The sequence below is a fragment of the Ictidomys tridecemlineatus genome, chromosome 3 (assembly GCF_052094955.1).
Source record: "Ictidomys tridecemlineatus isolate mIctTri1 chromosome 3, mIctTri1.hap1, whole genome shotgun sequence".
Lineage (NCBI taxonomy): Eukaryota > Metazoa > Chordata > Mammalia > Rodentia > Sciuridae > Ictidomys > Ictidomys tridecemlineatus.
The window spans coordinates 124493288-124637466 of record NC_135479.1 but is presented as its reverse complement, the minus strand read 5'-3'; the positions used below and the strand labels follow the sequence as shown (position 1 = coordinate 124637466).

At 35.0% G+C, this 144179-nt stretch overlaps 1 protein-coding gene across 1 annotated transcript; it reads left to right on the top strand.

The window, feature by feature from the left end:
• The first annotated feature begins 77662 nt into the window (after nucleotides 1–77662).
• Ccdc39 (coiled-coil domain 39 molecular ruler complex subunit) lies at nucleotides 77663–137419 on the top strand. The gene is made up of 20 exons (XM_078043702.1): nucleotides 77663–77888; nucleotides 90514–90633; nucleotides 92491–92637; nucleotides 95329–95487; nucleotides 96317–96409; nucleotides 96505–96633; nucleotides 100462–100653; nucleotides 106893–106996; nucleotides 107291–107423; nucleotides 109332–109526; nucleotides 110427–110591; nucleotides 112071–112208; nucleotides 114052–114260; nucleotides 123554–123677; nucleotides 131002–131161; nucleotides 132140–132246; nucleotides 133246–133386; nucleotides 133521–133700; nucleotides 133909–133994; nucleotides 135674–137419. The coding sequence occupies exons 1-20, from the start codon at nucleotides 77799–77801 to the stop codon at nucleotides 135819–135821; spliced, it is 2820 nt and encodes a 939-aa protein (XP_077899828.1). The 5' UTR covers nucleotides 77663–77798; the 3' UTR covers nucleotides 135822–137419.
• The last annotated feature ends 6760 nt before the right edge of the window (nucleotides 137420–144179 follow it).

The following is a 144179-nucleotide window of genomic DNA, read 5'->3' as shown; positions in this document are numbered from 1 at the left end:
CTCTCTCTCTCTCTCTCTCTCTCTCTCTCTCTCTATATATATATATATATATATATATATATATATATATATATATAATTTAATTTTTTTTGGTACCCAGGATTGAACCCAGGGTGCTTAAACCAACTGAGCTACATCCCCAGTCCTTTTTAATCTTATTTTTTATTTTAAGACAGAGTCTTGAAAAGTTACTTAGGGCCTCATAAGTTGCTGAGGCTGTCCTGGAACTTGTTATCCTCCTGCTTCAGCCTCCTGAGTCCCTGGGATTATAGGGTGTGCCACTGTGCCTGGCTCATTCATATTTTTAAGTCTTGAGATTTAATATAAAATTGCTTTTGAAAAAGCTCTTTTCAATTTATACATCCAAGACCAATAGAATTCCTAACACTGGAATTTTGAATATTCTAATGAAATTACAGAAGATTTTCAAGAAGAGGCCTTTCTGTGTAACTTTAAAGTCACTTTACAGAGGAGCCTTTTTTAAGTTATACTAATTTGATTACATGTCCTCCATAATCTGAATATTAATAAAAGACATTTAATCATTGATAAATCTGTCCATTTTATCTCAGAGAATAGCACATACCAATTTTTACTCTTTTGGGAGATCCTATTTGTTATTGTCTGAGTAGCTGCAAAGCTCCATTGTGCATAATAATTGCAGGAATGGGGAGAGTGTCAACATGCAGGATGGTCTCCTGTTCTGTAGATCTGAGTGAGTCTGGGGTTGGGGCCTTGGAATCTGTGCCTTTAACAAGGGATTATGAACAGGATGAAGTGGTGCCTGCCTGTAATCTAGTGAATCAGGAGACTGAGGCAGGAGGATTCCAGGTTTTAGGACAGCTTCTGCAATTTAGCAAGACCCTACCTAGGAATGTTTAATGGTGAAGTGCCTCTGGGCTCAAACCCTAGTACCCCTCTATTAACAAACAGGCAAAGGATTCTGGTGTGATGGTCCCTTAACTTGTGAAGAGAAACTCTTCTCTGTGGATTAGTTCCTGGTCTTTATTTTTGTGATTGACAGTGGTTGAGTGCAAAAAAAAAAAAAAAAAGGGAGTTGAAGAGTAAAAATAAATGTGGGTAATGCTGAGTTAAAACTAAACAAGTAAAAAATATTTGTCTTAGAATTTTTCATATCATAAGATGTTTTGAGACTTTCTGAGGAGGGCTTTTATTTATTGGTAGAATGTTCCAAATGTTTATAATTGACATTGACATCTGTCGTTCCCAGTAACAGTTTGGAAGTTCTGGGTTAAGTGATTCCTATTACAGCATTTTCCATTATTCCTTTAGTACTTGAAGAAATTAATGAACTTCTCCAGGCAAGTAGCTTTTACTGTATAGTTTAGGCAAAACACAATCTTCATATTTTGTAAATGTAAATTTTCAGGGTTGGACTAAATGACTTCCTAACAAACATGCATTAACTTTTTTTTTTTATTCAAATGCATTTTCTGTTCATTCTCTTAATAAAGAAGTGTACCAAAGAAACCTGTTTTGAAGCCCTCCATTTCCTATTAGTGCCTATTAACTAAAGTAAGATGTGATCTAGAAGAACTTCGTATAATAGAAATAAAGCCCATGTGACCAAAAATTTAACACTCATCCAACAAGAACTGCTTTAGAAGTGGCAGGGTCTTTATTGTTCAGAATTTCTGATGTTGGAGTTTATTCAAAGGGTTATAAGAAAGGTCTTTTGAAACACTCCTGTAACAAATTATTTTGGCTGAATTATAAATCCTCAAAAGTGGGGTTTTATTATAATGGAAACAGAGTTAGAATAAACTCCAACAGCATTTGTAGGCAGCACTGTGTAATTAGGCTTGAGTGCATTGCTATATTAAGACTGGAAGCGTATCTTTTCACTATCTCAGTAAAGCACTCCTAGCTTTTATGCACAGTGTTACTGGTCAAGTGCTCTGTGAGCTTTCTTGTTTCTTTTTCGTCTGATTGTTTAACACATCTTCTGCATATGAAGCACCACAATCTCAGATGACCTTGTCAGGTTTAAATTATTAGCCCTGGATCACTCCTCTGCTAGAAATGTTCTACATATTTATCTATAGAAGTAAATAACAGCTTGAACTTAACATGTCAACAACTTCAAAGAATGTTCTAGCCAACTTGAATGAATTCTATCTTGTTAATACCACTGTCTGAAATTTGGCCGAGAAGATTAGGGAAAATGATGAAGGTTAACTCACTAACTTTGTATTGTTGCTTTATAATTTGCAACACATTTAATATACCTGATCAAAATAGGGAATCCTTGAAATGATCCTGTGAGGCAGATATTGCTCCAGTCTATGTGTCACTCAGCTTTCAATTACTGTAAGAAACTAATGGAGACAATCAACTTCAATAAAAGAAATATATATTTTGGCTCACAGTTTTGGAGTTTTCAGCCCATGATCAGTTCGCCTGTTGCTTTAGGGCCCGTGGGGAGGCAGTACACCATGATGGGAGAGCATGGCACAGGAAACTGCTCACCTTGCTGTAGCTGGGAAATAAAAAGAGAGATAGGAAGGGAGTGTGGTTCCAAAATCATTTTTAAGGGCATGCCACATATGACCCAGCTTTTTTCTACTAAGCTCCACCTTCTAAAGGTTTCACCATCTCCCAGTAGCCCCACAGGCTTGCAGCCAGGCCTTTAGCACATGGGCATTTGGGTACACTTAACCAAATCACAGCAATCTCCAGTTATAGAGGTGGGGAGACTGAGAAGCAATGAAAGTAAGCAATTCACTCAAAATATCTTAGTTAAATAATTCATCTAGGACTCAGAGCCAGGTAGTTTTATACAAAACCCCATATTCTTTTTATCACATAAGCTTCATTTCTCTAAGTCACCTTCCACTTAGACTACATAAGCCCTGAGGGGATTTTGTTATTTAAACCCATCCTCCCTTTAAAGATCCTCAAGGGATACAAAAACTTTCCAGTTATAAACCTCTTCCATGTTTGTAGGCAGAGAGGGCTGAGCCACAAAGCCCTACTGTGTTCACACACTTGTCTTTCACATATGGCTCTTATAAAAAAAACAGATGTAATGAGAGTTATGGAGATCTAGATGGAATAGTCCCATGATGGTACTCAGGGTATCCAGTAGTTTATCAAGAAACGGACTGGTAGTTATTCTTCATCTTGTTTGCAGAATTTTACAATGTTGAATTTTACCTGTCTTCTGATCTCGAAAACTAGTGAAGGTCAGAAATGCCATCACTTGTGTTCTGCAAAAAGTCTTAATGTGGCTCTTGAACTCTCTTGTTTATCTATACCAAAGGTCAGCTGCAAACTCAAAATTCCTTTCTTTATCTCATAAATGATCAGCTGAACTGCTTGTCCACATTGATCAGTTGAAACAAAATGCACATCATCCTCATTTTTCTTAAGCATTTCCCCTTCACCTGGGATGCTGAACTTTAGCTCACCCTCAGAATGAGCAGCAAACACCCCTCCTGAGAACAGGCTAGCTGCAGGGTCAGACACTGATGTACTTTCCTGTCACATCACCCTTGTATTTCACTTGCCTATACCTAGTTCTGTCTGGCTTTGTTCGAAAGAAAGAAAAGAAGAAAGGAAGGAAGGAAGGAAGGAAGGAAGGAAGGAAGGAAGGAAGGAAGGAAGGAAGGCCTAACTCTTGATGCTTACAGTACTTATGGTTAGAGCTTCTCCCTGTTGCAACAACCCTTTTCAACCCTTGCAATAATCCTCTTCCACAAAGTCTTTCTGAAGTACAGATTTATTTTTATTTGACGAATGTGTAGAAGGATACTCTGTGAAAGTGTTCTGCAACCACTAGCTAATATCAAGAAGGTTCATAGAATAACTTTCTTTGGGTAGCTTCTTATGATTTGTGCTGTAGCTCATCACTAGTCACTGTGTAAGGAGGGGGCTCAGGTGGATGTGCAAAGCAGCAGAAGGGCGGGAGGTAGAACTCTTGCCACCAGTCAGAGCTCCCTTTTTTCCTATTTAAAATAAGCTATAAAATAGCCATCCTGTATAGTCTCTGTGCCTATTTAGGCAAGGATGTTAGAAATATGGGAAAGTGTTACAATGTATTTTTAAAAACACAAGTTTTGAAACAATGTAGAGAATGTGGTCCACTGGAGGTTAAAAATATGTTTGTTCTTATAGAGAAAAGATCAAGAGGTTCTATACTAGTTATAATAGCAGTTATGAGGGGAGTGAAATTTGGGGTAAGAGTTTTCTTTCTTTTTCTCAGAATTTCTGCAGTGGACAAAAATTTCTCCTTAAAAATTAAGTTTTATTTGTTTATTTTAAAGGATATACTGTCTTAGTCCATTCTGGCTGCCATAACAAGATTCAGTAGACCAGGTGGCTTAAACAACAGAAATTTATTGGGAGTTGGAAAATCTAAGCTCAAGTTTCTGGCCATGCTCAGCTTACAGTGAAGGCTGTTTTCCGGGCTTGTTGAGGCTGCCTGGTCTCTGTGTCCTCCCATGGTTCTTCACTTGGGTGCATGCAAGGGGAACAGGTGTGCTTTGGTATTTCTTCTCATAAGGACAGTGATCCCTTCAAATCAGGGACCCAACCTTGTAACTTCATTTAAACTCACTTATTCCAGATATAACTTACTTATTCCAAATATAACCACGCTAGGGGCCAAGTTTGCAGTAGATGCATTTGGGGAAAGATACATAAATTCAGAAATAACACACAGACTTAGCATAAAATTTAAATAATACAAACAAGTATATAAGGCAGTAGTGAAAGTGGACTCCTTTCCCATTCTATCTCCACTCTAGACACAACCATTGTTCCAGACTTTTCCTATGTTCACACCACGTTTGGGGGAGGGACACACATACACGCATACCCATAGTCCCGGAGAGTTTCTTGTTTGTTCTAACGGTATCGTATACTCTGTATTGTTCTGCATTTTGCTTTTTTCTCTTCACAACATATCCCAGGCAACTTTCCACGTCGGGTCTGTTTTTTAGTTTTAAATCTACTTAGAATCCTTGTTGCTACTATAATTTGTTGAAGGATGCTTAGTTTATTTTCGTTATTTTTGCTCATTGTTACCTTTAAAAAAATTTTAAGCAAAGACAAAATTTAATTAGTACAGTATGAGCCCGGTATGGAACAAATAAAGCATTTACATTAAAAAGGGCTAGAAAGAAATAAATCAAAATACAAGGATGATAATTTATGAATAGTAACAGTATAGATAATTTTGTTATTTTTAAACATAATTTGCTGTACTGTGTGCTTCACTCTTGCTAAGGTTACTGAGGTTTTTCTTTTTTTTCAATCTTCATGCAAAGTTCTATTCTGTATCTCTGCTGCAAAAAGGACAAAACTTCAACTAATGTAGGAGTTACTTAGTTTAGCTGTAAACAATAACCAAAATTATATATGATCGCATTATCATCATCATTACCTCATTTAAATAAAGGGGTAGCTCCTTTTTTGGAGAAATCACGAATCAAGGAGAATATACTCTGGGTTTCTCTTTGGTAGACTTAGGTCTTAAAGCTAGTTGAACTGTGTGCCTTGAAAACGTTCTCTTTGCCTCTCCTGACTCAGTTTCCTCCACTACTGGGTGACATTGCTGTGGCCCTTAGAGATCAAAGGAGCAAGGAGCCGATTGTTTCACTCATGGGCCGCAGTGTTGATACAGCCATTTACTTCTGACTTACACAAGCCAATAGACCAATAGAATCTTTGTTCTTCATAATGTTCTGCCTCTTCTTTGAATCTGTGTGAAATACCTAAGAAACAGGTTGGAGCTCTCTTTCTGCCTCCAGTTCGCAGAGTGGCAGAGCCAGTCCTGTGTCATTGTCCCTTAACTTGCTTTCGTTCTGTGCACATTTAACTTTTTTTCTGTTATGTTAGTTATTTTGAGGGAAGGAAGATAGCTAATTCCAGGTTGTTTTTCAAGAAAACTTCAGGGCAGGTTTCAGAAGACGGGGAGGTTCCTCCCTCCTGGCATCATGGAATGTCTCTGTGGTGCCCTTTCCAGTTCTGCTGCGGAAGCACTTGTGTCCCCATCTGTGGCAATGCCATTTCTGTCCCCAGATTCTAACTCTGGGTTGGGCCTTCAGGGGAAGGGGTCCACTTCCTGAATTCTTTTGTCAGAGATTCAGAAGCTACGCAGTGGCAGACCTTTCATATCCCTGCTTGGAACCCAGGATACTCTCCAATTCTTCAAATTAATCTTGGAGAAAAACTGCTCTCTTTCTGTTCTTTCTTTTTTTTAAAAAAATATTTTTAGTTGTAGATAAACACAATAAATTTGTTTTGTTTGTTTATTTTTTTATGTGGTGCTGAGGATTGAACCAAGTGCCTGCCTCACACATACAAGGCAAGTGCTCTACCACTAAGCCATAACATAAGCCAGCTTCTCTTTTTGTTCTTTTTTTTTTTTTTTTGAAAGGAAGAGAGAGAGAGAGAGAGAAAGAAAGAGAGAGAGAATTTTTTTAATATTTATTTTTTAGTTTTCATCGGACACAACATCCTTGTTTGCATGTGGTGCTGAGGATTGAACCTGGGCCGCACACATGCCAGGCGAGCATGCTACTGCTTGAGCCACATCCCCAGCCCCTCTTTTTGCTCTTAAAGGAAAAAAGTAACACATAGACATTGTAAGCTATTAATACAAGTTGCAAGTGTAAAAACCAAATTCCTGTTCCATATTTTTTCCTCTTCCCACTAATAATTATGATTTATACCACGAACACACATGGTCCTATATATAAAACTCTATATTGAACACACAGACACACACATCTGGTTGTGCGTGTGTGTGTGTGTGTGTGTGTGTGTGTGTGTGTGTGTGTGTTTTCTTTCTTTCTTTTTTCCAAAAATGGTATCATATTATACACGTATAAGATAGTGAGAGCAATGTAAGGGTAGTTGGGTTAAAACTATCAGCGCCCATTTGGCTTCCATTACTTTAAAATAGCAGTTTCACATACCCAAACCTCCTTCCTTCCCCTACTCAGCTTGTCCTTCTGCAGGTTGTACTCACTAAAATCTTTCCGTGAAATTTGCTAATAATTACTGTGACTAACTTTTCCATAAATTATAGTTAGTACAGGAAAATGCTCATATTTGCCTACATATTGTCCTTGTCATTTTTTTTCTTATTTCCTCCACTCCTTGAGATACTAACGAATGGAAGGAAAATATTTTTTAAAGAAACAGTAATTTGAGAATTCGTTTTACAAGTCTTTAGCCTTGTCTGTTGGTTTTAGGTCTAATCAAACAAGCTGGGTTCAAGTTGAGGGGCATAGTTCTCATCACAGTATTAATTGAATTCTAGCCTCCCCCATATCCAGGCATTGCAATAACTATATTTAATTTTTTTTCTAAAATAAGTCTCTTATGCTGCAATTTAAGGTTTATGTCCTCTTGCTTTCTGAGGATACAAAGAGCAGTTATTTGTGCTCACAGTTCTTCTGATTAAGCCAATAACTGGAAAATAATCACATCGAAATTGGCTTCAGAATCTTGAGTGGTACTTGTACTTGGGAGCTAACAAATATTTCTCCCCTCCGAAGCACATAGTTTGGAAAAACACTGCACAAAAAGCTTCAGGATGGGTTTTCCCAGCAGTCATCCTATATCTTTCAAGATTAGTTGCTGAGGAGGACTGGCAGGAACACTTTGGTCCTGTGGAGTGGAACAAATAATCAGATTCTGGCACACTGCCAAATTTTATTGATCCTTTAAAAATTACGTATATTCACATACGGGAGAGAGAGAGAGAGAGAGAGAGAGAGAGAGAGAGAGAGAGAGTCAGTCAAGTTCTGACTTACCACCTATTTCTAAGTTGATCTGTCTTTCCTTCAACCTGAGGAAAGAGTTCATGGTGGCCAGGTATAAGGGGTTCTGGACAACCAGTATTTCTCTCCTTTAGCTAGTGGCTATCCATCAAGAGGACGATTGCTCTTCTGCTCTGCTCACAGTTTGTTAGGTCATTGTCCCTGTATCCCAGGTTAGCTGAGGTGAGCAGCAGGATGAAAACAAAGGCACAGCTTTTTTTTTTTTTTTTTTTTTTTTTTTTTTGCATCTGAACTGAACATTATAAAGAAATCACAATGGTTCTGTCTGTGCCCAAGCAGCACCATAACGTTCCTGCAGTGTATTATGTTTTCAAGACCTCTTCATCCTTATGGAAAACAATTCTTTTTTTTAATATCTATTTTTTACTTGTAGTTGGATACAATGCTTTTATTTTATATTTACATGGTGCTGAGGATCGAACCCAGGGCCTCGAACTTCCTAAGTGTGCTCTGCCACTGAGCCATAACCCCTGCCCATGGAAAACAATTCTTTAGTTGTTTGTTTCTATACTAATGGGCTCCATGAGAGCAGAACTTTATTCCATTCACTGTTCATTCACTGTTCATACCATGTCTGGCATATGATAGGCCTTTAGTAAATATTCATAAATTGACGAATAGATACTATCACTTTATGGCTTTCAAGGAGAAGGCCAAGAAAGAGATTTTAATATGAAGTGTAGTAACTGCCGTGTTCTTTTGAAAATCGCCATGAGGATTCTCAAGTCACATTCCTTAGAATTAATAAACGCCCAGTCTCTTCTATGTGCTTCTGTAAGCACCTGGAAAAGGAACTCACTATAGTCCCTCAGTGGAGGGAGCTAAGTATGGATTTCTTTCTAGTGATATTTGGTGAGGGAATTTTCAAACTCTGAACCCTTTCCTGTAAGGTGGCTAACAAGAGCACAGATTAGTACCCACTGTTCACAAGGAACCAGGGATCATGAACTTTGGTTTAGCCTTTTTCTTAAATTGGCATCAAAGGAAGCCATCTCTAACTATTCACCTGCACCATGGAGCATCATACACATGTACCACTGCACAAATCCACCCCTCTATTTGTTGTTCTGTATGCTTTGTACTGCAAAAGTCTTTTTTTTTTTTCTTCACTCTTTGAATGCCTGTCTGTCTTGTTGTGGCATTTTTGTGATAAGATGCAGAAAATTAGAAACAGAATTAGATTACAAACTGGAATAGGAAAACAGATACAAATTAAAAACTGGAATAGAAATTATTGTCTTAGGAAACATCACATACATATACAGTGATGGTTATGTGAAAACTATTGTATGGAAAGTTGAAAAATGCAATTAACCTAATGAAATTCAGCTAAAAACAGGATAAATGAGTAAGAGTAAATGCACAAATAATATAAAACCCATGTAGCTGGTAGAATGACTAGATTTTTGGGAATCATTTTGCTGTTCTTATCTCTAGTTTGGCATCACATGTAAGCCACTTGGCCACGTGTTTTCAAATGCTGTATGTAATTTTTGTCTTTCTATGCTACTATACATCTTTCAGTGTTATAGTGGGAGTAACAGCCTAAGTGTTATGCATTTCACTGAAAAAAAATATATAAGGAAAACTTGATTTGTGAAAGTTGTTTCTCCTCATTCATTTGTTCATTTCTTCTTTGGGTCAGTTATCCATTTATCCTGTTGTCCTACAGCATGCTAGACTATGGCAACACCCTGGGAAAGAAAGTGCAATCTTTCACCTGAAGATGCAGTGAGGACTTTGTTACAAAGAGTTTTGAGAGATTTGGAAATTTTGATAACAGAGTCTGTTCCTCATTGCAAAAGGTAAAACTGTGTCAGCTCATTAAATAGGCTCCTTCCTGACCAAGTCACTGAAGCTGGTGGATTCAAACATGATGTCTCCAAAGCCAAATGAATTTGGTCTTCCCAAGGTGATTCTAATGAGATGATGTCTCCAAGAGTACCTAGTTCAGAGTAAATGCCTGTTTATTTCTTTTTTCCTTCAATGACTTCTTGATTCATCTAAATATAGCCTATGTGTTTCTTTCCCCCCAGAAATTACTATTTCCCACTCTCAAGAACTGAACTAGGCTTCTGAGAGCAAATTTAATCTATTTTTAAGAAACGTCAATTAGAGAGTCTAAAATGTTACATTTTTTTCCCTTAGTGCAATTCTTTTCATTTCTAATGTTTGTTTTAATAAAAAACAAAAAACTGAATCCATAGGGGAGTCTATCACAGCATACCTTTATCACAAGAAAAGGTGACAACATATAGGAGGTGTGAAAAAAATTATATTGCAAGGCAAGAGAAAACAACACCCAACTGCACCCTGAATTTGAAAGCCTTCAATACTTTATTGCATGCAAATGCCTTATTCCCTGTTCCTCGTTTCGAAAATACTTGTAGTTGCCCAACTAAGAAGGATTTGTTTTGCACAAATTCTGGAAATGGCTAATTTCAATAACATTTGAAAATATACACTTTCCCATACATATGTACATTTATATAGATTCATTTAGAATTCCTCTTTTTCCTCTAGGAATGACTTATATTGTAAACTACGCTACTGAGCAGCTTGTGTTTCCATGTAATGAAGTACCACTGGAGAGAACAGTCACTTGTGGCAGGTAGCAAAGAAATTTCAATAAAGTAAACTCTTGGTATTATCAAAATTATACATTTGGGGCTGTTAGCATGGCCTAGAAAAAGATGAGGACAGGCTCATCTCATTAAAAGAGAAGAAATAGTGGAATTAGCTTGAATCTAATTACAAGCCACACTATCTAATGTAAAAACATGACTGTTTTTTCACTCCCATTCATTTTGACTAGTAATTAGTTTTGGCCTCTAAAATGCCACCCTTTAATCATCCAAACACAGATGTGATTTGCCGTGCAATTTAATCTTGCTTTAATGAAGAACTAATGGACGCATCGCAAATTACTTTCCCTGTTGGAGAAAAATTCTATTTCCTGCTTTTCAAAAGATCAAGAGTATCTTGTGATAATAGCCCAAGCGGCCCTGGCAGCCTCACCGCACAGAGCAAACAAGCTCTTTTACTCAACTCCCAATTCAATGGAGAAAAAGAGGCTACAATTAGCAACAAAGCAGGGGAAACGCAGCATTACAGCCGAATCACTTTCTGTAGCTCAACCCCCAGCAACCACTGGCTTGTTAGAGCCAGGTCTAAAGTGTCAGGCACGAACAATGCGCTGTGATAAATTACTCTCTTCAAACAGCTGCACTGCTAATTTTCAATTATACACACAAATGGCTCTCAGATTGGAAGAAAATGGAGTGCATGGGGAGAACAGTAGTAGATTTCTATGTTTGTTTGGTAGTGAGTGTGGAGGCGGGAGAATGACATCTTGAAAAGAAAGCCTTGGTGAGGAGCGGTGTTTGAACTTCAGAAGATGAGCTGTCCTGGATCTTAGGGAGACCTGGGGTTCCCTCGCCTAGCTCTCCAAAAGGCGTGAAATTATGGGTTACTTTCTTTCGTGGGTTGGTTTTCCTGGGTTGGTTTGTTTTCACCAGTTACCCGGTTTATGCTGAAAATTCACTGCTGATCTCGCTGCCCTGTCTTGGGGAGCCTGCTCCCAATCACAACGCTCGGTTCGCTGCGTACTCTGGCCACCGCTGTACCAAATCCCCACAGACCCTTCCATCTCCTTCCCTACTTCCTTCGTTCCCCACCAACCCAATTGTGCTGGAAGCTTCTACTCGTTCGCTCTCATTCACCCCATCAACAACAATTCGGGACTTCAGTGCTATATGCAGACTCTGAAGAGAAGCCCCCTCCACCCCAATAAGAAACAGTCTCTCTTTTAGACAAGAGAAAAATTTAAGAAATCTCACTTGTTTTTCCTAACAAGATTTTGCCTTAAGGAATGCTAAAATTTGGTCAGACTTCTTTCTCCAATGAGAATGGATATTGTGAGATATACCTTTTACACCTGGTTTTTGGATGCAGAAACACATTATTATTTTTTTGCTTTCTTGACTCATGTGTTCTCCCTGTGGTCCTAAATGTCAGCCTATTCTGGGGCTGATTTGAAAATTAAAGTTCAGGGAGGAACCCACTGCTGGATCACCTCTCAGTGTTTCAGGAAGGATTCCAGGTGGACTTGTACCCAAACCACTCTACCCAGACCATTTAGCACCTTGGTGCTGCACCTTCTGCCCCCACTCCCTGTTTTTCAATCGTGGCTATTCCCCAAGAAACAAAAGGCAAAGGTTGGCTTTTTTCATAGAAAGAGTGTTGCTAAGGAAATAATTTTCTCATAAGAAACAAGGAAGCCACTTCTTGTTGAATCTATTTCTTTTTCCGTGCAGGAGAAGATAGCCCTAGTGTGTGACATGGGGTCTTCCTTTAGCTCGATGTCTTGGAAATCAGTTTGTGACCACAGTAGCTGCTCTTTTGTCTCACAGCAGGGACAGTGTTGATGCTACTGCATTTTTCATCTTGAAGATGCCACATATCTCTTGCCACCATTAGTGTCTATTCATTGTGTTTGCTGTGCTCATCTTTTGGGAAGCACCTTAGTAGATGGCTTTCCCCATACATTTTTTTTTTTTTTTTTTTTAAAAACCATGATGATTCAAGCCAGGAGCTTCTTTTGACTTCAACAGAAGATAATAAGTGGGCCTCATCTGCTTAAGGGCCACACATTAACACCACACAATCATTTGGCCAGAAGAGGACAATGGCCATTAAAATGTTCTGATTTCCAACCATTTTTTACAAGATTGAATGTAGCGTAAATTAATGTTTTTAAAAAAAGGACTTCTAGAAATGGAATTTGTTTTAAAAAGAGCAATCGTTTTAGCAGGATAAGGTTATGGAGTGTGTGTGGGGGGCTCTTCTTCACCAAGGAAAAAACTGAGTATTATATATTTGAATCAGAAATATTACCATTTAGAAAAGACTATGTGGAAAATTTAAAATGCTAGTCCATTAAAAGTTACTTTTCTTGGTGCAGCACAGAAAGGCTGGGGGTCGGGGGTGGGGGATGGTTGTGATATTGAGTGGAAATGTGGCACCTTTTTTTCTTTTTTTTTTTGCTGAAGTGGGATTTTACTCCTTCTACTTTATAATCGTTACAGAAATTTAAACCTCAAACCATTTCAGCCCAAGCTTATACTAAGCTTGTTAGTGGTTTCTGATGCTGTGGACGATAATGCCGCAGCATTACCATAAATCAGCAGAATTAACTATGATCTTCAGAAGCATGCTTGAAAGTGGGTGACAGAAGTCTGCAATTTGGTGCTCTGAATATTATGATAACATTCTATATTAAATGTTCATAATCTACTTAAAGCTGAGCTTCAAGTACATTTTGTATTTGTGCTTTGCCCAATATTAAAAGCCAGTAACAATTATTACAACTCGTGTGAGGCTTCATTATTTGCAAATGCAAAATATAAAAATATATGGTCATATATGTATCGAGTGGCTATTTAATTGATTTTTTAAAAAAGTATTTTTTTCATCTAAATGTGACTTGCTTTGTCCACTTAAGAGTTGGTTTGAAATTATATTTCTGTCACATTGACATTTACAAGAAAAATGATCTATAGATTCAAATGCATTTCAGATACTATATTGCAAACTTCTAAAATATGCATTATTCACTCTTTCTTCAATATCTTATGTCAGTTTCATACAATCTTATGTTTTAAAAGGAAAAGATCAATATTAGGCAAAAGTAATACATTTAATTACATGAAAATTAATACCCTTAACATATTTTTGCATACACATCCCCAAGATATATCCTCTGACTTAGTCCCAAAATGACCGAGTTATGAGCAAATCAAGGTTTATTTCTTTATTGTCCTTGTTATTCTATTTTAAATTTCATACATCCCAGTATACTAGAAATACAAAGAAAATATCCAGGCAAATCATTCTTAGTAAATGGATAGAAAATTATTTTTTTAAAAACAGTGTTAAAAAAGTACAACGGTTCATTTCTTGACCTGAAATTGCCACCTACCAGTTTAGGTTTTCCCCTAAATAGCACTTACAATAAAGTTTACATGCCACAATCAATTGGCTAATTTAGCAGTAAGCAAGTTAGACACACTGAGGATTTTTAATATGTAATTTATCAGACTAAAATGAAGGTCAAATAAAGGATGCAAAAATGTAAATGCAACTTTATTTTCCCACTGATTTTTGTGCAAATGGAAGGAAGATGGAATTTTGATAGTACTTTTCATTCACAATGGTTATATAGAAAAGCTCATCTAAACCAGATCCTAAATGGGATTAAATATGATCTATTTTAAGTGGATCATCTCATAAAAACCTCATAAATTTCTAGCATTTAAATTCTTTCAAAGAAGCTCTGCCTTTCAGGTCTTGCCTGGGGATGCAGGAGGAGTTTGAGTCCTTGAGATTCCTCCGTGTGCAGTGCTTTCTCCAGTTCACCCTTGCTTTCTTCAGCAGCAGTGAATGATTGCCAGCAGCCCTCCCTCTTAATGTCCCTGTGTCCATGAAGAGAAAAGATGCACAAAAGCACTTTGAAAAGAGAAAACTGCTATGCGAATACAAGATATACAACAGAAAAAAGAATAACAGTGATAACAATCACAATTTATTGGGCACCTACTAAGTGCTTCAATATGTGAATGATCTATATTCAAAATTTTTCAATCTTCTATATGCAAAAATTTCTAAACATCAATGTGGGCAATATAACTTTTAGATAGATGAGGAAATCAAGTCTCCAGAGGAGGACCCAGGATTTGAACTCATGTGTTTGGTTCTAAAGCCAGTAATTTAAATCACTGAACTATCCTGGGTCCAATTACTTAAATATATTGATTGTATATCATCATTATATAAAAATATGTGCTAAAATGCATGTTACAAGTTATGTGGTCATTGTGTTATGTTATCACTTATGAAAAACCAAGATTTTAAAAAATAACTTCCTTTCCCAGAGAACAAGATTTGGGAGACATTTATCTCTAGATTGTATGATTTGGAGAGAGGGAAAGATGCAGAGGACTGGCATTTGGGATCACTCAGGCAGGGGCATAATTGATTGGTATGAGAATGAAGTGACTAAATTTGCTACATGAGGTAACTTCAATCAAGTCAATTTTTCTTCTTTTTTTGGCATTATATGCATTCATGATATTTTCATCAGAAGCAGCATTCTTTAAAAAAAAATGGGTTTGGCAAAGTTCCAAGAGTAAATGAAGACGTAGGGCTTGTACGAGCCCTATGGCACCAATACTTATAATGGTCACGAAAATTTAGAAAGAGAACAATGTTTGGAGACTTGCCTTACCATTAGGAAAGCACATTATGCTAGTCAAGATATACTAATATGAAGACGGGTATTCATGTAGAATAGGCCATGCAATCAGTGGGACAGAATATAAAATCTAGAAAAGATCAATATATTCATGGGGATGTGGTTATGATAAAAGACATTTGAAGTCAGTGGAATAAATGAACTCTTTAATCAATGTGTTGGGACAATTGATTGCCCATTTAGAAAAAAAGATGTGATTAAGTCCCCACTGTTCATAAAAATAGTCCTGAAGGATTAGTGATTTAATATAATAAGCAAACACATAAAAAAACGTAAAACAAAGTCAATAAAATAAAACCATAAAAATTCTAGAGAAAAATGCAGGAGAATATTTTTAATGGTCTTTAGGAAAGAAGTTCCTAAGCAAAACACAAAACTGCCAAGTCAAATATTAAGAACTTACAAATTTGACTACATTAGGCTAGGGATATAGCTCAGTTGGTAGAGTGCTTGCGTTGCCATGCACAAGGCCCTGAGTTCAATCTCCAGCACCACAAAAAAAAAAAAAAAAAAAAAAAGAAGAAAGAAAGAAAAGAAAAAAATTAGAATCTTTTCTGCCATTAAACAAAAGTCATTTTTAAAAAGTTAAAAGGAAAGCAATTGACTGAATAAAATATCTGCAATACACTATAATAGTCATAATAGTCAAAGGAGTAATAATAGTCACAATATGTAAAATTCTCCTACAAATCCAATGATAAGAGAAAAATATTCCAGTGGTAAGTTAGAAAAGAATGTAGAGGGCCATTCATTTTTGGAAGAAAAATACAACTATGTGGTAAGTACAGATGTATTTCAAAGAACTGTAAATAAGAACAAGTTACCAGTCTGTAGCCATCAAACCAGCAGAATTAAAGGCTGCTCTTGTCCAGTGTTGATGAAGATGTGGAGAGAAGGACATATTTGTACACTGTAGTGGAAGGCGAATAGATAACACACCATCAAAATTAAAAATTCACAAACTGTCTGACCCAGGTTCTCATTATAACATTTCTGGTAATGGCAGAGAACTGGAACCTACTATGTGTTGGTTAATATTAGGATAACAAATATGGTGCATCCACCCATGGAATATTATTGAGAATGAAATAAACTTATAAATGGAAAGAGATCCAGTGATTAATGAAAAAAAGGGTAAATCTCAGAATAGTAGGTGTAGCATAGTCTTGTTCATACAAAATCTATGTATGTGTATACATAGTGCATAAGACAACTCTTACCTCAGTTGGACATCTCATTAAGAGAAAGGGCTTTGGAGTTAGGTAAGTGTGGATTAAAATTTCCTTGGCAAATTGCAGGACCCTTCGAGGACTCAGTTTCTCCATCTGGAAGATGGAGTCCTATCTTACAGGACTGTTGTGAGGGTTAATGAAGTCATGTACTTGAATCACAGAGCTCTACATCTGGCCCACAGTCAGCACTTGATGAATGATGGCTTTTATGTTTGTAGCTTTACAACAACTCTGGGACGTGGTGAGATATTTTAACTCCAAATTTTTACATTTGGAGAAATTTGGGCTCAGAGAGGTTAAATGGCTTCTCCAAGATCAGACAGAACCTGGGACTAGAGACTGGATCTAATTATTATTATTCTGACTTTTTAATAGAAGCTAAAGAAATTGAAGGTTCCATTATTATTTCTTCAAAAATTTCTAATTATTAACCTACATTTTAGGAAGTATTACTTTCACCTTGTGTTTTGAAAAAAAAAAAACCTAACTTGTAATGGAAATTGGCATTGAGGGGACAAATCCCTCCAGTAGCTCTATATCATTTCCTATGAAGTGCCTGGCCTCTAGCATCCCAAATATCTGTCATTACTGGTACCTGAGGGCAATGAAATAGGCAGATATCTACTATTTTCTGATTAAAAGGATCTCTTCTCCCATGTCCCCATCTCATCCCAAGTATCCTGCCCATTCTTAGATCTCAGTTTTCCCCTTCAGTTGACATAATGCTCTGGCCTCTGACACATTCCTCTGTGGCTCTGGCACACCTCCCTCTCTACAGCACCTCTCTTTAAGCTCTTCTCAATCACTTCCATTACTTTTTCTACATTTTTGTTTTTCCTAATAGCCTAGCTCTGAGGAAAGATACTTTCTGTGACAATTTGTAAATTAAAACCAGGTAGACCTTTGAAATATTGTCAGAGATATACAAGAAAATGTTAAAATATGAAATGTTAATATTTTTCTTTAAATTCATTAGTGAATCATTCTTCAAAAGGTGCTCAAAACAGTTTCTGAATGATTTTGTTTTTCCAGAGTCTAATATCATGCCTGATGCATCGATTAATGATCATTAAATGACTGGATGATTATGAAGTTTCAGATGTTCTTTGTTTCCAAGGAGGAAATACCTAACAATGAGACAACCACCTGGAAAGATTCAAGGACTGTCTATGAAGACACTCTACTCAGAGCTTGAAGCTAGTCAAGATCACATATAAGATCTTTGTTTGATTCTGGGATTCTAGGATTTTAAAATAAATGTTTGAGTATCTGCTTTTGTTTAATTTAATTTTGTTTTGTTTTCATATAAGATACTTGAATACTTTGGTTAGGTAAAGCTACTAGCTTTTTCTTTCTTCCTTTGTAGAACTACAAATTAAAAGAATCAGTTTTTGGTTTAGAGATTTGTGAGTAGCTTAGAGTCTGGAAGGCAGAGCACAGGGGACCTGGAAATTCTATATTTCTTTTATACTGGTACAGGCACTTGGAAGAAACTTAGCTAACGGAATACAATGTCCAGAGAGAAGTGCGGCATCAATAGGTCATAATCTGGTTAGATAGCAACATCATAAAATAAGAGGTAGATATTCTTAAATATCGGCAGAGAATCCCTGACTAGAAACTGTGAGCGGATTCGGGAGGAAGCTTGAGGCCAAGGTGGAAGCAGGTGGGGTGTGGGTATAGCTCAGTGGCAGAGCACTTGCCTAGCATGCTTGAGGCACTGGGTTGGATTCTTAGCACCGTATAAAAATGAAACAAATAAAGGCATGCTGTCCATCTACAAATATCAATCAATCAATCAATCCAAATTTTAAAAAAATTGCTTCATTTTTTTCCCCTAAATTTGTTTGTCAGGAGGATTTTTGCAGGTGAAATTTAATTTTTCTTAATGTGAAAGAGATTCAGATAAGCTGTAGTGTCTCTTCTGTTTTAGTTGTCAGTGTTTCATCATTGTGACCAAAATATCTGACTAGAACAACTTACAGTAGGAAAATTTATTTTGGCTCACAGTTTGAGAAATTTAGTCCATGGTTGGTTGACTCTATGGCTCTAGGCCTCAGGTGAGGCAGAACCCCATGGCGGGAGAGTATGATGGAGGAGCCCTGCTCCATGCAGGCCAGGAAGTAGAGAGAGGGACTGTGGAAGGGGTTTCAGGGAAGATTAGCCCTTGCAGGGCACACCCCTAGTGACCCACCTCCTTCAGTCAGGCCCCACCTGCCCATAGTTGCCACCTAGTTAGTCCATTCGAATTGGGAGGGACTTATTAGGTCACAACTCTCAGGGTGCAATCTTTTCACCTCTGAACATTCCTGCATTAACACAGGAGCTTTGGGGGACACTTCATGAACGTTATTTTGTTTTGTAGTCATTATTCTCCAATTATTCCTTTACTTTGAAACTATTTTCCATGCTAGAACTATTTGCTGAACAATTAATGGATACTTAGGCAGTTGGAAAAAATTGTTGTATTGATTAATAATACTTACAAAGTTATTATTAGCACAATGTGGTTTTTACAAACCATCATCTATTTTAAATTAGTATTTTTGTGAAGTGGACCTGAGAATTTTATTTTCACAAAAAGTCCAACTAATCAGGGTGATCTGATCTGTATTGAAAAAACAAAACCTGAGAAATTTGGGGTCTTCAGCTTTGCACTTGGCCATGAGACTAATAGTAGGTCTCCAATAAAAAGTATTTTGAAAGATCCAGAGGTAAGCCCCGTACAGTGGCAGTAACCTCAGTGACTTGGAAGGCTGAGGCAGGAGGACAGTAAATTCTAAGGACAGCCTTTGCAATTTAGTGACAGCCTGTCTCAAAATTTACAAAAAAAAAAAAAAAAAAAAAAAAGATGGGGAGAGCTGGGGCTGTAGCTAGTGGTAGAGTGCTTGTCTAGCATGCACGAGGCTCCTGGGTTCAATCCCCTAGTACAGCAAAAGCAAAATAAAACAAGGCAAACCCCCAACCCTCACCACAAAATCCCCCAAAGATTCTAAGACAGAATAAACTTTTTCCTGGCTGGCCACTGAAAGATGTCAGGAACTTGCTTCCCTTATATAGAGAGAGTTTTCTTCAAGACTGTGGTCCAGGAAGCCAGTAGGGCAGCATACAAGTTTTATGAGAGCTTTTGATGTCCATTAAGTCTCTCGACACTTTTGGGCGAAGTACGGGAGGGGGTATATGCTGGGAGGAAAATGTGCCAACTGAAGACTATGAATTAATGCTTTTCTGATATTCCTAAAATTAAAACCCCATGAACTAACCATTTTAGAGTATTAAGCTTTGCTTCAAAATGCATTCTCCACAGATGAATCAAAGGGCCTAATGCATTTGCTATTTGGGAATAATAAAGCATGAAATGGGGTGTAGGACTTATATATTTACATAAGATGAAGGAGCCAGAAAAGTTTAGGAAAAAACAACAACAGAGGAAGGTGCTCTGTGAGACTTGCTCTGAAAACAGCTGTGCCAACTGCTCCTCTTCAAACAACTCCAGTTCATCACATCCAGAGAGCACTCAGGCCTTTGGAAGCCTCAACTGTTCCTTTCTCTTGGGTTCCCTGGCACTTTGTCCAGTTTTTGGCACTGCTGTTGCTTTGCTGTGCACTCCTGGGAGAAACAAAGAGACACATGAAAGGACAATGTTTGTGTTTTCCAAGTTTTCAGTGTTGATCAGTTATCGTGATTGCTACTAGGAAAATAATATCATTTACAATGGAAAAGAAAAAGTCCAGAAATAGAAACTTTAGCAATATCATTGATCTAAGCCCAAAGTTAACCTAAAATTGAGTCAGAGTTTGTATTCCATGCAAGAAAAAGTTGTCTAAATCACATATAAATGTACATAATCCCTTTGGCAATCTCCTGTGGAGATTTAATCTTGTGGTTAAGTTGTGTTGAAGAATCATGGAATCACACAGCTTTTGTGGCTGTAAGTTGAACATCTTGTCAAGATAAGTAGGATTTTCAAATTTTTAAACAAAAAGATTGTTTCAGATAGAATCACTTTTTATTTAATTTAGTCATAGCAAAGCAAATTGAGAACCAAGGTCAGGCTGTAGGCAGTCCCTGGGTGAATAGAGGCTCTATCAGTTAAGAACAGTTTGGCTACCTGTCATGATAGATGGGAAGTTACCAAGCCATAAGCAACATTAGAAGCTAATTTATTTCTCAAGTTCATTATTTTGGAAGGAGGTAGCCTAGGGTTGATGTGGTGGCTTCATGACATCATAGACTATAATGTTTTATTCTTGTTTCTTTGTCATGGTGAGGTTGCATCATTTCCAAAAATGGCAGTTCTGATTTTAGTCATCATGTTTCCATCCCAGTCCACAGGAATGAAGAGGGGATGTAGAAGATGGAGGGCAAAGGACATTACAAGAAACTACCATATAGCTCTTCCAGTTGTATTTCAAAAGCCTTGCTTAATTGCATAGTTACAACTAGCTGCAAGGGAGGCTGGGAGAATATTCTTCATTCTGGACAAGAATGTGCCCTCCTGAGCCCTGGAATTTTATTAGCAAGGAAGAAGGTGAGAATGAATGTCAGAGCAAATGGCCATTAGTCATTAGTCTGTGTCTTCGTGCCACCTAGATGCCCATTCTAACATACTTTGTTACTTTTTGGGGGGCGGTACTGGGAATTGAACTCAGGGGCACTTGACTACTGAGCCACACACCCCCAACCTACATTGTGTTTTGTATGAAGACAGGGTCTCACTGAGTTGCTTAACACTGCACTTTTGTTGAAGCTAGCTTTAGACTCTGGATCCTCCTGCCTCACAGCTTCTCAAGTTGCTGGGATTACAGGCATATCCCACCCTACCCAGCTCATCATTGTTACTTATTTCTTCACTTTAAACTTTACTAATTTTCTTCTGAATGCAGATCTGCAGTACCAGTGCATCAATTACATTATGCAAAGTTGATAACAATAATTAATTGGAAACACAAGAGGTAAAAATAGAGATGATTTCTAACTTAGGAATAAAAAACAAAAGGGAAAAGGGCCTATCAAGTTTCTCTCTTTCCCTCTCCCCCCCCCCCACACACCAGTTTTACCCACTTTAGTTATTTTTGTTTTTTGCTTATTTCTGGGCTGGGGGGCCTCAATGGGTGGTTGAGAATACTTCACATAATCTAAGAAAGAATACAAGGATAGTTATTTGGCTTTTTTTTTCTTTGAAGGGCAAGGCAATTCACAGAAAGGACATCTGCTTTGTCAAAGAGGAAAATAAAGAAAATCTTTTATTATTGTTAGCCAAAGAAAGTCAAACATCTTTTGAGTTTCTTTGGTTATTTTAAACATTGCTTTGTATTTGCACTCTCAAATTTTTGTGAACAGAGACAAAAATTGAGATAACCACTAGAAGTGGTGGGTTTCACCTCTATCACCAACAAAAACAATTTATTTGATATAAAACAATATATTTAATATATAGAAGATTCTTTTGTTGTCTAATTCATTGTCTGGGTATGTGAGTGACCTTATCCAGGAGAGCTATCAAGTAACATTTGAGGACAATGTAGGAGGAAGACTTTATTGTCCAGGCTTTGAGAGTAGGGTGATATAAAAGTCAGCATTATAATCTGTTGTTTGATTAATTAGGTAGATAATGGTAGTGCACTGTGGTAAAAAATAATATATACTTCCAACTTTGGCTCTTAATTTTAGTCTGTGTGATAGTCAACTGAGGAGCTTGTTAAAAAAAAACCTGCTCCTAATCCAATTTTCCAAACTCTCATTTGGTACATCTAGGATAGGTATCAGAATCTGAATTTTTGACCAGCATCCTAGGATCAACTTATAAGAACTACTGCCCTAGAAATGCAGGAAGCATGAAGATATTGACAGAATATGAGATTTAATACTGTAAAAACTGAATTTCAGTTATCTTTACCATTTACTAATTGTGTAATCTTGGGCAAACTATGTGACTTTTGAATTTATTTCCTCATTTTTAAAATTGGTAAAACCATAAGTACCTAATACTGATTATTTTTTGAATTAACTGGAAAAAGATTCATGGACACATATTTCTTATTGTTTAATATTCATAAAATAGTTCTTCTATCTTGTCATGATTTAAAGCCCTCCATGGGCCATCTACCCAAAAGTGCCATCCCAAGTAAGCCTCTGAAATTCTAAGTATCTTTTGGATTAAAAGATTATCTTTAGAAAATATTTGTTGCCATCCAAACAGGTCACTAACAACTGCTAATCTTTACCTGTGCTTTTTGTGGTATGTTCTATGGAACAGGGGTCCTGTGGGACATTAAGAAGTGGTATTCAAAAAAAGTTCATGGCCAAATAATTTTGGAAAATACCAGATTAAACAAAGTCAATTAAAGTTTTTTTAGTGAAAGACTTTTATGAGCCTTAATATATTAATGTACATTTTGCATCTACAGAAGGAGAATTTTGTATAAACATTTTCCAAATTTAACAGGGAAATCTTTTTTTTCATGAAGCATTCCTGGAGGTTTGGGTTTACAGAACACACTAGGAAACACTATGACTATGTCCTCACACTAAAGTTTTAGATTTGCTAACAGACCATGCTGAGCCAAGAGGAATGTTAGAATGGTAGTTTGGGAGCAAAGGAGTATGAAAAGTTATGGGACATATGAGGTCCCTAGTGAGAAGTTCACAGCAGTCAAGGACGTTGGAACACAAGGGATCCTGGAGGTTGAGGTTGTAAAATGGATTAAGATTTGAAAGTCAAAATGCTTTAGTTACCATTTGTCAAGTACTGTTTGACTAGGGAAACAAGTTCTTTACTTCCTTTCTCTGTTCTTATATTTACCTTCATGTCTACTAATCTTCCTAATTGAGCTCACCTAAGCGCTCACAATGAACATTCATCCACTGCCAAATAAACTTTAATTTGGTAGTTAACATATGTCAGACATGGGGATTGAAGGTAAGAATCCAAGATTGAAGATACTGTTCACGTCCTGGAAGAAGGACAGTGGAGTCCAAGAGAAATGCAGGTGAAAGGATGTGTGTGGTCACTTACTAATGTTAATTAATTTATGAGGATACTTATAGTGAATGAGGGGCAGGGTTTTGGGGAGTGAAGTATCAGGAAGATTTCACAGATAAAGTTGATTGTGCCAATTCTTGAGGGAGTAAGTCTTGAAACATTTGGAAAAGTTTTGAAATACATCCAAGTCTTGAAAGATTTGGAAGCATGACGGAGAACAGCATTCTAGAAGAGACTCTCATCTGGAAGCCTAGAGTGTGCATGTCTTGATAAAAACACATGGTCCTTTTTATAAGGTAAGGGTCGAAGGGTAACTTCTTAAAACCATGCTTCCAAATCTTCCCCTTATTTAAGAGCTGATTTTTCATCCATGATGGTATCATAAATGGATAGAATGAGCCCTTAACAGACTACGGATATGGGAATCCAATAGACTTCGTGGTCACCCTGATGGATTGCCTCTCAACTGGGTCTCCTCAGGAACCCACAGTCACTGAGTCTTGACCATATATTGTCTATGCTCCCTGCTCAGGCTAGCTCTTGAATCAAAATGCAATCCATTGTCATTTGAAATCAACCTGCCCTCCAAGAAGTATGAATCTCATGCACTCCTACTGTGAAATTTTCCCTGACTTCTGTAGTCTAAAGTACTGTGTTCTTTTTTTTTTTCCTTCTGAATTAATGGTGTTTATGCTCGAAGAAGGGCATTAGACACACATTCAACTCATTCAATAGTTTTGTATCTTATATGGGATCTATCCCTGAAAATATCTCAAACCATCACTTAAATTGATAGTACCTGAGCACTCTGAAGTCCCAAACCAATAATGATCTAGTGTTTTTCTTAATTTTTCCTTTTATTCCCCTGTATCTTTTTCCTGGGTCTGTGATAGCAACTTTTAAAGTTTAATTATAGATTGACAACAAATGGTGATTTCTTCCGAAGTAAGGGGGATTGTGTAAAATTTGAGGCCAAGACACAAGCCTAACCTCCCTGGTTTCTAGTATTATTTCTTATTGGCTGGTTTCATCTGGGGAGAGAAGAACTTCTGTGGAATTAGAACTTTGAAGCTAATTTTCTGGACAAAAATGGGTACTTTGTGTGAAGACAGCTAGCCAGTCAGAGAGGCTATCTCCCTGCCTCAGAGCAAGCGTCCCTGACAAACAGTGTCTGTAAGGCACCAAGTATTTAAATATATTTAGAAGAGAAAAAAATGAATCAGGTGAAATAAGTCCATTTTCTCTAAAATTCAGAGAGTGAGTTTTAGAGTATGTATAGATAAAACAGAGATCAGAGTCTAGGGACCTATTAATTATTTTTACTTCTGACAGGAGGGGAAAAGAAAAAAAACTGTGCTGTTAAGAGCCACCAATGTATGTCTCCAGTGCTCTTTAACAAAACATGAAAGAGAAAAGTGGAACACTGACTCTTTCCAGCTGCTATGGCTTTAGGCAAAACTTTGGCCACAAGGTCTGCTGCCCTGCCTCCCTGATTTTCCTATTTCAACAATTGCACTAAATTCTGGGTAAATTAATTTTCCCTCAAAGTGAAAGGTTCTTTTAATAATCCTTGAATGTTCACATCATTGTCATTAATGGGCTTTGTTCTGTTCACTGTAGGATAACTTCTTTATATACTTGTCTTTTCAAAAGCTTTCTTCCAGTGAATAGACATCATAGTAAGTCACTTGAAAAATCTCCTGTAAATATGGACTTTTTCAATATTATCAACCATTGTCTCATAATTTTCTTTCATAACTCTGACTTGGAATTGCAGAAACCTTGGTCATGAATACTAGGTCAAATTCTATACTCGTAGCTTGTAAAAGCAGTTTGATAATAAATTCAAAGCTTATTGTAGTTAAAAAAAATAGTAAAACGTCAATATGGGTTAGCATTCTGCAGAATTTATTTTTTAAGTATCTTTTGTTCTCGTTCTATACTTTGAGGTTTAAATTGATGATAAAAGATAGAAATATGAAGAGTTAAGAGTTCAAGGAAATATCTCTTTTGGAGACCGTATTCCTGAGAATTTTTTTTTTTAATTACCAAGAAAGAGATTCAGTGTTGATGTATGTGGATTCTAATGACTGATCCATCTGAAGTGAGTCAATTTCTTGGTTTTTTGCTTATTAGAAAGTGACTTTGGTTTTCTCATCTATAAATTAGGGATAACAGCAGCTACTTGAAAGTCTTTTATAAAAATTAAATGAAGTAACACATGTAATGTGCTTAGCACAGTGTCTTAAGCCTGTCAAAATATCTATTATTATTATTTCCCAGTTATTGTGACATTATGTGGAATTTAAAACTAGGAGACCAAATAATCCCAGGAATGAGGATTTGAAAATTTTCTTTACCATAGGGCTTGTTTTCAGGAGTGATAATTCTTTTTTTGGGGGGGAAAGGTGAGAACACAACTTTTCCAGGAGAGAGATATGGTTTTGTGTCTTTGAAGAGCCTGACTAGCCACACTCCCAATTCTCAGCCTACAAAAACAAATCAACAAATGTATTGAGAATAAAAATTTATAGGCACATGCCCAGATGTGTCAAAACACTTTATTTTGGTATAGGCTAAATTAATATCTGTTTCTAGCTCTTATTCTATCAAGAGGCAGGAATTACATTTCTAGTTAATTCAGATTTGCATCTAATTCCTGGAGGGTTTACATGTCATTCACTGTCATAGGTAGAAGGTCTGTGTTATTCACCTTCAAAGTCATGTATTGAAGCCTTTAACCTTCAATGTGACTGAATTTGGAAGGAAGTGATTAAGGTTAACTGAGGTCATAAGATGGGCCCTGTACATGATAGGATTAGTGTCCTTTTAAAAAGAGGACACATAAGTCTCTCTCTCTCCTTTACACTGGCATGAAGACACAGCCAGAGCAGCCACCTATAAGCCAGGAAGAAAGACTTTATCAGAAACTGAATCAGTTAGAACCTTGATCTTGGGCTTACCAGATACAAAAGTCTGAGAAAATAACTTTCTCTTGTTTAAACTATAGTCTATGGTATTTTGCTTTGGCAGCATAAGCCGACTAATATATTCACCCAGGATTTCTGGGCTGTGGCTCCAAGAACTGGGGGCAGTTTGGCTATTGTGAATTGAGTGGCTATGAACATTGATGTGTCTGTGTCACTATAGTATGCTGATTTTAAGTTCTTTGGGTATAGAGGGAGGAATGGGATAGCTGGGTCAAATGGTGGTTCCATTCCAAGTTTTCTAAAGAATCTCCATTCTGCTTTTCATAGTGGTTGCACCAATTTGCAGTCCCATTAGCAATGTATGAGTGTACCTTTTCCCTCACATCCTCACCAACACTATTGTTGCTTGTATTCTTGATAATTGCCATTCCGACTAGAGTGAGATGAAATCTTAGAGTAGTTTTGATTTGCATTTCTCTAATTACTTGAGAAGTTGAATTTTTTTTATATATTTGTTGATCAATTGCACCTCTTTTTCTGAGAAGTGTCTGTTCAGTTCCTAAGCCCATTTATTGATTGGGTTATTTAGTTTTTTTTTTATTGGTTGTTCACAATATTACAAAGCTCTTGACATATCATATTTCATACATTAGATTGAAGTGGGTTATGAGCTCCCAATTTTACCCCAAATACAGATTGCAGAATCACGTCAGTTACACATCCACATTTTTACATAATGCCCTATTAGTAATTGTTGTATTTTGCTACCTTTTCTATGGTTTTTTAGTTTTTTGAGTTCTTTACTGTGGAACCAATCTAGATGCTCTTCAACAGAAGAATGGTGGTATAAAGAAATGGTGGTATATATACACAATGGAATTTTACTCAGCATTAAAAGAAAATAAAAATAAGGCATTTGCAGGTAAATGGATGGAGTTGGAGAAAATCATGCTAAGTGAAGTAAGCCAACCCCCCAAAAATCCAAAGGCTTAATATTCTCTCTGATAAGTGGATGACAATCCATAATGGGGGAGGTAGGGGTGTGCAGAGAATGGAGGAACTTTGAGTGGGCTAAGGAGAGGAGTGGAGGAAGCATAAGGGCAGGAAAGATGGTGGAATGAGATGAACATCATTACCCTAGTACATGTATGAATGCACATATGGTGCGACACTACGTTATGTACAACCAGAGAAATGAAAAGTTGTGCTCCATTTGTGTACAATGTTAACTGCATTTCAATGAATCGAAATGCATTCTGCTGTCATGTATAACTAATTAGAATAAGAACTGGGGCTAGGACTCATTCTCTAATCCACTTAAAATATCTAGTACTATTTCTTTCTTTTCCTACTCCTTTATGTTCCGAAGTCCAGACAGCATCTCTTTCACCTTTGAGACAAATGGCATGTCTCTTCGACTTTTTTTCAATAGATGAACTTTATGTCCTGAGAGCTTCAGAGATTAAACTTTTAAAATACGTTTAAATTCATATTTTGCATATAAAAATCTATGTTTCATCATGAGGCCATTAGAGAAATGTGATTGGCTAGATGTTTGATAATATAAGGAATTATTGTTTAATATTTAAATGTGATAATATTATGTTCATATGTTTAAAAATGCAGTGCAACAAACAGGTTAATAAAGAAAGACGGAGTCACAAAAAGGCTTCCTTTTTTTAAAAAAAATATTTATTTTGTAGTTGTAATTGGACACAATACCTTTATTTATTTATTTTTATGTGGTGCTGAGGATCGAACCCAGGGCCTCACATGTGCGAGGTGAGCACTCTATCGCTGAGCCACAATCCCAGCCCAGGGCTTCCTTTTTTTCTGAGATATATATTGAATATTTGTGGGTGGAATTATATGGTGTCTGGGATTTGCTTCCAAAACTTCAGGGCAAAAGAGGAATATTAGGTGTAGATAAATGAGGACTGGTTTTGAGGTAAAGAAACTGAGTGGTGTCTTCTTAGGAATTCACTAAATTAGGCTCTCGTTTTTGTATTTGTTTGATAATTTTTATAATAATATTTTTAAGTCATGAGTACCAAGAGCCCATTATGAGCAATCAGAAAACAAGAACTGAATACCTCTGAAATCTACATATTTTTTCCTAGAAATAAGGTGTGAAGCTTTAGATGTGACTTATTCCCTCAAAAGCTCATGTGTGAGACAATGCAAGAAGGTTTAGAGTTGACATGATTAGGTTACAAAAGCCTTTATCCATTTAGTGAATTAATACCATGACAGGGATTAACTGAGTGGTAACTATAGGCAGGTAGGGTGTGGCTGGAGTAGATGGGTCCCTGGGGGCGTGCTTTTGGGTATATATTTTGTCCTTGTTGAGCAGAGCTCTCTCTCTCTGCTTTCTAGAGCCATGTCCCCAGCTGCTTTCCTCTGCCATAATCTTTCACCATGATATCTGCCTCCCCTTGGCTCTGAGTAATAGAGTCAGACATCGGTGGACTAAGATCCTTGAAACTGAGCGCTCAAAATAAACTTTTCTTCTAATTGTTCTTTTCAGGTCTTTGGCCACAGCTGCAAAACAGCTGACTAAAACATAATGCATAGTTCTGACCAATGAGAAGGGTCACGGGGCAAAATAAGATTCTCAGAAGGGAGAAATCTTGTTAATATCTCAAACTTTCATTCTATTATACAAGCAAAACAGTCCACTCAGACTTTAAATGTAGACATATTTAATAATGAAAAAATATGTAAATATGAAGATCCTTTAATATTATTTGGTTATTTATTTACCATGTTAGATGTTCTAGTGATGTGGAAAGTTTGGGATTGCTTAAATATTTTTGTAGGCTTGAGAAATTTTTTTTTTAATCAACCAATTAGCCAGCAGCTTTGAAGGCAGTGGGCAAAGATTTCGCCACATGAGCTGTTCCTACAGTTTATCTAATGAGAAATGTTTACCAAATGATTACCTTCATTGTCAAAGAGTTTGTAGTGGCTGACCTAACCATACTCTGGAAAATGTATTGAGATCCTTTAAGAGAGAGAAGTTGGAAGTATAAAACAGAATCAAAATAAAGGAGGGGTAATGTTAATGCCAATGTTGAAAGGCAGCTACTGGGCAAATTAGAGAATATTTAGCCATATTGTGGCTGATTTCATCTCTGACTTTGTCCCCTCATGGCAGAGAATTCAGTGATACATGTGCTAAGCACCTATGCAGTGCAAGGTGCAGGGCAAGAAAAGAGTAGATAGATCCCAAGGTAGAGCTCCTGGCATTGTGAAGGTTTGGAGCACAGCTTGGAGCACCTCTGACTCCCGTCACACTCTTTTTTTTTTTTTTTTTTTTTGGTGCCAGGGATTTGAACTCAAGTGTGCTTAACCACTGAGTCACATCCCTAGCCATTTAAAAAATTTTATTTAGAGACAGGGTTTCACTGATTTGCTTAGGGCCTCTCTAATTTGCTGAGACTGGCTTTGAATTTGAGATCTTCCTGCCTCAGCCTCCCAAGCCATTGGGATTACAGGCATGTGCCACTGTGCCAGGCTTCACACTCTCACTTTTGTAGCACATAGGTATTAAGATGATGGGTAGGAAAATTCTAAAAACTTCATTGGTATTTAGGTTGTACTATTTAGGTCCATATAAACTTAGTGTCTTTAAGGACAAAGGGTAGTAAAGATGAGCCACTATAGGATATTATAGTTCAGTGCATTACTTTTGAAAAATTTGAAATTCCTAGGTAGGTGTGGAAGAAAAGGCGTTTTTTCTTCTTAAATCTTTCTTTCTTCTACCCACTTCTTCTTTACCCACCATAAGCCTGCTAGAATCACAGTGAGAATTATTTTAATTTGTAAAAGGCACTTCTGTGGGAGAGGGGAAAAAAACGTTACAGTGGAAATAAATGTTGAAACAGGCAGAGTGCCCTCTCTGAAGGACACTGAAGTAGCTAATAGTTTCCCTAAAAGATTATCAGTGGAGTGGTCCTGCATGAAAGAGAGGTGGCATGAAAGATCATTGCTTCAGTTATTATTAATGGATTGCTATTCCCACAAAGATCATCTGGGGAAGGGTTCTGATTGGTTGGCGGGGACCATCAAAGGTAGTTTGTTTAGCTGTGTGACTAATGCCACTGTTTTCAAGGTCTGCTCATGGTACTTCAATTAGATGGAGGCTGTGGCAGTTAGAGTAGCTTTCTTGAACTCTTTGCTGAATTTCAGGAAAGGAAAACTTTTCCATTAACTGTGAAGTTAAAAGAAAAATCCTATAATGTATTTCTTAACCAGATTAGAAACCAGAACCCTGGTAGGCTTTTGTTTAGCTATTTTGCTGAGGGTGTTCTGCTAAGGCCATGCAAAGAATGAATAATTCACATTGAAAACCTTAGCATTTTTCTTAAAAGCCTTATTTTCATTTTTGGAAAATGTGACAGCAAGAATTAGCACTGGCACTTCTGTTTCAATAATGGTGGTGATGTTTAAATGACAACAAATACATAATTGGACTTACATGCACATTTATGGACACAAAAATGTCATTACCTATTTTGGTGGAACATTTTATACTTACTCTATAAACAAGAAAAATCAGCTTAAGTTGTTTTTATCTATAAGCAATAAATTGATGTGAGAAACCCTTGCAGCATTCATACTTTGAGAGAAGTATCCCTTTTTTCATTCCCCGATTTTGAAAGGATGAAATTGTCTATTTTAAATAAGACCCTTGATGAGTCTTCCTAAAAATAAATGGTAACCCATTTTTATAATATTCCTAAAGGACTTTTGAAGATCAATAATTAAGCTCCTCCTCAAATTAGGAGATAGAGACAAACTGAAGCATAATAATTCTAATCTTTCCTTAGTTTGATTGAGCTGGAATTGTTTGAATATTACAGTGCATGAGATTTAGCATTTTATGGTGAGAACAGGGAAAAGAGATTAGGAAATTGAATGTTGTGGGTTGAAGAGGGAATCCAACTATCTTGTGTACCAATCATTTTACCCAAGGAAAACAAAGGATAAATAAAATAATGCAAAACAATGAAATAAAAAGAATAATTCACTATTGCATAGATTACCATTTTGAAAGTAAGGAGAAAACTAACTTAGGTATTAATAAGAAATACTGTTATCTCTCAGACTTGCTGTGAAGTCCTGATTGACTCAACTCGCACAGTAAGACCTGTGTCTTTCCATGTCTCTGTTGAATTATTAGAAACAGATAATAGTTAGAAATATTCTGTTCCATTTTTTTGGTCTGCCAGTCTCCTTGCATGATAATGCATGTTTTATTGCATTGAGTTTCTTTAAAAAATATAGTGTCTTGGGACTGGGGTTGGGGCTCAGTGGTAGAGTGCTTGCCTAGCATGTGTGAGGCACTGGGTTCGATTCTCAACACCACATATGAATAAATGAATAAAGATCTATCAAAATCTTAAAAAATTTAAAAAAATATAGTGTCTTACTAGGGCATTTTCCAGAGATTGGATTAAGATCATAGATATTGCTAACCTTAAAGTTTATAGATGCATATTTCACAGTGGCCATTAAACATTGCTAAGTCTCTTCTAGAGACCATTTTAGTCTATCTACTAGTTGGGACATATGGGTTAACTTTGCAAATTAAGTATTTAACAACTACGTAAAGGTTGACTGTCCCACCTTTAGCATGTATATAGGGTAAAATTTTTCTTTTTCTCTTTTGTAGTGGCTCAGTAAGAATGTGGTTTCCACCGTTCATCATGTTTTCCTGTTTTTGCTTTAGATTCAGGTAATTCCCCAGCCTTGTTTGACCAGTTGTTCCACAGCTTATGAACCCTCAGTGACTTCGGCATAGATACAACTCTCATTTCTCCAACAGATGACTCAGGGTAATTTGTGTTAATATCGTGGTTCTGAACAGAAATGCAAGCTGTCTCAAATGCAGTCTACGGTGGACCACTAGCATTTTGGGTTTGATATTTGGGCTTACCACCCCTTTTGCCTTGCTTTTCTGTCTGATCTAACCCTAAGAAAAGAAAAATTCAAACTTACAATATGGTCTAAATTAGTTTTATTGTTTGAAGGATATGTCTCTCAGGCATTTCTACAATACTAACCGACATAGTTTTAGAAAATAAAATTATTCTTTAGTTGTGGAATTTTAGGTCTCAAAAAGAATATTGGAAAAGTTTTTGGGGGCGATGAGGGTGCAGAGTCATGGGGTCTTGTCTAGCACCTCAGAAAATACTCCCGGTCTCTTACTTTGCTTACTTATAAGATTAGTTCTGGTGAGGTATAACTCCCCTTCCCCAAACCATCTCTCTCCCCACCTTTATAGTGAAGATCAGGGAAACCTCCACTAAGAAGCTTTTCTTGATTAGTCTCACCATGCTTCAGCCAGCCTGTTTAAATTCTGGCCTACTGTTATCAGGCTGTTTAAGACCTCCAAGGGACTGGGAGCTCCCACTTTTACAGGCCCTATCCCATATTGTATCCTATCAATATGCACTGATATTCCACATTAGCTCTATATTTGTTTTCTATAAATATAATTTGAAAGAATTTTAATGCTTTTACACCAAAATTATTTGTCTGTGCATGATATTTAAGATTGGCTATAATTTCTTGGTAATTGTGTATTTTCAGAAATTCTTGTGATGAGAAAATGTTCCTTCCATTTTTAATGTGATGCAGATTTTATGACTATCGAATTTTATAGGCAATAAAGTAGACTACAGGAATTTAGCCAGCTATTTATCAATTTATTTTAAAAGGTTTTTTTTTGTATTTTACATTGTGTTTATTTTATTTTTTTGTGTGTGTTGTTTAGATCTCAACTACACTTTTTTTTGAGGTCATGGAAAGCCCATAGACAAGTTTTAGAGACTTCTATGTATCAGGCAATGTTCTAGCTGCTGTATTTACAAGATTGAAAAGACAAAGTACCTGCCTTCAAAGAGTTCAAGATGTAAAAATGATATTGGAGTAAATGTTACCAAAGCAATGTGATAAGTGTATTAAAAAGTAGAATTAGGACCACACAGGTGACTTTTACTAACTCTGCACAGACAAGGTGATGTTTGAGCTTAGAGATGACAGTTTTTCAGTCATTCCTAGACTGAAGAGTATCTAGCTTAAGGTACTTCAAGGATGATTGTCTTGATCATTTCCTTATTCTATTTCTTAGCAAATACAATCTTGAGCTCTTTCTGTAAAAGTCTGGAACATCCACCAGAATTTGTCTAAAATAGTTTTCAACCCCCAAGGCCACCCTCTGTTTCCAATTCTTCTCCTTCAGCTGTAGAGACAGAAGGTGAACAGCAGGATGATCCAGCTGCATGTAACCTTCACAGAGACCCTTTGAGGTTAGTATCATTGTCCCATTTTATAGGTAAGAAAATAAAATCTTACAGAGGGAAAATCATTTGCCTAAAGTCAGGTGGGTAATAAAACAATAGAACTGGGATTCAGTCTCCCATCTGGTTAAGGCTGTCTCATAAGCCCTCCACCTCACCACTCACAGACTGGGACATCGAGGAGCGGCTTCTCAATTGTATTCCTGTAGCCACTGTTCTCTAGGTGACCATCTGTACTCATTTTCTTATTAATTTCCTCTTCTGATGATGAAGTATAAAAGGACTTTTGGATAAGAAAGGAAAAATGAAAGGAGGAAGGAAGGAAGAGCAACTCTTGTAATACCAGGAAGGGCTAGCTCAGAAAAGGAAAAATATTGAGCATAAAAATTATCCCCCAAATACTCCCAGTTTTTCTTCTAGCTTCTTTTGTGTGATGAGCATTTTCATCTGAGTTTATATTTTTGCCTACCATAGCACGAAATATTTTGCTTGATATATAATTTTTGATAAGGAAAGATTCATCAGAATAAAAACTCTATTATTTCATATACTTGAATAAATTTTAGGATGGTAGTTAAACAGAAGAATAGAAGAATTCATATTATAATAGCCATTTCTAATGATCCAATTTTAAGATTTTGTTCGAAGTTGAGAATAGAACCCACACAAACATTGAATTAGTGAAAGGTGCTAATAGCAAAAATTCCTTGGAGCCAGAAAGAGTAGTCTTTGCTGTAAGTTAGGATAATATTCTGTTAGAAAAATTCTGACTTCGGTATTGTGTAAGCTGTTTCCTTAATACATATCTACCCTCTGCCTAGGTGATATTCATGAAATAAGGCATAGATAATGCATTTAGTAACACTGAGCTGAATCATGCAAAACACAATTTGTGTGTAATTTTGGGAGTATAAAATAAAAGTTGTTTTAAATGTCAGAAAAATTCCATAAAATAAAGCATTCTAATCAGAAAAAAATTCAAGAGCTTCTGTCATAAAGGAAAACAATTTACTTGTGTTGGTACCCTTAATAAGTGCCCCAAAGCATTCCAGGGCTGTTCCATTCTCTAATGATATTACAGTATGTGGCACATCTCATCTAATCTGTTAGTAAAATCCTAAAGTCACTTATGTCAGTCTCTAATGCAAGCCAAATGAGTCTTTCCAGTAATAAGAAGCTTCGCAGAATTAGTTTTCGTTTTGCAGAAAATTGCCATTGGGGCTGGCACTTTTATCTAAAAATTTCACTCGTGCATAAGCAAAAAACTCATATATTATTTGGTTACATTCCATCAGTATGAGAAATAACATTGTGAGAATTCTATGCATGCTAATGATATATAGAAATCCACCTGCTTTCAGATAAAATGAGTTTAATTTTCTGTTGCCCACTGCCTGGTTGGCCTTTCATAAATTACTTATGCACAGCTATTATTAAAATAGAGGGAAAGCAAATTAGAAAGTCCTCCTATCTCTCCACTGGATTTAGCCAAGGCAGGGCTGTGACAGCTAGAGTCAGCGTTTTTGAAAAAATTCTGCTCTCTTGAAAAATTTTGCATCTCTATACAATTCTATACCACTGTTGTAAACGTTCTGACCTGCCTTCTTACCAAATTAACCTAAATCCTTTCTATTTTTCAACATTAATGGAATCCTCTAGAGTCCTGCTGATATATATTAAAATATATTTATTGGTTAATTTGAATTCCAGCATTTTGTACCTCATTTCCAGCACTCCTGTTATATCTGAACAGCCTTGAGCTTTAGCATTAAAAACTTACAAATTAAGATACATACAGTACATCTTACAATTATCAGATCAAAACAACTTAACTTTTATTGGAGTAGAGAATGGCAAATTTGACTTCCTGGTAAAACAGAAAATGAGGGCAGCCTGTGTGACATAGTTAATTGGATTTCAAAGAGTGTTTTCTAGCTGATGGGGGTGAGGGATCTTTATTGGTCAATGAATACTTGACCTCTTACTTGAAGAACAGGTGGAAAGTTTTTGTTTCCAGAGAGTTTGGATATCCCAAAGTTCCCAATTACTTTAAGATTAATTCCTGTTAATTGTTTTTTTTTGTTCAATTCTCATCACAAGTTTCCTAGGATGTACCAGGTGACCATGTCTTCAAGGGCTGAATTAGTTTCAGGATGGATGAAGCTCTACTCTTTCAATATCATGGTGTTGAAAGCACTATCAAAACACCATGTGGAAAATCAACTTCAACTGTAGGTCTTACTGAAAGAGATTAAGAAAGTTTTCAAACCACTTCACAAAATTCCCTTATAAGCAGATTGGTTTTTAAGACAATTGCATCCTGATGGGTTATACTATACAAATAGTATCGTAACCTCATTCTGGAAAATAAAATATGTCCATCAAGTTAAAATTATTCTGCATAGCATTTTGATATATGCTTGGTCCATGGAGTATTTAAAAGAGCATCTTGATAGAATAAGTTGAGTCACTGATACAAATAAAATTACAAATGAGGATTTGTGGTGTATGTGTGAGGTGAGAGTGAGGGGGTCTTGGGAAAGTAGGGTGGGCTGGGAAAGGAAGACACACATCTCTCTCTCTCTCTCTCTCTCTTTTTTTTTTTCATCTCTGTCCTGAATTGTAGTTTGGATTTTTTTTCCTTTTTGGAAGAATCAAATACAGTTTCTAACTTTCAACTTCATCCAAATAAAGTTTATAAATGTATGTGTGGTATTTTAGAATTGATGCTCAAAAATAATGTCAAGCAAATAAACCTAAATTCACAACTCAAAAGTAATATAAAGGATTCTGAAGATGCTGTTGCTATGAGATAGCAAAGGAAAGTATCCTTTTCAGATCTGTCCATAGCAATTTTCAAGTAGCGTTGTCTCTTCTCCTGGCAAATTTAATGACAGAAATATTTTGTCCTTGTGAGAATTGGATTAAAAAATATTATTTATGTGCCGATATTACTAATTCTAAAATTTTCAGTGTATTATTAGGTAGTCTTAAGATGCTTTAAAAATAAATATGTTCTGAAATTTGCAAATTGAAATTCACTGGTGATGGAGTTTTGTCAAATGTTTCAAAAAAATTTGAGATTAGTCAACTACTTGGATCATGATATGTTAATCCTCTGTTTATAAAATACTTCACTAATTGAAGCTTCTTAGGTGTTCACTGACCTCAGAAAAGTGAGACATTCATTTCTTTAGCTAGTTTAAGATTACCAGTGTGATTGCTATTATGTAGACACAACTTCCTATCACTTTTAATCATGGTGAGATATTAAAAAAATCTAAATTAAAATTAGGAAATGAATAAAATTATCTGAGTAATTCAGGCAAAAGGAAAAAAATAAAGTTTTAAAAAACAAGCCAATTGCATGCTATACCTCAAAATCTTTGATTTGATTTTCTTGTCAAACACTTTGATTATAAAAATAGGACAACAATACCATACTTGTAGATTTTTGGGAAGATTGAAAAAGATCTGTATGGAAATGATTGACTTATGAATATGTAGGTACTCAATAAACATCAAGTGTACTTAATCAACAATGGGAATGTAAGACTATTTTTTTGGTATGTGCTTTAGATCTGGTATATATATTTTCGTAGTATTATTGGCATGATTTCTACATAGAATTAATCCTTCTGTAGTTGACTATGTGTATGTAAAACTATTTTTTAGTTATTGTGATACTTTAGGTCTTTTATATTTTTTTAAAAAACTTTAGAATTACACATAATATTGGGATTCATTATTATATATTCATATATAAACACAACATAATTTGGTTGATTTCATTCCCTAGTTTGTCCCTGTTTTCCCCTTCTTCCTCCCTCTGTTCCCCCTTCCTCTACTCATTTGTCTCCTCTATTTCCATGAGATCCCCCACTTTGATTTCCTTATTTCTCTCTAGCTTTCATATATGAGAGAAAACATGACCCTTGGCTTTCTGAATTTGGCTCATTTCACTTGACATAATTTTTTTTGTGACATATTGGCATGAGCTCCATATATAATAACTCAATGTGTACATTGGTGAATGAGAGAGAGAAGGAATTGTTTGTGAAAACAGTCTTGTTCTCTTAGTTTAGATAATTGTTGCCAAATATGAACACTTGTAAGGGTTTTTGAAATTCAGCATCAAACTCTAGAAGGGCTGCAGCACTTCATACTCCCATAGGCAAAGTGCGAGAACATCCTTCTCACCTCCCTTTAATAAATTAAGCACATAATTTTTCAAAACTTTTGTCAATTTAATCATTGAAAATTCAATTTCTACTAAAAGAGTATGAATACCTGTTTCCTTTAAACCTCATCAGTACTGAACAGTATAAACAAAACAAGGTATTTTATTTGTTTTGACTAAATTTATTTTTAAATAATAGGTATGTGTGTGTATATATATTATACATGTATTATATATATATATATATATATCACCATGAATTGTATTTATTACTAGTGAATTTGAACTTTTTCTTCTGTTTATTAAAATTGGAATGTCTGTGGTGAATCATTTTTTCTTATCTTTTTTTTTTATTTAACTATCGGTGTATTATCTTTTTCTTACTGAGTCCTGAGAACTATTTATATGTTAACATATAATTTCTTTACCATCTTACACTTATTTTTGGCTTTTCAATATTAAAACGTTTTAAAACTTGCATAATTTTCTATGTTCTTTGAGAAACAAATTCTTTTCCTTGATTTAATATTAAAAATTCAATACTTTTATATTAATTCCAAATATCTCCTTCCTAAAGACTGCAAAATTATTGCTTAAATTCATTCTAACCTTTTTATAGGTTTTTTTTTTAACATTTTACAGAAAGCATCTGAGATTGATTTTGAATATAGGAAGAAGTAGGTTGTTGGTTTTATTTTTCCACATAGTAAGCAACTTTCCCAACAACTTTGTATTGAATAAGTTTCATTGATTTATGACACTTTCTTGACTATTTATTTGGGTCTATTTATGCAATACAAATCTTGGTTATTACTATTTTGGTAGTAATAAACTTTTTACAATAAATTATAAATGATGAAGATATTTATTATAATTTTAACCAAGTCAATGACTCATTTGCTAGGTAATGTTGAGTAAGTTACTTATCCCATTTGGAATAAGTAAAATGGTTGATATCTTAATAGTCATTTCATCCCAACTCATTTTTTTTTGTGTGTGCGTGGTACTGGAATTGAATTCAGGGGTACACTATCACTGAGTTACATCCCCAGCCCTTTTTATTTTATTTTTTTTATTTTGAGACAGGGTCTGGCTAAGTTGCCCAGACTGGCTTTGAGCTTGCAATTCTCCTGCCTCAGCCTCCTCAGTATCTGGGTTTACAAGTGTACACCACTGCCCCTGGCCCATCCCAAATCTTCAGTGGCCAATTATGGTAGTTTTACCACACTTAACAAAAGTTGGTTTCTATATAGTCCTGCTTATCACTTTGGACGACTAAAATTTGAGAAACCTCTCGGTCAGGTCTTCTGGGAAAAAAGTATCTTACTCTAAAAGGTGAGAAGAATAGTTCATCTTTATCTTGCTCTCTGGAACACACATGCACACACATGCTTTTTAAAAGATGGACAAGGGATTTTGCTGCCTTGGCTACTACTGACAGTCGTCTTGAGATCATGAGAATTAAAGATGACTCAAGGGAGGAAAGCTAAGAAAATAACAGAGCAGAGTCTGGAGCCCTAATTTCTCTTTGCCTTATGCCCACACTGATGACACACGGCTCTTCTTATTTCAGTTACTTGCAACTGAAATGATCCTGACTGATACATATGACATCATCCAACCTCATCTTTAAGATCAAGCACTCTTGGGGCTGGGATTGTGGTTCAGTAGCAGAGCGCTTGCCTCTCATTTATAAAGCAGTGAATTTGATCCTTAGTACCACATAAAAATAAGTAAATAAAATAAAGGTATTGTGTCCATCTACAATTAAGTATATATATATATGTATATATATATATATATATATGAATATGTGTATAGGTGTGTATATATACGTATATATGTATATGTGTATATCTACATTAAAAAAGATTAACCACTCTTTTAAATACCTCTTGGAGAGACTATTAGCAAGCATCTATAACATACTGGAATTTTCATGCTTACTCCCAATCTCACTGTAGATATTATAAAGCCTGTATTATCTAAAGTAATCCAATATATGTCCATTTAGCTCACATGTGGACTATAATAACTAGTGAAAAACTTGCTGATGAGTTGAGGCTTTTTGTCATACCCCTCACTGCTAAAAATCACACATTTCCCTCAACCTGACCTTTTATGACAGGTTGGCCAATTTTGGGTGCCCATGTACATTAAGTATTGAGTTAATTTTGTACATCTTTAAGATAAACATAATTTCATAGTTTCTTCCAACATGTCAATGAATTGTCTTATACCTTCTTCTTGGCTTGTGAGTACCCACCTTGGAATTCATTGTTTGGATATATATCAATTGTTGGCTGCTAAAAAAAAAAAAGAAAAAGAAAAAGAAAAGGGAAAAACAAATTGAACAAAGCTTGTATACAAATCTGCATTTTCCCGAAAATAGTTATAAAGAGATAACATGTCAAAACAATTGAAAAAAAAATCCTAAGCAAGAAACTATTCTCATTGGTAAACTGTCATGAGCGCAGTAGAGCTTGTTATTTTAGTCACAGCATTGATTACAAACCCTATAAACACAAAATAAGAGTGGCTGGTGCTCACATGGAAATGGAAGAAAAGCAATGCTACATCCATGATCGCATCTCCTAGTTAAGGGGTACAACTAGGAATTTATAATGGTGTAACAAAAATCACATAAAGTATAATCTTTAATTTTTTCCACACCAACAGATATTAGAAAAGTTAGGGTGGTTTTAAAATAAGGCAAATCTTGCCAAGCCTGGCGGTGCATGCCTGCAGTTCCAGTGGCTTGGGAGGCTGAGACAGGAGGATGGTCAGTTCAAAGTCAACCTCAGCAACTTAGTGAGACCCTGTCTCTAAATAAAATATAAAAATGGGCTGGGGATGTGGCTTTGTGCCCTTGGATTTAATCCCTGGTACCCCCACACCACTCCCCCAAAAAGAAAGAGCAAATCTTGGCAAGTGAAATACTATAGAGCCAATCTTTTGCTTCTTAAGAACTAACTTCTCAACAATCAATTCTTTAACCGTATTTGGACAATTCTAAGTGGAAAGTTCTGCAGTTTGAGTTTCAGTCATTTACTCACTATGCAAGTATTTCTAAGTATCTTCAGCAGAGGCTCCTCTGAAGTATATAAGACATGACCTCCTTGATGGTCTTGCCTAATCTTTTTGAATCCTTGATTTGCTTTTCATGGTGTATTTCTGTCTTGTCTCTTTCTGGCTATACTGTCATTTCTTGAAAACGTCCCAGGCAGTGTCTGTAGAGACGACACACAACTCTTCTTTCCCTTTATAATCTGCTGCTACAAATCTCTTCTGACCTTGAAACAAGTTAGAAATGTCCATTAAGGACTAGATTGGTTTTGATTATTGGCACAAGATCTACCCTTTGAGCAGGGTTTTACTGCCTCTGAGTGTTACAACATACGTTTTAATCACTTAACATTCTTATTTGGGGTTTGGGATTGGTGAGGAGGTCAGAGACCCAAGTTTTGAGTGGGTGAACTGTTACTCAGGCTCACAGTGTCCCTGACTTTTGTGTTTGGCTTCGGTGTCAATAAACTCCTTCAAACCTGTTTGTCTCTAGGTTGACTGTTAAGTCTTAACTGTTGCAGGGTAATTATAAAATATTTTCTGTTTTCCCAGTTTCTTAACTGTTTTTCTCAGAATGTGGAATTTGGAAAAACATTAAAACATCTTAAAATATACAAGGAAGGAACCCCACATTGAAACGAATGATACACTATAGAATTTTTGTAATTCTTCCAAGTCTAAAACCAAAGTACAGAGTACCATTTGACTATGAGTTGTTTCTTTTTGACTTCTAGAAACTCTGAGTGATTCTGTAAATTTTTGGCTGAAATAAAGTAAGAGGAAAATGAAAGAAACATTAAATGAATAGAATAGAATGTGCTTAATTTTTATCTCACAAAACTTTGGAATTATGAGAATGTTTACCAAAATGAGAGTTGACAACATTCGTTTGATATTTAAAGTAGCTATTATAATCAATTTGATATTGCAGTTTAAAATTACTTTAAGACCTTTTCTTTGAGAAATTATAGAAATGTATTAATTACACAGAATAATGTTCCATAATGCCACTACTTTCTGTTTAGTATTTTAAAATTCTCAAATCATTCTCTCCATAACTTATTTCATTCTCAGAACAATGCCAACACATCAGTGGAGTAGGTACTATAATTATTTTATAGATTAGAAAACTGATCTACATTAAGACAGCAGCAAATGCTTGCAATTCTAGTGGCTCAGGAAACTGAGATAGGAGGATCACAATTTTGAGGACAGCCTCAGCAACTTAGTGAGACCCTATCTCAAAATAAAAAGAGGTGTGGATGGGGCCCAGTGGTTAAGCACTCCTGGGTTCAATGCCTGGTACCAAATAAATAAATAAATAAATAAATAAATAAATAAAAGATGGTGACTAAAAGACTGTCTGGGTCACATAGATAGCTAGTAACTGGCAGAACAGGAATGAAAGTGAACGCTAGTTCAGTTCTTTTTGTCTTTCAGTATGCTGTCTCAGGGTACAGTTCGTAGAACTCTTCATATGAAAATGAATGTTTAATTAAAAACCTATTGATCCATAGTGGGGTGGGGGTAGGGAAGAATGAAGGAACTTTGGATTGTGCAGAGGGAAGTGAGGGGAGAGGTGGGGTGGTGGGGATGGAAAAGATGGTAGAATGAGACAGACATTATTACCCTATATACATGTATGATTACTGGAGTGAATGTACCATGTTCAGCCAGAGGAAGGAGAAGCTGTGCTTCATTTGTGTACAATGTGTCAAAATGCATCATACTGACATGTATAACCCATTAGAACCAATTATAAGAACAAAATTAAAAAAAAAAAAAAACTACTGATAGCCAGGTGCAGTATGTGGCACACGCCTGTAACCCCAGTGGCTCGGGAAGGGAGGCAGGAGGATTACGAGTTCAAAGCCAGCCCTAGCAATGGTGAGGCACTGTCTCTAAATAAAATACAAAATAGGGCTAGGGATGTGGTTCAGAGATTGAGTGCCACTGAGTTCAATCCTTGGTACCCCCTCAACACCCCCCCCCCAAAAACAAAAACAAAAACAAAAAAGCCCTATTGACTGATTGATTGACTGACTGATTGATGTGATAAGGAGGATATTTTCACTAACTGAAATAAGAAGAAATCACCAAGGATCTGATATGTGGCTGTTTTCTTCTTCAACATTCTTAAGTCCTGTTTCTAGTGGCAGCAGCAGTAGCTGCTACATGTGAGTTCTCCGTTTAACTAGAATTTAGGAGGGACTATAAGATGAGTGGCAAAAGAGAGTCATCACCCTACTATATTAGGTCGAAAAACTGTTCAAGATTCAGGGTAGGTCTTTGGTTCCCCATTCATGTGAAAAAGGAACACTGGAACTGATAAGGAATACTACCTTGACTGTTGGAATCTAGGGAGAGGTCTTCAGGATGATACAGCACATATCAATACATATAACACTTCATAATAACCAATTCTTTGTCTCCAGAAGAGCTAATTCTCTCTCTCTCTCTCTCTCTCTCTCTCTCTCTCTCTCTCTCTCTCTCTCTCTATTTAGCACAGGACATATCCTAGAAACTTAGTAAAGGACATGCTACAATATTAAGAATTCTATAATTAATGTTGGATAGCTTTGAATTTAAATCCTGTACTTTTCAGGGTCTAATTAAACTCAGACATTATTGTGAGTGGAATGAGACATTTTCCTGACCAACCGTATATTAATGGTTTAATGTGAAGGATTTTATGTTAAAAGTTTAAAACATATTTGGAATAATGCGTTTCCCTTTGAAGTCAGGAAGAGTGAAAAGTTATCTTGCCTTAACATAAAAGGAAATCACCTTTGATAAAAAGTGGTCTTATTAGGACAGATATTATTTTTATCTCTTTACAATTCTCAGTAGCTCTAAAAAAATAGGCTGCAAGATTGTAAATATAATTCTTGACACTAAACCAAGATAACTGTTCTAGTTTAGTGGTCTTTGGTTCTACATTATTAATTCATTTTAGATGACATTTTTAGTTGTTGAATTAAACTCTTTGGTGAATGATGTTAATATCTTTAGATAGCATAACTGCAAAATGGTTGATTAATTGTGTACTAAAGTGTTTAATTTCAGTATTTACTTGGAGTGTGAAAAGTAGTTTCATGTATGTCCTAGAAAATAAACTATAAGAAAATAAGCATCTGCTAATGTTTATAATGTACTTTAAAAAGGAAATGCTGTTCATTTTCAGTCATTTTTCCCAAAATTATAAATTGTATGATAGTAGCATTACTACCTTAAATGTCTGCATAACAACTTTATCCCTAATAATTCAAGTGCCTTTTTACCTATTATTTCATTGTATCTTTCCAACCTACACATGAATGTTAATTTAAAATAGCATTATAAAACTTAAACCTAAAAAAGAAATGCGTACTCTCAACAATATATAAACTATAAAAATTACAGAAAGGTAAATTTCCAAAACTACCATTTCATAAAACCTTCAGTTTCACACAAGTAAATTAATATTAGTCAGAATTTAAGTAATCCAATATTGAATGAAATCATAGACATAAATAAAATAGCCAAAATGCCATAAAATGAGCTTTAAATTTCCGTATAAAAGTGTTTTCATGCTCATACAAACTTATAATTTTCTGCCCTGTTTCTTTCCTAGTCTTAGAAAGAAAGGATTGAGTTCTGCTTTTTTTCTCAGTTTTGTCAAAATAGAAATAATAGATTTCAAGAGAAAAAAGCAAGAAAGTAAAACAAAGAGCAGAGCTGAGAGCCAAGTGGTTGGAAAATAAGTCTGAACACATTTCTCCAGTGCTCATGTTCTCTGAGTTGTCTCTTTAACCTTGAGTAGTAGTGATGTAATTGTCACTCATTTCTATATTCTTACTGAAACTAGAGATGACACATTAATTTTAAGGCAATAATAACTGTCTTGAAGCCTGCAGATTTAGGCCCAGGGTACGGAATAGAATGTATGACTCTCAGAAATGAGAATCTTATGCTTGAACTTGGATGATTTACCTTTGTCATCATTAGTAAATCCTGAAGTTGGATCTCTTAAAACTGGTTGTTTTTTTCTTTCTTTTTTTTCAGCATCACCAGGGTTAAAGTTTTCTCCCAATTGCCCTAGACTAAAGCAGTTCTCCCAAATCCCAAGTAAGTTATTCAAGAGAGCATAAGGCAGAACTAAATTCTGTTGAAGAACTTATCACCACTCGAACCCCAAGAAAATCTAAAGAAGGCTGCCAACCGGCTTCACTGCTGCCCTCCCCCCACCAAGAGAAGACATAAAAATGGAAGATTTACAAAGTAAACTACAGTGTACAGAATATATGTATATATATATATATATTTTTTTTTTTTTTTTAACCCACCACTTTGTCTTATTTGCATGAGCACAAATCGCTTTCAACTTAATGCCAGAGAAAAAGGCAACATTCCCTGTGATGACTTGCTGAAAAGCTTGCTGTATTTGTTTGATAATGGATTTTAGTTCATTGTCATGTACTTCACTCTTCATCAGCAGGAGCACTTCAGGGTAAAGAAACAGGCTTTTACCACACTGGAACAAAAGCTATATAAGGAAAAAAAAATCCTGAGCAGATGGAATATTATTTGCATTTGCACAAATAGTGCTTTTTAGCACAATTCATATTACTCCATTGTGAGCTCAAGTAAGCCAGATGTGTCTACAGCATGCTGTAGGCGCAGAATCGGCTTTTTGTTTGTCAGACTCAGAGGTCCCAACCTTATGATATCTTTGTACTTGTATATCCATTAGTTTTATTTCAGTTACTTATCAGAAGGGAAAAGAAGAAAATAGCACTGGGTATTTAAGAGGACCATTGCATAGAGGGCCAAATTAACTATTTTTTATTTTCATGAATGAGGATCAAATAGGTTTCAGGTATCTGTCCATCTAGAGATCTAAATGATGATGCAAAATTAAAATTCAGGAGCTAAGTGTGAGAAATATCATTTCTTCATGATTACATCAAATAATCTTTGACATATAGCTTTTTCTTAAGTATCTCAGATGCAAAAAAGATCAATCATATGATTTGACATGATTAAAATAGAAATTTAGGTCTGAAACGGGTATTTGACACTATTCCAACTTTCTTATTCTATAACTCAGGAAACAGACTCTGAAAGTGAGGTGACTCATAGAGAGGATGGGCTCCACAAAATGGGGGCCTATTCCCTTGACCTTGAATCCAACTCTCTATTCATTTGTCAGCATTTTCTAAAGTGTTTTACTCAGGCTCCAACCTCAAATGGGTTTGGCAATTTGGGCTTCAAAAAAGTTAAACTAACCAAATTTTCTCAGCCTTTAGTATCATTTGCGTTTTACCTTTCCAAAGACAACAAATAATAAGTCACACTTCTCAAAGTTACTTGTTGCAGAACCACCTCTTCCTACAATACATCCAATACATCCTCAGGTTTGTTGTTCTTCAGAATGCCCTTTTGGGGATTTAAGCCATGGCGTCCCATGCCCTCTACAATGAAAACACAATGATCAAAATTATGAAAATCACAGAGGGGGAAAAAAAAAAAACTAAGATGAACTTGAATTCTGAAGATAAAGATACTCAGTTGAATTGAAAACAGTGAGTGGTTTCTAAAGCTTGCCAGAAACAACTTTATCAATTCACATTTATTTATTTCATTTTTAAAAAGAAGCCTCTGATTTCACATGTTATATAGTTTGCTTTATGTAAAATAGTATACTCAAAAATAAATAAATAAAACAGCACACTCATCTTTCATACTGGTATGAAATAGTGGTTGTCACCATCTGTGCTGATGGTGGAATAGTGGAATAGTGGCTGTTTTCCATTTGAGCCAACCCAGGGATCACTGGGAAAACCAAGAGCCATTTTTATCAATCCTTGAGCCACTCTGATTCATTTCTCCCTCAATTATTCCATGATATGGATACACCCCTGCTTTGTGTCAGGCATAGTGCTAGACATTGAAGCTATAGAAAAAAAAAAAAAGATAAAGCACTTCTCAAGGAGCTTGCTGTCTAATTTGACAGAGTCCAAAAAACAACCAAACAAAACATAAACAAGTAAGCAAACATATCAAGAAAAAAATAGTTATGGTAAAATACATGTTACTGTATTCCAGATACAGGACAAAGATGACAGTGAACTGAACTAGCATAGCAGCGGTGACAATGACAAGAAGTGGACAGAATTAAGAACTATCAGGGAGGGAACATATGCAGTTCTCGTGAAATATGACTGTGTGGATCGAGGAGAGAAAGACTAAATGGTGCACATAGTTAGGGCACTGATAGGTTACTTAGCAACTTTGTTTTTATGCTTAAGGGTATTTCTCTAACTACTTGATAGCAAAAGAGGCAAAGCACCTTAACTGAGATTTAAATGATACAAAGTCACATGGATGCAGATGAGTTCTTGTTTTTAATTCAAAAAAATTCAGGTTAAAAGCAAATTTTCTTTTTTTTTTCTTGTTGAAAAATAATATTTGTATCTCACGAACTTTTAGATGATAAATAAAGCATTTAAATTTAGCAAATGTGCATAATTTACAAAAGAAGAAAATACTATCTCTATTCAGAGATAGGTGTTCTTGCTATTTTATATACAGGTATTTCTAATTGTCCAAATTTTTATTACCTGAATTTAAGAACTGAAATGGATTTGGTTAACATGGATAGTTGTATTTTTCTTCCATTCTTTTTATGTATTCATTTCAAAACATTGCCTACAGTTTGCATCCATAATTGTTCTCCTATCTTTTTTTTAACATTATGTTGCATACATTTTCCTTTCCATATAATCTTTTAAAGCATTATTGTATACTAAATGTATAATTTGTTGAGTCATTTCCCCATTGAAAAACACTTAGGTTATTTTTGTTTTTTCACCATAATAAACACTGTACTAATGAATGTGTTTTTATGCAATATTAGCCTTTGCTTTTTTCCTTAGGATAAATTTCTAACAGTGCACTTGCTAAATCAAAAGTTATCCACATCTTTAAGTCTCTTTATAGATAATGACAAATGGATCCTATAGTTTATATCAATATTTTGAGTATTCCCAAAAACCATGTTTGAGAATTATAGAAAACAGAAACATTTTAGAAAATATCTTCAATTCAGGGACATGTACCAGCTATTTGAGAAAAAGGAAAATGTGGTCATTTGCCACGTTAGCCATTTCAAGTGGGGCAGTAGATAAGCCTTTCATAACAAACGAGCATAGTGTGTCTTTGCACCAACGGGATGTGTAGCACCTATCCTATGCCAACAGAGTGGAGATGGAGGAAGACACTCCGTGTGAGAAGAGTTCATTATCGTGTGACCTATTCAGTGGAGAACAAATAAGGTAATAATTGGTCAAGTATTTTGACTTTTTATCTACTTGTGTATAAGTAACTCACACTTCCTGAGTGATTGTCAGGTGCCAAATACCTTTTTAAGAGAACAAAGATACAAAGATGAATGGTATGGGACCTGAATTCAAGAAGTCTGGTTGAGATAGACTCATGAGCAAATAATATCTACTATTAATCTAGCATTGTGTGTGTGTGTGTGTGTGTGTGTGTGTGTGTGTGTTACTGGGAACTTAATCTAGGGGAGATCTACCACTAGCTGGTACTACCAGTCCTTTAAAAATTTTTTATTTTGAGACAGGGTTTGCTAAGTTGTCAAGGCTGGCCTTGAACTTGCGATCCCCCTACCTCAGCCTCCCAAGTCACTGGGATTACATCATGGCTGGCAATCTAGCATTTTCTACTTGTTAGTCATTGTACTAAAATCTTTACAATGATCTCTTTTATTCTGAAAACATCCTTGTGAGGGAACTTTTATTCTCTCCTCTTTTTTTTTTTATTTCCTCACATAAAAGAAAACTTGACTCACAAGAGTTAGGTAATTTACTTAGGTCACATGTCCAGTGGATTACAGAGTGGAAATTTATCCTTGGTCTGTATGAAGTCTGAAGTCTGTGCCCTGGTCTCCAGTGCTATAAAGTAAGACTATTTTAAGAACTATAATGAGTATTTTATTGTACAAAGCCAGGGGCCAGACACAAAAGTTGAAGTGTCCAATTCTACTAGAGGATAAAGAACGAAAGGTCCAAGGAAGCTTTACGGAGATGCTATGATTGTATGGTGTCATTTCAAATGAATATACATTCATGAGGTTCACAAAGGGAAAGCTCACTCCAAGCTGAGGGATTAGCATGAACAAAGGCCCATTCTGGTGTTTTAGAATACAGGGAGTCCACCTTCCACCATCTTTTCCTTCTCACTTTATGGGCTATCTGCAAACAATCTCATCCACTCCAGAGGCTATACACACTGGAATAACTACATCACTCTCAAGCCTATGTATGTATTGTGACCTTCCTATGGATCAGCAGAATTGTGTTCTCAATTACCCGCTGGGTGGCTCCACTTGGATATTCACAGAGCACTTCAAATGAAACATGGTTTGTTCTTTTCCAGCCAAGTTTTCCTCCTATACATACTCAATGTGATTTCCAAATCTTTCTTATTGTTCCTCAGCATTTAAAATACTTGGAAAAAATCACCAGGAACAATTGGTTCTCGTTAAGTTCTTGAGTTTCTTTTTGTTTATTTGTTCTAATTGTTTATACATGACAGTAGAATTCAGTTTGACGAATCAGACATAAATGGAGTATAACTTCTCATTCTTCTGGTTGTACAGGATGTAGAATCACCCTGTCATGTAGTTATATACACATATAGGGTAGCAATGTCTGATTCATTCCATTATCTTTCCTACACTCTATCCCCTCCCCTCCCTTCATTTCCCTCTGCCTAATCCAAGATAACTCTATTTTTCCTTAGCCACTCCACCCCTTATTGTGAATTAGCATCCACATCAGTGAAAACATTCTGCCTTTGTTTTTTGGTATTGGCATATTTCACTTAAGTGTATTCTTTAGCTCCATCCATTTACTGGCAAATGCCACAGTTTTATTCTTTTTTAAGGCTGAGTAATATTCCATTGTGTATATACACCACGTTTTCTTTATCCATTCATTTGTTGAAGGACACCTAGGTTGGTTCCATAGTTTAGCTATTATGAACTGGGCTGCTTGCTATAAACGTTGATGTGGCTGTGTCACTATAGTATACTGACTTTAAATCCTTTGGGTATAAACTGAGGAGTGGGATAGCTGGGTCAAAGGTGGTTTCATTCCAGGTTTTCTGAGGACTCTCCATACCTCTTTCCATAATGGTTGCAGCAATTTGCAGTTTCACTAGCAATGTATGAGTGTACATTTTTCCCCACATCCTTGCCAAAATTTATTGTTGCTTGTATTCTTGATAATTGCCATTCTACTGGAGTGAGATGAAATCTTTGAATTTCTTTCCTTCTAATCCTCACTGCTATTGCCTTAGTCCAAGCTTTTATTATTTCTCATCTAAAATATTGCTTTCAAATGTTACAGAAGGGATATAGCACAAAGAAGATTAAGTGGAAAGAAGATAGACTGGAATTGAAGAAAAATTTAGAGTATCATTTCCAATTCTTAATGGTGAGCTAACTAAATTTTTACCATTAATTTATTTGAATTATGGTTTTTCCTTTGGTAAAATGGATATTTACTTTCCAGGTTACTCCATAGATTTATATACTAATGTGCTTGAAGGATCCAGCATCAGGCCTGATACTTAATAGTTGTTTAACCAATGACAGGTAACTTTCCTATTAGTCAGAACCTGTTTCTGGTGAGAGAAAGAAAAGCAGTTCAAATGAGTTTAACAAAAAGAAGAAACAGATTGATAGATGCATCTGGGAATTTCCAGACATTGTCAATTAGGGATAAAGCAGTGTCAACAGAACTCTGTCTTCTCTTATTTTTCTCAAGTTTTGGCTTCAATTTTACACAATCACTTTCTACATTGGGAACTCAGTTTACATCCTTACATTATCTGAAAGAACCCACGAATTAGAGGGAAGGAACTCAGATCAGTCTTACTTGATTCTCACTAACCTGTGAACAAATCACTTGTCCTGGGAAACGTAGCATCAGCATTGTGACCCAGCACTGTGATTGACAGTCCAGCAGGACCCCAAGTGCAGAAATTCTTCCTAGGAAATAATGTTTTCAGACAAAGACCATGTGTAACCACACCTTTCCTCCCCAACTTTCTGTCTCCTGCATTTCTGTCTAGCATATCCTCAACCATTTTCTTCCTAAAATATGGAGTATACTTTGTAACTCCCCAAAACTTAAAAACTGGCACTCAGAGAACATAATGCTAACTTCTTCACAGGGCTCAAAAATGCACATCTATCTTATCTCAACCAACCCTCCAAACTTTCCTCTGTGTCTCAGGGCTATCACCACCTCAATAAGCATTGAGCTTTCCCTCTTGCCTTTGCTCAACCCTTTCTTTCGCTTGGAAGAATCATTTTTTTTTTTCTGTGTCAGCTTAGAGGTGCCCTATCTGTCTTTCCAAACTGCAATGGAATTCATTCTTTTTGTTTACCCCAAACCCTTCCTCCTTAGAGAATCTGCTTGTCTCCCGCAGCAACTCTGTATTTGGAAGGCTTACCAATTATATAGGGTCTGACCACGTTCTCTGAGCAACTGCAGATTGGAAAGGGTTTGAGAGTTATAAAATAATTTCTAACATACAGAGGAAGCCTACATTCAGTAGGAGACAATGAGGCCAAGATGCAGAGAGAATCAGAGAGATAGGATAGCCCAAGAACCTGAATCTGAATGCTTCAGATCTTGTTCTAATAGTGACAACCAATAATCTATTTTATTTTGTTTCTCTTTAATTATGTTGAACTGAGCCTCTGTCACTTGACAAAAACTGCCAGGTTCAGCTTAAATATTTTTTTCCTCTAAGAGACCTTTCTGGACTTGGTTCTTGTAGATCTCCTCTATTAGACTGATTTCTGTTTTTTGGAAGGTCCACATAAGTGTTTCCCTATCCCACTAGGTACCTTCATTAAGTGTTACTATTTTTCTGTCTGTGCTAGACTGGGAGCTTGCCTCCTACCCTGTTAGCACAGGGTCTTATACACAGGAGAGTTTTGAAAATTGTTTATTGAAGTGGCTTGCCAAAGGGGGTTAAAAGAAGGGTTTCCATCCCATTTTGCCCATGTATTTTTCTTTTTCTTTTTAAACTCTGCATTGATAATTGAATCATAAATAATCTAAAATATTTCACTGAAAATGTAATTTTTGAAAAATATATGTGAGTAACCAGAGAACATAAGCTATATTTGAAGCGGAAAAAGGTTACATTTTCAAATAATGAACTCGAGCCATTTCTGTGCCTTACCTCTAAATAGCAGGTACAAATTGGTTTATTTGCATTTTCTTGGTTAATTACACATTTTGGAATGATCTTTCCATGTGGAAGTCATTGATAACAGGATCTAATTCCAGAGACCAAAGTGCCATTAGTTTCATTGAATTGAAGCATTTTCAGAGGGTTGGAGTCAAAGCCTGGGAATTAGAAATCATGGGTCTTAATTACATCTTGTTCCTAGATTGGTTGTTTTCTTGGAAGCATACAACCTCAAAAAATTCAAGTGCTTATAAAATGAAGATGGGAATATGCATCCTTCAACATCAGACCTTTATGTCGTTTAATGAAATATGACCTATAAATACCTTTGAAATTCTAGGGCGATGTTCATTACTTTCCTGAGCCCTTAAATTGAAGGACAGTTTTAGCAAAGTGAATCGATAGGTAAATTGGCTATGCTTTTATGAAACTCTTTTTTTTTTTTTTTTAGCAATGATTGTTTGGTCTGATCAAGGCCTCCAGTCCAAAGTGTGCAAAGTCCAGTTGTTTGTACAGAAGGCACAGGAGTAATGAAGAGAAGAAAGCTGATCTGAATTGGATGCCTGCTTTACAAGGGTGCTGGGCTAGGCTCTTTACTTACCTTTAATCTTTAGAAAAATTCTTTGAGCTTGAGGATACAGTTTATCCATGATAAGACTGAAGCACAGATACCTTAAGTAATTTTCTTCAAGGTCATATAACCAACAATTGTTTCTGTAAGATCCTGTGGGGGGTCTGTGTGATGGTTTTCCATAGAATTAATTATAATGTTAAAATGTCTATGTTTTTGGACATTTACTAAAAAATAGGTACCTATTATGTATGGGTATCTTATCAGAAGTAATGCTCTGTATTTTATGGTTAATTATTGTCAACTGTAAGGAGAACTTTGGCCTTCAAGGTATTTTCCTCTATCAGAGTGGCTCATAAACTGAGAAGTTTAGCCCTTCAGTTTGTCTATAGATGGGACTCTATAGAAATGTTGTGGGCAGTCATTTTTGAACTCTAGGATGAGCATCAGATTCATTTATGAAGCTTATTGAAAAAATCAGCTTTTGGATATATTTTGTTTAGATTCTGAAGTGTGTGTGTGTGTGTGTGTGTGTGTGTGTTTACAATCTCTTCCCTGGGATAGGAGACAATGATCCAACATTCCATGGGAGAAGACAAAAGCCAGTTCCGTGGAAGTATGCGTGTGGGGGAAACTCTATAAGACTTAGGTTCTCTTTCTGATAACCTGAGGTGCCTAAAATCACTTCACAAGTCTAAATTGGCTTCAGAAATGACTTACTTTTCATAAAACCCAATTGGCAGAGTTACCTGATCCCAACATGTTTTGTTGTCTCTCAATCTGGAGTCAAACAGTTAACATAAGTGTGAACGCAGCCCTCCCAGGAAGCATGTGTAGCAGCTGAAGTAAGAATCTTTGGCAATAAGCCCACAACCTTACCATGGAGGCTGCACCCTGTTCCACCACCAGATAAGACAGGATAATACCTTCATGTTTCACTTGGCCAGTTTGTAATATGCCACTCAAAAGGAAGCAAGTCTGTCAAGCTCGTGTGTTCAGCATCTGATTGTCCCCACACTGCTCCTGCCATCCCCCATTGTGTCACAAGTACATGACTTGCCGGGGCAGTGAGGCTCAACCAACAAGGAGAGCGGGGCTGGGAGGATTATGGCAAAGAGCAGCGAGGCTCAACTAATGGGGGAGTGGGGGAAACCGAGAGTCCCACATCCACATGCACTCCGCCTTGCTTCATGCAACTAAACCCTGTTGAAAAGCCAGTTTAGATTTTGGTGTAACAACTCTATTGGCAAAAGACAGCCAAAAAACTCTATTTCCCAAAGCTTATTTGTTTTAAACTCAGAGGAAATAGTGTTAGAAGGAGGTGAATGCTATTTCCTTATTTTTATTTATTGAAAAGCAATGTGTGTGTGCACATATGTGTACATTATGTGCACATATGTGTGTACATTCATTACTTCCTACACTGGCACAAAAACATCGGTGAAGACTCTTGGAAATAGCCATAAAGCACTACAGGACAAAGCTATTTATTTTATTGATATTTTTCTTGCCCATCTGATATAAAACTTTACCTGCTAATCCTTTCTTATGGGAACTGGCAGTAGTCAAATGTAACAGAGGTGTCCATGGGGCCTGGTATGTGTGTGTAGGGGGTCTACATCATGATTTACATGGTATCAATATGCAAATGCAAATGGTTTATGGCATAGTTAAATACTTGGTATATATTAGCTATAGATTCAAAATAGCTTTGTAAAAATTATTTCACAATGAATGTAGTGGTAGTGATCACACCAAATGATGAAAACTGGCCTTACAAAACTATAGGGACCATCTAAAAAATTGATGGAATAAAAAATTTCAATATATCTGGCTATAGATGATACCCCCACTCTACCCCGCTCCCCCCACACCCGTTTAAATTTTTCAAGTGAGAATATCACTTAGAAAGTGCTTTGTAACACTAGAGAATCTTGTGTGCACTTTAAAAAACTTGGCCTTGATCCTCTCTCCTTGTTTCCTGGCCATGATGGGATGAGCAGCTCTGCCCCACATGCCCTCCCTGCCGTGATGCTTTGTCTCACACAGGCCCCACAGCAAGGCAATAAGCAGACCATGGACTACAACCTTGAACTCTAGCTTTTTTCTATTCCTATACACAGATGTCTACTTTTAAGAGCAAAATTATAGATACATTATAATATTATTTCACTTGTTATACATATATACAATATAATAGATACTCTATAATAATATTTCATTTACTATTTTGAATATCATTATGTCATAAACATGATGTCATTAATGCTTGCTTCCTTTATAAGAAAAAGTGTTTATTGGTTATAGAGTACCATATGAATTTTCCAACCTATTATTGGACACTTCTTTCCACACTTTTCTTATCTGAATATAGATACAGCAATACATTTTTTTGTGCCTATCAACAATCATTTCTTAAGAATAAATTCCCCAAATGGAAACTATTGAATGTTATAGTGATTATGGACATAGATTCTATGGTCACATTCAAATTCTTAGCTTATGAATTGTGAGAGTTTGAGAAAATTACTTAGCTTCTAAATGCCTTAATTTGCCTTTCTATAAAATAAAGATACCTATAGTGGTGTCATAAAGGTTCTTTTTTTAATATTCAAAAAATTCTTAATTCAGTGCTTGGCACATAGTAAATGCTATATAGATGTTTGTAAATGAAAAAAGCAAAGGGTGTATACCTTTGTAAGGACTCTGATGCATGTTATCAAATTACCTTCCAGAATGAATCTATCAGTTTATATTTCTTAGATTTGCATGTAAGTGTAGTACCTTTTTCCTGCCCTCATGGAGTAGTACTTAAGGATATGGGAGGTTAGACCACTTTATCTCAAAATCTGGCTTCATGCGGAGGGGTTGCATTTTCCTGGGAGAGTTACTTGACCACAATAAGTTTCAGATTTTTTTTGTTTTTTGATTTCTGTAAAATGGGGATGATGAGAGATATTCACCTTATAGGATTTTTGTGAAGCAGAAATGCGCTGATAAAGTGCTTAATGCAGGGCCTTGTACAAAGTAGGAGATCAATAAACTATTAGTCTTTGTTTGCAGTCCCTCTATTTAAAGTGAAAATTAGAACCAGAAAGTATTGCATCTATGGCCGAAGCACTAAGGTAATAGGTCAACATGGCCCAATAAATCAAGTAAGAAAAAGGAAGTACCTGATTCTAAGTTATACAGTTTTTGTGTTCTGGACCAATATGGAGATCTTGAGAAAAAATGTCCAAGCAGCCTTGCCATGCCCAGGTTTTAGTAATCAATGATATGGAGAGTGGAACTGAAATTACAGTCATTACCGTTGTTTTAGTGTGAATGTGGAAAGGAGGAAACTTCATCTTGGAAAAAAGAGACAAGATAATTCAATTAAGCAAAGAAAACGATAGTAGTTGTCTACTTGAAGAGAAAATTAAGTTAGCCAAGTACCAGGTGTGGAATGAGTGAGTACTCAAAAAAGGCAGCAAAAGTTGTATTAGCCATTTTGCGAAACCAAAACAAAGCAACACCGGCAATGAACAAAATTCTATAGAAAAAATTTACCTAAGATACCTAAATTTACCTAAGTAGATATTTAAAAACTGGGTAGTACCCCACTCTTCTTGGGTATCACTTGGTCAGCCTTCTATACAAGTTAATAGAAGGACTGGACCTCCTAACTACATACAATCTTGAAGAACATAGGACTCTTCAGAGGAGACCAACACCAATGGCTGGAAAGATAAAAGACTCTTGTCATGATTCACCTTGAGAAATGTAAGAGAAAATTTTGCCATTTTTTAAAAGAGTAGGCAAGACTTTCTTAGAGAAGAAACGGTACAATTATTTATTCCCACTGCGAATGGAACTGCAAGAAGTGAATTTCAAGCTGCAGCATGAAAGATTTAAGTTAGAACTATTGAAAATAATTTATTTGTAGTGTGCAATGTAAAATATTACAAATGATTACTAAAGAAAGCTATGTAAGTTCTTCAGAAGTATTTAAAATGGGACTTTGGTTTTGGATAGGTTTCAAATTATTTTAATGGGTCTTAACTAAAGACAGGAGAATGGGCTGGGTAGACTCTCGAGGTTCCTTTCTATGATTTGATGATAAAAAAAATTTGATCCTATAAAGATTGCTCTGGCTTCTTTTTCTATTGCAGCTACCCAAGGAAAAGCTGTTGCCTTGACAACAAGGGACATTCTTAGGTTCCTCATATGCTAATAGGAAAACGGCCAATTTTCTTGTTCATAAAAGAAAACTGTTGGTTAATGTCTCTATCTTTTTTTTTTCTCTCTCTCTCATTCTTTTTCTCTCTCCTCTCTCCCTCATACCATTACTAGCTACTCTTCAATGAACCTTAGCAAAGGGCAGAAAATAAGAAAGGATAGAACACTTTATATCTCTAGAAATCCTCACTGAAACTTAAGAAACTCATTTACAAAGGAGTTTGGAGTAAGATGATATGAACTAACAAGAAAACTGTTTAATGTGTAAAGAAGAAAAACAATGAATAGTATAAAATTCTTAGTTTGCGGTAAGATAGGGGCAGACCAGTGAACAGATTCCAGGAGGAAGGACTTAACGTGCCCCTTCATGGATGTCTCAGTACAAGATGACATCAGTGAGACAATTTTTCAAAAACTACTTCCACGTAATGAAGTGCATGTATGCATATACCGCCTGCTTTTGAATAAACTGATTCAATTGTATACAGATGTAGGTTTACATAGGACTTATGAGAATAATGCCACAAAATAAGGCAGAAGAACAGCAATCACTTTCACATGCAATTCACTAAGGTCAGAAGTGACAATTAGTTCACCCGGGCAAAAGCCATCGAATAACCCCTGCTTTCTCCTTTGCTACCTGAAATATAGCCAAAAGCAAGCTAACAAACTGATTGACTGCTGATAATAAGTGCTTTAAGTAAATTTACCCACATATTATGTGGAGAGTTAGAGCTTGTAGAATAAAAGCAAGCCACCTCTCTGCAGTGTCTCTTAAAGCCTCAACTATAAAAAAGCCAAGTGTTTGAGCCCAGTGGAAGACGGCTTTTTGCATATAACAGCATGGAAGTGTCAAGATACAGCTTCAAACCACTCTTGTTTTTGTGTTGTGTTCACATGGCTGGTGTGTACAGTATCACGACAAACACATATTCCCTTGTACGTCCACCCTACATTTTTCTATATAGTAGTTACACGGTGGGTATATTATTTGCTGTTTTCTCCATTCCCATTTACCTCCAAGGATTTTTTTTTTGCTTATTATTTTTTGTTAAAAAAGTGCTTTAAAATTATCAAAATAATTTGTGCTTGTTGTAAAGAATATGAAAACAGTGTAGAAAAGAACAAAGAAGGAAATGAAAGACTACTGTTTTGAAGAGCAATATTGAAAGCAAAGGAAGCTGTGGTAGATATTTCTTTTATTAATTGCTAGAAGAGCGCAGGACACATGATACAGTACACACTTCTTACCCTGGCTCTTTCTGTTTTCTGTGCTCAGGCTCGTGCCTCCTTGGACCCTGGAGAATAAGAACACTGATGACATATACAGGTACCATAGGTATAAATGGGTTCTGTGTTTCCCTGAAGAGCGTGCTTGTTAAGCATATTGAAGGATAGATGAGCATTTGAAATACCAGGCCAAAGCATTTGCAAAACTTTGACAAGGTAATATTGAGGAGGTTCTGAAAATTTTTGGTCTTCAAGGCACAATATTGTTGGAAGATTTGGGGGGTTAGCTTTTCTTACCCACAATCCATTTTTCCCCAATTTTCCCCATAGAATGAGATGATCATTGGCTCAGTTGGCCCCACTTCTACATAGTCACAAAATCTTACCTTTTAGTTCTGTCTTCCCCTATTTCATATTATCATTACTGACCTTTTTTCCATCCATCTCCCCCATTTACAATGATTCAGTTGATCCCTACTGTCTAGAAGAAAATATTTTTGTGATGGGGCACCTTTCAACTTTTCCTGTCTTGTCTCATGTCCCTCTCCTACACAAAGGCCACCTGACAGAAGTCATTCCATCCCCCATCATGTTGAACTGCTTCTAATTCCCTACCACCTCCTCCTCCAGCTCAGGGCTTGCTATTCTCTCCCCTGGAATGCACCTTTGCCCCAGCATTTCATCAGGAGTCATTGAGCCACTACCTTTACAATTTCAGGTAAGAGTCTTTGCCGGCTGGATGGCTCCTCTGCCCTGCTTGCTTCCCACCCGGAGATAAGACATGTTCCCTTGCTGAGTTGTGACAACCTTGCCACCCTCTGGGCACTTGGTATGTGTTAGCTAATTTAATAGAAGTTCTGAGAGGCAGTGTCTATGTCTGTTTTATCCGTAGATGTATATAGCTATCACCCACTGTAGAGTATGTCACACAGAAAGTGTTCAATGACTTGGGTACAGTGAATGAATGAATGAATGAATTTCTACTGTGTATGGAGGCTGGTGAGTCCGAGCTAAATTACCATGAGATTCTCTGAATTATGCTGCTTATAGGGTAATAGAGGCCCAGATAGATCAGAAGTTTAACAAGTGCCATGATAGTGAAAATAGGAGCACATATAGGTGACCTATAGCATGAACATGAGTAACAAATGACCTACATAGGTCATGAACATGAGCAAATATGGGAAGATATCCATGTAGAGGAAATGGATGTGTGGAGGCTTAAAGTGAGAGAGAACTTGAGGAAAAGGAAACCCATTTAGCTTGGCTAGAAATTTCCAGCATAAGGTGAAGGAAAGCGAAAGACAGGCTGGGGAGGAGTTTGGGACTGGTTCATGAAGGTCTTTTAATCATGTTAGGGGGCTATAGAGAGCCATGGAGGAGTCTTCATGGGAAGGAGGTGTTTTGCTCAGATCTGAGATCTAAAAACGTCATTTTGGCTGAGATGTGGAGGTGGTATCAGAGATGAGTTGTAGAGGTCAGGAGACCAGTCAGGGGGCTTCTTTTCTGGACACTTCTCCAACTGGAGATAAGCTCTTTGAGGAAAGGACAATCGTGTTTTTGGTGTTGTTGGAGACTCTTCTTATCCTAGGGATCATATTTCAAAAGTCAGAATAAAAAAGGGCCAATTATATCGTAAGTAAGATAATATACATGGGTGATACACACACACACATACACGGGTACATATGTGTGTGTGTGTGTGTGTGTGTGTGTGTATGTGTGTATTTCATTGAGCTGTCATTTCTTGGATTAAGACCATATGATCTTTCCATGTTGCATAAAATACCTAGGAATAACCAATCAAGTCCCGTTGTCTTGAGTTTGTTTTGAGGACTGGTAAAACAGTTAATGAAGATATGAAGGAAACCCTGAATGACAAAAGAGTCATCTGAAAGGTTATTCGTGAATATGCTGTGCTTATGTTAGAATATAGCCTTAAAGGAGTACACTTTATTGAATAAGACCATTTTATTAAGCCTTCAGTCAGCAGACTGTGAATACCTATCTTATATATAGCACTCATTAGTAACCATAGATCTCATTTTCCTTTTGATAAAATGAAAGAGAATAAAGTAATTTTCAAAGGGACTTTTTGAAATCATAGTAGTTAACTAAATCAAAATTTAATATAATATGTATTAATATAATATATAATGAAATGTTCCAATTTTTATATTAGTTGATGTTATTGAATCTTTGATTTAAAAAACAATTATTTTTTCAAAACATTTAAATTATGTGAGATAATAACATATTGCAAATTTGCCAGATAGAAGAAGGCAGAGAACGGATTATTTCTGATTCAGATTGTACATTGTTTAGTTGTGTTTAAAATTAATAAAGGACATAAATTTATTTTTTTGTAGGTTGCTGGGTGATATGGATTATTTGTTCTAATATCTAATATGGTTCCTACTTTTCTAAAACTTTTGGTTTTTGATGGTTCATAAAGAAGCATATATGATTAGCTTAATCATTGATTCAACAACTATCTATATAAATTTAAAATGTATGTTATCTTTAAAAAAATTTTTATTTATTCGTTCTAATTAGGTATATATGACAGCAGAATGCATTTTGATTCATTGTACACAATTCCAGCACAACTTTTCATTTTTCCGTTGTACAAGATGAGGGTTGCACCATATGTGCAATCGTACATATACCTAGGGTAGTGATGTCCATTTCATTCTACCATCTTTCCTGCCTACAGTATGTTATCTTCTTAAAGAATTGATTTGCATGTTGATCTCTCCATTGTGAATTATTATCGTCTTTATGGTTGCTTCATAACAATAGCAACTATCAGTGTTTAAAAGAATAAGAAGGACTATGATTCTGCATCTGGATGTTTTTAATAGACTGATTAAAAATTCTGTTTGAGATCAAACATTTTGTCATTTTAGAGTGGGCATAAACTGAAGGGAAAATGTTTGTAGATTGTTAGGTTGGTATTGGTTCACAATTATTTTTGGGGTCTTTTTAAATACATCTCTAATGCTACACCCACAGATTTGGCTCAGATGTCAGGAATAATGATCTTCATCATAATAGTAGACCTTGATGAGAGTTCTGGAGAGAGAAAGGAAGAAAGAAAGAAAAAAAGGGAGGAAGGGAGGGAGGGAATAAAGCAAGTGTGGTATTTTACATATACAGACATGTAGCACCATCTACTGGATTAGAGTAAATGAATAAAAGCAGTAAAACATGTATTTCCACTAGCGAAAGTGTGAACCTCTGAATATCAAAGCTTCTTTTAGTATTGACTTATCCAATTCTTTTGACTTTTCGGGTTATTTTACTAGATAGGTGAGAATATTTTGATATATGGGCCTTCTTTCCCCCTTTGGCCTAGGTTCTAGGAAATAGTCATAAAATGATTAGCTGTTATTTATAGTGCCTTCGTCTACAGCAATAGATCACACACACACACACACACACACACCCTCCACTCAACCTAATTACATAATAACACACACGCAGCCTATTCTATCTACCTCAATTACATAATACTTTACAAGGCAGTAGTTGCCATTGGCAAAATAAATTTTGTGATTGTGTATTTCCCAGAAATAGATATTAGAAAGTCTGTAATTAGAGAGGTGTTTCTTCTATTGTTCTTCTGCATTAGAAAATGCTTCTTTAAATATAGTTATGGTCTCTTGTTATCAAGAGAAATAAACCTGTAGGGGTAATTGATTCATTAATTCAGTGAGCATTAATCAAGAGATTAATATGTGCCATCCACAGGATGAAAACATTGAGAAAAAAGCAAAGATGACATCAGAAATATTATATAATCTTTGGTTGTGAGATCAATGCTCCTTCATGAAGATTTACATCCATTTTTAAAGAGTAAATAGTGTCCACTAGAACAGCTGATTATCTGATGCAAACTTGTGGGGTGTTAAAGTTCTCAAAATATAGACACTGGCCAAGATACTCACCACTAAAGTCATATTTTGTGTAGGCAGGAAATTGAAGAAAAGGACAATTACAGGACCCCTCTGATACTCTTCTTCTGAAACTTATTTCATCAACCCAGTCATTACCTACCTTATTATACCTTGTAATAAAATGCATTTCCTCAGAAGGCAGGGAGTAACTAATCAGTGGAAGTGCAAATCTGATGCACATCTTGCAGTCAGGGGCAATCTTGGAGGTTTCTTCTAATTCTGAGGTTATATAAATGCTGAGTCTATGCATATGCAATCACTAGGAATTAATTACATAGAAGAAGATCTGAACAAATGCTGAATAAATGGAGACTTTTATCATATTTATGTGTAGCCAAACAATAAATGTTTCAGTTTTTAAATTAATCTGTATATTCAATGAAATCGCAGTGAAAATACCTCAAGCTCCCCTTTAATCACAAATCAAAACAAAACTTGACAGTTTGATTCCAAAGTTTCAAATTAATTTGGAATTGTGTTAAACAGAAGAGTGTTGTGACAGTAGTGAGATATGGTACATTTGACCGGCTCTGCCACTCAAAACAGTGTGGCATTTTTGTAGAGAGAAATGAATCAATGGAGTACCGGACATCCCCAAACTATACCTTGTATATATAAGAATTGAACATATATAATGGATATATTTCAAACCAAAGGAGAGAGCTATTTCAAATAGTCTATTGCTATTTATTTTGAAAAAGTTATAAATATACTTCTCACACATGAGCATAAATTTCATGTGAATTAAACATTTAATATAGAACATATAATTATAAAATACTAGAAAAAATTATTGGCGACTATTTTTATAGTCTCCTGGGAAATGCCTTCTTTGGTGTGGAGCTAAACATACATTTCTTCCAAGAGAAAAATGACAGATATAATGACATAAAAATTGAAAACTCTTCTCTTTCCTATATTTATTACCTCAGCAGATTTTTATGATCACTATCATGTACCAGGCATTGCTGTAGTCTCTGAGTTCAGGGTGAACAAAATGCACATTATTCCTATGATTATGTATCTTAAAGTCTAGTGGCAAATATAAAAAATAAACAAGCAAATATGAACACACTAATTGTGGTGAGTTGTTTGGAGCAATTAATAAATGTGAAAAGTTTGCCATGAGAGAAAACAACAGGGAAAATCAGGCACAGGGAAGAGCTTATCTGAAGACACTAGGGCTGGAAGATTTTTTTTTTTGAGACTCTAACAAAATAATTTTTTAAAAATAAGGTGGCTGGAATACAGGGAATGAGGGAAAAGATGGCAAGAGTTGGGGTAGGAAAATAGGCACGAGTCAGTTCACATAGGACCTTGTAGACCAGTTAAGGAGTCTGGATTTAATTACAGCTAAACTGGAAATTAAGAATTTTTATTTGGAAAAAACCTGATTTAATTTTTTTTTAAACCCCTTAAAATAGTATAGCTACTTAGAAAAAAGTTCTGGCATGTTTTCAGAAAACTAAACATATACTATCTTATGATCCACAATTGCACTCCTTGGTATTTGTTCAAGAAAAAGAAAAACATACATCCACGAAGCTGCTTGTTCTGGGAGTGAAGGTTAATAATTCTGAAACTATTTTAGGCTGGTAGGAGTTCTGTGCCATTGGGTCATAGTCAGAAATATCAGATTATGTTAAGGTTTAGCTTATACAGATAAATATAGAAGCAATTATGGACATGTATGAATTTATGGGTTAGTATACATACATATATTATTAGTGTTTTCTATTGAAAAGACTCCAAAGAAGGTCACTCCCGTAACAACAAATATGCCCAGAGCTCAGTTTGATTTTGAGTTTACTAAAAATTTATTCTATTTTTCTCCCACATTTTTTATTGGTGCATTATAGTTGTACATAATGATTGAATTTCTTGTTACATATTCATACATGCACACAATATAATTTGGTCAATATCATTCTCCTGCATTCTCCCCACCTCCCCTCCTTTCTCCCCCTGATTCCTTTACTCTACTGTACTGATCTACCTTTGATATTCATAAGATCCCTCAAACTTTCTTTTCCTTTTTCCTCTCCAGCTTTCACATATAAGAGAAAATATACAACTCTTGACTTTCTGAGTTTGGCTTAATTTACTTAGCATGATATTCTTCATTTCTATCCATTTACTGGAAAATGCCATAATTTCATATTTTAATGGTTGGGCAGAACTCCATTGTGTGTGTATACATATATACATATGTCCATATATATATGTGTGTGTGTGTGTGTGTGTGTGTGTGTATAATTTCTTAATTCCATTCATTTACTAATGGGCATCTGGGTTGCTTTCATAATGTAGCTATTGTGTTATAAACACTGAGGTGGCTGTATTATAGTAGTATGCCAACATTACTTCTTTGGGGAAAATACCAAAGAGTTGGATAGCTGGGTCATATGGAAGTTCCATCACTAGTTTTTTTTGAGGAATCTCCATACTGCTTTCCAGAGTGGCTGTATTAGTCTGAAGTCCTACCAACAATGTACAAGTGTACCTTTCTCCCCACAACTTCATCAGCATTTATCATTGTTTGTATCCTTAATCATTGTCATCCTGACTGGAGTGAGATAAAATCTTAGTGGAATTTTTAATTTGCATTTCCCTGATAGAGATGTTGAGCAGTTTTTTATGTATTCTCTCTCTCTCTCTCTCTCTCTCTCTCTCTCTCTCTCTCTCTCTCTCTCTCTCTCTCTCTCAAGTTTCTGTTTAGTTCTTTTGCCCATTTGATGGTTGGGTTATTTGTATATGGTATGAAATTTTTGAGTTCTTTGCATATTCTGGATATTAATCCTCTATCGAAGGAGTAGCTGGCCAAGATTTTCTCCCATTCTGTAGGCTCCCTCTTCCTGCTCTTAATAACTTCCTTTGCCATGCAGAAGCTTTTTCATTTGATGGCATCCCACTTATTGACTCTTGATTTTATTTCTTGTGCTTTTGGGTTCTTAAGGAAGTTGGTGCCAGCACCTATATGATGGAGTGTTTACCCTATGTTTTCTTCTAGCAGTTGTAATATTTCTCCATTTTGAGTTTTGTGCAGGGTGAGGGAGAGGGGTCTAATTTTATTTTTCTAAATATAGTTAACCAGCACCATTTGATAAAAGGCTGTCTTTTCTCCAAGATACATTTTTGGCACCTTTGTCAAATATCAGACAGGTATATGGATTTGACTCTATGTCTTTAATTCTGTTCCATTGATCTACATGTCTATCAATATCATGATGTTTTTGTTATTATAGCTCTATGGTATGATTTCAAACCAAAGGAGGGAGCTATTTCAAATAGTCTATTGCTATTTATTTTGAAAAAGTTATAAATATACTTCTCACACATGAACATAAATTTCATGTGAATTAAACGTTTAATATAGAACACATAATTATAAAGTACTAGAAAAAATTATTGGAGACTATTTTTATAGTTATTGTAATACCTTTTGCTTCACTTTTCTCGCTAATGATTGCTTTGGATATTCTGGGTCTCTTACTCTTCCAAATGAAGTTAAGAATTGTTTTTTTTGGCGGGGGGCTGGGGATGTGGCTCAAGCGGTAGCCCGCTCGTCTGGCATTCATGCGGCCTAGGTTCGATCCTCAGCACTATATACAAACAAAGATGTGTGTCCACCGACAACTAAAAAAATAAATATTAAAATTTTCTCTCTCTTTCTCTCTCTCTCTCTCTCAAAAAAAAAAAAAGAATCGTTTTTTTTTTTAAATTTTGTGAAGAATGTCATTGGTATTTTGATGGCGATTGCATTGATCTCTATATTGCTTTTGGTAATGTGGCCATTTTGACATATTGATTCTGCCTATCCAAGAACATGGGATGTCTTTCCATCTTCTGACATCTTCTTCAATTTCTTTCTTTGGTGTTCTATAATTTTTATTATAGAGATCTTTTACCTCCTTAGTTAGATTAATTTCCAAGTACTTAATTTTTTTTAGGTTATTGTGAATGGGATAGTTTTCCTGATTTCTTCCTCAGCTGAATCACTGTTGGAATATAGGAAAGTTATTGATTTATGGGTATTGATCTTGTATCCTACTACAACTCATCTTTGAGCTTTAGAAGTCTTCTGGTGAAATTCTTTGGGTCTTCTGGATATAGGTTCATATTGTCATCCAACAGAGATAGTTTGACTTCTTTTCCTATTTGATTTTATTTTCTGTCTTGATCACTCTGACTAATGTTTTGAGGACTATATTGAATAGGGATGGTGAGAATGAACCGCTTTATCTTGTTCCTAATTTTAGAGGAAATGCTTTTAGTTTTTCTCCACTTAGTATGATTTTGGCTTTGGGTTTGTCATAAATGGCTTTTATGATATTGAGGTAATATCCTTCTATCTCTAGCTTCTCCTGAGTTTTTAACACGAATGGGTATTGGATTTTATCAAAGGTCTTTTCTGCATCTATTGGGATAAACATGTGAGTTTTGTTCTTAATTCTGTTTAAGTGGTGAATCACATTTATTGATTTGCATATGTTGAGCCAAATCCTTGCATTCATGGAATAAAATACATTGATCATAGCGGATTATCTTTTTGATGTGTTTTTGAATACAGTTTGCTAATATTTTATTAGGGATTTGGCATCTATGTTAATCAGGGATATTGATCTGGAGTTTTCTTTGTTTTCATAGATCTTTGTCTGGTTTTGGTATCGAGCCTATCCTGGTTTCATAAAATGTACTTGGGAGTGTTCCCTCCCCTTTAATTTCATGGAATAATTTGAGAAATACTGCTGCTAGTTCTTCTGTAAAACTCTGGTAGAACTTAGTCAAGAATCCATCCTGTGCTGGACTTTTCTTTTTTGGAAGACTTTTAATTGCTGTTTTAATTTCATTACTTGATGTTGGTCTGTTTAGGTTTTCTATATCTTCCTGATTCAATTTAGTAGGTCATATATGTTTATAAATTTTCAGGTTATTGGAGTATAAATTTTCAAATTTTATCAGAGGTTCTGATAAACTTTTGGATTTCAGAAGAGTGTGTAGTGATAACTCCATATCTTGTTGATTTGAGTCCTATTACTCTTTCTTTTGGTGGTTTTGGCTCAGGGTTTGTCAGTATTATTTATCTTTTTAAAGAACCAACTTTTCATTGCATTGATTTTGTGTAATGTTTTCTTATTCCTAATTTCATTGATTTCAACTCTTATCTTAATTATTTCCTGTCTTCTACTGGTCTTGGGGTTAGTTTGTTTTTCTTTTTCTAAGGAATTAAGGTGGAGCATAATCTTATTAATTTGAGATCTCTCTGATTTTTTAATGTGGACACTTAGCATTATAAATTTTTCTCTTAGAAGTGTTTTTATACTGTCCCAGAGATTTTGATATATCTTTGTTCTTATTTCTAAAAATTTCTATATTTCAATTCTCATTTCTTTTTTGATCCATTTTTTCATTTAAGAGAGTATTGTTCAATCTCCATGTGGCTTCTATTATTTTCCTTGCTGTTGATTTCTTGTTTTATTCCATTATGATCTGACAGGATACATGGGTTTGTATCAATTTTTTTGGTATTTGCTAAGAATTGCTTTGTGGCCTCGAATATAATCTATTTTAGAAAAAGTTTCAGGCAAAGCTAATTCAGCTGTTTCAGGGTGGAATATTGTGTAGATGACCATTAGGTCGATTCGATTTGTAGTGTTATTTAGGTTGAAGATATCTTTATTGATTTTGTTTTGATGACCTGTCTATTGGTAATAAGAGTGTGTGAAGTGACCCAGTATTATTGTGTTGGGATCTAAGTGGGATTTAATGTCATGCAGCATTTTTTTTCCATGTAATTGGGTATGTTGACATTTGGGGCATAAATGTTTACTATTGTTACATCTTCTTTTGGAATGCTTCCTTTCCTAGAATGTCGTGGACTTCTCTTTTTTGATTCATTTTGCTTGAAAATTGCTTTGTCAGATATGAGAATAGCCAATCCTGCTTGTTTTCTTGGATCATATGACTGGATTTGTTTTCTATCCTTTTACCTTCAGTCTGTGAATATCTTTGCCTATGAGATGAGAGTCTTTTGTAAACCATGTATTGTTGAATCTTGTTTTCTGATTCATTCTGCTAATGTGTATCTTTTAATTGGGGAGTTGAGATCATTAACATTCCATACCTAGTCTTTTGAGGAACCTCCGTACTGATTTCTATAATGGTTGTACTAATCTAAAATACCACCATCAGTGTAAAAGTGTTTATCTTTTTCCACATCCTTGCCAACATTTATTATCATTTACATGTAGACCTTGATTTTTAAGTACAATTCTTCATAATAAGGAAGAGGCTCCTCAGAGAACTGACTTTTGGGATGGATCATTGAAAACACAAGATGAACCTGAAAAGTCTTACAGTGTCAGAAAGTAAGAAGATGTTCAAAACCAAAAGACTGGAGTCATGTCAAAGGCTCACTGGGGCCAATAAATGATTGTATAAATTAATAAAAGGGAGAGAACCCTTTATATGTGTGTGTGTATGTGTGTGTGTATACACACATATAACCATTTCTCTGGTTGTACACGATGTAGTGTCACACCATATCTGCAGTCATACATGTACCTAGGGTAATCATGTCCATCTCATTCCATCATCTTTCTTGCCCCCTGCCCGACCTCCCCTTTGCCCCATCAAAGTTCCTCCATTTTTCCCATGTCCCTCCCATTATGGATCAGCATCCACTTATCAGAGAAAACATTCAGCCTTGGTTTTTTGGGATTGGCTTACTTCACATATATATTATATGTGTGATAATATATATATATATATTATACACATATATATTATCACACATATAATATATATGTGACAACTAATATATATATATTAGTTGGACATTATTTTATTTGTTTATATGTGGTGCTGAGAATTGAACCCAGTGCCTCACACATGCTAGACAAGCGCTCTACTACTCAGCCACAACCCCAGCACACCCCAGAGAAGGGAGAATCCTACAGAAAATTTTGAAATAACATATGTAGTCATTCTTCCTTTAGGAGGGAGAGTGTAAGCTCTCTCCTTAGGGAAGGCTGATCTTAGTGATCTGCTTCCAAAGAATAGTGTCTAAAAGGGGAAAAATAATATTTTTTAAATTCATGTTTGTCAATGCAGCATAGTCTTAATAATTTGGTCCATTCCATTCTCCAGTACTTCCCCTTTCTCTGTCTTCTGCTTTCTCCCCTGATAACCTTCCTGTTCTTTATTGACCTTTCATCTATTAGAAAAATAATAACTTTACAGTGGAAAAAGCTGGCAAACACTACCTTGACAAAGTGTCTGAGGGTGAAATCACCACGGCAATTGTAGGGCAAACATAAGATGGCTATAGCTAAGCTCCCTTGACAACACTTCCATCAGCCTATGCTTTTATTATTCAATCAAAGTCATAAATATTCAGCATATGTACTCAAGGTCAGAAACATGCTTTTGAGCATGTGCTCCTTTATGTAACCTGTTGATACCGTGTCTTCTTTGTTTGGCCTGCATATAAAAAAGGCCTATGAAAGCACTACTGCTGCCTCCAAATAAAGTATGAGTACTATCCCAACTGCTCCTTGCATCTTCTTTCACCTACTGGGTTCTGACATCTGTGAGTATGAGCCCCTGCAGGATAGAGGTCTTGGGGAGTCATGTGTTTATTTGTGTTAAGAAGAAAATTTGTAATTTTTTATTTCTAACTATTCTTTGGTGAATTGATGCAGAATAAACATGCATTTGGGCAAATATTGAATTCCAGTGAGTTATATGCTTCCATTATGTTTTGAAATATAAATTGGCATAAAAGAACCAACAAAAAGAATCATTATGGTTTCAGTGTTTTTTAAAATTAACTAATTTATTTATTTTTATTAGGTATATAGGACAGCAGAATGCATTTTGATTCATTATACACAATTGCAGCACGACTTTTCATTTCTCTGGTTGTACACGATGTAGTGTCACACCATATCTGCAGTCATACATGTACCTAGGGTAATCATGTCCATCTCATTCCATCATCTTTCTTGCCCCCTGCCCGACCTCCCCTTTGCCCCATCAAAGTTCCTCCATTTTTCCCATATCCCTCCCATTATGGATCAGCATCCACTTATCAGAGAAAACATTCAGCCTTGGTTTTTTGGGATTGGCTTACTTCACTTAGCATGATATTCTCCAACTGCACCCATTTGCCTGCAAATGCGATAATTTTATTCTCTTTTAATGAGTCATGTGTTCTTATATCATGTGATGAGAAGGGCACTGTATCTCTGTGGCTTTCTTTCCCCAAACCCATGACTTATAATACCTAATCATGAGGCAAACAACAAACAAAATAGAATTAGATATATTACACAATATCTGACCAGTGCTACTCAATGCTGCAAGGCAAATGAAATATAAGGAAAAAAAAATAAGAACATGTCCCAGACTAGGGGAGACTAAGGAGACATAATAACAAAATGCAAAGTGATACGCTGGATTGGGCTCTGGAACAGAAGAAGAACATTCATGGGAGAGATGGAAAATCTGCAGTTTAGTTTAGTTTATAGTAATGTACCAATGTTAGTGTCTTTATTTTGACAAATACCATGCACCATGGTAATATGAAATGATAATACTGAGGAGATGTAAAGCTGGGTGAAGGTATACAGGAACTCTGTTTACTATTTTTGCAACTCTGTGCAGATCCAAAATTATACTAAAATAGTGCTTCAAAAAAACTTGTGCAAATATCTCTTTGTTTTGTTTTGTTTTGCAATGCTTGTGATTGAACCAAATATGTTTACAATAGCTTTATTTGCAATAGCCCCAAATTGGAAACAATCTAGCAATTAAAAACAAGTTATTGATATATACATCATATGGATAAATATCAAAAGCATTATGTGAAGGGAAGAAAAGCACCTTATATGAGAAAGTACATATTTATATCAGTCTAAGTCCAATGATAATATAAGGGTGGAGCCCTAATACTAGGACTGGTGGGATCCTTAGAAAAAAGAAGAATAGACACTAGGAAAGTACAGAAAAGAGGTCAAGTGAGGATACAGTGTCCAATGGTATAGGCTTCATCAGAAACCAACCCTATCAACATCTCAATCTTGGATTTCTGGCCTCCAGAACTCTGAGAAAACAAATTTTTATCATTTAAGTCACCCAGTCTGTGGCATTTTGTTATGAAGACTTAGCAAAACTAATACACCTGTCATATTATTTAGACCATGGAAATAGATATGATCACCAGGGAAACAGGAGTAAAAAGAGAACAGTGGAAGGAACAGCTTGCGTCTTAAGGATGACCAGTCTTTAGTAGCCAAACAGGACAAGATAAAGCAGAAAACAAGACTGATAGGTTAATTGGAAGCTTTCTTTTATGACAGAGAGTCAGAAAAGCCCCCAAGAAAGCAGGGCACGGTGATGCATACCTGTAATCCCAAAGACTTGAGAGGCTGAGGTAGGAGAATGGCAAATTCAAAGCCAGCCTCAGTCAGGTAGCAAGTCCCTGTCTCAAAACAAAACAAAGGGACTGGGGGTGTATCTCAGGGTAGAGTGCCTCTCTCTGGGTTCAATCCCCAGTACTTCTCTCTCTCTCTCTCTCTCTCTCTCTCACACACACACACACACACACACACAGAGAGAGAGAGAGAGAGAGAGAGAGAGAGAGAGAGAGAGAGAGAGAGAGAGAGAGAGAACCATAAGAAGAAAATGTTTTAATAGGAGAAAAACAGCTGAGTTGAATGTTGGATCCTGAGGAACAGGAAGCATGCTGATTGTAACAAGTGCAGTTTCTGAGCTATGCATGGCAAAATATGTTAACCACAAAGTTAAAAATAAAACCAAAACCAGATTGGGAGAAAAACATTATTTACACATATGTAATGCTATCTATAACATTATATAACCTGCTATAATTTAATAAAACAGCAGTTTAGGGAAAATGGGCAAATGATATGATAAAAACATTCTTATGCTCAGTCACTCAGAAATATGATACTTCGTCTCACTCAGTGAAATGTTGAGACACATGTGACAGGGTCACTCCGGGTGAACTGGGCTGGCAGGAAATAATCACACAAAGACAGAAAAAAAAAAACCTTTTTTGGGGGGTGGGGGGTGGGGGTTCTGTGACAGCTCCACTGACCTAGGCAAGGCAGGCAACAAAGAGCGTGAAGCACGCCTGGAACCCTGGTTTTATTGGTGGAGCCTGTTTGAAAGAACATTCCAACCATTTAAGGCAGAGGGGTAATGTTACAAGAGGCAGCCCACTCCCATTGGTAACGCCCAATCCCAAAGCTGTACTCCTCTGCTGAGTGGAGATGGGGATCCACCTACTTCCAGGTCAGAGAAGCCAGTCTCCACATTTCCACCACTCAAAGCTAGGGGGCGCTCAGCTCCTATGTGGCAGCTCCGGACAGTGAAATGTCAATTAACAATAATATATTGTATTTTGCCTTTAGTGAAATATTTAACATCTTACTTCATAAGTAACTTCATGAAAATAACATCCAGAATTTGTGGAGAATATTCTTCTATTGTTCATGAGTATTTAAAGGCTTTTTCTTTTTCTTTTTTCTTTTTTTGGTACTGGGAATTGAACTTAGGGGCATGAGCATTGAGCCACATCCCCAGCCGTTTAGAGACAGTTGTCTCACTGAGTTTGCTTTAAAGCCTCGCTATCGCTGAGGCTGGCTTGGAACTCGCAGTTCTCCTGTCTGAGACTCCCAAGCCCCCTCGGATTACAGGCGTGCACTACTGCACCCAACTTTTAAAGGCTTTTTGAGCATAACTTAGTGGTATCTTTCAAAATAAAATAGCTTACACCGGTTTTCCATTCATTTTACTCCTAAGAATATGTTTTATCAAAACACATAGGCATGCAAGATTACATCTAATTTCACTATTGATTAAAAGATGCAGCTCAATTTCAGAGATATTAAAATGTGAAAATAAGCACATTCTAAAATTTGTGAAGTATGGTGTTATAAAGATGTTTGCTGTAGAATTGGTAATATTGAATTTTAAGCTTTCATTAAAATACTAAGGAAGATCTAAATTTACTGTCATGGAAACATGGCCACCACTCTTAAGTGAAAAATGGATTTGCAGAATATGATTCTATTTCTGTAGGACAAAAATTTATATAAGTAAGCATTTATAGCTTCATTAAAAACATGTACTACGGTAAATAATAGTGGTTATCTTCTAGAGATAGGATTGGCATGGAAGTAAAAAGATCTTTCCTTTTACTTTATACATATATGTATTTTTTTAAAAGGATAATCTTATTTTTGCAAAAAAATTTTCTTTATATTTTGTCCTTAACCTGATTTGAGTGAAGTTAGCTACATGGAAATAAGATAATGGAAGTGTGCCATCTTTGTATTATTGGTATTAAGTATTTTTTTCCTATATACATATATTTGTTGTGGTGCTGGGAATTGAACCCAGGGCCTTAGTGCATGCAAGACAAGGATTCTACCAACTGAGCTATATTCCCAGCCCTCTTTTTCCATGTTTTCATTAGTGTATTATAAGTCATACGTAATAGGCTCATTTTGATATATTCACATAACATCATGACTACATTTTAACCCCAGTCCTACCTCTTTCTCTCTCCTTTTCCTTCCCCCTGACTCTTCTTTCACTCTACTGAACTTCCTTCCATTTATTTATTGATTTTTTAAAAACTTGGTGCATTATAGTTATACACAAAAGTGAAATTCATTGTGATATATTCATATATGCATATGGCAAAACTTGGTCAATTTCATCTTGCAGTTTCCCCTTTCCCAGCAGTTCTTTCCCTTTCTCATTCCTCCTACTCCCCCTCAATCCCCTTCTACTCTACTGTTTTCCCTTCTATTTTTATGAGACCCTCTTATTTTAATTCCTTTTTCCTCTCTAGCTTCCACATACGAGAGAAAATATTCAACTCCTGACTTTCTGAGTCTTGCTTATTTCACTTAGCATGATGTTCTCCAGTTCCATCCATTTACTGGCACAGGAGGTAATTTCATTTTATGTTCAACTCAACAAGACTTTAAAAACTGTGGGTTTTGTTTCCACACCTGGATCTGAATGAATTCAAGTAGGGTTATGATCTAGAACTTGTGAGTTCTCACTTGTGAGAACTAGGTGACACAAGATGTGGAGGTGATGAACTGAAGCTGCAGAAATATAATTTTAAGGCAGAATTGTAGAATTTGAAGACTACATGGAAATTTCATCTAAAATTATGTCATATAATTATCATCCTTAAATTCAGAAAATAGAATCCTTGAGATGGGTTTCATGAGATTCTTTACAAGGCTTCAGCTGCTTGACTTCTTTGCCATGGAGTAGAGGGGAGTGCAGTAGTCATGTATTTAGCAGCTCCTGCTGGAACTCAGAGGGATAAATCAATCAATTGGCATGGGCCAAAGGAGTATTTCTCAATATTCAAATTAGTAAATGGGATGGGAGATTAGTAATGTTTATGATATATGGGAAGTAATAACTCATAATTTTAAAAAGCAGCATTGCAACAAACAAGGCTCCAACATAGATAACCACTTGACATCTGAACATAAGCTAGAAACTAACATCTTCATTAATAGGATGACTAAACTATTATAAATTATGATCTTCTAAAAGATATTTGAGTTCTAAAATTCCATTATTCTATGCAGGTCAAAATTGCGTTTGCAAGCTGAGTCTTCTCCCAAGCTAACATAAGGATTTAAACATTGTAGAAGTGAGAAGGAAAATGCCTTGCTAATTGTGGTCTTTAACGACACTGTTTAAAAAAGTTATATGTAACAATAGAATCCACTTTGACATAAATATACAAGCATGGAGTCTTATTCTAATTCAGACCCCAGTACCTTTCCTTCCTTCTCACTTTCCCCTCTCCCTGAGCCATTCCCTTTATTGATCTTTCTGCCATTTGCCCATTATTATTTTTAAAATTAATTTCTTGTGGATGTACATGATGGTGAGATTCAATATGTTGTATTCATATATGTAGACAGAAAAGTTGTATGAGATTAATTCCACTGTCTTTCCTTTTCCAATGCCCCCTTCTCTTCCCTTCATTCCTCCTTGTTTAATCCACTGAACTTCTATCCTCTTCCCACCCCACTTTGGGTAGCTTTCATATATGACAGAGAATATTCAACCTTTGGTTTTGGGGGATTGGCTTATTTCACTTAGAATGATTGTCTCTAGATCCATCCATTTACCAGCAAATGTCATAAAGTCATCTTCTGTATAGCTAAGTATATCTGTTGTGTATATATACCACATTCACTTGTTGAAAGGCACTAAGGTTGGCTCCATAGCTTAGCTATTTTGAATTACGCTGCTCTAAACATTAATGTGGATGTATCACTATAGTATGCTGATTTTAAATCCTTTGGATATATACCAACGAGTGGCATTACTGGGTCAAATGGTGGCTCCATTCCTAGTTTTTCTTTTTTTTTTTTTGAGAAATCTCTATACTGTTTATTGGAGTGGTTGCACCAGTTTGCAGCCTACCAACAAGTATGAGTGTACCCATTTCCCCATATCTTCACCAACATTTATTGTTACTCACATTCTTGATAATTGCCATTCTGACTGCAGTCAGATGGAATTTTAGTGTATTTTTAATTTACATTTCTCTAATTGCTAGAGATGTTGAACATTTTTTTTCATATATTTTTTGACCATATTTCTTCATTTGGGAAGTGTCTATTTAGTTCCTTTGTCCATTTATTGATTGGGTTATTATTTTTTTTTGGTGTTAAGTTTCTTGAGTTCTTTTTATATCCTGGAAATTAATGCCCTGAGGTGCATGTGGCAAAGATTTTGTCCCATTCTGTAGGCTCTCTCCTCATGGTCTTGATTGTTTCCTTTGTTGTGAAGAAGATTTTTTTTTTTTTTTTTTTTTTTTTTTTTTTTTTTTACTTCTTGCACTTTAGGAGTCTCTTTTAGGAAGTCAGTTTCTGAGCTGATATGAGTAGGTGCCAGGTTTCTTGTAAAGAACACCATTTCTAAATCCACAAGATTAAATTTGTGGAAAATACTGTAGGTTCAACAAGACAAAACTATTAAAGGAGAATTTTAAAAGCATAGTAGCTAATCTGCCAGACATGGTAGCCCATGCCTATAATACCAGCAGTGTGGGAGAATGAGGCAGAAGGATTGTAAGTTGGAGGCTAGGCTGGGCAATTTAGTGAGACCCTGTCTCAAAATAAAAAAGGCTAAGGATGTAGCTCAGTGGTAGAACACTTGGTTCAATCCTTAGTACTGCATGAAAGAACAACAAAAGCAAACCTATAGTCACAAGCCAAGTGTAAATATGTATTTCAGGACAATTGAGGAAATATAAATGACTATGGGGATTACTTTTTTTTCCTTCTTGTACTGGGGAGTGAACCCAGGGTCTTGCATATACTGAGCAGGTAATTGACCTGTAAGCAACATCCCCGGTCCAGGTCCTGAAATAGTTGTTAGGTAATACTGAAAGATTATTAGTTTTATTAGATGTGATAGTGATATTAAAGAATATGTCTATAATTTGAAGTACCACGGCAAATGATACCGATAAAGCTAATATGGAAAATATGAATGTTAAGGTGATGCATATACAGCTGTTCTTTATACTTTCTATTCTAATACACACTTAAAATTTTAGGGAAAAATTTATAAATGGTTGCTTACTGGATGTGCAAAATTAATTCATGCTTGTAATGCATACTTTAATTATTTCACTGTAGCCTCAGTTCATTTATTTAGGCAACGAAAAGTATAGATTATTTTGTCCCTCTATTCCTGAGATTCTAAACAAAGACCATAACGCAAATGCCAATGGATGCCGAACAGGTAATTCAAATTAGTGATCTGGTGAAATGTTTGCTGGTCTCAAGGGGGCATTTTCCAGGGGAATATTGCCTGTTGATGAAATGGGCTCTGCCATCTAGCCTTAGCTCAGAGAAGGACATACAGATTTTTATGTGAAATTCCGTATTTTTAAATGTTAGTAAATGAAAATGCAAAAAAATTAAGAGTGTAGAAGCGGCCCTGGAGGAACCACCAAACTCTGCACTGCGGGTTGGCGGTCTCTGTGTGGTCCACCCTCAGCGGTCAGTTAGGAAGTTTGCAATGGGCAGATGAGCATTGTGGGGGAAGTTCAGGAGATTAAGATATGAAGATCAGAACATCCAGAGTAACTGTAGAGAGTGAATTCTGTTTCAAAATGCCAGTCCACCTCGGCCCATTTTCATCTATAACAGTACTAAAAATGTACACAAATCGGCAAATGCCACTTGTAAACAACAACAACAAAACCAGGTTTATATTCTTGTAGTCTCTCCTCTCCGCCAGGCAACGGTGCAGCGCAGCCACCCCTCAGGTACCCTGTGGTCCTCCCACCGGCTATTGGAGCCATAGATTTCACCCCCCCACCCCCGTCCGTTTTTTAGATGGAAAGTCGCGCTGCCAGCAAGTCCCTGAAAACCTCGGAAGGGAGTTTAGCTTCCCTCTGCGTTTGAGGAAAAAAACGTTCCTCAAGCTGTTACTAGGGAAATCAAGGCAGGAAGTCCCACCCCCGGGTTTGGGCGCTTCCGGTTTGGTAACTAAGGGCGCCGTGCCGTTGCTAGGGCTCGGGTGGCAACTTTGCCCGTGCTTCAGCGCAACGCGGGAGCTGCTCACTCGCTGTACCCGAGCGCAGGTTTTTGTTTTGCTGTGTGTGAGGGGGTTCCCTGTCCGTTTGCCATGAGCAGCGAGTTCCTGGAGGAGCTGCATTGGGAGGATGGGTTCGCCATCCCAGTGGCGAACGAAGAGAACAAGGTCCTGGAGGATCAGGTGAGGACCAGGTGAAGGCGACCCGCAGGAAGAAGGGAGGGTCTGTTGGCGGGTCCTCTGGTGGGCAGCGCTACCGTGGCCGTTTATTTCTCTCCTCATCTCACCGGTTCTGTCTAACGCTCGCCCGTGCCATCTTCTTCTTCCCTCACCCAGCCTGTCCTTTTCGGTTATTGTTAAGCGTTCAACTTTTTTTTTTTTAATTGAAACAGTAATTGACATCTCGGGGTTATAAAACCCGAGTGGCTATTCATTTCCTCCCTCCTGCTCTATGTATTCATTGCAAGCCTCCTGGTTAGGAAAGGAAAGACTGGTTCCCATGCCCGCTTTTTCCTTCTTTGAAATTAAGCGCTACTTAGAGAGGGATTCCTGAGGTTTGCCCAGCAACAGTTATTTGAGCATGTCTATAAACAAAACATGTTTGGTCGACATCTCTTTATGAGCTTCTGCTTATGATGTTTAAAGTGACTGACAGTGACTCAAGATGTTTTCAAGAGGGATAGTTCAACAAGAATGTAAAATATGAAGTGCAGAAATTTCAAGTGGGCATCAAGTTGTCACAGTATGACAAAATATTTTACGTTGTAAGGACGAACTTAGACCAACTCCAGTTCTTAGTACTTGTTTTTAAAGAATTGCAGCTGTCTCAGCAAACTTTGAAAAACATTAGCAGCCAGTCTTAAGTTCCTGGTTATGGTGATGTTTTGTGTAGAAGAGAATCCAAGAAATACACATGATGCTTATGCAACTTTACAAGATAGAAAATTTTCTCTCCTTTGACAAATGAAAATGAAAATCCCTAAAGCCATCCTTTGAAAAGGATGGAAAACACTTTTCAGAATATTCTGTCCTATTTACCCAATTTAAAAGGCTGCTTCATTTTTTTCTTTATCTAAGAAAGACAACATTAAGAAATGTAAGAGATCTAGCATTGAATTTTGAGAAATAAGAAGTATCCAGTCCCGGGTTCAGGTCCTATTTACTCACCCTGAACCTGTTTCATCTTCTCTAAAATAGAGGTAAATAAAAATAACTACCTCATACTATTGTTATAAGGCTCATAATGTAGTTTAAATGTAAGTTTTTGGTGTTATTGTTATATCTGTATCACAAGATTGCATGTACATAGACTTTTTTTTGAGAGAGAGAGAGAGAGAGAGAGAGAGAGAGAGAGAGAGAGAGAGAGAGAAAGAGAGAGAGAGAATTTTTTAATATTTATTTTTTAGTTTTCGGTGGACACAACATTTTTTTTTTTTTTTTACTTTATATAGTGCTGAGGATTGAACCCAGCGCCCCGTGCATGCCAGGCGAGCGCGCTACCGGTTGAGCCACATCCCCAGCCCAACATAGACTTTTATTAGCTGCTTAAAAATTCTAGAGCAGGAAAAAAGAAAAATGAGGTTCATAACTGGTTCACCCGAATAAACTCTGACATCAATAAAGCAATTCTTTAAGATATTCAAATATAAATGTATAGGCATAAAATATAAGATATCACTTCCCAGAATCACTTACTGGTGACTGTAGAAGTGACTATCATAACATTAAATAAACATTTCAGACATTTGCTACACAACTATACAGAAAGAAGAAAAATGAAATCCTATTACATGTGACTTTTTAACAAAAAAATATTAATTTTAGCATTGAGAGAAGAAAAAGAAGAATTTTTGAATTTAGGTATTGCTTGATTGCAAGAGGTACTGATTGCTAAAAATTCCTCTAAGAAAAACTACTTAAAAATTAAACAGCTTAATTACTGTTTTCTGAAAAACTGTTTTAATTATAGACAGTACTGATTAACTCTCTGCTTTAATTTTTTAAAAATTCTCATTAGTTATATGACAGTGGAATGCATTACAATTCATATTATACATATAGAGCACAATTTTCATATCTCTGATTATATGCAAAGTATATTCACACCATTTGTGTCTTCATACATGTAGTTTGGATAATGATGTCCATCTCATTTCACCATCATTTCTAACACCATGCCCCCTCCCATCCCTTCCCACCCCGTTACCCTATCTAGAGAGTTCAGTCTATTCCTCCCATTCTCCCCGTCCCTACCCAAGTATGAATCAGCCTCCTTTTATCAGAGAAAACATTTGGCATTTGATTTTTGATGATTGGCTAACTTCACTTAGCATTATCGTCTCCAACTCCATCCATTTACCTGCAAATACCATAATTCTATTTACTTTTATTGCTGAGTAATATTTCATTGTGTATATATACCATTATTTTAATCCATTCATCTACTGAAGGACATCTAGGTTGGTTCCACAGTTTAGCTATTATGAATTGTGCTACTATAAACATTGATGTGGCTGTGTCCCTGTAGAATGCTGTTGGGTGTAGACCGAGGAGAGGGATAGCAGGGTCAAATGGTGGTTCCAAGGAATCTCCATACTACTTTCCATAGTGGCTGCACCAGTTTGCAGTCCCACTAGCAATGTATGAGTGTGCCTTTTCCCCCGATCCTCACCAACACTTATTGTTGTTTGTATTCTTAGTAGCAATTCTGACTGGAGTGAGATGAAATTTTAGAGCAGTTTTGATTTGCATTTCTCTAATTGCTAAAGATGATGAGCATTTTTTTCATATATTTGTTGATTGATTTTTTATCATCTTCTGAGAAGTGTCTGTTCATGTCCTTGGCCCATTTGTTGATTGAGTTATTTGTTTTTTTCAGGCTTAGCTATTTGAGTTCTTTATATACCCCAGAGATGAGTGCTCTATCTGATGTGTAAGGGGTAAAAATTTTGCCCAAGCTGTAGATTCTTTATTCACTTCACAGATTGTTTCTTTTGCTGAGAAGAAACTTTTTAGTTTGAATCTATTTGTTTGTTGATTCTTGATTTTAATTCTTGTGCTGTAAGACTTTTATTAAGGAAGTTGGGGCCTAATCTGACATTATGGAGATTAGGGACTACTTTTTCTTCTATTAAATGCAGGGTTTCTGGTTTAATTCCTAGGTCCTTGATCAACTTTGAGTTGAGTTTTGTGCATGGTGAGAGATAGGGGTTTAATTTCATTTTGTTGCATATGGATTTCCAGTTTTCTCAGTACCATTTGTTGAAGAGGCTATATTTTCTCCAATGTATGTTTTTGGCACCTTTGTATAATATAAAATAATTGTAATTTTGTGGGTTAGTCCTTGTGCCTTCTATTCTGTACCATTGCTCTACCAGTCTATTTTGGTACCAATATCATGCTTTTTGTTACTATTGCTCTGTAGTATAGTTTAAGGTCTGTTATAGTGATGCCACCTGCTTCACTCTTACTGCTAAGGATTGCTTTAGCTATATTGGATCTATTATTTTTCCAGATGAATTTCATGACTGTTTGTTTTATTTCTATGAGGAATGCCATTGGGATTTTGATTGGAATTGCATTAAATATGTATAGTGCTTTTGGTAGTATGGTCATTTTGATAATATTAATTCTGCCTATCCAAAAGCAAGGTAGATCTTTCCATCTTCTATGGTCTTCTTTTTTTTCCTTAGGGTTCTATAGTTTTATTGTGCAGGTCTTTCACCTCTTTTGTTAAGTTGATTCCCAAGTATTTTATTTTTTTTTTGAGGCTATTGTAAATGGGGTAGTTTTCCTTTCAGAGGATTTATCACTAATATACAGAAATGCCTTTGATTTATGGGTGTTGATTTTATATCCTGTTACTTTGCTGAATTCATTTATTAGTTCTAGCAGTTTTCTGGTGGAATTTTTTGGATCTTCTAGGTATAGAATCATATCATGAGCAAATAGTACTAATTTAACTTCTTCTTTTCGTATCTGTATTCCTTTAATTTCTTTCATCTGTCTAATTGCTCTGGCCAGTATTTCTAGAACTCTGTTAAATAGAATTGGTGAAAGAGGGCATCCCTGTCTTGTTCCAGTTTTTAGAGGGAATGCCCTAAATTTTTCTCCATTTAAAAAGATGTTGGCCTGGGGGTTAGCATAGATAGCCTTTACGATGTTGAGATATATTCCTGTTCTCCCTAATTTTTCTAGTATTTTGAACATAAAGGTGTGCTATATTTTGTCAATGCTTTTTCTGTATCTATTGAGATGATCATATGATTCTTATCTTTAAGTCTGTTGATGTGATGCATTACATTTATTGATTTCCAAATGTTTGAACCAACTTTGCATCCCTGGGATGGATCCCACTTGATGTCAGTGCACGATCTTTCTGATATGTTTTTGTATGTGATTTGCCAGAATTTTATTGAGAATTTTTCATGTATGTTCATTAGAGATATTGGCCTGAAGTTTTCTTTCTTTGATGTGTCTTTGCCTGATTTTGGAATCAGGGTGATATTGGCCTAATAGTGTGAGTTTGGAAGGGCTGCCTTTTTTTTTTCTATTTCCTGAAATAAATTGAAGAGTATTGGTATTAGTTCTTCTTTAAAGGTCTTGTAGAACTTGGCTGTGTATCCATCTGGTTCTGGGCTTTTCTTGGTTGGTAGACTTCTGATGGTGTCTTCTATTTCATCACTTGATATTGGGCTGTTTAAATTGTGTCTATCTTCCTGATTCAATTTGGGAAAATCATATGACTTAAGAAATTTGCAAATGCCTTTGATATTTCTATTTTTTGGAGTACAAGTTTTCAAATAATTTGTAAGTATCTTCTGAATTTCTATAGTGTCTGTTGTGATGTTACCTTTTCATCACGTATGTAAGTAATTTGAGTTTTTGCTCTCCTTCTCTTCATTAGTGTAGCTAATGATCTGTCAATTTTATTTATTTTTTTCAAAGAACTAAATTTTTGTTTTGTCAATTTTTCAATTGTTTCTTTTGTTTTAATTTCATTGATTTCAGCTTTATTTTAATTATTTTCTGTCTTCTACTGTTTTTGTTGTTGTTTTGTTCTTTCTTTTTTTTTTTTTTTGAGATGTAATGTTAGGTTATTTATTTGTTGACTTTTTCTTGTTTTTCATCTTCATTTCTTCATGCAATGAACTTTTCTCTTAGTACTGCCTTCATAATGTCCCAAAGATGTTTATATGTTCTCATCTACCTCTAAGAGTTTTTAAATCTCTTCCTTGATGTCTTTTGCAACCCATTGTTCTTTCAGTAGCATATTATTTAGTTTCCAGGTGTTAGACTAATTTTTATTTTTTTATCTTGTCATTGATTTCTAATTTCATTCCATTATGATCTAATTAAACACAGGGTAGTATCTCTACATTTTTGTATTTGCTAAGAGTTTCTTTGTGGCATATTATATAGTCTATTTTAGAGAAAGATCCATGTGCTGCTGAGAAGAAACTGTATCCACTTATTGAAGGATGAAATATTCTATATATGTCAGTTAAGTCTAAGTTATTGATTGTATTATTGAGTTCTATAGTTTTTTTTGTTCAGCTTTTGTTGGAAGAGAGAGAGAGATGTGTTAAAGTTACCCAAGATTATTGTGTAGTGGTCAATTTGACTGTTGAACTTGAGAAGAATTTGTTTGATGAACATAGATGCTCCATTGTTTGGGGCATATATATTTATAATTGTTATGTCTTGTTGGTGTATGGTTCCCTTGATCAGTGTGAAATGTCCTCCTTTATCCCCTTTGATTAACTTTAGTTTGAAGTCTACTTTATTTGATATGAGGATGGAAACTCCTGCTTGCTTCCACAGTCCATGTGAGTGTATAATTTCCTAACCCTTCACCTTCACTATGTGGATTTCTTTATGAGTCTCTTGGAGGCAGCATATTGTTGGGTCTTTTTTTTTTTAAATCCATTATTGCCGAAGTCTGGCTTGGCACAAATCAGGAGCCACTTGTCAAAAAGAAACTAACTTTATTTTTAGAACTACAAACGCCAAACAAAACAGCTCCAGGGAAAAACCCTCAGAGCCCAACTGCCACCACCGGCTTCCACAAGCCTCTCTCTCCCACACCAGCCTCTCAACCTCCCACAATCCTCCTCTCTTGAGGCCGATTGGCTGGGTTGCGTGGGCAGAGCCAAAGAAGTCACCCAATGAGCAGCTCCGTGGAGGAGCCAATCAGCTAGATGTTGCTGGGGCCGCTGTGAGCCAATCATCAGCTGGCAGTCTGAAGGGCAGGGAAACAGCCCAATGAACATCACCGCAGAGGAGCCAATCAGCTAGATGTTGCTGGGGCAGTCTGAAGCTTGCTGGCAGCTGGAAGTTTGCTGGGGCCCCTTTGGCTGTGGCTCTCAACACATTATGCTAGTCTATGTCTTTTGCTTGTTGAGTTTAAGCCATTAACATTCAGTGTTACTACTGAGACATGATTTGTATTTCCAGCCTTTTTTTTGTTTATTTTTGTCATTTAACTTGACTTGTTTTCTCCTTTTATTAGTTTTTCATTTAGTGTAACACTTCCCTCTACTGATTTTCATTGTTGTTTTTCATTTCTTCTTCATGGAATATTTTGCCAAGGATGTTTTGTAGTCCCAGTTTTATAGCTGTAAAGTCTTTTAACTTTTGTTTATCATGGAAGGTTTTTATTTTATCATCAAATCTAAAACTTAATTTTGCTGGATACAAGATTCTTTGTTGGCATCCATTTTCTTTCAGAGCTTGATATATGTTGTTCTAGGATCTTCTAGCTTTCAGGGTCTGGTTTAAAAAACCTGCAGTTATCCTAATTGTTTTTCCCCCATATGTAATCTGATTCCTTTCTAACATGGCTTTTAATATTCTTTCCTTATTCTCTGTGTTGGGCACTTTCATTACAATGTGCCTTGGTGGCCTTGGTGTGTATCTGCTGTGATTTTATACATTTGGCATCCTGTAAGTTTCTTGAATTTGTTTTTCCAAATTATTCTTCATGTTTGGAAAGTTTTCTGATATTATAGGTTGTTCATTCCTCTGGTTTGGAACTCTATGCCTTCCTCTATCCCATAACTCTCAAATTTGGTCTTTTTATGCTAACCCATATTTCTAGAATGTTCTGCTCATGGTTTCTTACCATTTTCACTGCGTAGTCTGCATTCTTTTCAAGATTATATATTTTGTGTTCATTGTCTGAGGTCCTGTCTTCCAAGTGGTCTACTCTGTTGGTGATGCTTTCAGTTTGACTTTTGGTTTATTTTTATTTTTGGTTTATTGTTTCTTTTATTTCAAGGATTTCTGTTTTTTTTAAGAACCTCTATCTCCATATTGAAATAATCTTTTGCTTCTTGTATTTGTTTATGTAACTCTTTGTCAAAATTATCTTTTGCTGCCTGTATTTGCTCTCTTATATGATCTTTTAATTCACAGACTATTTAATCATGTACGTCCTGAACTCCTTCTCTATAATTTCTTCTGCTGTGCTAGCTATGGATTTGTTTGGGGCACTTTCTTCCCTTGTCTTTTCATGTTGCTTGTGTGTGTTCCCTTCTAGCGCTGTGGTCCTAGGCATTATTGACTTTAATCTATAGGTTTATAGTGCTCCTTTAGGGTCCTAATACCTCTCGTTTTGTGGGGAAGAACAATGTTAACAGATCCCAATATGAACAATGTTAACATATCCCAATATGAACAAGTACCATCTATAAACAATTCATTGCTATTAAGATGTTTACAATTTCGTTACAATGTACAGAAATGTTGAATTTGATCATTATCTATAATATAATCAGCAGGTTTGTAAAAGGGTTTACAGTTTCTAGCATTTGATAATGAACTGGGGGTGAGGTGTAAGATGATATGCTGAGGAGTCAGGATGTGAGGATATACAGTTAGTATTTCTTAGGGAGTGTCAAAGAAATCTCATGAAGAGGGTTAGTAGTAGGAGAATAGACTGGAAGTAATTTGGGGTAGACAAATAGGTGGAAAGACAGTAGAGTACATAAAACAAATACACATATGTATTAAGAAAAATAAAGGACGTTAAAATAGTAAAAAATTGGAGGAAAAAAAGAAAAAAAGGCATATACTACACAGGTAAAATATACTATTCAGTCCTCAAAAACCTAATTCATGCAAAGTACTTGGTTTCATATATGTTGGGGATGTGAGGGTGGAAGAACAGAGGGGGAGAAGAAAAAGAGAAAAAAAGTCTTGAAGAAAGAAACCTGGATTATTAATTGTTTTGGTTGGAGATCAGTATCTTTCCTGCTTCCCTTCTCATCTGATAAGGTGGGGTTGTCTGTTGTTAGCTGCTATCTCCGCCCTCATGATGGTGAAGGTAACCAGGATGGGAAGATTGGTCCTGGTGTAGGGTACCTGAAAGTGAGGTGTGGCACCTGCCAGTCTCTGGAGGGAGACTGCACCTCAAGGGTCTATTCTGGGTCCGCTCTTATGACTTGAGCACCTGGTTCTATCTTCCTATTTGCCTGAAGATTTCCCAGTTCCTGGTGTCTCTGTTAGTCTCTAAACTGTTGCACTCTCTCCCTCTCCCTTAGTAGTTCTCAATTAAGGGACCTCTCTCACTGGGACTCCCGAGGACGGTGCCCTGGTCACACTGTGCACCCGTTTCACTAAGACCTGTTTTGTGTTGGCAGTTACTGTGCTGGATTATGGGCCGCTGTGGGCGAGGGTGTGGGGGTGTGTGTGTGGGGGTGTGTGTGTGGGGGGGTGAAAATTAGGTTCCTGGCCAGCTGGAATTCCAATCTGGGAGCTGCCCCCACCAAAAATGGCCAGAAGGTGACCCAAGATGGAGGCGGGCCACTTCCAGCGCCAGGGTATGGATGGGGGAGCCAGGCAGTGGCGTTGTGCGATGTGTTCAGAGATGAGCTCTGTGATGCGCAGAGTTGCGGCTTTTGGCTGTCTTCAGAGCCTGTAGGATGTTCCTAGGTGCAGGCAGACTACTGCGGGAAGGGGACTATGGCAATAGCTGCTGAGTTGCAAGATGGAGGTGAGGGGGGGGGGAGCCCCATGTTGGTAGATGAAGGTCCATAGGGGAATGGCAGCAGGAGTTCCTGTGGGTGGGTAGCAGCTCAGTGTCCTGCATGGGAGCCGAGTGGCTTCTGGGAGTTCTGCATCAGTGCTGATTCAGTGATCCCACTAAGGCACTAGGGGAGCCCTGCGTGGGCTGGTAGGGATTTGGGTGTCAGGAGCCGGGAGTCCTGGTAATGCTAAGGCCTGGAACCCTGCGTGGGCATGGCGCTGATGATTTCTGCAAGTGAGCAGCTGTATAGGGGTCCTCTATCGCTCTCAGAGAAGCAGTATTCCTACTAGTTGAGACCTGTGACACGGAGTGACACAGAATGCTACCTCCCTCTGGCCCACCATCTTGGATCCTCTGTAACTTCCTGCTTTTTAAGGTAAAGAAATTAGTTCTCTTACATTTTTTTTTTTACATTTTGTCTTGGAGCATTAAAGATCTCAGTTTTATTATTATTATTCTAATTAGTTATACATGACAGCAGAATGCATTACAGTTCATATTACACATATACAACACAATTTTTCATATCTCTAGTTGTACACAAATTAGAGTCACACTGTTAGTGTCTTCATGCACGTACTTAGGTAATGATGTCCATCTCATTCCACTGTCTTTCCTATCCCCAGACCCCTCCCTAACTAACCCTTCCTCCTCTTTGTTCTATCTAGAGTTTGTCTAACCCTCCCCTGCTCCCCACCAACTCCATTATGAATCAAAATTTGTATATCAGAGAAAACATTTGGCATTTGATGTTTTGTGGTTGGCGAACTTCACTTAGCATTATATTCCAGTTTTATTATTTTTATATCATCAAGGTTTATTTTATTTGCATTCAATCCAATACCATTATCACAAGTGTTTAGTCTTAGTTTATATTTAAATCAACTTATTGATGCTCACTGAAGCCAATTTTACACCATTTATCTTTTCTTGGATTTTTCTTTCTTTCTTTCTTTTTTTTTCAGCAGTGCTGGGTATCAAACCCAGGTCCTGGTGCATGCCAAGCAGATGTTCTGTACTGAGTCACATCCTCAGCCCTTAAATCTTTCATTTTGATTCATCATTTTGATTCATATGGTTGTACTGTGCTTTTAGTTCCAAGTTGTTAAATTGGGAATTCCTCTATTGGATTGAAGCTCTATTTCCTAGGTCACATACCTTCTTTCTTGTATTATTTCCTTAATTTGATAGAATACTTTCTTGTGTCCTCTAAAGAAGGGTCTATGGGAGGTAAACAGTCTGAGTCTTGAAATTCCAGGAAACATCTTTATTGGCCATCACATTTGATGGTAGTTTTGCTGTGCAGAAGATTCTAGGTCAGAAATAATTTTTTTCTTAGAATTTGGAATGAATTTCTCTTTTATCTTCTAGCAGTATTGTTGGTGAAATCAGTTATTGTTCAGCTGTCTATTTCTTTGTAGTTTATTTTAAAAAGAATTTTTGAAAGTATTTAAAAGTTCATCTTTCCACATCATGCCTTATTTTGGCAACTATATTGATCAATTATATTTTAAGTTTCTTTGTTGCTTTTTTTTTGTAGCACTATGGTTTTGTTTTAGGGGTACAACATAATTTCCAGTTTCTCTGCTTGTGTTCATTTATATCTCTTTGTGTAGGTATGTGGGTTTAGTTCTTGTGTCCTTTGGGATCCAGTTTATGTTTCCATCCCCCACATGTTGTAAACTTTTCAACAAATATCTGAAAATCCTTATATATCCTTTTATATTTAAGAAAGAAATAGTAAATTTTGGGATCTTGTTGGGGTAGGGTTTGTTTAATGAGTACAGATTTTCACTAAGGTAAATGAAAAATTTCTGGAGATAATTAATGGCTATAATGGGTGGCACAATAGTACGAATGTTTTTAATGCCACAGAACCATACACTTAAAAAATAGTTAAGATGGCAATTTTTTTTGTTTTATATTTTACTACCATTAATATATATCTATATCTATCTATCTATCTATCTATCTCTATATATATCTTAAAATGCTATACAAATAGAAATTTCATAGTTCACATTCTCTGCAAGCCAATAGAATTTATAATAAATATTTAAAATTATTTTTAGATTTTTGGATCAAATAATTAAAAATAATCCTCTATCTTAAATTCTTAAGCCATATGTTTTCCTGGATGGACCTTATATGGAAGAGAAATTGAAAGGAAAAATCCTGTTTTAGAAAACAGTACAAGGAGACTGTGTCACACCCAGATTGAAGGGAAACTGCCAAAATCTTTCTCAGAGAAAATGTATAGCCTTACCTGCCTTCATTATTAAGTCAATAAGACAAGAAGAAACTAAAACCTCATTTTAATAAATTCAAAGAACAGCAAAGTAAACAAAAGAGTCAAAATCAATGAAATAACTAACATAAATACTATGCATATAAAATCAATAAAATATTGTGACAATAATACTAAAAACTAATATTTATATGTAAGTTTAGTTAAGTATGTAGGATTTAAATGAGTAAATTAATATTTTTTCTTCCTTAGATAAAACTTCTGATATTTTCTTTTTCCGATCAGTGGATTGTGTTGTATGCCCCTGTGAGGTACCATATACTTTGGGGACTGTAGCTCAAGTCTATAAGGAAATGTATTTGTACTTTGTTTAACCTTTATACACTTTGAGGTGTGATATATTCTAATGGTTTGGAGAATCTATCTTGTAACCTCCCAAAGGTTTATTTTGTTTGTTTAATAATTTGTACCATTTTGTTTTTTATTAGGGGTTCTAATTGAAAGGCAAATAAAATATATTAAGAAAAGGTTCTAAGCAGTCAAGACCTAGTCTGCTAATCTTTGAGGTTGGAAAAGGAGTTCGGAGAGAAGCAGCCCTATGTGGTGTATAGCCACTATTCAAATTCATGGTTTCTGTTCTGTGTTTTTGTTGTCTTCTTAGCATGTTCTTATTCACTTAAGACATCTTGTGTTTTAATTATGGAATATAATCTCATTTTTGCCTTACTGCTATATGAAAAATACATTTTAACAGTGGATCCTGCTACTACCATAAGTCTAAGAAAGATTCTGTTCTCTGTAATATGTTCTGCTTTATATTTAAAGAAGCAAAGTGTTATGTACTGGATGTACAAAATTTGTATGGTCAAGTTTTAACCCCCTGTGTGATAGTGTTTGGAGGTAGAGCCTTTGGGAGATAATTAAATCATGGGAATGGAGCCTTCATTGTTGAGATTAGTACCCTGTATAAGAAGAGAAAAGACAGAGATGAAAAAAAAAAAAAGAAAAGACAGAGATGATCTTTCTGCCATGTGAGGACACAGCAAGAAGGCATCTCTCTGCAGAGTAGGAAGAGGGTCCTCATGAGGAGCCAAATTGGCCAGCACCTTGATCTTACCTTCCCAGTCTTTACAACTGTGAGGAATAAATTTTTATTGTCTAAATTAACCAGTCTATGGTATTTTTGTTATCATTAGCAAACTAAGATGCAAAGTAAGTGAAGATATAATTTTCTTTAGATTTTAGGGATTTAAAGGTGATAAAACTTTATGTGAGTATGTATGTATGTATGTATGTATGCAGTGCTAGGGGTCCTACCCAGGGTCTTGTACATGCTAGGCAATTGTTCTACCCCTGAGCTACGTCTTCAGCTGCAAAGAATCAGGAAGGGCTTTTAAAGTAAATTATATATATTTTTTGGAGGTGCTAGGATTCAAACCCATGGTTTCATGCCTGCTAGGAAACTGCACTGCCACTGAATTATACTACCAATTAATAAGACTTTGGTTAATCATGACATTTATTATTTACAGTTATCAAAGCTGCAGAATGAGAGATCAAGGTTGCAAGATCAGCTACGTGACTATGAAGATCGAATTAATGCTATGACTTCTCACTTCAAAGATGTTAAGCAAGAGTTATCATTTATACAGGTATAGTAATATTGAAATTTATGTTGATTATGTCATGTATAGTCATGGAACAAATATTTCACAGTGTATTTGTGTCTGTGATTTTATTTGCATCTGATATAGGAAACTTTAAAATAATTAAAATATTAGGAAAATAACTTGAATCTGAAAGTATATTTTAAAAAAAAGGCTTTGGGGGAATTAACTCTGCTACCAGTTTTAAACAAAAGTTGATTCATACGAAAGGAGAAATCATCATTCAGATAAATGAATATAATATTAAGTAGCAGATTAATATGAGAAGAATACCATGATGACAATGAGAAATTAAGGCTGTAAGCAGAAATAGGGATAATATAATACATAATAGATTTTCAGTCTCTTTTTTTTTTTTTTTAGTTTTTCAGCATAGCCAACTGGGATCATTTTGAATGGAGGTCAATAGTCCACACTTTAGTGGTTGCTACCGTATCATGGTACTTCATTGTTCAAGAATTGAAATTTTAATAATATTGATATTCAAAAGTTAAATTATATTTAGGAGACCTAAGCTATCTGTGGAGGGCATAATTCATTTTTAGAAGTATATAAAATAAAATTAAAACATAAAGTAATTAAGTGGACTTCTGCTTTATGAACAATGTATTTAACTTTAGAAACACATTTCCTGATGATACCCAGCAAAGCAGATAGCTCTGTATATCAGCATTGGAGAGTTTATAAACTTCTTTTCCAAACTATTTTTTTCCAAATTTAATAATAATTTTTTTTGAGAAAAAAATATAAAACTCTTAAAAGTGAACAAAGCCATGTGTTTCTTTTTTTGGGAGGGGTGCTGGGGGAGCAGAATACTGGTGATTGAACTCAGAAGCACTCAATCACTGAGCCATATCCTCATCCGTATTTTGTATTTTAATTAGAGACAAGAGTTTCACTGAGTTAGTTGCTTAGTGCCTTGCTGTTGCTGAGGCTGGCTTTGTACTTTAGATCCTCCTCCTCAGCCTCCCAAGCCACTGGGATTACAGGCTTACCTGGCCAAAGCCATGTTTTTAAAAACAATTTATATTCAATATAAATAAGTTTTTCCTGGCTTACAAATTTCATTAGAATGTTACCTTTAAAAACAATAGTCAGGATTCTCGAATCCTGTTATGCTTGAGTAGTAATCAATAAACTTTGAAATTAACTAATGAGTTGGGGATTTGGAAGACAGAGATTCTTCATAGGTATATCTTATAATAATCATTAAACTTGGACTAAATAGACAAACTTGGATTAAGTAGAAACAAAATGTGATAATTTTCCTATAACACAATATATAGCTTTAATATTATAATTAATTTTGAGTTTTATTTTCAAAGCACTACTAGATAAATGGTTAAGAAATGTTCATTCTTTAAATAAAATAATACAAAGGCATGATTACTTACTAATATATTCTGGGAAATAATGCTCAATATTTAAATAATTATTTTAAAATTATCTCTGTTAGAATATGTGATCAATTCAATATAAACATTCCATTTCCCAATTATTATTAAGTTGGTATTTCTTCTTACTGATAGATAATGAGTTGTAGTTTTTAAATCTCACCTTATAAAGTTTTGTTTTCTTTAGTTTTTTCTAGATCAACATAATATATGAAAACTATTGACAATATTTTCTCCCACCAGTTCATTGACTAATTTTGTTACAACTAGTTAGCTGCCAAAGTACATTATAATAACAGTATAAAGTGGTGTAGGTTTCAGAGAACTAGAGTTTATAATACTCAATCTAAGCATTTTGTGGGAACTGTTTTTTTGTCTAATGGATTACTATAAACATTTCATAATGTTAACATTTAAAAGTATTTCTATTTTGTGTATCCTTCTGTAGTCTCTTTACAAAGCCAGGGAACATGAGATTGAAAGCGAAGAGCATTTTAAGGCCATTGCCCAAAGAGAACTGGGACGAGTGAAGGATGAGATCCGTCGACTAGAAAATGAGATGGCTACAATACAGGAAAGAAAAAGTGACAAGGAAGTATGTCTTGAAGTGCTACTTAAAAATTTGTGCTACTGTACCTTCTCTCTCATCAAAGGAACCTTGATTTTTGTTTGTGTGTAAAGAAGGCATCCATTAGTTTCCTGGCATTTACTTATATTGTTTTTTGGACAACAAAAGGGCATGGAGATATGATTGAATAAAATAATGCTACATTATTACATTTCCCTCATTATTCATTCTCCAGCTATGTATTGAGAGTCTGTGTAAAGTATCACACTGGCTGCCTGTTATAATATAATAGGCATGGTTTATATGCAAGTGCTAAATTTTTAACAGCTGCATCACTCTTGGTTTGAATTTCATTTACAATTCTTACCTTTTGTATTAATTTGTCAGCTTTGTGACTCTAATATTAAGCTCCTTTAACCTTTCTCTTTTCTTTAGCTTCTAGTTACTTGAGTTAGGAGCTCTTTCCAAATTTTGATTCTTTTCTTATATATGCATGTACATATGGAAATATACACATACAAATTTTGTTATGATTTTATACTGTATTTGTATATGTAATATCATTCATATCAATTTGTATTTCTATATTATTCTGTTTTATGAATATAGGTTATGACTAAATTTAAAATAGTAAATATTTTTTTAGCTCCTTTACTATATTTGCTTCTGTTAGGAATACTTCAAAAATTTATATCTTATATAGATAAGAGACTTCCAAATATGATTGGAAATGGGGCTGGCAGGAACTTGTGGTTTTAGTTAACATATCAAACACATTTTTACCTAAGACTGTTGTATATATTTGGGGTGGCTTTGGTGGAGTGACTGAGGAGATTGATGTCAGGAAGCTACCCCCCAATTTTTTTGATTTGTTCTTTTTAGATATATATGACAGTCGAGTGTATTTTGACGTATTATACACACATGGAGTATAACGTATTCTAATTAGGATCCTATTCTTGTGGTTGTACACCATGTGGAGTTTCACTGGTTATGTATTCATATATGAACATAGAAAAGTTATGTCCAATTCATTCCACTGTTGTTCCTATTCCCATCCCTGCTGTCTTCCCTTCATTCCTCTTTGTCTAATTCAATGAACTTCTGTTCTTCCCTCCCCCTCCCCTTATTGTGTGTTATCATTCACATATCAGAGAGAACATTTGGCCTTTGATTTTTTGGAACTGGCTTATTTCACTTAACATGATAGTTTCCAGTTTTATGCATTTCCAGCAAATGCCATAATCTCATTCTTCTTTATGGCTGAATAATATTCCATTTGTGTGTGTGTGTGTGTGTGTGTGTGCGCGCATGTGTGACTTTTTTTTTCCATCCATCTGTTGAATCTGTTGAAATGCTCCATAGCTTTGCTATTGTGAATTGAGCTGCTATAGATATTGATGTGGTTGAGTCACTGTAGTATGCTTTATTTTTAAGTCCTTTGGCTGTATACCAATGAGTGGGATAACTGGGTCAAATGGTGGTTCCATTCCAAGTTTTATGAGGAATTTCCAGACTGCTTTCCATAATGGTTGTATTAATTTGTAGTCCCACCAGCAATGTAAACCATTTCCCCCACATCCTCTCCAACATTTATTGTTACTTTTATTCTTTTTTTTTATATTTATTTTTTAGTTCTTGGCAGACACAACATCTTTGTTGGTATGTGGTGCTGAGGTTCGAACCTGGGCCGCATGCATGCCAGGCGAGCGCGCTACCGCTTGAGCCACATCCCCAGCCCATTTTTACTTTTATTCTTGACCATTGCCATTCTGACTGGAGTGAGATGGGCTCTCAGTGTAGTTTTGATTTGCATTTCTCTAGTTTCTAGAAATGTTGAATATTTTTTCATCTATTAATTGACCATTCATATTTTTTCTTCTGTAAAATATCTGTTCATTTCTCCTCATTTATTGATTGAGTTTTTTATATTAAGTTTTTTGAATTCTTTGTATATCCTGGAGATAAATGCTCTATCAAATGTGCATATGATAAAGATTTTCTCCCATTCTATAGGCTCTCTCTTCACATTCTTGATTGTTTCCTTTGCTGTGAAGAAGCCTTTTAGTTTGATACCATCCCATTTATTGATTGTACTTCATATGCTTTAGGAATCTTGTTGAGGAAGTTAATTCCTAAGCTGACATGATGGAGAGTTGGTCCTACATTTTATTCTATTAGGTGTAGGGTTTCTGGTCTAATACCTAGGTCCTTGATCTACTCTTGAGTTGAGTTTTGTGCAGGTTGACAGTTAGGGGTTCAATTTCATTCTACTACATTTGGATCTCTGGTTTCCCCAGCACCATTTGTCAAAGAGGCCATCTTTTCTCTAATGAATGTTTATGGTGCCTTTGTCTAGGATGAGATAACTGTATTTATGTGGGTTTGTCTCTGTGTCTTCTATCCTGTTCTATTGGTCTTCATGTCTGTTTTTTTGCCAATAAGATGCTGTTTGAAAAACTTTTTCAAGAGGGTTCTGGTTCAACTACTGTTCTCGACTTTGTGTAATTTTCCATTTTATGACTTCTGTATTTTATGACTAAAAAATTAAAATATGAGTATGATGGTTTTGTAGTGAAATGTGACATTCTGAATATCTGGAAGATGAGGGCAGAATTTCTGCTTAATATATTCTGTTGTATACAATATTATGTTTTATTTTGGTTTGTATGGTAAATAACGTTTTGTAATCTCCCTTTAACATTCCTTGGAAACAAGAATGGCATATTTAAAGCTACTCAAAAATTGGATGGTTTGAAATGTCAAATGAATTGGGACCAGCAAGCCTTGGAGACCTGGTTAGAAGAATCAGCTCATAAAGATAGTGATGCCCTCACTCTTCAGAAATATGCACAACAAGATGATAATAAAATTAGGGTAAGAAATTATAAATTGTAATTATCAATTTGTCTCTAAATCTGTAGTATGTCAGTCTTCCTTCCTTCCTTCCCTTCTTTCTTACCTACCTACCTACAATTGTATTTACTGATTTTTAAAACAGGACCAGAGACTCCTTTTTGTATCTAGTAAAGCCAAATATTCTCTCCATACCAAAAAAAAAATCACTATACTTAAATGACCAAAAATTTTTGCTGGTAGTTTTACAGATCCTTTGACAGTTTTATAGATTCTTCTTTGATCAATTGGGGATCCATGGACCTCAGGTTAAGACTATCTTGATTTAGAAGGATTCTTGAGAGCATTTCAGAACAGAAAGTCTTATAATAGAACTTTTTATTGACATTTTACCTATTTTATTTAAAATATAGTTTGAATATTATATTTTTTGCTATTTGAGAATATAGTGTTATTGTTTGATCTGTTATCATAACCATAACTTAAATTCCACTTATATCTGGTGATATTAACAAAGTTAGTATTATAAAACATGCTATTTTCTAGTAGGCTTAATATCAAATATATTATGTTAAGTAGTTTCAAATGTCTGATTATAATTTAATATTTTTTCTATTTAAGAAGTATTAAGAGTCATTTTAGAAATTATTGAATATTCATGAAGCTATATGCAAATAGTTTAGCCCTTTGGGGTTAAAAGATAGGGAAAATGTATACTATATATAGTTGGTGTAGATATCAAATAATGCATAATTTTGTGTAAAAGTAGTTAATATTGGGTATATTATCTAATAGCTTTTAAATTAATAAAATGATAATAATGGATATTTTGCATGAAACCACATCTTAGGCCTTGACTCTGCAATTAGAAAGACTAACTTTGGAATCTAATCAGAGAAGAAAGATTCTTGACAATGAACTCGTGGAGACTCTAAGTGCACAGGTTGGTTTAATAAAGGTTTTTATTTTTTTTTTTCAAGGTGATGTTTACAGAAGCACTTAAATTCACATAAATGTTCTTTGCTCTCTAATTGACAGTTAGAATTGGATAAAGCAGCACAAGATTTTCGTAATATTCACAATGAAAGACAAGAACTCATTCAACAGTGGGAGAACACAATAGAACAGATGCAGAGAAGGGATCAAGACATAGATGACTGTGCCTTGGTAAAGTAATTTAGTTCTTGTAATGTTCAGCTGTATTTGTCTCTTTTGTATTTAACTCTTTATTTTAAATGTAAATCACAGTGTTATTTGGAAGTCAATTTTGCAGCAGGATTCAATAATTTTGATGTTTTTCAAAGCTGATTCCAATTAGAAATGTGATTTTATGAATATTATTTTCTTATAGTATTATAATCCATGAAGGCTGAATCTTGCCATCTACGAATTGTGTAACAAATATTACTGCAGTAAAACCAAGGCCCTGACTTACACATGGTTGTCCATGATGCCTTAGATTTAATGTATGTGCAGTTTGGCAGTAAGTTACAGGTGTAGGGAAATGAGCCTTGATAAATAACCAAGATACAAATGAAGGAGATTCAGACAAGATGGTTATAAGGTTTAACTTTGGTACTGGGATTGAACTCAGGGGGGCACTCGACCACTGAGACATATCCCTAGACCTATTTTGTATTTTATTTAGGGACTCACTGAGTTGCTTAACACCTTGCTTTTTGCTGAGGCTGGCTTTGAACTTGTGATCCTTCTGCCTCAGCCTCCTGAGTTTTTGAGATTACATTGGATTACAGGTGTGTGCCACCATGCCTGGCTAGGTTTAACTTTTTAATTTGGGGTCCCAATAATGATGTAGAAGAGGAGGAGAATGGCATAATGGTAATACATAGCTAGTATTATCACTTGTTACTTTCAGAGGTAATTTAGGAGAACCCTATTGGGAAAGAAATAAGGAATGAAGTATTAGTAAGTAAAAATGGAAGGATTAGGAGGAGTTGGGAAGGAGAAGAAATCAAGGAGGAGAGAGGATGTTGAGAAAATGTGTTTCAGAATTCCATTATAAAACTATTCCAAAAAAAGGACAGCAGCCAAGGCTACTGGGAGTTTAGAATTCTGATTATTTGTGATTTTTGTATTTTAAATTTCTGTAAGAGACCAATGTTTTATTGGTTAATGGGCTATGTCTCCCTAGGAGGAATACATGAGAACCAATTATACTATGAGGTCCTCTTAATTGTAGATATTGTTATATATTTTTTAAACTTCTTTCTACTTTCAAAATCAAGTCCTGTCTGTCCCCCCTCACCTTATAGGTCCACAAACAGCATTCTCAAACTGTTTGGCTTGAGTCAATGGCTAAATTGACTCAGCCCATTGATTTGTCAGTAGTAGCTATCTGATCATAATAATAGTGGGTTCTTAGTTTCACGTTGACATCTCTGATTGGGTTTTCAGAGACTAGGAAGGGTGCCAAGTGGTGGTTTCTTTAGGCAGTGATACACTTCTAAATGTTTTTTATAACTGTTCTCTGAGAAGAAAACAAGATAAAATAAACACAAAACCTCCTAGTTTAAGTATTTCTGATTTCTATGGTATAACTACTTCTATACCAACATAAGTCTTCTGAATACAGAGTAGAGATGTGTAAAATCAATTTTTGTGAGTCAACAAGAGCTGCTTCATACTGCAGTAGCATTTAGACTGGATAGGTTAGGTTTTTCTATGTCTATCCTGTTAGGCTTTTTATCTAGGATTGACAAAAAACAGATTAACAGGAGAAAAACATACATATTTTATTTACAAACACAGGGAAGCCTCCACCATGCGGCCAGCGCAATGGTTTCATTAATGAGGTTCTTGGCATAAAAGTTAGCTAGAAGAGATCGAAATAAAACACACAGACTCAGTTACCTTATTTCTATTGCCAGGTCCAAGACGGCTCCCCTCTCTGGTTCCCTCTTCTAACCGCCCAGCAGGGCAGCAAGGATTACTCAGGGCTAGCAGGAGAGAGAGAGAGAGTGAGAGTGAACAGCCTGGGAGTAGCTTTTTATTGGGGAACAAGAGATTCAGGGAAGAATTCCATCCAATGAAGGTTGAGGGGGGACTGCACTCCAAGGTCAGGGTCAGTGATTGGGTCCCCGGAGTCAGTGGTCAGGCACATCCCCACACGGATGGGTTCTCTCATCAGGAAAGGGCCGGGAAAGTTCCGACACAGCCAGAACTCCTCAGACCCTTAATGGGAGCCGCCCAATCACGTGTCAGAATGGCTTCCCACAGAAGCCCAAACAAGAAAAATACTCAAAAGATGTGGCAAGACCTAAGTGCTTATATACTAAGTTGAACAAAGAATTGCAATTTTGGAAAAGTAAGTAGGATGGCAAGGATTAGTTTGACGAGATTTGTATATCTAGATTTCTCTTGGCCTTGACTCCTTGTCTCTGGTGATGTGAATGTCTTTCTCCTGCAGTAGATGGGCACCTTTCATATAGAATTTTTGCCTTTTGCTTTAAAGGGGAAAATGAAGAGTACCCTTCTTGGGATCTGTAGTGTTTCAAGTGCCTTTAACTCAAAATGGTCAAAATGGTCAATAGGATTGTTTGGGGGTGGTGACATATTTTGACTTTCTGCAACTGAAATTGTATTCTTTTGTCTCTTTTCAAACAAAACTTGTCTTTTTAGTGACACCTTAGCAGGAGTCTGGCCAAAAAATTCTGAAATTGGCTTCTTAAGAGAAACAGTATTTAGAAAAGAAAAAAATTTCTATACTATGGTTTTATTCTAAGGTAGAAATGTTGGTATAAGCAACATATTTTCACTTATAAGCATCACCCATATGAAAACATAAATAGCACTGTTGAGAAATATAATGTTTAAGTAGGCTTAAAGCATTTGCCTAAGTGTTAGAAAAATTAATGTAATGCAGAAAACTTTAGAATGATCATTGGAAATGTTTAAACATAGGAAGTTCTGCTATGTCTTTCGTTTGAATGAGCCCAATAATTATATAGAATGTTATAGAATGTTTTTGTTATAGAGAACATATAGGAATACTACATTAAACAAATTTAAAACATCTTATTAAAAGTTCATTAAATCTCAGATATGCATCAATTTAATATGCAAGTGTGTACAAATATGATGTGTAACATTTAAAAAACTTACTGATTTCAGAATACATATATCCTCCCCCAGTTTCCTAGGATTAGTTATTTGGTAGGTTCCCATTTGGTAAACATAAAAGAAATACATTGGGGTAATTTTTCCTTTTAATTCATCAAATCTATTGCCATCAGAGTCATTTGTAAAAAGCTCATCTGATCTTTTTATTCCCCAGGTTTAAAATATTCTTTGTTCCACAGTGCTTAAAAAGTTGACCCTCTTTAAAATGGCATTTGATTTTACACAATTGTGGTCTAAGTTCTACCTTTCCAGTCTCATTCCTTGCATCTATATCTTGTTCTTAATCTATTCCCTTCTCTTTTCTGTCCTCCCACCCTGCACTCTAATCACTTTAGAATATTTATGCATCTCCATGCACTGTCATAGGCCTGACTTAAATGATGTATGTATTCCATTTGTTATTGTATATTTAAGATCAGCAAAAGATGCGAGTGAAGATCTTCCTTTACAAACAAATAATTAAAATGTTATTTTTGAAAGATGAAAAATACTGATCTATAAAATATTTTGAAAAATTTATTAAAATACAAGTTTCTATGTGAAAAATAGTTAATAGTATAATCTTTTTAGGTGCTACCCTTCATATATAAAATCCCAATTGTTTTTCTTTCTTTAACAAAGTTCCAAAAAAGATAAAATAGAGACCTTTAGCCGTATGAGTTTATAGATATTAGTGTATGACATACTAGTATTTTGTTCATATAAGAGACTCTTTTATTCATATAAAAGTATCTCTTAAAATGTTTTTTGTTAAATAAATGCTGAATATAATAATGGAAAAAATAAAAATGAAGTTCCTTTTAGTTTTGTTATATTAAACAAATATTTAAGTGAACACATTTGTTTCAATCCTAGGCATTAATGAAGGTAAAGCAGGAAACAAGAGAAAAGGAAAATTTGGTCAAAGAAAAGATTAAGTTTTTGGAAAGTGAGATTGGAAATAATGCAGAATATGAAAAAAGAATTTCTGCTGCTGAGCGTAAAGTTTTTAAATGTAGAATGGAGTATCAACACCATGAAACTAGCAGAAGTCAGCTGAAGGATGAGGTATGTCAACTACAAGATGGGTTTGTGTGTTCATGACAACATTACTATAAGGTAGCATAAAGCCTTTCCTTGGTTTAAGGAACTATCTTCTAGTTCTTCTTGTTACATCTCTTTTATAAAACTTCTAGGGTGCTCCCATTGAGCCCCAGAATGCTGAGGTACCTGGGAGGGCTCTCCTGATGGAGTTGTGCAGTGCCCAATCTGCTCGCCACATATGGTGTTCTATAAGGGACCTGAAGACAAATGGTTTCTGAGGATCTAGATGGAAATTGTAGTGGCAAGGTAACAGGCAAATGTGAAAATGAATATTAACATATAGTTATGGGTGATAATGTGAGGTGTCTTTCCATTGCTACAAGTGTATGTGTAATTTTAACTCTAAAATTCAACTGGCGATACCTGCTTAAGTTCACTGAGTATTATTTTGGTCTGGTAGGCTAATGTAGAATGATATTTTGGTCTCAATAGTAGGCTAATGTGGGGATAAAGAAACTTGAAACAGAATTAGAGGGCAAAACTTCTCAGGCATACATGTCAACTAGACTATTTTGTGCAGAGAATAGCCCTTTAGTTAGCAAGAGAGGATCTTTAGAATATTTTCTGTATTGAGGTAATATGATCTGAAATTACCAGTTTTGAAGTAGAAAATTGGAATATTATAAATATTATAGACCATTTTTTATCTCTGATGGAGAAGACTTTTTTCTGTATAAAGACAAAAATCAGATCATAAAAATAAATAATTTGCTTAAATTAGATGTCACTGCTGATAGCTCATTCTTAAAATTTTCAGGGTTTAAGCCAGTTTCAGAAAAGAACACAAGGATTGATTGATTCACTTATTTTATTATTCAGTCATAATTTATTTATCAAGATGTAATTACCATATAGTAATTTATTCTTTTAAAGTGTGCCATTCAAAAGTTTTTACTATTTTCATGAAGTTGGGGAATTATCACCACTGTCTAATTTTAGAATGTTTTTGTCACCCCAAAAAGAAACCCTATCTTCAATAGTAGTCATCCTCTTCCCTTCTGTTGACCCCTGACAACTATTGATCTACTTTCATTCTCTAGAGATTTTCTTATCCTGTACATTTCATGTAAAAGAAATATAACATATAGATTTTTGACTGGCTTCTTTACTATATTTTCAGGGTTCACCCACATAATAGCATGCGTAAGTACTTCATTCCTTCTGATGCAGAATAATATTCCATATAATGGATATACCCCATCATTTAGGCATTCATCAGCTGATGGACATTTTGGTCTTTTCCACTTTTTAAAACTATTTTGAATAATGTCAATGAGAACATTCGTATTATTTATTTAATTTCTTAATTATTAAAAAATATTTTATGAATTACAATAGATGGAGTAGAGAGAGAAGATGGGAGGGGAGGGGAGGGGAGGGGGGATAGTAGAGGATAGGAAAGGCAGCAGAACACAACAGACACTAGTATGGCAATATGTAAACCAGTGGATGTGTAACCAATGTGATTCTGCAATCTGTATGTGGGGTAAAAATGGGAGTTCATAACCCACTTGAATCAAAGTGTGAAATATGGTATGTCAAGAACTATGTAATGTTTTGAACAACCAACAATAAAAATTTAAAAAAATTAAAAAAATATTTTATACACTAGGATGTTAGAACCTCTATCTTACATTGAAGTAGTTACTATTGATTCTCTTTAATAGATTGCAAATTTTCTTTTATTTTAAAAATATATGCATCTTTTTTCTGGGCTTTATTGACAAATGATTGACAATTGAAATTGTGTATATTTATGGTATAAAATGTGATATTTTTATAGGCATATACAATGTGAAATGATCACCCTGATCATGCTAATTAATACATCTATCACTTCACATAACTATTTGGGTGTGTGTGGTGATAAACTTAAGAACTACTCTCTTGGAAAATTTCAAATATATAATACACTAGTGTTAACCATGCTATACTTTAGATTTCCATAACTTCTTTACAACTGAATAATTATATCCTTTGACCAATTTCTAGCCCCTGCTAACCAGAATTCTATTATCTGATAATGTAAGTTTTTGACTTTATTAGATTCCACGTGTAGGTGAGATCATGCAGTATTTGTCTGTTACTTGCATAATTAATTTAGCATAATGCCCTCATATTTCATCCATATTTTTAGGAGTAGCAGAATTTTTTTCTTTTTCAAGGTGGAACTATATTCCATCATGTGGAATATAGTTTTTTTATACACTCATCTGTTCTTGGATACTTAGGCAGTTTCCCTCTGTTGACTATTGTGAATAAGACTACATTGAACTTGGGGAATTAAGTCTGTCTTTAGCATAATGATTTTCTCCCCTTGGGGTCTTGGTCCAGAAGTAGGATTACTGGATTATATGGTAGTTCTGTTTTTAATTTTTTGAGGAACTTCCATATTTTTTTCATAATGACTTTAAAAATTTACATTTCCACCACCAGTGAAAATTTCCCTTCCTCCACATCCTCTTCACTTTTTACTTTTTGATAAAAATCATCTTGGGTGTAAAGAACTTTTATTTCATGTGCTTTTTATATTAAATCCAAAAAAAATTACTGTGGAAACTAATTAGTTTTTTTCCTTAGAATTCTTCTCAGAATTTTATGGTGTTATTTTTATTTGTTTATTTATTTTTAAAGAATTTTTATTTGTTTTAATTAGTTATACATGATAGTAGAATGCATTTATACACTTTGTATCATACATAGATTGGATATAATTTCTCATTTTTCTGAGTGTACATGTTATAGAATCATATTGGTTATGTAGTCACATATATACATAAAGCAGTAATATCTGTTTTGTTCCACTATCTTATCTTTAATTCATTTATAAAACTTGTTATTTCTAGATACACATGACAGTAGAATGTATTTTGACATATTATACATACGTAGAATAAGTATAACTTGTTCCAACTAGGATCCCATTATTGTGGTTGTATATGATGTGGAGTTACATTGATCATGTATTTCTATATAAGGATAGGGAAGATATGTTCGATTCATTCTACTATGTTTTCTATTGCCATTCCCCCTCCCTTCCCTTCATTCCCCTTTGTCTAGCCCAATGAACTTCTAATATTCTCCTTCCTTGGTGTGAGTTAGCATCCACATATCAGAGAGAACAGTCTACCTTTGACTTTTGGGGACTAACTTATTTCACTTAGCATGATAGTCCCCCAGTTCTATCCATTTACTGGCCAATGCCATAATTTTATCCTTCTTTATGACTGAGTAACATTCCATAGTGTATATGTACCACATTTTCTTTATCCATTCATCTGTTGTAAGGCACCCATCTTGGTTCTATAGTTTAGTTATTGTGAATTGAGCTGCTATAAACATTGAAGTGGCTGCATTACTGTAGTATGCTGATTTAAAGTCTTTTGGGTATAAGCTGAGGAGTGGGATAACTGGCTCAAATGGCGGTTCTATTCCAAGTTTTATGAGGAATCTCCAGACTGCTTCCCAGAATGGTTGCAACAATTCACAATCCCACCAGCAATGTATGAGTGAAACATTTTCCCCACACCCTCACCAACATTTATTATTACTTGTGTTCTTGACCATTGTCATTATGACTGGTCGAGATGGAATCTCAGTGCAATTTTAATTTTAATTTTAATTTTAATTGCTAGAGACATTGAACATTTTTTCATATACTTGTTGACCACTTTTTTTTCTTCTTCTGTGAAGAGTCTATTTAGTTTTAAGCCCATATATTGATTAGGTTATTTTATTTTATTTTGGGTTTTGGTGTTTAGTTTATTAATTTTTTTGTATATCCTGTAGATAAATGCTCTATCTGAGTGCATATGGTAAAGTTCTTCTCCCATTCTGTAGGCTCTCTCTTCACATTTTTGATTGTTTCCTTTTCTGTGAAGAAGCTTTTTAGTTTGATTCCATCCAATTTGTTGATTCTTGATTTCAACTTCTTGTGCTTTAGAAGTCTTATTGAGGAAGGTGGTTCCTAGGATGACATGGTAGAGAGCTGGGGCCTACTTTTTCTTCTAGTAGGCATAGTCTCTAGTCTAATGCCTACGTCCTTGGTCCACTTTGAGATGATTTTTGTACAGGGTGAGAGATAGAGGTTCAATTTCATTCTAGTACATATGGATTTCCAGTTTTCGCAGCATAATTTGTTGAAGAGGCTAGCTCTTCTCCGAAGTATGTTTTTGGCATCTTTATTTAATATGAGATAACTGCATTTATGTGGGTTTGTCTCTGTCTTCTATTCTGTTGCATTGGTCTACATGTCTGTTTTTGTGCCAATACCAGGCCATTTTTTTTTTGTTATTATAGTTGTGTAATACATACTAAGGTCTGATATTGTGATGTCTCCCAAGTCTCTTTTCTCACTAAGGATTGCTTTGGGTATTCTGGGCCTCTTATTTTTCCAAATTAATTTCATGACTGCTCTTTCTATTTCTATGAAGAACATCATTGGAATTTAAGAGGAATTGCATTATATATGTATAGTACTTTTGGTAATATGGCCATTTATAATATTGACATTAATTCTGCCAGTCCAAGAGCATGAGGGAGCTTTTTATCTTCTAAGATCTTTTTAAATTTTTTTCTTTAGAGTTCTGCAGTTTTCATTGTAGAGGACTTTCACCTCTTTTGTTAGATTGATTCCCAAATATTTTATGTTTTTTGAATTGTGAACGGGGTAGTTTTCCTAATTTCTCTTTCAGTGGATTCATCACTGATGTATAAGAAGGTGTTTGATTTATGGGTATTAATTTTATATCCTGCCATTTTGCTGAATTCATTTATTAGTTCTAGAAGTTTTTTTGGTGGAATTTTTGGATCTTCTCAATATAGAATCATGGCATTGGCAAATAGTGATAGTGTGAGTTCTTCTTTTCCTATTCATATTCCTTTAATTTCTTTTGTCTGTCTAATTGCTGTGGTTAGAGTTTCAAGGACAGTGTGGAATGACAGTGGTGAAAGAGGGCAACCTTATCTTGTTCCAGTTCTTAGAGGGAATGCTTTCAATTTTTCTCCATTTAGAATGATGTTGGCCTTGGGTTTAGCATATATATAGCTTTTACAATGTTGAGGTGTGATCCTACTATCCCTAGTTTTTCTAGTGTTTTTAACATGAAAAGGTGCTGTATTTTGCCAAACGCTTTTTCTGTCTCTACTGAGATGATAATATGATTCTTGTCTTCAAGTCTATTGATGTGATGAATTATGTTTATTTGCTTATGCTATACAATAGCTTTATAATATAGTTTGAACTCAGGAAGTGTGATTCCCCCAGCTTTGCTTTTCTTGCTCAAGATTGCTTTAGCCATTTGGGGGTTTTTTGTGATTCAATATGAATTTTAGGATTGTTTTCTACTTCTGTGAAGAATGATGTTGGAATTTTGATAGGAATTTTATTGAATCGGCTTCAAGAATTACAAACATTCAGACAATGTTACTTTTTCTAACTCATGAATACTGGATATCTGTTTCTATTTCTTTGTGTCTTGTATAATTTATTTTATCAATATTTTCCAGTTTTCAGCATAAGATCTTTGACCTCCTTGGTTAAATTTATTCCTAAATATTTTATTCTTTTTAGTGGTTTTTGTAAATGAGCTATTTAAAATTTTCTTTTTCAGTAGTTTGTTAGAGTATAGAAATAAACTGTTTTTTATATGTTGATTTTGTATCTTATACCTTTACTGAATTTGTTTATTAGTTTGAACTTACTTTTTGGTAGAGTCCTTAGGATCTTGCAAATTTAGTGAAGGAGAAAATTTGTATATTGGACTTTCTGTTTTAACAATTTAGATTATGGTAAAATGTAGGTGATTAGGAAGATTTGTGTATTTAGGATGATGTATTAGAATCTTTGAGATTTTTTTTTCAGATCCAATTGTACTCATATGATTTTCACAAGCACTTTATATACAGTCATTAATTTATCTTGAATCCTGGGATATGGTCTTCCTAAGTAGGTCTAGTGATATTGAACATTTCTGCATTTCAACACATTTATGTAATTTTTAATAATTTAATAGTATTGTAAAGCAGACCATTTAAAATTTGACATGAAAATAAATAAGAAAATACATATATATTAATTACAAAAAAGTTTTGTGGGTGTAGTATAGGTTAGAACTTAAAAATGGACACAATTGAACTTCTTAGAAATGAAGTTAATTTATAAGAAAATAAATAAACAATTTTGTCATTTAACTAATGAATAGCTGGATTCTTTAAAAGCCACTGTGAATAGAACTTCCAGTGATTTAGAAGCTCTGAGGAAGAATATTTCCAAAATAAAGAAAGATATTCATGAAAAAACAGAAAGGTAAGAAAAAAAGCTATTTACATATGTTTATGGTTTTTTTAGATACTTAAATTTATTTTCTATAAAATAATTGCAAAATTATACCTACTACTCTACTGAGCTTAAGACAGTTTTACCTGACTTTCATCACAAAGGCTCTAGAGCAATATTTTTATATTTATTAGATATACAATGTATAGTAAAAAGGTTTATAGTAAATTTTCATAAGATATAAAGAAGTCTTAGGATAAAGTATTCTTTGTTTTCATTAAATACTTTTTTGAAGTTTGTTTTCTATTTTTTCTCACTATTTAGGTTACAAAGAATTAAAAATCATAATCAGATTGTAAAAAAAAAATTAAGTCACATTACTGAAAAAACCATGTCTGTGGAAGAAAAAGCTACCAATCTGGAGGATATGTTAAAGGAAGAAGAAAAAAGTGTAAAGGTAAAGTTTACTTTTAATTTTTTAAAATTAGCAAGAGTGAATTCATTAGACTCTTGGGGTCAGAGGACTATTTGTTTTGAGGCACTGGAAAAGGCTAGTCACCATTTCCTCATTGAAATTTTCAAAGGGACCTGTAAGGGTGCTCTGTTACAGTGGGCACTGCTTCTTGCTTTTATCCTTTTGGGGGGGGACCAAAGGGGAGGAATAAGGGATAGCTGAAGATGATGGCAAATTCCCTAGACATTTTATGAGGCATATATAAAATATCTCTAGTTATATTTGGATGGAATACAGCTTCCTCAGTAGTCATGTAAAAATTTCTGAGTAGCAATCTTGACTTGAGTGGTGTTTGAGTCCAAATCATACAACATTATTTTTTTTAAGTTGTTTTTGTCCTCTAATGGCATGATTTTCTATGGCACATGATAGAGGGCAGTATTGGAACTTACTACAAACTTGTAAAGACTGTAAAATTCATATGAAATAGACCTTTTGATCACAGAGAATAAAAAAATCATTTTTAGAGAAATTAATTAAATTAGAAAATAAAAATATTGGCAGCAGATGTACTGATCGTATTCTAGCAGGACTGTTCATTATCTTAATTTTTTTTTGATGTTGTCTTTTGTTTGGGAAAAAGGGCTAACTCTATCTTTATTGAATATATACTGTATTATTTACCCTAAAACATAGACTTCAAAATTCTGCTAGGTAATCTTTGAGAAGGTCTTAAACCCAATGAAAACTGTCTGTTTTATGAAAAATGATGTGTTGATTATCAGGTATTTCTTGCTTTATAAAGATTAAAATGTGCCAACCATAGATTTCTTTTACTTCATATTGAGATTCACTGGTTACCAAAAAGTATAAGAACACAGAAGGAAATTATTTCAACATTTAAAAATGATGACTTTCAGTTGATCTTAGCTTGGTAGATCAACCAGAGCTTAGAATGCATTGGTGATAAAGTTTCTAGGTCAAGATCAAGTTTGCTTCCAAGAGGAGAAATGAAAAGGGGGACTTGTTTATATTTCCCAGGGGGCAGCACATGGCAGGAAGGTCAACATGTATGAGTGATAGATAGTGCAAATAGTATGCAGGGCCTGCCCTCTATTAGCCTATAAAGCCAGTATTTGAATTTCCAGGAATTTATATTATGCTGCTAAACACAGTTATTATTAAAATCATATTCTATTTATAATTGAATAAATTAAATTATATTATATAAATTATATTATATTATATTATATTATAAATTATATTATATAAATTATTGTCTTAAGGTTAAAATTACTTACATCTCCTATGTGTATGTTAGAAATGCTGCATATAATGGTCTGCTTCTGTGTATCATTCCACAACTCTGCATTTAGTGGACTCATGTTAGTAGCTTGAAATTGGTTGCAGTGGTAAATGTTTATATCACGAAAGTCATATTCTTCTGAATCCCACCTCCATTGGAGAGCTGATTAAGTTTAGACAGTTACCTGCTCATTACATGATCAAAAGAAGATGGAGATTGGGTGACACTGTTTCTTCCCTCCCACACTCTTCAAGATGGCAATGAACTCAGTGAACTTATATATTTTTCTCCAGTGATTTTTATTTTTTGAGGAAACCAGTGGAGTGACCTAGTGTTGAGACTAGGGCCAGGTGATATGGAATTAATATGACAGGACAAAGTGCATGATAGAGGAATAGAAAACTCCTAATTTAGTCTACTAGAGTAGATGATAGGAAATGTTGGGAATTTGTTGAAAACATGCATGGGGTTTTATATTCCCAAAGGCTTCAATATTGGTGGCAAGATTTCAAGTTTATCTATAAGCTCCTAAATTATAGTGTTCATATATAAAAAAAATTTTAAAATATTATGATTTCATTAACCATTATAATTCTTATTATCAGGAAGTAGAAGTTCAATTGAACATAGTGAAAGATGTGCTATTTAAGAAGGTTCAGGAGTTACAGACTGAGACAATGAAAGAAAAATCTGTCATATCAGAAATTGAAGGAACCCGTTCCTCTCTGAAACATCTCAACCATCAATTATATAGACTGGATTTTGAAACTCTGAAGCAGCAAGAAATTATGTACTGTCAGGTAGATGTTACTCTTATGATTGTCTTCCATATTGATTTTTTATACTTGTAGTGGTCAAGATGCCTCAATATCCTAAAAAAAGAACAGTTTCTAAGCACTCTTTTGGAAGGATAGACAGATGCTAACGGTGGGATATTATGTTAGGTTCATAGTAGGATAGGGAAACCCTAAAAGCTATTCTTTTTCTCTATCTAACATGAACAGGCAATAGGAGAGACAATTCTAGTGAGGGAGACCCATGTTTTAAAGGAAACGGGGGCAGCTGAGCCCAGAACAAAACAAGTCATGGGATATCTGAAAACTAGAAAAAAACTACGTTGATTTTTATTTGTGCCAATAGGAACACCTCATCCCTATCCCCAGGGCAATAGAGTAAATGTATTTTTCATTTTTTCTGTATTTATTAAAGACACACACATCTTACGTATTTTCATGATAATTTCTTAACACCCTCTCTTTCTACATCTTAATTTTCTCACCTAATATATTCTTGGTGGTTCAAAATTAAGTATAATTTTTAAAATGATTAATGAGAAGTTTAGCGTATTTGAACCTTTCACAGTTATTTGTGACTATCTTTCTTGCATGCTCTAGAAAATGTACCCTCAACAATCCATGTCTATATAAGTCCAGTAAATTTACTAAGGCTTTTAGGGCAGTATGATAAACACCCCTGACTTTGTTACATTTTTAGATTGCTTTCAAGTAACTCATGCACTCTGTTGAAAATGGTTTGTTGTTGTTCCCTTTAAAGAAAAATTCTATCCTGAATTGCTAAAGGACTAGAGTGATTTTACTAAGGCCAAATGCATAAGAATGTGTTCAGTGTGTTTTTATGTTACAGAGAAGCTTTGAATTATTTATTTCTCCTTATTAACTTCTTTTTAAAAACTATATCAGGATTTTTACATTCAACAAGTGGAACGGAGAATGTCACGGTTAAAGGGAGAGATTAATTCAGAAGAAAAACAAGCCCTTGAAGTAAAAATTATTGATCTTAGGAAATCGGTGGAACAGAAGAAAGCTACCCTTGGTGTTTTGGAGACACAAATGAAGAAGCTTCATGTAATTTAGCTTTATGTAATTTGTTATGTTTCTGGTATCCTAGTTAACAGTTGTTCAGTTTTAAGTCAATAGGTTCCCAAGACAGCTTTGGTTAGGGTGATTGCTAAATTACCCAAATATATAAACAAAGGTTCACATTTTGAGAGACAGTATTAGAATGTAATGTTCCTATTAAACATTTACTATATGGTAAATATTGTATTATATTTCTCTAATATTTTATTTCACTTATGCCTTGTGGAGGAAGGTACTGTTTCTATTTTACAAAGTATGTGACTTATCCAAGGTTACATCGTTAGTACCCAGAGAACTGGGATTTGATCCTTGGTCTATTTGACTTAGAATTACTTTCTGAGTAGACTTTTTAGAACATTGGTAAACTCCATTTTTTTGCCATATTAAATAACTTGATTGCCTATTTTCTCTGAAATGCTCTCTAAAAGAAGCAGCTCTTTTTTTGAGTCATCTATTGTTGTTATTCCACTAATTACTTATTACAATATTTCAGTTGACTCCATTCAGTTAGTAAGGTAAGAATGTTCTTCATCTTTAGGAGTTTTATTATGTTTATGGAAGTATAAAAACCTAGAGATGATGAACACTTTTCATATGTTTGTTGATCAATTGTATTTCTTCTTCGGTGAAGTGTCTGTTCAGTTCCTTAGCCTATTTATTGATTGGGTTATTTGGTTTTTTTGGTATTAAGTTTTTTGAGTTTTTTGTATATATATATCTATCTCCATCCGGAGATTAATGCTCTGTCTGAGGTGCCTGTAGTAAAGATTTTCTCCCATTCTGTAGGCTCTCTCTTCACATTATTGTTTCTTTTTCTGTCTAGCAATATGTAGTTACATTTGTAATAATAATAACAGCCACCACTGATTTCTCATGTGTCAGGCACTGTCCTACATACTTCTTGACAGTAACTGCTTTAATCTTCCCAACAACCTGGGGAGGTAGGAGTTGTTCTCATTTCCATTTCAGAGGTGAGGAATTGAGGAAGAGTAGGTTACCCACCAAGGTCAGATGGCTAATAGGTAATAGAGGTCATCTGATTCTAGAGCTTATAATACTTAGGCCCCTATGTTTTCTCAGACCCATAATGTTTTTACTTTGGAACTTGGATAGGATCAAGCAATTCCAGCATAGAAGGGGTGAGTCCTGTAATGAATTAAAATGTATACTCCCTCTCCTTAGAAATGGTGAGCTCTTCATTATTTGGGTTGAGCTAGAACAATGCATAATATTTTCTATAATTATTGAACTCAGCCTAAACCCAAAATATCAATAGATGATGAAAATAAAAATGTTTCTCTGTGACTATCTGTGTATATTATGTAAGATACATAGCATGATGAGAGAGTAAAATATCTGATTATAAATATTCGAGAGTGTATAATTTAAGATATTTTCATTATAGTATGTGCTTAATTTAGTTCTTGAAGACATGCTTTCATATATCTTTTTCTTTTTTTACAGAATGATCTTTACTTCATCAAGAAGTCAAACAGTAAAAATTGTGATGAAAAACAGTCCCTCATGACTAAAATAGATGAACTAAATATTTTTATTGACAGATCAGAGAAAGAACTTATTAAAACCAAAACTTTAAAACAGGTACAATAAAATTATGTGCACATATCATTTTAAAAGCCATGTAGAAATTTTAAAAATATGGAAAAATAGTGAAGAAGAAAAAAGTATGATCACTGTACCTAAGAAAAAGTGTTGAAGTCATATTTTTTCTTTCAGTTTTTTAAAGAAAATTGGCTTTTTATTTTATTTTGTATTTAATAAATTTTAATATATTATACAAATTTCCTAAAATAATAACTACTCCTTAAAAAAACAACTCTTGATGACTTCCTGCAAATATATTGCATGAGTTACTATAACTCACTTAAGCATCTTCTACTTTGGGGATATATTTGTTTCCAATGTTTGGCTATTATGCATCATACAATAATAGAAAATGTACAAATGTCATTGTACAGTTTTTCAGTTAGTTTCCTGGGATAAATTTTTAACTATATAATTATTATTATCAAAAAATTTTAATTGTAGGATGAACACAATATCTTTATTTTTGTTTGTGTATTTTAATGTGGTACTGAGGATCAAACCCAGGGCCTCATGCATTCGAGGCAAGTGCTCTACCACTGAGCCACAACCCCAGCTCCTAACTGTATAATTATGAGAGAGAGAGAGAAGAGGGAGAGAAGAGGGAGAAGAGAGGGAGAGGAGAGGGAGAGGGGGAAAAAGGAAGGAAGGAAAGAGAAATATCTTTGGTGTCTTAAAACTATTTTTTAAGCTAAATTGCCCTCTAGAGGCTTTAACTAATACTTCCCCAACAGCAGTGTGTAAACATTCTATTTCATTTACTACCACTGAGGCTGGGTATTCTAACTTATAAAACCATTTCATTGCCAATTTGATAGACGAATATGGTATCTCATTGTTTTATTCTACATGTTTAAATTTGAGACTTTAAAATATTTTGTTTAAGGAAAAAATGTAAAACATTTATGTTTAAATAAAATGTTTACAACATTTTTTCCATTATGTTCCATATTTTTCTTGTTGGATATCTAACTTATGCTTTTTGTCTACTTTTCCACCAGAGGTTTATATATTTGAATTTTTAATGAAATATTTTTATATGTGAAAATATTATTTTGTTGTGTTTATATTTTTATTACTTACCTTTAAATTTTTATTCAAACATGAAATCGTTTTTAAATATCAAACCTGTGGGATTTTTTTCCTCTTTATAATTTTTATGCTTAGAAGCTTCTTTGTCACCCTAAAAATCAGAAAAATGTTTGCTATTTCTAGTTGCATTGATCTCATTTCTCATGTTAAGTTTTTCATTCATCTAGAATATATTTTTGTACATGTGAGATCTAGTAAGGATATAGTCTCTCCTCCAACTGTAAAGCCAACTGTAAAGCTACATTTATGAAATAGAAAAATCTTAAATTTTGTTTCTATGTTTTATTTTTGAGATTGATCAATTTATTCACTCTTATGTCAGGACTCTACTTATGACTAAATTGTTTTAAAATAGAAATGTATTTTCATATTATATTGTGAGATTTAGTTGAGTATAAAAATGTTCTTCCATAGGATTTTATGTTTTTTTTATGGACATTTAAATTTCAATTGTGAGAATAACTTCTTCCTTTTTTTTCCTGTAAAGCCAGAATTTAAAATTGAATGATTTTTTTAAAAAATGACTTGGAATAGCCATGCCCGCCCCTCCTGCATTATTTATTTATTTATTAAAGAATCATGACTATGTAGAAATTTAAATTTAACCCTAGTTAATGTCTTTAGTCAATGGTCAAATTAGAAAATGGCATATTCTCAAGATTGACTTTGAGAGCGATAAAAAGGAAGATATTTTGGTTTTGATATAAAAATTAATTATTTCAATATTTGAAAATTTTGCTATTAATAGGATATGATGATAGAGGACAATCTTCTAAAACTTGAAGTTAAACGCACTCGAGAAATGCTTCACAGTAAGGCAGAAGAAGTTCTTTCCCTGGAAAAAAGGAAACAGCAGTTATGTACTGCTATGGATGAGCGAACTGAAGAAATTAAGGTTCATAAAACAATGCTTGCCTCACAAATAAGATACGTTGATCAAGAACGGCAAAGCATAAGGTAATTATCAGTTTTGAAACACTGCTAAAGAATTTTGAAAACAAACGTGTGTTAAACCATGATGCAAAGAAAAGACCACCGACTCCAATTTTAAATGAAAGTAAAGCAAGCTTGTAATTCCTACCAGCCGGGACTGTCTCTCCTGAAATCCTTGGGTTAGAGAACAGTACTCCAGCTATCTAGGAGTGCAGTTTTATAGCACAAAAAGTTGCAAAAAAGGGGAGTGTCTTGAAAACTTACAGATAATAGGATTTTGACAAGCATAATAGAAAGGCAGGTAGTAGTAGGTTAATGGTCTAAATGGTTCAGCACCCTGGAAGTAAATTTAGATCCCAACATCAGAATTTATGAGGCACCATTAGGGTTTCAGAGAGTGTTGTTATCTGGTCAGGGAAAGCCAGACATGGGTGAGTTCAAGGCATGGGCAGGCATTCCAAGCAAGCTTAGAAATTGCAGTAATTTATAGTAAAACAGAAATTAACTTTTCATGACTTTGTGTTGAGATGGCTCCCAATCTTAAGATGGAAATAGGCTGGGTTCATCACGTGAAGTGATGCTTGTTCCCTCCTTGACCCTGATATTCATCTTTTTCTTATTTGCTTGAAAAGACCTTAATAGAAGATATAGAGTATGTTATAGCCATAAGTCTAGGCACTTTCCTATCTTTCCTTTGGCTTATTCTTTACTCTTTGGATTCTTGCTTTTACATTAAGATCATTAAGCCACTTAGGGTTGATTTTTGTGTATGGCTTGTGATAAGGATCCAATAATGAATTTTTCCATATACAGCTACATTTATTGAGGCAATTTTCCTGCAGGAGTTTTTCAGATCTTTTATAAAATTATTCCTGGTCACATGTTATTTTTTACATTGCTGTCCACATTATCTTCTTTTTTTAAAATTTTTTAAATTTTTTATTGTTGGTCATTCAAAACATTACATAGTTCTTAATATATCATATTTCACAGTTTGATTCAAGTGGGTTATGAACTCCCAATTTTACCCCATATACAGATTGCTGTATCACATCAGTTACCCTTCCATTGATTTACATATTGCCGTTCTAGTGACTGATGTATTCTGCTGTCTATCCTATTCTCTACTATCCCCCCTCCCCTCCCCTCCCATCTTCTCTCTCTACCCTATCTACTGTAATTCATTTCTCCCCCTTGTTTTTTTTTGCCCTTTCCCCTCACTTCCTCTTATATGTAATTTTGTATAACTCTGAGGGTCTCCTTCCATTTCCATGCAATTTTCCTTCTCTCTCCCTTTCCCTCCCACCTCTCATCCCTATTTAATGTTAATCTTTTTCTCATGCTCTTCCTCCCTGTTCTGTTTTTAGTTGCTCTCCTTATATCAAAGAAGACATTTGGCATTTGTTTTTTAGGGATTGGCTAGCTTCACTTAGCATAATCTGCTCTAATGCCATCCATTTTCCTGCAAATGCCATGATTTTGTCATTTTTTAGTGCTGAGTAATACTCCATTGTGTATAAATGCCACATTTTTTTTTATCCATTCATCTATTGAAGGGCATCTAGGTTGGTTCCACAGTCTAGCTATTGTGAATTGTGCTTCTATGAACATCGATGTAGCAGTATCCCTATAGTACACTCTTTTAAGGTCTTCAGGGAATAGTCCCAGAAGGGCAAGAGCTGGGTCAAATGGTGGTTCCATTCCCAGCTTTCCCAGGAATCTCCATACTGCTTTCCAAATTGGCCGCACCAATTTGCAGTCCCACCAGCAATGTACAAGGGTACCCTTTTCCCCACATCCTCACCAGCACTTGTTGTTGTTTGACTTCATAATGGCTGCCAATCTTACTGGAGTGAGATGGTATCTTAGGGTGGTTTTGATTTGCATTTCTCTGACTGCTAGCGATGGTGAGCATTTTTTCATGTACTTATTGATTGATTGTATGTCCTCCTCTGAGAAGTGTCTGTTCAGGTCCTTGGCCCATTTATTGATTGGGTTATTTGTTATTTTATTGTCTAATTTTTTGAGTTCTTTGTATATTCTGGATATTAGGGCTCTATCTGAAGTGTGTGGAGTAAAGATTTGTTCCCAGGATGTAGGCTCCCTGTTTATCTCTCTTATTGTTTCTTTTGCTGAGAAAAAACTTTTTAGTTTGAGTAAGTCCCATTTGTTGATTCTAGTTGTTAATTCTTGTGCTATGGGTGTCCTATTGAGGAATTTGGAGCCCAACCCCACAGTATGTAGGTCGTAGCCAACTTTCTCTTCTATCAGCCACCGTGTCTCTGATTTAATATCAAGCTCCTTGATCCATTTTGAGTTAACTTTTGTGCATGGCAAGAGAAAGGGATTCAGATTCATTTTGATGCAAATGGATTTCCAGTTTTCCCAGCACCATTTGTTGAAGATGCTATCCTTCCTCCATTGCATGCTTTTAGCCCCTTTATCAAACATAATAAGATAGTTGTAGTTTTGAGGATTGGTTCCTGTGTCCTCTATTCTGTACCATTGGTCCACCTGCCTGTTTTGGTACCAGTACCATGCTGTTTTTGTAACTAATGCTCTGTAGTATAATTTGAAGTCTGGTATCGCTGTACCGCCTGATTCACACTTCCTGCTTAGCATTGTTTTTGCTATTCTGGGTCTTTTATTATTCCATATGAATTTCATGATTGTTTTATCTATTTCTACAAGAAATGCTGTTGGGATTTTGATCGGCATTGCATTGAACTTATAGAGGACTTTTGGTAATATCGCCATTTTGATGATGTTAGTTCTGCCTATCCATGAACAGGGTATATTTTTCCATCTTCTAAGGTCTTCAGACACAACATATCGGAATCTATGGGACACTTTGAAAGCAGTTCTAAGAGGAAAATTCATTGCTTGGAGTTCATTCCTTAAAAAAAGAAAAAACCAACAAATAAATGATCTCATACTTCATCTCAAAATCCTAGAAAAAGAAGAGCAAAACAACAGCAAAAGAAGTAGAAGGCAAGAAATAATTAAAATCAGAGCTGAAATTAATGAAATCAAAACAAAAGAAACAATTGAAAAAATTGACAAAAATAAAAGCTGGTTCTTTGAAAAACTAAATAAAATCGACAGACCCTTAGCCATGCTAACAAAGAGAAGAAGAGAGAGAACCCAAATTACTAGCATACGGGATGAAAAAGGCAATATCACAACAGACACTTCAGAAATACAGAAGATAATCAGAAATTATTTTGAATCCTTATACTCCAATAAAATAGAAGATAGTGAAAGCATAGATAAATTTCTTAAGTCTTATGATCTGCCCAGATTGAGTCAGGAGGATATAGACAACCTAAATAGACCAATAACAATAGAGGAAATAGAAGAAACCATCAAAAGACTACCAACTAAGAAAAGCCCAGGACCGGATGGGTATACAGCAGAGTTTTACAAAACCTTTAAAGAGGAACTAACACCAATACTTTTCAAGCTATTTCAGGAAATAGAAAAAGAGGGAGAACTTCCAAATACATTCTACGAGACCAACATCACCCTGATGCCCAAACCAGACAAAGACACTTCAAAGAAAGAAAACTACAGACCAATATCTCTAATGAACTTGGATGCAAAAATCCTCAATAAAATTCTGGCAAATCGGATTCAAAAACATATCAAAAAAATTATACACCATGATCAAGTAGGATTCATCCCTGGGATGCAAGGCTGGTTCAATATACGGAAATCAATAAATGTGATTCACCACATCAATAGACTTAAAAATAAGAACCATATGATCATCTCGATAGATGCAGAAAAAGCATTCGACAAAGTACAGCATCCCTTTATGTTTAAAACTCTAGAAAAATTAGGGATAACAGGATCATACCTCAACATTGTAAAAGCAATCTATGCTAAGCCACAGGCCAGCATCATTCTGAACGGAGAAAAATTGAAGGGATTCCCTCTAAGATCTGGTACAAGACAGGGATGCCCTCTCTCACCACTTCTGTTCAAAATAGTCCTCGAAACACTGGCCAGAGAAATTAGACAGACGAAAGAAATTAAAGGCATAAAAATAGGAAAAGAAGAACTTAAATTATCACTATTTGCAGATGACATGATTCTATACCTAGCAGACCCAAAAGGGTCTACAAAGAAACTATTAGAGCTAATAAATGAATTCAGCAAAGTGGCGGGATATAAGATCAACACGCATAAATCAAATGCATTCCTGTATATCAGCGACAAATCCTCTGAAACGGAAATGAGGACAACTACTCCACATTATCTTCTTTTATAGCATTTTATTAATTTTTTTGTTGCTGATATTTACCAATATTTTACAGTTAGTTTCTGTATCTTAAGTATTCAACAAGCTCCCTGAAACTTGAGTTAATTATAACATTCATCTGTAGATTCTATACTTATAGCTATTTCATTTATAACATTTTTGCATAATAATTGTTTTGTTTCTTTCTAATTTTTATAAGTTTTGTTTCTTTTCTATACTTGCTAGGACCTTCAGTCCAATGCTGAATAATGGTGATTACACATGCTTTAATCTTGTTCCTGATCACAAGGGAAAGTTTTTGTTGTTTTATCCTTAAGCATAAAGCTTACTGTAGGTTATTTATTTATTTATTTATTGCTGCAGACTGAACCTGGGGCCTTGTGCATGGTAGGGAAATGCTGTGGCAGTAAGCTATAGTCCCAGTGCTGTTTGTTTTGAGATACTCTTTACCATAATTAAGGTAGCTCCCATCTATTTTTATTCTTTGCTTAGAGGTTTTAATTTTTAACATGGAAATGGCTTTGTCTTTTGTTATTAATTTTTCTGTATTCACTTATATTGATCAGCTTTTCAAAGTTAAATCATCCTTATATTTCTGGAATAAACTCAATATGTCTGCCACATATTATCTTTTGTATGTACCTAGATTTTATTTGATGATATTTTAATGCAAGTTTTACTTCAATGTTCATGTATACAAATGACCCACAATTCTCCTTGCTCTATTGCTTTTGTTAGGCATTCCAAGCAAGTTTAGAAATCACAGTAATTTATAGTAAAACAGAAATTAACTTTTCATGACTTTGTGACGAGATGGCTCCCAATCTTAAAATGGAATTAGGCTGGGTTCATTATGTGAAGTTGTTAAGGTTATGTTTATCTTCTTAAAATGACTTATGTGTTTCTTATTCATTTATATTCTGGATAAGTTTGTAAAAGAGTAGAATTACATCTTCTTTGAATTTTCAAAGACCTCATTGGTAAAACCACTGAAGTTACCTGTTGGGGAAGTTTTTCGGTCCTTTGTTAAGTTTATTTATTGGTCATATGGGATAATGCAGATTTTGTATTTCTATTTGATTTAGTTTGAGAAATTGTGTTTTTCCCTGGGGAAATATTTTTTTGTACTTCATCCAAAGTTTCAATTATTGCCATCAGTAGTCCATAATATTATTTTATTACTTAATAGTTGTAGCATGTATAGATATTCTTGATATTGTTTATTTGTACCTTGTCATTTTTAGGTGGGATAAGGCTTACAAAAAGTTAATGTTTGAAAAGAATCAGTTCTTATTGATCTTTTCTATTGAGCGTTCATTAATTTCTGATCTCATCTTTACTATTCTCATTTTTTGTGGGGTTTTAAATGTTCTTTATCTAACTTCTTTAAATAGATGTGTAGTTCATTATTTTTCAGTATTAAAGCTAAATTTCTTCTAAGTATGATTTTAGCTGCATCCCATGAAATTTGATATTGCCATGGGTTTCTTTCTTTTTTTTGTCTTTCCTGCCTTTCATTGTCTTAATTGAAGTTTTATTTTAAAGAGACAACTTTGTGGAGGTATAACTGAGCTACAATAAATAGCTCATATTTAAACTGTACAATATAAATATATACCTGAGAAAACATCACCGCACATCATGACCCTCACAAGTTTCTTTGTGCCCCATTGTAAATCCTCCTGCCAGTCCCTTCCCATGTGCCTTTCCAAGATAACTGCTTTTTATACATACTTTAGATTGCATTATCAGGAGTTTTATATGAAGGGAATCCATTAGTAAATACTCGTTTTCTGCCTTTTGTCATTTGACATAATTATTTTAAGACTCCGTCCGTACTGTGTGTAATCACTAATAACATTCCTTTTCATCAGAGATTGGCACACTCTTTTGCAAGGGTTAGATAGTAAATGTTATAGTTCTTTGCAAGCCATATCATCTTTGTTTCAATAACTCAACTCTACCATTGTGGAGTGAAAGCAGTCACAGAAAATATGTAAATAAATGAGCATAGCTATATTCCAAAAAACTTTATGAACAATGAAATTTTGTTTTCATCTTTCATAAAATTTAGTTCTTTTGGTTTTTTTTCAACTATTTAAAAATGTAAAAGCCATTCTTTGCATGTAGGCTGTACAAAACAGGTGGCAGTCAGAATGTTTGCCAACCCTGGCTTTTTATTTTCTCAAAAGTAGTGTTTCATGATACTCTAATTTGTTTATATATACACCTGATGAAAAATGGATGTTCATGTTCTTTCCAGTTTTTAGCTGTTACAAACAAAGCTGCTATGAACATATGTATTGTTGACATAGACATGTGTTTCTTTTTTTCCTGGCTAAATACCTGGGAGAGGAATTACTGGCTCACATGATATTTATATCTTCATTTATTTGTATCTATATCCACATGACTTTTCAAGAAATATTAAGAAATTACCATGTATTCAGTCTTTCTCTCTCTCCTGTCTTTTATTGATTTAATGAATTTTATTTTTCTTCCTTTTAATTGAAAATTAAAAATTCTAATTATTTTTTGGTCATTTTTAAATTCAAAAGAGAGTTTGTCTTTCTCTTCTTGAAAAGACTTAGCACCTTTTACTTCTACTTTTTTTCCCCCTCCTCTTTTATGTATTCTTGAAAACACTGATTAAATTTAGAATACAATGTTTTTATGAGAGATCTGATTCTAGGGTAATTCAATTTACATCATAGGGAACCTAATTTTTGTTGTTGGGTTTCTTTGAAAGCTTTAGGACAATCTCTTTATCCTTGCTTTTCATGTCTGGGTGTTTAGATTTTTCTTGCTTAGCTTTTAGAGAACTCTTTCAATTAATTATTTCATTCACATCTTTCTTTGGTTCAGGGGAATATTTTTCTCTATTACTTCAACTTTTTTTCTCATCACTACTTTCTCTGTTTTCCCCAATTATTTTTTGCTCATTCTTAGTGGATGCTGACCTCCTAGATCTGTCCTCCAGGTTTCTTAACTTTTCTCTCATTTTCTACTTTATTTAATTTAAAAAATATTCTTATTTTCTCTTTCCCTAGTTCCCTTTCTCTCTGGCTAGCTTCCTCCACATTTCTCTATCTGTTCAACTCACAACTGAATCTTTATTCTTCACTGATATTTATTGAACAGGAGAACTCATTTTTAAGAACTGTTGTTCTTTCTTTGATTCTTTCTTTTCCTAACAGTCCATTTTGTTTTATAGATATTTTTGGAGCTAGTATTTTTTTCATATTTTAGAGAATACTAATTGGAATAATTTGAGAGTTATATTCTATGTGTTATCTGTCTCCCAGGATTTGTTTTTCTTTGTTCATTTAATTCATGCTGTTACCATTTCATGAATGTCTGATGATCTTTGGTTTTCTATCAATACTTTCTAATAAATGCTTAATTAATAATTAGTGGATATTGGGATAGGTAGTTGGTAAGGGTTTTATCTGTAGCTAAGTAGATCTCTTTCTTCAACAGATTTCTCCACCAAATGAGAGCCTGGTTTTAGGCTCTTAGTTGGTTTGTCCCCTAAGGAGCACAAATTGTTACTAGGCAGAATCAGGACTTCCATTGTTACCAACAATTAGAATGTATTTATTTTGAATGAAGTAGACTTCATTATATTGCTAAGCAGAACTGCCTTTCTTTTTCATTTACTTCTACTGTTGTAAAACCTCAGAATTACTTCATGTTCTCTCTTTACTTCTCTCTCTAGAACCAACATATACGCTACTGTGGCAATCTGTCAGTCATCATCAGAGTAGAGACCATCCCTGTTAACATCTGTGTATACCCAGGGTGTTGGGGGAAATGACCCAAATGTTCGATGAATGATCCTTTTATTAACTACCCATTGATGGTAGCTCACAAATCAATCTTGCTCTTTATATTTATTATTCTTGAGTTTGGGTTTTCTTCAGACTTCTTAGGTAGAAAATAGTTTTTGCTGCCTCAGTAATCTTCTATGAGCATCTGTCTTTTTCTACCACTCTTATCATATCTGTTTTCCATTTTCCTATGAATTTGTGAAAATATTTGTTTCTTTCTTGTTTCTAGAGATATTTTGGCTTAAAAAACTTCTTCATCTCAGGAAAGAGAACAGATAAACTTCTGCTCAGTCTGCCATCTTAAGCTTGAAGGCTAGCTTCCGTTTATGATCACCTGAAGGATGGGCAAATTTTTTTTCTGATAAAAAAATAGTGACAATTAAAAATAAGAAAATCTTTAACTAAATATATTTTTCCGTCAGTTTTCTCTTGGGGCAGAAAACTGGTAGGTTGAAGATTTTTTTTCATCATGGTTTGGTGTCTTAACTTTCATGAGATTGTTGCAGGTAAATGACTCACCCTCCATATTCCATGAGTATATTAGAACTACTAGTATTATTATAAAATAACTTCTAAAAAATAGCTTATAAAATATAAATTTATTTTAATAAAAGGAAAAAGTACCAATTTAAGAATCTGAATCTGAATGTTAGGAGACAATTCTCTGTGAGCTTCTCATATTTCTGCATGCCTTGCAAGGGGAAGTATTTTCTGCCCTGTTCTGGATTATCTTTTCAAAGATGTTTGAATAGCAAACAGCCTCAGAGGAAGAGGTAGTATTTCACTATGGAGGAACAGTTAGGCATACTTGTTTATTTTCTGTTAGAAGATATTTGGGTTGACTATACTTCCTCAGCTATGACACAAACCCACCTACTGTGTTTTGGTAGCCTTCATCTGAGCATCTCCTTCCCATTGTTGGACAGGGGAATGGGGAGAAGCAAGGGGAACCATTGCAAACAGGAAACTCATACATATTACTTGCTGTACCATGAGTAATAATTTATAAATCCTTTGTTTCTGCCATAGGAATCTCATGTCTTCTGACAGCATCCATGAAGTCATGGCATGCTAACTTGTTAGCTTTCAAGTAGATAAACTCTGAATTATTAAATTAAAAAATGAGAACACATTTGACCTGCTTGAGTTTGATAATAACATAAATCCAAATGTCATCAGAAAGAACTCATGACTGTCCTTTATTTTTTTTCTCTTTATATTAGCGCTGAGTTTCATGAGCGACTAAGTAAAATCAATAAGCTGAAGAATAGATATGAAATTCTTACTGTTGTTATGATGCCTCCTGAGGGAGAAGAGGAGAAAACACAGACCTATTATGTAATAAAGGTAATCTTAATTAATTTACAGATGTGAGAATAAGAAGTACCCTTTCTTTGTTAACTCACTCACAGTAATCTTCTGGGTTTAAGTGAACCCAAAGAGCAAATGTTTTCCATGAAACAATAGCAACTATTTTACTTAGTTAGGGTCATTAGCTAATGCATTAATAACATCCAAAACATTAGTTGCTAGATGGAGATAATGAAGCATCAGCAGTACTATATATATCACCAATCCCTGAGATCCAAGCATGCCCTCTGGATCCCAAAGCCTACTGCTAACTTCCTCTTTTGAGTTCAGGTCATTCTAAGTTGACCATTTTTTAACCATCATTTTTGCTGTCATTTTTATTGTGTCATTTTCCCTCATCTAGTCAAGACTCATAATCTGTTTTACTCTAAGACATATATCATCATTCTGGGTGCCTTCAGCATGCATGTGACAAACTGTTCAATACCTTAAGGCTTTATTTCACTATGGCTACCCATTATATGCCATACCCTGGACCTTAGCATTTTGTGGGGGCTATACCACCTCTGAATCTTAAACTCCAGTTTACATTTGCAGTCCTGGTAGGCAGTTGTCCAGAGAGGAAGAGGGCTGCTGCCTTTCTCTCTTACTGTACAGGATACAGACAGATCAGGTAAAACTGTTTTTATTTCTCTCTCTCTCTCTCTCTCTCTCTCTCTCTCTCTCTCTCTCTCTCTCTCTCTCTCTCTCTCTTCGTTTTTAAACCAGGGTGCTTAATCACTGAGCCACATCCCCATCCAGTTTTATATATATATATATATATATATAAAATCTCACTAAGTTGCTTAGGACCTTGCTAAGGCTGGCTTTGAACTTTCAATCCTCCTGCCTCTCAAGCTGCTGGGATTACAGGCATGCACCACTGCACCCAGTGAAACTGCTTTTTCTTTTGTGTTGTTTAAGAGTTGTCTGGTTATCTTAACCTAAGAACCCATAAGAGAGAACTCCAGAACTGATCAGGAATTGAATGTAATTTTGTTCCTGTATACTGCTACATTCATCTTTTCCATGTAGAAAATACCCTGGATAGATGTGAATTTCTTTATAAAAAGGTTTGGGAAATTACTCAGTACACTTTAAGAAAGGACTAAAAATTACTCAGTACACTTTAAGAAAGGACTAAAATTGTAACTTTGACTCATGGATAGAGGTACTCTCAATTCACACCTTCAGAGAATGGTCCTGTGGATGCTGTCTTCAACTTATGCATATTTCCTTCAGCAACCAAGTTTTCTTCCATAGTCTTTCTTCAAGTTTTCCCCTAACACATACATTGAGTGTGGCTTGCCTAACTTGTAACCTTTGGAAATTAACCTATGGGAAGTCAGTGCTAATTTTCAAATCTTTGTTATAACATCAGACTTCTGCCTAATAGTAACAAGATGCTCCTCCTCCCATACTTTAAATATACATATTTCATAGTGTGAGGGGTAATCTCTAATTAGTTAGCTGTGGGTAGAAGGTACATGTTGCAATTGCAGTTATTCTTCTCTACCAACAAGGGCTGCGGTGAGTTACTTACATATACTGGTGTTAAGAATGCCTCTGTCCATATCCTGCTTTTGTCTCTAAGTAAGTCATCTTGAATAAGTTGTATGACGCTTTAAGGCCTGTTTTCTCACTTGCAAAATGAGGATGATAATATTGTTACTTTTGTTGGAAAAAGTATGTGAGAAAATATATGCAAAGCTCTCAGGATAGTGCTTGGCACAAGATGGCACTCAAATATTAGCTATTATTATTGTTATTGCTGTGATGATGCTGATTCATTTACTCAGGAAAACAGGCAAAATAGTTTTAGTGAGGAAAAATTCTGCTTCTATTCACAGTAACATTGATGGACAAATATCATGTTAAGTAATTTGAGGCTATCAGTTACCCTCAATTGACTGATACCATACTTCTTTTCCTTCCATCTTCTCTGGGATCCATAGCTTCTCACACAGTTATTTCTGTTTTTAATTGTATAATATGTTTAAAATTTTTACTAACAATACTTCACATGTCTCACACATATAAAAAATGAGCCTTTATTTCTTTATAACTGTTACTGTCTGGGGATGCTGGGTTGTTGTCTCTATTCAGTAAAGAATTGAAGAACAGGACACAGGGAGAGCAAGCAAGAAGTAGATTTTTTGCAGAGACTAAAGAGATATAGGGATAGATTTCTCTGAAGAGAAGGGGCCCCAGAGCTAGGAATCCAGGGGGAGTTTTGGCTTGTTCTTTTTATGGTCTCTGGAATTTCCTCCTTTTCTGATGTCCTCCCCTGTCCATGTGCTTCACACTATTATTGGTCGGTGCCCCCTCTGTCCATGTGTTTTACTCTTGGATCTCACTTAGGGCATGAGTACGGAAGTGTCTCTCTGATTGGGTCCTCCACTTTTGTCCACAATCACTTTCATCAACCAGGAAGTTGACTACATTAGAAGACCCACTCCATGCTCCTTTGTTCTGACTTTGCCTCTAACCTCCTTACTCATGGTCTTGCCCCGGCTGTCAAGCCCTTCTATATCTGCCTCATAACTAAATTCAGTCTAACTTTTATCAGAAAAAATTATCCACGGCATGAAAATGGAGACAAACAGTCACTGGGTGCCATGACACCATTACATGGTGACACCAAGTACTTGGCATTTCTTAGCAGGCCCTTCAGGGATTATCTGATTGAAAAGGAGTGAATACCTTTGACTTCATGTTGACTAATTATTTTATCTATCCTTCCATGGGGATAGATATGAACTTGTAGATAACTGAGAGTAACACAAATGATTCTTTTTGCTAACAATGCAAATGAATTTTGGCTAGTGGAAACACAACTGTGCTTTTTTGTTTTATATTTGTATGAGAATAACTTTTAACCTTTGGAAAATAAAATTTTAACAGTTTCACTAGGAAAAACAAATTTGCCAATTAGAACTTAATTTTTATTTTTCAAAATGATTCCATTTTTTAGAGCCACTGTTTTTTGGGTTTTTTTTTTTTATAGATTTAGGGTTAAAATATAGTCAATTCAAGAGCTTTCTCTTTTTCTTATCCTTACAATTCTCCACAAAAGGATCTTTCTTGGTGGAGCATATTCGTATGTTTATAAATCTGGGTAAGAGGAATTTGGTTACAGTGTTAGCAACTGATCTGTTTTCTGCGTGTTGTAAGCCAGGGGTCAGCAAACCAGGCCCCAGTCAAATGCTGCTTGCTGCCTGTTTTGTAAATTAGTATTATGAGACAATAATACACTTATTATCATTTGTGTGTTGTCTATGGCTGCTTTCCTGCTACAATGGCAGGTAAGTAGTTTCAGCATAGGTGGAATGGCCCAAAATATTTACTATCTGGCCCTTTACTTTAAAATTTTGTTGACCCTCTTGTTAGTTTCTTAGGGCTTCCATAACAAGGCCACAAAGTAGATATTGTGAACAACAAAAATTTGTTTCATACTCCTGAGTCTAGAAGTCCAAGAGGAAGGTGTTATCAAGGTTGGTTCATTCTAAGGGCTACGAGGGAGGATCTGTTCTATGCCTCTCTCCTCTTCTGGTTTATTGACAATCTTTGGTGTTCCTTGGCTTGTACCTTCATCTTCACATGGTGTTCTTCCTATGTTTCCATGCAGTCTTCCCTCTGGTTGTTTATGTTTAAGTTTCTCATTTTGTAGGAATATCAGTTATATTAGATTAAGACCAACCCTAAAGACCTCATTGTGACTGTATCTACAAAGACCCTGTTTACAAATAAGGTCACATGTCTTTTTCCCAGACACAGTTCAACTCAGAGTCCCTGTTTTTGGTCTTACAGTAGTAGCCTTTGGTCTATGGAGCATACATGGTTTTGTTTTTCTTATATCAATGGTAGCATCTCACTGTATCTGACTTTTAAAAACCAGACTGAAAAATATAATCAATAACCAGTGAAGAACTGGTATCTTTAAGATCTTATCTACAAGTTTCTCTTAGTCTTTATAAGTGTAGTTATGACCATAATCTAGTGAAATTGTCCAACTCTAAAGGTACTTGAAAATGCTTTGAAATGTTAGAAAGCTATTAAAAATTCCAAATACCAACTTTTCTAACCCCAAATGAAAATAAACATTATATAATCTTCAATTTAGAAGCAAATGGAGAAACTTTAGAATTTCAAGGTATACATGAAATTAGAGCAGAAATTTGTATAGGATGATTTAACTCCTTCATTTGAAAAATGAAATCAAGCTCAAAGAAGAAATATGAATTACTAATGTCACTGAACTCACTGGTAGTCAATCCACAGTTAAAATCCATGTTTTGAATCATTCCAGCTCTTCCACTAAACTATTTATATTTCAAGTAAAAATAGATGTCAATTCTAGACACAACTTAAAGAGATTAGATATAACATATATAGCAACTTTTATCTTTCTTTTTTCTGAGCTTTGACATATAAAAATTGTACATACCTATGGGCTTTTGGGTGATGTTACCATATATGTGTACATTGTGTAACGTTCAAATCAGGGTGAGTGTATCTGTCTCCTCAAGCATTTACCATTTCTTTGTGGCTTTTAAAAATTATATTTGTTACAAAAATATGTGTAACTCATGTTTTGAAGCATAATGCAACAAATACCAATGAAACTATTAAGACTTGAAGCATTACTAATAAGACTTTCTTTCTCATTGACTACATCTGGTTTAAATACATATATCTAGGGATTGAATTAAAATATTGATTTTTAGTTTTAACTAAAAATAAAATTTTCAGTGTATATGTGTTTGTGACCCTTTAATCAGAGACATTCTTTGAACTGTACAGAATATAGCCCAGTGGCATAGTTACCCTAATAGGAATTCACTGTAATATGTCTACTCAAAGGAAATTTTAGTTTTTAGCAATTTATAAACTTCATGTTTTCTAGCTGTGTTTATCAAAATAATTTCTATTTTTTACATAGTTATTTTAAAATTATGACAAAACAAGCAAAGGAGGTTATTTCCCTGGATATACCTGGTTCATCTTTTATTCCTTCAATAGATTTGAAATGAGAAACTGTTCCTGAAGCTCTTTGAGGCCAAAAACATTCTTCTGATTTAATACTGAGTTTCTATTTTTAAAATTTGTTCTAATTAGTTATATATGACAGCAGAATGCATTTCAATTCATTGTACACAATTGCAGCACAACTTTTAATTTCTCTTGTTGTACATGATATATATATAGTCATACCAACATGTGCAGTCATACATATATCTAGGGTAGTGATGCCCATCTCTTTCCACCATCTTTCTTTCCCTCATGCTCCCTCTGCTCCCTTCCCCTCACTCCCCTTTGCCTGATCAAAGTTCCTCCATTCTTCTCATGCCCTACTCCCCCATTATGGATCAGCATCCACTTATCAGAGAACATTTGACCTTTGGATTTTTTGGGATTGTCTTACTTTGCTTAGCATGATATCCTCCAATACCATCCATTTACCTTCAAATGCCATAATTTTATTCTCTTTTAATGCTGAGTAATATTTCATTGTGTATATATATCTTAGTTTTTTCATCTATTCATCTATTGAAGGGCATCTAGGTTAGTTCCACAGTTTAGCTATGGTGAATTGAGCTGCTATGAACATTGATATGGCTGCATCACTATAGTATGCTGATTTTAAGTCCTTTGGTTATAGACCGAGGAGTGGAATAGCTGGGTCAAATAGTGGTTACATTTCAAGTTTTCTGAAGTATCTCCATATTGCTTTTCATAGTGGTTGCACCCATGTGCAGTGCTACTAGAAATGTCTGAGTGTACCTTCCCCCCCTACTTCCTCTCCAGCACATATTGTTGCTTCTATTCTTGGTAATTGCCATTCTGAATGGAGTGAGATGAAGTCTTCTAGTAGTTTTGATTTTCATTTCTCTAATTACTAGAAAAGTTGAACATTTTTTCATGTATTTGTTGATTGATTGTATATCTTCTAAGAAGGGTCTGTTCAGTTCCTCAGCCTGTTTATTGATTTCGAGTTCTTTATATATCCTGGAAATTAATGCTATAACTGATGTGCATGTAATAAAGATGTTCTCCTATTCTGTAGGCTCTCTCTTCACATTATTGATTGTTTCCTTTTCTGATAAGAAGATTTTTAGCTTGAATTCATCCAATTTATTGATTTTATTTCTTAAGCTTTAGGAGTCTTGTTAAGGAAGTTCAGGCCTCATGTGATGTGATGAATATTTGGGCCTACTATTCCTCTATTAAGTACAAGGACTCTGGTCTAATTCCTGGGTCCTCTATCCACTTTGAGTTCAGTTTTGTGCTTGATGAGAGATAGTGGTTTAATTTCATTTTGCTGCATATGGATTTATAGTTTTCTCAGCACCATTTGTTGAAGAGGCTATCTTTTCACCAATGTATGTTTTTGGCGCCTTTGTCTAGTATGAGATAAATGTATTTATGTTGGTTTGTCTCTGTGTCTTCTATTCTTTACCTTTGGTCTACATGACTATTTTGGTGCCAATACCATGCTGTTTTTGTTACTATAGCTCTATAGTATAGTTTAAGGTCTGATATTGTGATGCCTCCTGCTTCACTATTCTTACTAAGGATTATTTTAGCTATTCTGGGTCTCTTATTTTTCCAAATGAATTTTATGAGGAATGTTGTTGAGATTTTAATTGAATGTTGTTGAGATTTTAATTGAAATTGCCTTAAATCTGTATAAAGCTTTTGGTAATATGGCCATTTTGACAATATTGATTCTTCCTATCCAAGAACATGGGTCTTTTCATCTTCTAGAGTCTTCTTTAATGTCTTTCTTTGGTGTTCTGTAGTTTTCATTGGATAGGTCTTGACCTCTTTTCTTTGATTCCCAAGTATTTTATTTTTTATTTTTTTGGAGACTATTGTGAATGGGGTAGTTTTCCTAAATTCTCTTTCTGAATGTTCATCTCTGAGGTAAAGAAATGCATTTGATTTATGGGTATTAATTTATATCCTGCTACTTTGCTGAATTCATTTATTAAGAATACTGAGTTTCTGTTCTCTCTCTAGTGAGTCTTATTTCTGTTTTCAGTAGGATTTACATATGCTTAACTTTTTGTCAGACAGTTTTAGGTAAGCTTTGGTTAATATATTTCCATCATGGTTTTGTATCCTGTATGCCATATTTTAAGGCCTCAGGACTTGGTCTTTTACTCTAAATCAAACGCAATAAATAAATGCTTGGTCCCATGTGTAGGTACTAAGGTAAACTTATGTTGTTGTTCTTAACTATTTTCTGCTGCAAAGACAAGACCTTTTCTCCCTGATAAATACCTTTACTTAACTAGTTCTCTTCTATACTTTATAGGCTGCTCAAGAAAAAGAAGAACTTCAAAGGGAAGGTGACAGTTTGGATGCTAAGATCAATAAAGCTGAAAAAGAAATCTATGCTCTGGAAAACACCTTGCAAGTACTCAAGAGCTGCAATAACAATTACAAACAATCTTTTAAAAAAGTGACGCCATCTAGTATGTAGGAGTCATTAAAATATGTAAATTAAGTATATATAATTATTTTATCTATAACTTGTCATATACGACAGCAGAATGTATTACAATTCATATTACACATATAGAGCACATTTTTTCATATCTCTGGTTGCATACAAAGCAGAGTCACACAATTTATGTCTTTGTACATGTGCATAGGATAATGATATCCATCTCATTGACCATCTTTCCTACCCCAATGCCCCCTCCCTTCCCTTCCCTCCTCTTTGCCCTTTCTACAGTTTATCTAATCTTCTCATGCTCCCCCTCCCAACCCCACTATGAATCAGTCTCCTTATATTAGAGAAAATATTCTGCATTTGGTTTTCTGGAATTGGCTAACTTCACTTAGCATTATATTCTTCAACTCCATCCATTTACCTGCAAATGTCATGATTTTATTCTCTTTTAATGCTAAGTAATATTCCATTATGTATATATACGACATTTTCTTTACCCATTCATCTACTGCAGGGCATCTAGGTTGGTTCTACAGTTTAGCTATTGTGAATTGTGCCACTATAAACATTGATGTGGCTGTGTCCCTATAGTGTATTTTTTTAAGTTATTTATTTTATTTTAACCAGAAGAATGTTATGAGACATGGAGAACAAAAATATACTATGTTTGATTGAGTAGGAAAAATCAATCACCCTTCCCCCCCTTTTTTTGTAATTGGTCTGTTAAGATGTTGTTTTCTTTATTGGTTCTGTTGGTATATGACATGTTACTTCTGTGGAGAATTAATTTCAAATCTGAAAAAATTTGCAGCATATTGCTGCTGTGTTGACCAAACAAGAAATGGCTACTACATGCTCACATTGTCTTTCTTCAAGTAGATATAAGGAATTTAACCTTTTATAAGAAGACTTCTTAGAAATTTCTTATCTGTAATATTTTGAGTCTTCTTCCTCATAGTAAGTTGAAAATTTTAGCTAAAAATTTTCCAAATTTTAGGTGATGAATATGAGCTAAAAATTCAACTAGAAGAACAGAAAAGAGCTGCTGATGAAAAATACAGATATAAGCAAAGACAAATAAGAGAACTTCAAGAAGATATCCAGGTAAATTTTATAGTACCTTTAGTATCTGAAGTATCTTAATAAAAGTCAACTATCATTATTACTACTTCTATTTTCTTGATCTTGCACAAATAATAGAGTTTTTGTACATCTTTAGGGAAGTAGACAGTAAGATATAAAAGTGAAATATTCAGTAAATCAGTTAAAATTCCAATGTGAAGCATTGACATTTGTTATTTGTTGATGGGTCATAGCTAGCCAATTATGATCTATCCACTGACTAATTCCTTAGTGTTCACATTAAGATTGCTCCTTGATATTTAAAAGATAAAAATAAAATAGCATTAAGTAGTTACTAAAGTAAATCACTTTGCCTAGTATTCATGAGGCCCTGGGTTTAATACTCATTAACTTGAAAAGCAAACAAAAAATAAGTACATGTATGAAGACTCAAATGGGGTGTCAACATACTTTATATATAACAGAGATATAAAAAATTGTGGTATATATGTATAATAAGAATTGTAATGCAAAAAATAAAAACAAAGTACATGTAAAAAGGCATGAATTGGCATGAACAAATTCTATATACAAAGATATAAAAAATTGTACTCTATATGTGTAATAAGAGTTGTAATGCATTCTGCTGTCATCTATTTTAAAAAAATAGAATCAATAAAACTAAAAAAAATTGATATGGTAAAAAATGGATGTAAATGTCATTTTAGTTCTTCTGGATAATTTACTAATCCACATACTTATCCCAATAAACTCAACTAAATACAGAAAAAAAAGAAATAAAGCTGGAACAAATAATATAATTACAATAGTTATTTATATTATTGATTTTTCCAAGTACCATGAAAATACTTTCTAGTGGAATTTCGTAGAAAATTTAACCCACAAGGCCATTATACTTAGGCATCGATAGATTAGATATGTATTATATGCAAAAATTAATGAATTAAAATTAATACTTGACAAATGAGAAGCAATGTCAGTTTTTGTTCTAGCCAATAAGTGTGTTACTTATTTTTGCAGAGCATGAAAAACACTTTAGAAGTTATAGAACATTTAACAAATAATGTTCACGAAAAATTATCAGAGAAGCAAGCTTATTCATTTCAACTACGTAGAGACATTGAGGATCAGAAGCCAAAATTTGAGAGAGTAACTAAACAGGTATTGATATTTTTTTTCAAAATTTACTTATAATAGTTTTTTAAGTCTTAAATGGTAAGCTCCAATTCTCCTTTATCCTTAAAATTTTTTGTAAAAATCTATTTATCTAATAATTAATTATTATTTACCAACAGTGTGGAAAACTCACCAAAGAAATTCGTCTTTTGAAAGAAACAAAAGATGAAACTTTAGAAGAACAAGACATTAAACTTCGGGAAGTGAGGGAGTTTCACAAGGTCATTGACGACATGTTAGTTGATGTCATAGAAGACAATGCTGAGATCAAACTTATTCTTAAAAAGTACTTTGAACAGGTAATAATACAGTACTCTCTAATAAGTAAATTTTTTCTTTATTCTTTCTGTGGTACTAAGTATTGAACCTCTTTGTACATGCTAAGTATGCTATGCTCCATGAAAAGAAAAAAATTTAATATCCATCATACAGCAAAATCTAATTAGAATATTTTTTTCTAAAATAATCGGTAGTAGGACTATTGATTACTGTTAAATATTCTTCCAGAATGGGTTGGAACTACCCACAGCCGGTCCAAAAAGCAGTCGCCAGAGTTCTAGATCTCCTTCACAGACTTCCCTGGTGTCAGCAAGGTAAGTAAAAGGCTAATAAAACATGCTAACTCTCACAGCTGCTCCCCTGAGTGCATCTAGCCCCTTCCATGTCACACAGCTGGTGGATGGGCCAGTGCACTCCAATGCTCTCCTCACCCTCAGCTACCTCACTATGCCAACATTACACAGGCTACATGTAGAAAAAGGCAGTAAAGCAAGACTTCCCTTCTGACTTCTACTGTCACCATTCCTATTACAACACATGGGCTGTGACTGACAATTATTTTAGTAGAATGAAACTTTGGGGGTTACAGCTAGCACTGGGGTGGACCCCAAGTTGGGGAAATATTTAAGCCATAAAAGGACACATCAAATTTGTGAATAAAACTGCATTAGTGAAATTGTACATAATAGAATTTATTTGATACTTTGTTCTGATAAAAAGGAAACTATTTTTCCCTTCTGCCATTTATTGTTATTTAGAATTCTATCACTGGGGATGCTTCATCAATACTCTTGGGCTTTGTTGGCAAAGAAAATATATTGTTGATCCTTATTTTAGAATTTCCAATCTCCTATAGTCAGCAGCTACTTATTACTTTTTATTGTCCATGTAGAGATTTCAAGAAAAAAGGAGCTCCTAAAATATAATGTTTTAAGTATGAAAACTTGGCTTCTAGGGGCTGGGGTTGTGGCTCAGTGGTAGAACGCTCACCTAGCACATGTGAGGCACTGGGTTCGATCCTCAACATCACATAAAAATAAAATATATTGTGTCCACCTAAAACTAAAGAATAAATTTTAAAAAATGGCTTCTATATAAATATATTAAATAGTTACTTGTGTTTCCCTGTACTTTCATAAAATATATTTTAAAAAGCTATCATTTCAGTTGCATAGCTATTTTTCAAATGATCCCAATTTTCTATCAACATGCCTCTCCTTTTCCTCTTGAATTATTATGTAAGCTATAATTTTGATTGCTTTTCTCAGCAGCAAAATCTTGCCCCTGTTTTGTTACCATCTTGAAAACCTTTAATACTTCTAACTCTAAGAAATTGATTATATTTGTGTGCTAAGTCAGCTTTTCATTGCTGTGACAGAATACCCAAGTAAAACAACTTAAAGAAGGAAAGATTTATGTTTGCTTCTGGTTTCAGAGGTGTAGTTGGTAGTTGGCTGTGGCAAGGCACAGTATCATGGTGATGAAAGTGTAGTGGAACAGAGCTGCTCACCTCACAGAGGCTAGGAAGCAGAGAAAACAAGGGGCTGAGGACTAGATATATTATCCAAGGGTACATATCTACTAAGAACCCAATCTCATTAATTAGTTTCTACTTCCTATACTTTCTGTCACCTCTCAGTAGTCCATTCGGTATGAATCCTTCAATGGATTAATTCACTGATGAGGTCAGAAACCTCATGATCCAATTACTTCCCCAAAGCCTCACCTCTCAAAAATCATTGCATCGGGCACAAAGCCTTTACACATAAGCTTCTGGGAGATATAAATCATAGCAAGTTGAAAACATTTTTCTCACATAGAAACATATTTATCTATTAATTGAATCTATGTTCATCATTTTCTAAATTGTTTTTTGATATCTGTTAATAATCATACTTTTTAAAAATTTATCAATGTTTTGGACTAAACCTACAGTATTTTTTTTTCAGGCCAGCTATGAAATTTACATTAAATTTATAATTTTTTTTTTTAGGTCAGCTTCAAGTTCCACAAGTATTTCTCCTTCTCAGACTTCAATTAAAGTATTAGCGCTCAACTTCCCGGACTCAGCACCAGGATACAGCACTTCTAGTTCATCTAGTGGCTCTAGTAATGGTAAAAACAAAAGGAGCAGCAAATAAAATTTTACTCTTTTGTACATATTTTAAATACAAAAACTAAAGTTTCATAGTAATAGCAAATCCCATTCTATTTTTTTGGTCATATAACAGGACTACTGATATAGTATTAGAAATAAAAAATGATCAGACAAAAGTTTTAATCTAGTGGAAAATGTAAAAACTGATAGTTTATAAAACAAAAAAGGTAATTTTCTTAGTTTTCCTATTATTTTATTCCTAGAGAAGGAAAATAACAGTAGATTCTTAAGGATAAGTTGTCTAAGCATAGAAAAGATTGTAATTTTCACTGTAATTTTGATGTCTGTAGTGTTAAAAGTTTGCTTCATTGTTTCATGGAACCACACATTCTAATGTAACGGAATCTTTCAGGAAGAAACTTCTAAAGAGTCAGTGCAATCATAATAAGAAAATTCTCATTTACCTTAGACGACTTCCATATTAAGTTTTCTTTATTCAAAGAGACATATTTCCCAGACTTTTAGGGGAAAAAAGTCTGTTAAAGGCAGTTCCTTCCTTTGGTATAATTTGTTACCAAAAGATAACATCGTAACTCCTCTACCCCAAAGAAAACAGCTAGTAAGAGAAATTCAGTTTATCAGTAAAAAATGTATCTTAAATTCCTAAGAATTACTTCACTTTGACCTTGAAAGAAATACAACACATCAAAGATTTTGCTCTCAAGATACAGCCAACCCAGCATAAAGAATAAGAATATATTTTAAAAATTTCTTGAAATAATTAACAATTTGGAGAAAGCTTGATATGATTTGCTCTTAGAATTCTATAAATTTTAATTGGAGGTAAACTACTATATTTAGAATTGGAATCACTAGATTTAGAATTAGTTTTTTTTAGTTAATACTTTGTATCCAGAATTCTGAATTCTTGGAATAGAGTGGAATATCATAAAACTGGATTTCAAATAAAGGTATCATAATTTGTGTATGGAAACAAATGTCTCCTAAAAACCTTGGGAAAAAATATTTATTGCAGCTGTCTGGAACTGCCGTGCCGTTCCTTCTGAAAAGCAGTAGAGGTGGTAAAGTAAATCTGTTTCTCCTGATTATTATTTGGAAAAATGATCTTGTTTGGAAATAACCAGGAAAAGTCATAATAGTAGAGTCCAATGATTAATATAGGTAAAAATACTAGGCAATTTTTGGTTAGAACATTGCTCCAATGCATGAGTTATATTTGTAAGCTCTAAAAACTGATTAAATATAGTCACTTTATTCTCCAAAGTTCTTAATTCTCAATCATATATTACTTTGTAAATTACTTGGAACTTGGAAATATTTTTAATTATTTATTTTTTCTTTTTTCCATTTTAAAAAATTTGTTCTACTTAGTTATACATGACAGCAGAATGCATTTCAATTCATTGTACACAAATAAAGCACAACATTTCAATTCTCTGGTTGTACACTCTGTAAAGTCACACCATTTGTGCAATCATGTCTATACCTAGGGTAATGATGTCATCTCATTTCACCATCTTTCCTGTCCCATGCCCCCTCCCCTCCCATCCTTTGCCCAATCCAGTGGAACTTGAAATATTAAATACTGTGTTCTATAAAGGCAGATTGTTGTCTAACTAACTCTGACTTTGGACAGTTAATTCTCTATGCTTTTGTACTTTATTTGTAATACAGATAGTTATTTACTTCACAATTTATTGAAAAAATTGTATAATATAAACAAAATGCATAGTAATTACACTATAACTAGCAACTTCTACCTATTTGAGTCACTAACTAGAGCCTAGCACAGAATTTGTGGAATGGTTAGGTTCTTAGGCCAGCATACAAGTTTACATTGAGCCTTTCAATAATAGTTTCAACTTGAGTGTAATAATGCTAAAAATGGTGAGGCAAGATTACCTCCTTTTCAAATCTGGAGTTTTCTTTACCTCCATAAGTCAAGCTTTTTCTACTTATGGAAATCAACACAGAGTCAGCCTGGGTATGTACAGTAAGACATATTGATGCAAAGAAAAATGGTGAAGATTTCACTAGGGAATCTTCATAATTTAAATCCTCAATTAAAAAAATATACACACACACACACACACACGATAAATATAGAAAATTGTTGTGAAGGACTTCCTAAATACATCCTTAGAAATTGGTTTGTGTGTTCTTTCAATTTAGTGTGTCTGAGGAAAGCTGAAATTTCTAAATTCAGGCAGACAGCAAGAGAAGGCATTATCCTAATTCTTACATAAAATGGTAGGTGTAAAATTTTAAGGTGTATTTGGGATTCCCAAGGCTCAAGGGCTATGCCAAAAGGTAGTTTTTATTCTTTTAAGAATCCCATTATGTAGGACTGTAAAATGTTGATATTAGAGCTATGAATACATAGAAATAACTGGAGTTTATTGTTGTAGACTAATGCTTGAGTAGCTTATTTCTTTTCTTTTTGGTTATTTTAAGTTATATGTGACAATAGAATTCATTTTAATATAATTGTACAGACATGGGATATATCTTATTCTAATTAGGATCCCATTTTTGTGTTTGTACAATGGTGGAATTCAGTATGATGTATATAAATATATATATATACACATATATATGTGTATATATATATAATATGTGCATAGGAAAATTATTTCAGATTCATTCCCCTGTCTTTCCTCTATGTCTTTTCCTCTCACCCCCTCACTTCCCTTCATTCCCCTGTCTAATCCACTGAATTTTTATTCTTCTCCATCCTATTGTGGATTATCTTCCATATCAGCAAAAACATTTGATCTTTGGCTTTTTGAGATCGACTTATTTCACTTTAATGATAGTCTCTAGATCCATCCATTTACTGGAAAATAATAAAGTCTTTTTTCTTAATGGCTGAGTAATACACTATTGTGTATATATACCATGTTTTCTTTATTCACTCATCTGTTGAAGGGCACCTAGGTTTGCTCCATAGCTTAGCTATTGTGAATTGTGTTGCTTATAAACATTGATGTGGCTGAGTAATTGTAGGATGTTGAGGATTTATACGAGGAGTAGGATAGCTGAGTCAAATGATGGTTCTATTCCATGTTTTATGAGGAATCTCCAGACTGCTTTCCATACTGGTTGTACCAATTTGCAGTCCCACCAGCAATGTATGAGTGAACCTTTTCCCCGACACCCTAGCCAACATTTATTATTACTTGTATTCTTGATAATTGCCATTCTGACTAGAGTGAGATGAAATCTCAGTGTAGTTTTAATTTGCATTTCTCTAATCGCTAGAGATTTTGAACATTTTTTCATATATTTTTTTGATCATTCATATTTCTTTTTTTTGAGAAGTGTCTATTTAGTTTCTTTGTCCTTTTCATGACTGGGTTGTTTTTCTTTAGTTCTAAGTTTTTCGAGTTCTTTATATATCCTGGAAATTGGCACTGAGGTGCAGGTATCAAAGATTTTCTCCTGTTCTGTGGGCTCCCTCTTTGTACTCTTGATTATTTCCTATGTTGTGAAGAAGATTTTGGTTTGATACCATCCCATTTATTGATTATTGATATTACTTCTTGTACTTTAGGAGTTTTGTTAAGGAAGGCAGTTCTTGAGCTGAAATTTTGGAGTGTAGGTAGGGCCTGCATTTTCTTCAAGTAGACTCAGGGTTTCTGGTCTAATGTCTAGGTCCTTGATCCACTTTGAGTTGAGTTTGGTGCAGGGTGAGAGATAAGGGTTAAATTTCATTCTACTACCAGTGGATTTTCCATTTTCTCAGCACTATTTGGTAAAGAGGCTATCTTTTCTCCAATGTATGCTCGTGGCACCTTTGTCTAGGATGAGATAATGGTATTTATGTGAGTTTGTCTTTGTCTTCTATTCCATCTCATTGGTCTTCATGTCTGTTTTGGTACCAATACTATGCTGTTTTTGTTAGTATAGCTCTGTAATAGTTAAGATCTGAGATTGTGGTGCCTCCTCCTTTGCTTTTCTAGCTAAGGATTACTTTGGCTGTTCTGGGTCTTTTATTTTTCCAGATGAATTTCATGATTACTTTTCCTATTTCTATGAAGACTGTTGTTGGGATTTTAATTGGAATTGAATTGAATCTGTATAGTACTTTTGATAGTATGGCCATTTTGACAATATTAATTCTGTCTATCCAAGAACATGGGAGATCTTTCCATCTTCTATGGTCTTCTTCAATTTCTTTCTTGTATGTTCTATAGTTTTAATTGTAGAGGTCTTTCATCTTTTTTGTTAGATTTCCAAGGTTGTTTTTTTTTTTTTTGAGGTGATTGTGAATGGGATGGTTTTCCTAAATTCTCTTTCAGCTGCTTTGTCATTGGATTATAGGAATGCAGTTGATTTCTGGGTGTTAAATTTTGTATCTTGCTACTTTGCTGAATTCATTTATGATTTCAAAGAAGTTTTCTGGGGGAGTTTTTTGAGTCTTCTAAATGTAGATTCAGGTAATCTGCAAATAGGTATAAAGTAATTTTAACTCTCTTTCCTCTTTAATTTCTGTTTTGCCTAACATCTCTGGCTAGAGTTTCAAGGACTATGTTGAATAGAAATGGTGAAAGTGGGAATCTCTGTCTTGTTCCTGTTTATTGAGAGAATGCTTTCAGTTATTCTGTTTAGAATGATCTTGACCTCAGGTTTTTCATATATAGCCTTGACAATGTTTTCATTTTTTTTAAATATTTTAAACATGAATGGATGCTGTATTTTGTCAAATGCTTTTTCTGCATCTATTGAGATAATCATTTGATTCTTGTCTTTAAGTCCAATTATTTGATGAATTACATTTATTGATTTCTGTATTTTGAGTCAACCTTGCATTCCTGGGATCAAACCTACTTGATCCATGGGTATACTATCTTTTTAATATGTTTTTGTATGTGACTTGCCAATATTAAGAATTTTGCGTCTATATTCATCAAGGATATTGGTATAAAGTTTTCTTTCCGTGATGAATCTTTGTCTGGTTTTGGTATCACAGTGATAGTAGCTTCATAAAATGTGTTGAGAAGAGTTCCCTCCTTTCTATTTTTTTGAATAATTTGAGGAAGATTGATGTTAGTTCTTTAAAGGCCTGGTAGAACTGATGAGAATCCATCCAGCCCTGGGCTGTTCTTTGTTGGTAAGCTTTTAATGGCTGCTTAAATTTCCTTACTTGAAATCAGCCTGTTTAAATTTTCTATATCCTCCTGGTTCAATTTGTGTAGGTCATTTGTCTCTAGAAATTTGTCAATGTCTTCAAGATTTTCTATTTTATCAGAGTATAAATTTTCAAAATAGTTTCTGATTATCCCTTATTTCAATAGTGTCTATGGTAATATTTCCTTATTCACAGATTTTAACTTTTGGAGTTTTTTTTTTTCCTTTCTTTTGGTTAACTTGGCTAAGTGTTTATCAACTTTGTTAATTCTTTCAAACATCTTTTTGTTTTGTTGATTTTTTTGAACTGTCTTTTTAATCACAATTACATTGATTTCAATTCTGATTTTAAGGATTTCCTGTCTTCTATTGATTTGGGTTTTGATTTGTTCTTTTCCTAAGGCCTTGACATTTAGTGTTAGGTATCTTTTTGGTATATTTCTATTCTTTTAATGTTTGAGCTCATTGCTGAGCTTTCTTTAGAACCACCTTCATAGTGTCCCAGAGATTTTGGTATATTGTATCTCTATTTTCATTTTCTTCTAAGTATTTTTATTCCATCCCTGATTTCTTCTGCTCTCCATTCATCATTCAATAGTGAGTTTTTTAGTCTTCAGGTATTAGTTTCTATTTTTATCTTATGTTTTTAAATTTCATTCCATTATGATCTGTTAAAATGAAGGGTATTATCTCTATTTTTTGTATTTGCTGAATTTTGCTTTGTAGCCTAAACTGTGGTCTATTTTGTTCCATGTGCTGCTGAGAAAAAAGTGTGTTCAGTTATTGATGGATGAAATATTTGGTATAAGTCTGTTAATAGTCTACTTTAATATTTTTTAGTTCTAAAATTGTTAGTTTTTTTCATCCACTGTGGGATCAGTGGAGTCTGTTGTTAAGGCATTCTGGGTTATTTGGGATGATTTGTTCCCTTACTTTTTCCCATTGTCTGCATGTCTACCCATCTATATGAATGGATTTGAAGCAGCAGAGTTTCTACCTTATGAACTTATAGTATACTGGTTTCTAGTACCTCACAGATTAGGGGAAGCCAAATAGCAGCAACCACCTATGTAAACAATATATGCAATAAAGTACTTGGTTTCTATCATATCAACAATGTTAACTGGCACAATAAACAGAATGGCTAGGATCAGCAATTTCCATCAGTAGGAACAGTAAGTGATCATGTTATTATGTTTGATGTAAAATCCAAAGTAGATATTTGACTTCCATAGTATTACTACTACAGCATTAGTGATAGGGTCTGGTGTTATGTAAACCAACTAGTGCTAAGAGATATTTAGAATTAATTAAGAGGAAAAATGAAGAGATAGGTGGATAGAAAAGTGTCTACAATTTCTGATTCTTCAGGTGAGTGTGGAAATGAAAAGCAACATAGGGTGTGATAATTATTAGGGCAGATTTAAAAAAAAGAAAAAATTAAGAGTGGAGAAGAGAAAAATGGAATTCGGCTTTTAGCAAGATAAAAGAAAAAGAAACAAGAATAGAAAAGAAACCAATACAAAATCAAACTATAATAATCAAAAACCTAATCCTTAAGACAGAGTAAGCCTTCAAAAAATGCTAGAAATGAGAAAAACAGATACAAATGTGTATATCTATGAATCATTCAGCACACAAGAAAAAAAGAATAGAATCTTGATGAAAAATAAAAAAGGTTCTTTCCATTGCTGTGGACCAAATATCAGTGGGAATGTTTGCTGTCTGTGCCCAACTGTCTTTTTTTCATTTCTTCTTGAGGTATGTACCAGGTGCAAGAGTAAGGGCTGCAGTTTGTCATCTCCTTTCTTTTTATTGTGTTGCTCACCAAGATCTAAAACTTCTGCTTCTCTTCTGGGTGTTAAGATGAAGTTTGGGATGGAAAATACTGTCAGCTTGCTCCAGAGTGAAGTCATTGGGAGATTCTTGAGATGAGGACCTGTAGATGGAGCTCTCAGGGACGTGGCTTAGGTCTGGTGAGACCCCAGGTGCTATATTACATGGCTAGTTGTCATGAAGGTATTAAATCAGTGCACTTTTAGAGTGCATCAGCTATCAAACGGTACAGGGAGACTGTACTCCAGGAGTCTACCCAGGCATCCACTCATAAGACAGGGAGCCAGTCCCTTGCCACTTCTGTTGCTCACAGCTACTGTCCTTTATGGTCTTCCAGGGCCTGTCTCACATGCCATCAATTCAGGTTACTGACCCACTGCAGCTAGTCCTGCATTCTTACTAGCCTCCTGGGGTTGGTCTCAAGTGCCCACACCCTTGCCTGTTCAGATTCCAGACCCACGGTAGCTGGTCCTGCAAGCCACAGGACTGAAGTGGGGAGGGAACTGGATTCTCCCCAACTTGTATTACCAGGAGCTACTCTCTGTGCCTAATTTTCTCTAGATTTTTGGTAGGCTTAATCTAGGTTATGTAGCTTGTGTCCCCTTTGACTGTGTATGGGAGCCAGCCCAGTTTTCCTGGATCCAATGCTGGCCAACAGTGTAGTTGGTAGGCTCAAGAAGGCTTCTACCTTGGTTCTCTGTGGACAACTGATAAACAGAGCATCATTTGTGTACCAATTAACTGTGCCCAATAGCTTCCTGATTGACCCAGGGCAGGCTGCCCCTCAGATCTCAGGATTTTCCATGCTAGAAGTGTCCACTGCATTTCTTGACGTTTTGTCCTTGTGTGCTAGTTCCACTGCTTCCATCAGCAGCCCAGATCTTATTTTTGTCCATTTTCCTTACTTAATATACCTAATTTCTAAGTCTCTAAGGTATTTTGGCTATCTAGTATTGAGTTTTAATAAAATCTCTCTTTCACACATCTCACAGAAAAGCAGTATTCCTGCTGCTTGACTACCAGGTTGCCAAGCTATGAAAAATGCTGTTTCCCTCTGGTCTCCCATCTTAATTCTCTGTCTAGCCTATTTCTAATGCCGTAACTACCTCTTTTAACCAGTTTCTTATTCCTGTTCCACTACAAAATGAATTTGTTAGATTTTTATCACTAGGATTTGAAGGACACAAATAGTATACACCAATATTAAAACTTTATAATTTTGTGGCAAGCACTGCAACACAGAATAAGAAACGAGTCACTTCTTTGATCATTTTCTCACTCAAGCCTTTGTAGGAGATACCCATCTATACTCATCCTGTACCATCTTCAGCAGCAGAATTAAGAGCCCAATGCTGTTCACAGCTTATAGAGTCCTAATTTTTCTAAATATATCAGAAGCCCAGCACATGATTCC

Bases quoted from the DNA above. Each gene is read 5' to 3' on its own strand.
- Ccdc39 (XM_078043702.1), top strand. From the start codon at position 77,799: ATGAGCAGCGAGTTCCTGGAGGAGCTGCATTGGGAGGATGGGTTCGCC. The intron at 92,638-95,328 runs GTATGTCTTGAA...CTTGGAAACAAG, and splicing joins AAAGAAAAAGTGACAAGGAA to AATGGCATATTTAAAGCTAC. The intron at 106,997-107,290 runs GTAAGAAAAAAA...CTCACTATTTAG, and splicing joins ATTCATGAAAAAACAGAAAG to GTTACAAAGAATTAAAAATC.